Raw genomic sequence first — 104893 nt, forward strand, 5'->3', positions numbered from 1 at the left:
GTTAAATGCGACCGGTTGGCCTATTTTCTCAGCCGGTAGACACTGTTATTTCTTATGATGAAGCACCAAAATGGCCAGTGTCTATCGGTTCCAAAAAAATTACAACCACTTCATATGGTGGTCGACCGGTACACGAATATCCTTTAGATGTCATTTAGGTTTTTGCTCCGGTGATTTGTACACTCAAATGGTATTACCCAGTTATGACAACTCAACCAAACTAAGCAAAATAGTTGTGTTTCACGCAGTTGAGTGGAGGTTTTGATTCAATGATCTAGAATCCTTTTCTTAGCAATCAAATGGACAACTCTTAAAATTTTCCTTTCAGTCATCAAAGCTTTAGGTAAATATAAATATTAAAAAAAAAAAACAAAAACAAAAAGATACTAGACTTCATATGATCTTAGGACAGTGCATTTTGTAATCTCAAATCTTCTTCGATCACAGAATAGGAGGTGGTGGATGTTTTTTAGTTCGCCCATCCGACAATAAAATTGTTGGGTTGGGGGATGCAGTGACAGTAGTTTGGGATATCACACTGGGCTGAGGGATACTTAACTGCAGAAGGGGGATAGGGAACACTGTGGGAGAGACTTTGAGCCAGGGAAGTTATGTGGTGATTTTGGCTTGAACAGCTAAAGCTTGGCACAGACTTTGAGCCAGTGTAACTGTTTCTGGTATTTGATATGAAGGGAAAAAATGCAAGCCAATTTAACAGATAAGGATAGGATCAACAATATACAGATGGTCAAGAGCAATTAAGACTGTAGTTGCACACCGACCAATGATGGAACTTCTATTAACTAAGGACAAGGGTAGATGCTATCCAGTCCAAAATAAATTTATAGTTTTGCACCAATCAGTAACAAATCCAATGAACTTGAGCAAATTGATTCGTCATACCGAATAAGGCAAAGAGTTGGACTAGGCTACCCATTGTATGATGCTACACACTAGTGTTGATTGTGATGCAGCTACTTGTATTTGTGTTCTGCTCCTCCATGAGAAAAAACCACATATAAAACTGAAAAATATAGTTGGACTAAGGCTTTGCAGCAATGTGACTGGACTCGAAAGATTCTCCTGCTAGAATTTTCAGCTACTGTCATCTTCTTCATGCCTGAATTCCTTCTTACTGTCATTTTTTTCTTCCCTTGTTTAGCTGTCTCTCAAGCTCTGTCCCTGGCTTAATCATCTAGGAGTTTCAGGGTCTTTGACATGGGGGAAGCTGCAGAACTGCAAGTTCAAATCATGGGTAAGTGTCATTTTCCAAATGTTTACATGAATTGGCCCTCTGGTTGGTTGATGAGGAAACTGAATAAAAAAGACAAAAACTATTGAGTAGCATGGTTTGTGTCTTGGTTTTCAAATATGGAAAAAACTTTCCACTACTAAGTTAATTGGATTAGGTTTTGTTGAATGGAGGTTTTTGTTTATAGATTGGAGTTTTGCAGGAACCAAAAGGAGAACTCAGAAAATTCTTCTCCTTGTAGTCATTAAAACCATGTGACAATATCTAGATGAAGGATACAAACCTTCAAATGATTTTTGTACAAGGATGATTTCTATTTCTATTTTAAATTTACTTCTATCATCAGACAGTTGCAACAGGTGATGGATGTTTCCAGAACAGTCCAACAGTAGATCTACAACACTTCCTTACAGTATCCAATGGCTCCTCAGGCAATGGTTTCCCAATCTGCTGCATTTTGTTATTACAGTTCTAATGCAGTTCTGCGCTTTCAGGATCCATTTGCATCATAGGAAACAAGGGAAAGGAAACAAAATGCTGAAAATAGCTTTGAGACAAGAATCCATTTCTGTGCAATTTTCATCATTTCCCTTTCCTTCTCCATGTTCTCTCAAAGAACTCGCAAGTTCTATGATCTAAAAAAGAAATCCTTCAAAATTTCATTATGCAAAAATATGTTCCTTTTCTTTTTTACTTTCTTTTTCTCACATTTTTCTCAAATTTTTCAAAAACCAAACACAATCTTAAAGGCTATATTTGATTCTCAAAAAATACTAGGAAAAAAAATATTAAAAAAATAATTTCCTCATATTTGATTTCACTATAAAAAAATAAAAAAAATCAAATATAATTAAAATTAATTAGATTTTTATATATTTTTAAATTATTTAATCTTACTATAATAAAAAAAAAAGTACAATGAGCTTAAATGTATAAAAATAATTTATTAAATCTAAATTTATTTTTTATTTTCCTTTATTTTTTCTTTCCATTCTACTTTTCCTTTCTATTTTCTTTCATTCCCATTTTCCCTCGAATTTTCCGAAACCAAACATAACCAAAAGTTCAAATATATATATATATCATAAAAGCCTTTCTTATCATTTGGCATTCTACTCTGCTTCTACAAACCATACAATCAAAAACTGTTTTTTCTCATACCTTACTTCCACTTGGAAGATTATTGAAAGGCTGAAAATTTTTATCTTGAAAGATACTGTCAATTGATTGATCCTTGTGTCCAAAGTTTTCTAGTCATCCATTTTTCTTTCTTCCATCCAACATAATTTTCCATTTTTCCTATTCTTTGAGATTCTTCCCAGTAGTTATTACACTACTGATCCATATTTGCCACCAAGCTAGTAGCACAGATCTTAAGTTCCTAGAAGTCGACACATTTAATAGAATTGTTCCCTCAACTTTTGAGGATACAATAACAGACAGCTTAATGTTTACTGGCACCTTACAGATCATGAGATTCAACAAGCATTGAACCCAAGACGTCCACAGTTCCCAATCCAAACTCTTGCCACTTGAGCCAAGCCTCAAAGGTAGTAAACATCATTGATGTTAACTTCTTCATTCACAAAAATAAGTGGTTGAAATGGCTTCTAGCAAATGTTAAATTACTGAACATTGAGTTGTTGCTTGCTTGAAAATCATGAAGGAGTTGGATTTTAAGGCGCAATTAATCAACAAAGAGCCAACAAAAAATTTTCCAAATTTAAATCTTAGAAATTGACATAGAAGCACAACATCATATATTTCAAATTTAAGTAATCTAATGCAACTGATCCTTCTCAGGCACTAAACCATGACAAAGAAAGTTCATCTTCAGTAGATGCTGAGAAAAATGAAACAGAAAATATAATAAATTTTCTAACTTTCATGCTATTTTCAATTTCCTTGTATTACCAACAATGAAAATTCTGCAGCTCAAAAATTCAGATTTTATTTTATGTTTACGGCGGCCTAAGCATACCTAAAGATAAAATATTTCACTTTGTTTATCTCACTTTTTCTCATGAGCCAACATTAAGAAAAAAAAATTGAAAGCTAACACCCCTTTTTAACACTCTTTTAACACAATTCCAAGAACATTACAACGTAAGATGCACAATTCTCTTTGTTTCCCACATTTCCTCAGCAACCAAACAAACCACAAACACACCCTAAATGAGAAACTCACACAAATATTAACCGGTCGACCGGTTCTCTTCTACCGGTTGTCCACTTATCTCAACCGGTAGACACTGCCCTTTGACAATGGAGCAACCAAAAGGGGCAGTGGCTACCGGTTGAGATAAGTAGACAACCGGTAGAATATAACCGGTCGACCGGTTTATATAATTCATTTTGTTTTCATTATGGTATGTGATATGGCGATGAGATCAAGACAGATGACTTCTCTTTGTTACTATTCCCAACATAGATCAAGACATAGGCTTACCCACAGACAAGCTCACATGAAACACCAAGCAATAGTAATGTGATCCTTAAAAAACCCAACCTTATCATGTATAGATCTCAAAAGAGTTGCATAATCATATATAATAATATCATATCATATATAATAATATCGCATATATACAAAACAAGACTAATGATATGGAAATGTCATGCATGTGTGTGCCCCCAAGGCGGAGGTGGAGGAAACACTGAGCGAAGGTAGGCCATCATCTCCTCATGCTGCTGATCCATACGCTCCTCAAGACGCCTAAGTCTCTGATCGAGATGCTCAAACTGCGATGTGAAGCCGGTCTGATACTCCTCTATGCGATCCTCCATAGAGTGGAAACGACTATCATTGACGACTGCAAGCTCCTCCATACGAGTCCCGAGAGAACTGATCTGAGTGGATAAATCCATCCAAGGCGCATGATCAGGTGCGTGAGGTGCCTGAAATGGTATCTCTGCGTGAGACGGCTCAGTGAAGAATAACTCAGATGGTCCACCTGTGCATGTCGGCTCAGATATCATCGGCTTAGGAGGAGGAATGTCACACTCAGGAATGCTCTACTCAAAGTCCCTCTGAGGGTCTAGCCCACCCTCCATCTCTCGAATCTCGGCCTCCTCTTCATCTCTGGGATGCATCTGTCCCTGCCCCTGGTCCTGTGCCAGTGGTCGCTCAGCTCTCCTGATCCAAGAGCCATCAGGGGCCTTCTCAAACTTCATCCGCCCCAGAGACTGCTCGTCATATGTATCATACGTGGTTGGGGTCTCTAAATCTGTCTCGCGGCTCAAATCAACCCCAGCATCCTTGAATACTCTCGTGAGGAAGCGACCATAGGGGAGCACGCGGGTCTTGCTCTCATAGCAAGATATCATATGCATCATCATCAGTTACCCGACATGAATCCGTCTCCCTATCAAAATGGAATCCACTATGAAAGCCTCGAGGTAGGATACCTCGTCTCGATGTCTGCCGCGTGGCAACAGAATGGAGCAGACCATGTGATGCAGGATACGACTGATCACTGTCAGGCTATGTGTAGAGGGTTTGCCCATCACCTGGCCATCGGCAAGTCCACACAGCCTCTGAATAGCCTCTCTGGGCTCAAATCCCGGCACCGTTGGCCACACCTTGGACTCATACACCCTTAGTCCAACTGATGGTATATCGAAAATCTGGCAAATGCTCTCCGGACTCAAGGTGATCTCAACTCCTCTGACAGTGGAAGTGATCGGTCCTCCAACCCCGTAGGTCACCCGTGAGTAGAAAGCGCGAATCAAAGTCGGGAAGATAGGCTCCGAAATAGTCACCACTGGCAGCCATCTCATCTCTCCAAATAACTCCTCAAATCGAAAGTACTTAAGCTGGGAGAAATTGATGCTTCTCCCTGGAATAACTTTCCTCTTGGCGAATTTTTGTTTATATCTTTGGTAGTCTTCGATAGAGCCGAAAAGAGCGGTGTCGTACCTCGCCTTTCGGCGAGCCTCGGACTGATCTGGGTGAGATGGCTCAGCAGGGCGCTTGCCCTAAGCCCTGGAAGCGGCTGACTCTCTCTTAGGCGCCATCCGAAAGTCTGAGATGAAGGAGACGAGCCTGAACAGAGGGATGCACACACACCTGAAAGCCCTCAAGTGCGGGAAGACACTGACGCAGGTTCTGACGCGCGAACTGAGGAGGAAATCACCCAAATGAGAAGCCCTGGGTCCCAAAATCCAAAACCCTAGCCTCCAAAATCCAATCCGTACCTATCCGAAGGCTGTAATGGCGTCAAAAATCCCTTGAGGGCAGTTGGAACGGCACAACGATTGAAGAACCAGAAGAAATGGGTGAGAAACTGAGGCACGGGAGGCTCTTAAAATTCTCAGCCCGACAAACTGGTCGACCGGTTTATTAACCGGTCGACCGCATGTTCACAGTCAACGCGGTCAACGCTTCGATTTTTGTGCATTTCCTTGTCTAAAATACACAGAATACCCTCAAACCATGTTTAAACTTACAAAAAGAGGGGAAAAAAAAAGAAAAAGGAAAAGAAAAAATATATAAAATATAAAAGAATTCTCTTCCTAGTTGATATGGTATCTCATCAATCACTCTCTTTCTCATGCATATATGACTTTCTTGTTACGTTCCATGGTACAAAATTCATACATTAAGAAGTTGATCATTGTAGGTGGTATTGTGCAATGGCATGGGACATGATGAGGTCATCATTTAGGCTATAAGAACTCATTTAGATATGGGATGATTATGAGAACTTATTTAGGTTATAAGGAAAAGTTCTTGACAATTTATATACAATGTGTTCCTCTAAACTATATAAACATATTTTAAAATAACTAGGTTATTTAAGGTTTGAACTCGAAGAAGACGATATTTATACAAAAGAAAGAGTTACAAATTGAATACCTCATTAAATTTGGAAATTTGAAATCTATCTGTCCTTATTTTGTCCACGTAGGACAAGACAAGAACATTTTGTCCACATGTGTAAATGATTATGAGATCTAATGTCATGTGCAATACATGACCAGAAGTTTCTAATATTCCATATATAGTGAGATCTCTTTGTTTGTGTTGATGTGTTTTAAAACTTCGAGATCCATAGACATTACGTCCGAGACACAAATCAAAGCAAGCCTTCATCAAATGTGGGAGTGTATAAAAGCTAATCCTCCACATATGGAAGTTTGTCCAATCCTACAACTCCATAGGATATGAGAGTTTGTTTGGGAGGGTTAGAGGAAATAGTTGTGAGATCTTATATCAGTTATTTAGGGAGAATTTTTTTTAATATTTTATATATGGTAGACTTTCTTTTAGCCATATAGCCGTATTTTAAATTCACACAGACCTTAAGCTTAGAGCAGATGATATTTAAATATAAAGGATATATTCATTACAAATGGTAGTATAGTTAGATATAAAAGTCTTTTTTATTGGTCATGTGGGATCCCATATTAGTTAGGAAGAGAAGTTCTTGACACTTCATATGTAGAGATCTCCTTTTAATCATATATAGATGTGTTTTCAAGCCATGCAAGCCTTAAGTTGATAACGGTCAATATCTACCAAGACCATTTATTACAAATTGTTTTTTAGTGATTTTTTAGGCAAGTTGAATCTAACCTTAGAAAGAATTAGATCGGCAGAATTATTTGACATTTAAATTTGATTTAAGTTTATGGTAAATGGAGTTAATCAAGAGCAAGAATGAGCAAACTCCACTTGTTATTACATCATTGTTGGACAACCCTACCTCAAATGCCCATACACCCCCTATGCTCTGTTCCCATTGTTTGAGATCTGAGAGCAGGGAAGCTTGGCCATATTGCAAAGGGCCTGTACCATCGCCCAGTTGCATGCTACAGAAAACATGTGGCACCACCATGGAACACACACTGAATTTGTGCAGAGTTGTATAGTTTTTGCTACCTTGCTGCTAGAGAACGGTTCCTTGTATATCCAATTTCTCTATGAAATTATGGAATCCCAAGAAAAGAAAATGGAGAAATTCAGTTCAATTTGGAAAAGTCAGACTTCTACAAGAGTCGAACAACTTTTAGGGAATGAAAATCTTAAAATTCAATGCAGAAAGGTTTGGAAAAGTTATTAGCCATGTTTGAAGTATATTTTTGACATTGTCAATGCCCCTGAAGTATATTTTTAAAGTCTATGAACTATTTTGACCGGAAGCTACCTTAATAAACTCTACAAGACCAATTCATAAGGCATTTTGTTGAGGTTAGAAATTTCCTCAACAACGCATAGATTAATCTGTGTTGATGCTTGTTGTAACCATTCTGGATGACGGTCAAGGTTAAGGGATCAGCCAACAAGGCTTATATCATACTCTAATCAATCTCTAGTTGCGTAATTTTCAAATTCGGTTCATTTTTTTATCAGTTTTGTTGGGTGCAACAAAGTCACTTTTGAACTTGAGAATGGATCATTCAAATGACAACTCTTAGAACAATCTATAGGATATGATGTTAAATGTTAATAAAAAGTTAACTTCTGGATAGCAATTGACTTCCATGATCCTAGAATTCATATCAGAGTCAAGGATTATGATTCAAGTCATGAGAGCATCATGTTAAGAGGCAGCAACATCACTTTAGGGATAGATCACCCAAAACTCTTAAAACAAACTTATGTGGTATGATGTTGAGTGCTATAAAAAGTTTGGCCTATATTAACCGGATGCCTATAGGTTTTTCGAATGAGATGATCAAAACCCCTGATCCAACAATTGATATTAGAGCCGAGAGTCATGGTCAAGTTGGGACAAGAACAGGTGAGAATAGTGGAATAGTTAGGCTTGCCTCATGCAAAATTAGAAATATAAGATAAAACCGTGTTAATCTCAAAACAGTTCCAATTGCAACAAAAGGTAAGAAAGATATAAACCAAATAACTGTTATTAGCTTATGGCATACATTGCTTTCAAAAGGCAAACCGAAATGATGTCCCTTTAAAGAAAGAGCAATTACATGTAGCAAAATACCAAATGGCCCATCAATACACGAATCTATGGAGGAATCCAAACAAATTACAACTTACAAAATGATGTATGTAAACCGGTCGACCGGTTATATTCTACCGGTTGCCTACTTATCTCAACCGGTAGCCACTGCCCCTTTGACAATGCAGCAACTAAAAGAGGCAGTGGCTACCGGTTGAGATAAGTAGCCAACCGGTAGAAGATAACCGGTCGACCGGTTTACATACATCATTTTGTTATCATTTAGGTATGTGATATGGCTTCTGATTGCAAGGATTTTGAAGATTCAATTGTTCTTTGGGTTCAATTACCTCTTTTAGTTTACTTGTAAATATCTTTCATCTTAAGCCAACCTTAGTTTGGATAAGGTTCGACAATTATTTATAATCTTAGGGTACAAATTTTTTTTCCCAAACTTAATTAAGCTGAAATACAAATAAAAATTCGAACAACCCAAACCTAATCTAAATCCAATTTAATATTTTTCTAATATTTATAGTTTAAATTATTTAATTTAATAACTTTATTTTATTAAATTTTGTAGATGTTACAATAATAATATCAAATTATACTTTTTTTCCCCTTTTTTACAAAGATAATAGCGCTGACCAGACGGTCGATCGGTTGGGTAACCGGTCGACCGGTTAGTCGGGACACAAAATTTAAAACGGCCCCTGCGCGCTTCATTTCTCCCATTTTCGCATCCAGAGCTTCCCGCCCCTTCATATCCTTGCTTCCAGAATAGTTTTTGGCCAGATTTCGGACCGTTTGCATTCTGGGGACTTCATTTTGGGACGGATTTGGGCTAGGGTATTGGTTTGCAACCCAGGGTTTCACCTCTTCAAAGCGTCTCTTCTCTTCACCGCGCGTGTGAGGGCTATTCAGCTGCATCTCCAGGCGTCAAGGGTTTCGGGTTTGTGGTTGCATCTTCCTCTTTGCTTTCATTCCCTGTTTGGACTCCTTCTTCACCTCTTTCACTTCATTGATGGCACCACGGAGAGAGACGAGCACTTCCAGGGCTCAGAGCAAGCGTCCTGTTGAGCCATCTCAGCCCGAGCAGACGGAGGCTCACCGAAAGGCGAGGTTTGACACGGCACTCTTCAGTTCGAATGAGGACTATCAGCGCTATAAGCAAAAATTTGCTCAGAGGAAAGTCATCCCAGGGAGAAGTGTCAATTTCTCCCAACTTCAGCACTTTGGCTTTGAGGGGTTGTTCGGACGGATGGGATGGCTGCCCGTAGTGACGATCTCTGAGCCTGTCTTCCCGACTCTGGTACGGGCTTTCTATTCTCGGGCAACCTACGAGGTTGGAGGACCCGTATTATCCATTGTGAGAGGCGTTGAGATCCGTTTGAGTCCCGAGAGCATCTGCCACATTCTCGACAGCCCTTCGGTTGGACTCCGTGTTTATGAGGCCAAGACGTGGCCCACTGTGTCGGGATTTGAGCCTAGAGAGGCTGTTCAGAGGTTGTGCACACTTGCCGATCCTCAGGGGATGGGAAAACCATCGGCACACAGCTTGACAGTGACTAGCTGAGTCCTTCACCATATGATTTGTTCGATTCTCTTGCCACGTGGAGGACATCGAGACGAGGTCTCCTATCTCGAGGCTTTCATTGTTGACTCGATCCTCACCGGGAGACGGATTCATGTTGGCTACCTTATGATGATGCACATGATCTCTTGTGTCGAGAGCTCGACACGTGTACTCCCGTACGGCCGATTCCTTACCCGTGCTTTCAAGGATGCCGGGATCGACTTGAGTAGAGAGATAGATTTTGAGGCCCCCACCACTTATGACACGTATGATGCGCAGTCTCTAGGGCGCATGAAGTTCGAGAAGGCACCCGATGGCTCCTGGGTTAGGAAAGCCGAGCGATAGGCTCGGGGACATGATCAGATACACCCTAGAGTAGAGGAGGAGGCCGAGATCAGAGAGATGGAGGATGGGTTGGACCCTCAGAGGGACTTTGAGCAGAGAGGGCCCGATGTTGACATTCCGCCTCCATATCAGTCAGAGGGGATTCATTTTGAGGCTACCTTATCCGAGCCTATGATGACTGAGCCGTCCTTCACAGTAGGCCCTTCATCTCAGCCATCATTTACCGAGCTACCATCTCAGGCTCCTCATGCTCCTGATTATCCACCCTGGATGGACTTATCAGCACAGATCAGCTCTCTTGGGACCCGTATGGAGGACTTAGCCGTAGTGCATGATACCCATTTTTCTTCCATAGAGGATCACATCGATCAGTCTGAGGCCGCCTTCACCTCTCAGTTTGAGCATCTCGTAGAGAGGATTGAGCGGCTTGAGAGCCGCCAGGAGAGTCAGCACGAGGAGATGATGGCTTACCTACGTTCTGTGTTTCCACCACCACCTCCTCAGCCTTGAGTGTGTTTGGGATCCCCCTTCGTTTCTTTTTTATGTTGCTAAAGGGGGAGATATTTATAGGATCTAGGATCTAGGATCTATAGGATCTAGGAGTCTCTCATGCATGTCATTGTTATCAATGTCATATCTATCTTATTGTACATGTGAGATTTCCATATATATATGATATGATATTTTTATCAATTGATTCTTCGTGTTTTACATTGCTCTCTTTTCGCGCCTTTTTAATACAATTTCTTACGTATATAAAAAAATAATAATTAGTGGATGTGCTGATGTTTAGTCATCATGTTTCCTTGTTACGGTAGGGGATAATTTTGGTTTGTCTTGCACTACTTCATCCTATCAATGTGTTATATAGATTGATAATTCTGTTTTTCCGTCTCGGGGAACAGATTTCTTGGAGGATGAATTCAATACAGGGCTAAAAATTAAGAACGAACCTAGAAAAGCCCATAACCTTCCATTTTTCCCCAAAGAAGATGAGCTAAGTGAGGAAGAACTTGAAAAGATGCTAGAAGAACGTTACAAGGATGGTTCTAAATTTGTTACCTATGCTGAAGATGATTATGAGACGAAAAGATCAGCTCAAAGAGACTCCCTTATCCCTTGTATTAAGGATCCAATGATATGGAAAGTCAAGTGCATGGTACAATGTTTAATAATTTGAGATCTGAATTTCGAATGCCTTGAGCAATCCCTCATCTTTTGCGCTCCTTTCTTTTGTTTGAGTTGACCTGAAGAATATCTTGGTTGTAAGTTGGACGGGAGAGGCTTTCAGCTTTATGTCTTATGCATAAGTACGTTGACTTGCAGTCACTAGGAACTCAGCTGCAGATAACATCTGCTTTTTCTGTTGACCATGTAAAGGGTTTGATTTATATTGAAGCTGATAAGCAGTGTGACATGAATGAGGTGTCCTCTCTCTCTATCTCTCTCTCTCTCTCTCTCTCTCACACACACACACACACACACACACACACATTGCCATTCTCTGTTACTGGAGAAATTGATGATTTGATATTATTAGTACCCATGTTGCTGATAGTGTTGTAAGTGGACTAATATGAATCTATTCAATTTTAACTTCAGGCATGCAAAGGTCTTTGTAGTATATACACAAGCCGAGTGGCACCAGTTCCAATAAATGAAGTTACCCATTTTTTTTCCCTTTATGGAATCCAAATATCTAAAACAAAGACTAATACCCAACTATTCATGATATTTTTTGTTATTTGCATTTTACTGGAGCTACTGCCTTGAGAAAATGTATACAAGATGCTGATAAATTATAGAAACAGAAAGTTTATATGCTACCTTCTAGAGTTATTGCTAGTTAATCAATAATAAACTACGACAAGAAACTTTATACATCTCTTTCTATAAATATATTGATTAGTTGAAAACCATAACCAATGCTATGCTTGGATCCCTCTTTATACAATCATGGATCAAAATCGATTTCATGCATTTTACTGGAATAAAAGGCCAAAAGAATCTTCAACACCCCACATACCAAATTTCTACTACATAACCCAAGAACTCCACAAATTTGTCCACAGTTACACCAACGAGGCCCATGAGCCCAAGGGAGGCAGCACCAACGAGAGGAGGTCAATCTGAAGTCTCTTTTAAGGAACTTCCATTACCTAAATTCACAAGTTACACAAATTATTTTGAGATGATCTAATTGTGCCAAAAATCGATTTGAAATAGTAACTCAAGAATGGTTTTAATAAGGAAAATGAGGGCGAAAACTTAGTACGATAATTTATGCAAGCAGGCAACCATATAGCACCCTATTGTATTAATGAGTAACCGGTCGACCGGTTTTCTGCAACCGGTTGAGCTGTGCACTCGACCGGTAGACACTGGTCATTTCTTGATGCACCACCCAAAATGACCAGTGGCTACCGGTAGCAAGTTGTTTTGCTACCAGTTGATCCATTTTCTCGACCGATTGGTAACTATTAGAGAATAAAAAAATTGGGTAATTTATATTTATTGAATATACTAACACTATTTATCAATGATATTTAACTTAAAAGTGGTTTAGTTCTTAACTTAAAAGTAGTTTAATATAAATACTTTAGAGGTTTAATGTAGACTCCTTGACGTCTACAACCTTTACATGTAACATAGAAGAGCAAAGAAATACCAAGGCAACTAGTAAGGACTATTACAGGTTCATATTATGTTTAATATTACAAGCAATGTAGACTTCTTTGAATGTTAGGAGCCTCATATTTACAAGGAAACATCATCAGAAATAGGTTAATGTCGTACATTTTACATGCCTTTTCAATTAAAAGGAGGTGTCCCAATTTTATAAAGCAGGGTTCAATGGTTCAAAATGTTCACACATTGATTATTTTAGACAACAAATAGGCTTATAAGGACCTTCTCCATGCCAGCTTAACCTGTTATGTACACTACAATCAGTCTTGTATGCCATTTATGTGGTTAATTGGAAAATTAAAAACTAAAAAATTCCTTAGAAGGCCCCCCAGCCTACTCCATCGCCTTCTCTATTCTAATACCATATTGGCACATGTTAGCAGTTTAAAAAAGGTTATGATTAGGCTGGCCCAGTCCCCAAACCACCCTGACGTTATCCTTAAATGTAATGGAAAAACAGGATCATGGAGACAATCCCAAAGGGTTAGGACAGGGTTTGCTTGGTAGTAGTACTCCTGATATTCTCATGCACATGCATTATTAATGCATAATTGTTACCTTCACTAATAAAGAAGCAGTAAAAACAATCTGAGTGGAACTAAGCCATATGCATCAACAATTTCTGAAAAGCAGAAGTAAATTTGTTTGTGCGGAAATAAGTTGGTGGCGACTCTATCGTATGCAAAACCTGGAAAATGGCTCCAACTTGTGAGTTGGAGTCAAATGTTGCCCGCTGCAATGCATCCTGAATCTGCACAAATCAGGTCCAGAATATGTTCATGTTGGATCACAACCATCCCATCAAAACATCCATGCAATGAAGGCAAACTACCTGTTTTGTTGCAAAAGTGGGACTCCACCCCTCTGCTACAAGACATTTTTTCGTTACATCAATGCTAAGCATGTTTAGAGTATGGTAGATGGATTTTTCCTTCCTCACCTTAAGGTTAAAAAGAACCATATCAATGACTGAAAATAATTTCAATAAATCGCAATCCTGCATCTATGAATTTAAGATGAAGTATTTGACTTTTAGGTAAGCACAGAAATACATTTGTCCATGCTACATCAACTACAAAATTAAAATTCCATCAAGTAAAATAGACCAACCAAAAGGTTCCACTGCTCAAATTGATCGCCTATGGTCTGTAACAAATTGCCACGGTGCAACAGTCCAACATCTATTGTGGTGTTTAGCTCTGACAGTCTTCCTGAAACCTAAAATTTGAAGTGGATATAGATATCATTTCAAATCATAAAGGTCGAAATGTTACATAAGAAACACAGAAAGATACAAGGAATGTAATAAGGCAATCTCCAAAGAACTGCAATGTAATATGAAAAGAGACAAATATTGATGAATAATACAAGGAAAAAGGAGTTTGTAGTGTAGCATGAATGAAATTGATGTGGCATGTCTATTGACAAGAAAAGAGATGTCATTGCACATAATTCAACTATTTTGACTGAAGAAAAGAGATCTCAATGCACAGAATAGATACCTGAGAAAAGAAAATGAACTCATGATAGTAAGAATATCATGAGAATGCACAAAGAGAAAGCAACATATTCTTAATCATAGGCATGCTTGCCTATGCATGATACTTTTCAAGGGAATATGATGTGCATTTGAATTCCACTATTCCAGTAAAGACCATCCTTTCTTACTCATCCTTGAGTAAAAAAACCAGGAAAACCCATGAACCACAAATTAATTTATGTCCTTCTTGTGCCCATATCAATAAAATGTCATAATATGTACATGTGTGTTCAGTAGTACAGCTTCACCTTTCTAGGCTGATACTTGATAGTAGTAGACCAACTGCCATCAGATGATCATCCTGAATTTAAATGAGGTGAGGATCATGCGAAGACCATATCATGTGGTACATGCTATGATTTTTACCATAATACTGCTTCATTATTGTAGGTTTGAAAGTGTCAGAACCACCTGCTATGAAATGATTGTCCTGAATTTGCTGAGAATGATGCTATGGGAAGAGTACATCACTCCAAAAGTCAAATAGATAATTAAGTGGGTGCTTGGTAAAACTTAATAATTATTACTTAATGACTTAAGTTAACTTTAGATTAAATTGTTTTTAAGCTGTTAATTTAAAACTTATTACTTATTTGTTATTTTAAGTATTAAGTTGTTTGGTAAAATTAACTTAAAATTTATTTTAAGTTATTGAATTGACATATTTACCCCGTTAGTTGTAATTAATGTTTATAATTAAAAAATTTAACTAATATTTATTTTCATTAATTTTAAGCAATAAATTTGTTTATTAAACATCTATACTTAAAAGTATTATAGATTTGTAAGATAAGCTTAAAATATTTACTAGAAAAAGTGAATTATGAATTTAAAGTCATAGATGTGGGCAAATAAGACAAAAAAAAAAAAAAAAATTGGGATTAAGAATAAGTTAACTATTTTGAATTAATACTTAAAATCATTTTTAACTTTTAAGTTGTGATATTAAGTTATTTTAGCAAATGTGTTTAATCTACTTGATAACTTAAAATTAAGTTATTAAGTCACTTTAAGTCATTAAGTTGATCTACCAATCACCCTCTAATCCACAGTCAAACCAGCTCACTCGCTCCCTAATTTTAATCATCCCCCAGTTAGTTAGAACTTAGAAGTGTCTCTACAGCAATTTTTATTGACTAATGAGCAATATTAACTCCAACCAGCACTAACAGGCATGCATAAAAATGGTGGAAATTCGTTACAACTGGACCATCAAGTCATTTAATCTTCTAGCAAGACTAAGTTTTAATCCTAACTAGAAATAAAACCACTTTTAGTGTAAACTGGTCCTTTGTCAGTTGATTGACTATTCTTGTTGATCTGAAGTTAGAATATCAAATTAAAGGAATAATTCTCAATTCATACACAGATATGTAATCTACATAACCTCTCAGAGTTTATGCATACCTCAGTGATCATTTGAGCTTGTTTTCCAAGGTCTTCAGGAAAAGAGTAGCGATTTGCTCCAAAAGCATCACATATCTTAAGAATTTTGTTCTTCACTTTTTCTCCACAGTAGAAAACCACAAATACAGCAATGAGTAACCGGTCGACCGGTTACTTGCAACCGGTTGACATGTGCACTCGACCGGTAGACACTGGTCATTTCTTGATGCACCACCCAAAATGTCCAGTGGCTACCGGTAGCAAAACAACTTTCAACCGGTTGATGCATTATCTCGACCGGTTGAAACAAAATTTTTTTTTCCAAACGCAAAAATGGCAAGCTACCGATAGCAAACCAAACTGCTACCCTTCCATTGCATTGCCTCAACCGGTTGAAACGGCCCAAGTTTTAAGACAAAATAAATATAGTAGGCTGACCATATTCGTAGACATTATAGTAGCTTAGAGCAAGGGAGGAGAATACATGCGTTTTACGAGGAACCAATTCTCAATATAACCTTCCTAACGCATGATTCTTCTATGCTTTTGATGGTAATAGTCATAACCTTCCTTTTGGCATCCGAAACCATGGATTACAGAATCAATATTTAAAACACAAAAATATTCATGGCACCCAAATGGGAACCTAAATTAGGTGATGTCCACCAACATTTTTAAATCTACAGAAGAAGGTTTAAAGAGATGAAAATAACCTATATATCAAGAGCTATAAACAAAATAAGCTAGATATAATATATACATGTAGAAGAAAATACATCATCCATATACCATCATCAGAAGTGAACGAATACATTTACGCCATTTATGTGAATGGCCGATCACTACATCCATAAGTAATACGAGAAGTCATAATTACAAAAGGTCATTTATATTAGCCAAATGTCCAAAAACAGAATGAAAGTTTAATAACTATCAAAATAGTACAAATTGTAGAAGGGGTCATATATGGTCTGGTCCATGAAGCGGGAAGTGGGATCGCAAGAAGACCATCATCTCATCATGCTGGCCTCGTATAACTTGCATACCCTCCTTCACTTCCTCGTGTAAACCATCAATGCGATTCTCCAGAGATGTCAAACGTCGGTCATTGGTTAATACAATCTCCTCCAAGCGGGTACGAAGGGAGCTAATCTGGGCATTGAGGTTATCTGATGCCTCTGAGTCGTCCGGTCCAATTAGTGAACGATGATTTGCATCCGCCCTAGCTCTTACACCACCTTTTGACGGTATTCGTGTGACATTTGCTTTTTCAGAAGTTATTCCCTCTACATCTTGATCTTCGTATTCTTCACCCTCGGAGGACCCATTGTCTGAAGACACATCAACCTCTGAGGGGGGAACGGAAGACTTCCTTGCCCATGAACCATCTTTCTTCCAAACAAAATGCATGCGCCGAAGTGAAGCCCAATCATATGTATCAAATGATTTGAGTTTTTTCCCGTCTGTCTCATTGCGCAAATTGACATTGAAGTATTTGACAATCTTTGTGATAAACATGCCATAGGGGAGAACTGAATCTTCGCTGATTGAACATGCTTTCATATGTTGGAAAATTATGTAACCAATATTAACCTTTCTTTCTGTAAGAATGCTGTCAACCAAAAAAGCCTCCAAGAAAGATACATCATCTCGGTGCCCTCCTTTAGGGATGAAAATGTACGAGATCATGTGCTGTAGGATACGACTCAACACAGTCAACAAATGGGAAGTTGGTCTACTAGATCTCGAGTAACCACAAAGCCTCTGTATAGCTTCAGCAGGTTTGAAACCTTCCACCCTTGGCCACTTCTTAGCTTCATACAAACAAACCCCTTCATTTGGAATCTCTAAAATCTTACATAGTTCAGCAACATCAAAAACGATCCGTACACCGTTAATCGTGGTAGTAATGGGTCCTTCATCTTCGAATGTCATATTGGAGTAGAAACATTTGACAACCTTGGGATAAAGGAACTCTTTGACGGAGACAATAGGAAGCCAACCCATTCTCGCGAAAAGCACATCGAAATGGAAATAACTGAGCTTTGCAAAATCAATGTTCCTACTCGGGATTACGGTCGATTCGCAAAGTGAAGATGAAATCGTTGGGCTAGCTGTGGGGTTGTGAACGAAGATCGATCAAAGGTGGCCTTTTTTCGAATCTCAAAACTTTCTTCAACGACCGGTCGTTTCCCTTTGTTACTGAGGTGTAGTGGTTCGTCGGTTTGCTTCTGTTTACTGCCGATGCTCCGTTGTGGGTTGGATCTCTTGCCTTTGGTCCCAGCCATTTGTGCTTCCTCCCTTGTCTTTCCTTTGCTGCCGGTGGAGGTGGGTTCGGCCGGACCTCATTTTGGACCCATGGCCGCAGCTCGTTTTGGAGCCATGCCGGTTGGTTTGGGGTAGAGGGATTTGTGGAAATGGACGAGAATGAAGTAGACCACGGAGGGGTTCAGGGATGGAAGATCGGTTGCCACATGGGTATTTCGTGAAGATGAAGAAGAAGGAGGAGGAATGGGAATGGTTGAGGGACGGTCGACCTTCCTATTTAGTGTAATGAACTTGTAGTTTATTGTTTGATAGGAAATTAACCTGTAGCTTATCAATTCCTACATTTTAAATAAGTTCTCATTTTAGATATATTAAAAATTACTTTGCAACCATATTGATTTTAAAGTTTCCAAATCGAATTAATTTAATGTATAATTGATTGTATAGAAAAATGTTTGGATATACCTTAATAATAGTACAAGAGGTTTTTTTATAACAAATTTAAATTAAGGAGAATATAATATGAGAACTTACTTTGTAGTAATATAGAATAATTAACTAACATTTCTCATAACTAGGATGTAGTATGATAATTTTATTAAAATATAGTTAGGTTAATACATTAAAATGTATAATAACAACCATATACTACGATAGGAATTTTTCAATTATTTATGGTTCTAAGACAAACATTTTCAATAACTACGATATAGCATGATAAGTTAAATAAAGTAATGGATATGAATTTATTAAAAATTTGTCATAAGTATGATATTGTAACATAACTCATTTAAGTAACTAAGTGTAATTAAGTAACGTATCTCATAACTAGGATATAGTATGAGGATTTTATTCAAATATAGTCTAGGTAATATAGTGAAATTTAGCATAACAACCATATACTAAGATATGGGCATTTAAATTAATTTATCGTTGTATGACAAGCATTTCGAATAAGTACGATATAGCATGGTAATTAATTAAATTAATGTAACTGAATTTATTAAAATTTGTCATAAGTATGATATCCTAACATACCTCAATTAAGTAATTAAGTTTAATTAAGTAACCTTTCTCATATATAGGATATAGTATGATGCCTTAATTACATATACAGCACGTGAATTGATGAAACTCTATACTATGTATGAAATGGTACGAAAACATAAAGACAATAAATTTATGAAAGAACATTAAGATATGTAAATATTATCAATCAAAGCCAAATCTCCACTTTATATTTTGTTAAGTTAAACATATATCAATTGAAATGGGTGTAATAATCCACATTAGGCTGATTTCCCTCTTGCCTATAAATGTTGTATTTAATGTCACCTAACAAATTATGCAAAAAAGGCAACCTTCAACCACCAAATGTACCATCATGGTGGTTGTTTTGCTACATGTGGCAACATATTAAAATATGCAATAACTTCATGCAACAACCACATATAAAAGTTAGTATATATTTGGGAGGCAACATACTCTAAGGAGTCTAGAGAGTGAATGTGGTCTTCTATAAAGTAGAGCATAGCTTACAAAAAACACATCCGGAAGACAATTTTGGAGGTGAAGCTGGAGGTCACTTGCACTTTCCTTTTTGAAGGTATGATCATGAACTTCATAAAGATTTGATATACAAAAGCCATAAAATTTTGTATAAAACTGAATTGCCTATACTTTCGAAGTGATGGGGAAATTATTTCTAAACCCTAATAACAGGTAATGTAATAATATGTAATGATTTTAAAAAGTGTGGATTGTGATTGTCTAACTTACTTTGTTACTATTTTGCATGAAATGACTTTTAAAATGGTGAATTCATGGGGAAATACACACGTGTGCAGTGTATACCGGTGGAATAATTTCTCAACTGGTTGAATTATTTCTCAACCGGTTTGAATGTTTCCTCAGCAAGTAGACACTGGAAAGTGGGAAATTTTTTAAAATAAACACCAATAGGTCGACCCAATTGAAACCGGTCGAATTGCTTATGCGAACTTCCATTAACAAACTTGAGAATGGATGACGTATCTGATTTTGGTATATCTTCAATCTAATTTACTAGTTCATACTCATTTGACTTTTTTTAATGCATTTATATATAGATTAAATAATTTTAAAATACGTAAGTTTGTATTTAATTTTAAGCCATATATTGTTTGCTTTAATAATTTGTCATAAAACAACTAAATATTCCAAAATAATTTGTCTTTTCTTAGTACTTTTTAGGAACCATACATAACCTAAAATATTTAAAAACAACAATTTTTTTTTTTTCTAGATACTTGTTGGACAAGCCTACGTAAGTATTTTAAAAGTACGACAAAGAAGGAAAACATAACGACAAATCCATAGACCTCATTATTGATCATTTCAATTATGTTGAAGAATGTACTAAGCAAAACAAAAATTAAATGTACTACAAAAGAGAATTAAGGAAAGTGAAACGTCAAAACCGCGACCCTCAATCAACCGTCAGAAATTTCACAGTGGCTACGGTTGAGAATTTAACGTGAGAATCTCAAGTAGCCACTGGTTAAAAAATCCTCAACCGTTGAAAATTCCTCATGTTGAGGATTTTTCACCGTTAGAATTTCACATGTACGTTAGATTTTCTCACTTTCTTAGTACTTTTTAGGAACCATACATAACCTAAAATATTTAAAAACAACAATTTTTTTTTTTTTCTAGATACTTATTGGGACAAGCCTAGCGTAATGTATTTTAAAAGTACGACAAAGAAGGGAAAACATAACGACAAATCCCATAGACCTCATTATTTGATCATTTCAATTATGTTGAAGAATTGTACTTAAACAAAAAAAAAATTAAATGTACTACAAAAGAGAATTAAGGAAAAGTGAAACTTGTTTTTACAAATATAATATAACAGTTAGGAATATGAGATTTGTTGGTTTATGGAGCGTTAGGACCACTTGTTTGCTTTCTTGTATGTTCCAATGGTTGGACCACTTCCTCCTTGAATGTTCCAAATTGTTTGATCCCCACAATAATTAATATGTTTGTTTTTTATTTAGAGGATATATTTAAGAAAATAAAGTATTGTGAAAAATATTACAATATTTTGATACATTTTTAAAATATACTATATGACTTTATTATAGTAATTATGCTATGCATTGTACATATAGTTAATAATATCAACTTCATTTTATACATATAGAGAGAAATTGAATGTGTAACAAATAATCATATTTAACTAATAATGAATTTGAAGTAGTATATAAAAATAAAATATTTAGAATCCATTAAATTATAAATTTTCATTTGCATAACCTATTTATTATATTTACCCTATTTTCTTGGAAGCCTTAGTTTTTTTAAGAGAGTGGGTAAAACAAACACATAAGAAATATGCTTTCGTAACTAAATTTTCAGGTGAGATTAAATAATATAATGGATATGTTATAGTTTTTATTAATGTTGATTCTTGGGCCTGGGCTTATATGTGGCATATTGTCAAATGAAAACATTGAAAAGGTAAATGCGTAAGACCCATATTTTTAAATATCCTATGTGGACTTTATCGTAAATGATATATCAATCAATATGACAGTGATAGGATAATTTGTTAAGGTATTATGGAGACACTTTTTGACATAATTTATGAAATGTAGGTGATGCAATCGGTGATGGAGAAAACAATCAAGCAGGAGTTTGAAGTGAAAGCGGAGGACGTTGTCAATGACGATGCATATACAGGTGGAACTTACAAGCTGGGTGAAACGGTTGGGAAGAGAAAGTGTTGAAGGGTATTTCAGTGGAAAAAGTATGCAAAATGCAATTTGCTTGCATAGACGAGGCCGAAACATTTTACAACATGTTAGCAAAACTAACCGGATTTAGTATTCGAAAAGATGATTTGAAGCGAGACAAGAATGGAGATATAATAGTGTTCCAAAGAAGGACATCGAGCGACAAAGTTTATTGAGAATGACAACCGACAGCGTGAGCCACGATCGTTGACTAGAGTTGGATGTGAAGCTGCATTTCGTGTAGGCTTGAATAGGAAAGATGGAAAGTGGATTGTAAAGGAATTTATAGGAGATCATAATCATAATTTGGTCGATGCTATCAACAGACAATTCCTTCGGTCTCATCGAACAGTAAGTAATCCAGATAAGGCACAAGTTGATGTTTTGCGTAAAGTAGGTGTTAAAACCACACAAATTATGGACTATATGGTCAAACAATCAGGGGGACATGAGCACGTCGGTTTCACACAAAAAGATATATACAATCACGTTGATGCAATGCGTAGAAGTGAAATTAAAGACGGTGATGCAGAAGCGGCATTGGCTTATTTGTGTGGAAAGGCAGAAATGGATTCTTCATTTTTTTATAAATTCAACATTGATGAAGAAAGTCGACTAGCAAATTTGTTTTGGGCTGATTCAACTGCTCGAATGGATTATGCGTGTTTTGGAGATGTCCTAGCATTTGACACAACCTATAGGACAAATGCCTATAAAAAGCCTCTAGTAGTGTTGGTCGGTGTTAATCATCACCACCAAACTGTTGTATTTGGTTGTGCGTTATTGATAGATGAAAGTGTTGGGACATATGAATGGGTGTTGGAGACATTTCTTGAGGCAATGATGAATAAGAAACCCATATCTGTTGTAACCGATGGGGATAAAGCTATGCGTAAGGCAATTAAAAAGTATTACCCGATACGTGTCATCGATTGTGTTCATGGCATTTGCAACGAAATGCATTCACGAATGTGCATATTAAGGACTTCTCAAGCATATTTGCAAGGTGCATGTTCATGCGTGGGAATGAAGAAGAATTTGAAAAGGTTTGGCATGAAATGGTTGCAAATTTGGGACTTAATGAGAATCGTTGGGTGACCGAGATATATGGGAAACGTAAAAGATGGGCAGAGGCGTATTTACGTGGAAATTTCTTTGGAGGGATGAGAACCACACAAAGGTGTGAGAGTATGAATGCATATCTAAATAGATTCTTAAAAATTGCTTGCGACTGTATGAGTTTGTACAACAATTTGATAGAGCCATAATGAGAATACGGCAAAACGAGGCAAAGGCAGAGTTCGAGTCGAACAATTCTTCACCAGTGCTTTCAACCAAACTATCCATAATTGAAAATCATGCTGCGACGGTATACACGAAAGAATCTTTTATTAAATTTCGTGAGGAGATGAAAAATGCAGAGTTATTCTTTGTGGTAGGTCTTGTAAGTGATCATTCAATGCGGGCATACACATTATCCAAGTTTAGACACCCGAACTTAAATTGGGAAGTACAATTTTGCCCGGATATTGTAACATTAAAATGCTCATGCATGATGTTTGAGTCAATTGGCATCCCATGTTGCCACATGGTGGTGGTTATGAAGGTGGAGCATTTGGAAGAGATTCCTCAGTCATGTATTATGAAGAGGTGGACAAAGTTAGCAAAGGTGTATACAAGATCAGTACCAGTGAATGAGACGGATAACGACATGGATCGGTTTGTACGATATGGTTCATTGAGTTCGATGTGCAACAAGCTCTCCTACTTTGCGTCAGATACGTCATCTTCATTTATAGAGGCCAAAAATGAAATACAAAATTTGACGGCGAGAATGGAGGAACTCTATAACTATAATTTGAAAGGGAAGAAAATAGCAGCAGATGGAGCGACAGGCACTAACCAAGTTCGTGATCCAAATATTGTGAAGACTAAAGGGAATCCAGGCAAAGTGGCAATGAATGTTCAAAAGGGAAGACGATGCAGTCGTTGTAAAAGAGTGGGTCACACAATTCGAAAGTGTCCAGAAGCTACAATCCCTCAAAATGCTCAGCCGGGTTATATGGTATGTCATATTCAATAAAAAATTGCCCCTAAGATTAATTTTTGTAGTTGTACTTACATAAAGGACTAACATAATTGTTTTGATGGCATTATGAGTACGTAGGAGGAAACTAATTTGTCTTCCCAATGTGACATTCAAATGGAAATGATGCCTTCAACAAATTCATCAGTGGACATTTTTGCAACCATACATGTAAGTACAATAGGCTTGTTATATAATTTCCAAACATTGATAACATCTAATTCAATAATAATTGACAACACTTAATTATTGAAAAATGCAGGGAATGTTAGGGGAGCAGTTGTCGAATGACCGATCTGACATGTACATAGATTGTGGTGAACTTAATAATGTAAGATCGGGAATAAAGAAACACTTTTGACATGAATTTGAGCTATGCATTATTTAATGATTAGGTTTAATTAATTGGAATGGAATTGGACAGTTGAAAAAAACAATGGAATGTGCATGTGCAGATAGCAGGATTTCAGCAACATGAACAAAATATGACAACACCATGTCAAGGTGGGGATCCAAACAAATATCCAAATGAAAAGGATATGCAACCTTTTTTTTATTCCTTAACGGAGTAAGGGATGGTAGGTATTAAATCAGTATTTTTATTAGTTGACGTTATCACTTCCAGTAATGTGTACTTTTAACAGAACTATTTAATGAAAAGTTTGAATTTTAATTAAGAGTCAAGTTGATTGATAGAATGCAATATCCTCTACATTTATAATTTAATTGATAACAAGTGATAAAATGATTGGTAAATGGAGAAACCGATTCATTTATATTTGTTTTTAAAAAACGGTTAATTATGCGGATTTTATTAAATTCAATTGTGGTTAAAGTTTGACAATTAGGTGGTTATCAGTTAACTATAGGAAAGTAATCAATATGATGTAATTCATATGAAATAGGTAAATTAAGTGATTTTACTCAAAATGGGTAAATCGTGGTTAGGTAATTTGTAATGCCAGTGTCCATCAATTTCAACCCTTTTAATTGAACTTAATGGTAATTTGCCGAATGTTTACGTAGTGAAATATTATTGGTACAACTCATACCTTTTTTGTGGACGGTAGTCGTACTCCTAAATTGCACAATAGCATTGCAAGTGGAAACCGGTCGACGAAACCGGTCGACCGCCTCCATAAACCGATCGAGGCACTTTTCACTAGTGGCTACCGGTTGAGGAATTTTCTCAACCGGTTGGGAAAATTCCTCAACCGGTAGCCACTGGTGAAAAGTACCTCGACCGGTTGATGAAGGCGGTCGACCGGTTTCGTCGACCGGTTGCCATTAGTTAAAAATACCCTCAATCGGTTGAGCAAATTCCTCAACCGGTTGATACCCATCTTCACCCGGTTGCCACTGGTTAAAAAACCATCAACCGATTGAGAAAATTCCTCAACCAGTTTGCTATATTTGTGAACCGGTTCCCACTGGTCAAATCATTCGTCAACCGGTTGAGACAATTTCTTCATTGATCAATCGCTTTGCACAACTTTAAAAATTGCTCACTCCCTTTAGAAAAATCTTCAATCACTCAATTGAACGCCGACACCGGGTCATTCTGCATCCAAAATTGTTTGAGGTGGTTGGGACAAATCCTCAACGAGTTCACACTGCATCCATAGGGTCATTATCCATATGAGGAATGTTCTCAACCGGTAGGCATAATGCGTATGCCTATGAAAAGTGGACTTAGCTAAATCGTTGGACTGGTTCTTACGGGCTGAACGTCATTCGTCAACCGGTCTACTAATGTACTAACTATATATTGTTAGCATAGATAAATGAATATTTACAAATCTGATTAGGTTAAAGAGCGTACAAAAGCACACATGTCGAACATGAATGATACCAATATATTACAATTTCATTTTGCCTACCATATTGAAAGAAGAGTATTTGGATATTCAAATAAAATGGACTTAATCATTAATAATGTATGGTCATCGAATCTCACAACTTCCCAATAAACATGACGATATGTGGAGATGGAAATGATAAATATTAGAAAAATAACAAATATCATAATAATAATTTTTTCATTGCTCGTGTCGACGTCTTTGTACAAACAATAGCCACAATGGTTTGTTTTTCTCTATTTCCCTCGTGTAAAACTAAATCACATGCTATTTCTCGACGTATTTTAACAGAATTACAAAAGTCAGAGCTCGTCATCGAATCACCATTTTTGAATCTCTGCATATGTCTAATGACATGCACTCCACAGTCCCACCTAAGAAAAAGAAAAGAAAAGCAAAACAACTTATTGAATGGTTGTCTAATTATACCTCAGAAAAAGAATAGTAATGTGAGTTATGTATTCATACTAACCCATTCTCTTGGGTCGGAATCGAAGGAGCCCAATCAATGGAGAATTGGAAGACATCTTTCCCTATGTCATACAGTTTGAAGAACGTTTGACAAAATTCAACCTAATTTATTATGAAAGTGTTAATAAATATGGAAGAGAAAAAAATAGAATAGAAGAAAAATATAAACATGAAAGCATACCACTGTTTTGACACTCTGAAACCGGAACTTGTCTCGATTCTTCGATCATAATGAATCCAAAATTTGGATATGAGAGTTTTTGAAGTCAATGACGCACAGATACCAATGACCAGGGCATTCATCATGCATTGGAATAAATAGCTGTAAAGTTAGAAAAACAATATATATGAGTTGGGGCACAAAAAATCTACTATATTATAGGTGAAAACAATATCTATTCTAAATTTCATATATGCAATTAAACATTAGAAAGAATTACTAACCTTCTCGCAATCATCCAATTCGCTAATGTACTTACTCACGATGGATGTTTTTCTATCGAAAAAAGGATGAGGACTCCCGCACAAAATCATTTGCTAATAAGAAAACATAATACAAACATTAGTATATTGTACTTAATATGTAAGTAAACAACAAGAGAAATATGAGCTTACTGAAAATGTTGTGGGAAGATAGCATCTTATACTTCGTATGCCTATGAATTGTCTTTCAAAATAATTTAGCTTTGAGGCTTCTAGATTTATTACCTGTTGTTGAACAATAACTTCAATAAATTTATTTAACTAATATAGCATGCATTTGATATAAATGAAGTAGGTACTTACAACATCCATCAAATTTTGTCTAGGACGTAAGCACTCAAAATCTCCACGAACTCCATGTTCATGACCAAAGTCAACAAGAAGTTCACTAAAATAATAATATGTTCAAACAAACTTGAGTAAATTCGAAGCATATGAAGGCTAAAATTGTAACAACACATCTATGAATGTTCTAGACGCGACAAACCTTTTTGACAATGCTTTATTGAAAACATAATCAGCGACAAGAGATTGAAGTACATTGAATGATTGAGTATCCACCACGTCTTCACGAATGGACATGGGGATTGACTAATTCGAAAACAAGACATAATTATTAACTATATATGTTAAGTATCAAAAATAAGAACAATGATATTAAACTATTTGTATTATACCGCTGATGCTTCACGTTTTACCATCTTCCTTAATTTGTGTACAAACAGGGAGACCTTGAATTTACTTGGTTTCCTCTCCCTTGATGAACGTGTTTTCATGACATGATTAGGATAACCACATAGTGCTCGTAATGGTTCCTAAAATAGAAAATGCCATTAATATACATCTATTTACTATGTAATGGTTAAGTAGTTGTAAAGAAAATAATTTTTTCTTTTATATGATACATACCTTTCCATAATCTCTTCTACTCCTTTTGATTGGAAGTGGTAAAATATTTTGATTTTGTCTGGAATGATATGCACTTCAATTGATGTAGCACATGCATCTTCATTCTTTTCATTCAAGTCCTCGGTGCATAACTTCTCATTTGACAAAGTGTGAAGATAATGTTCATTCACATTCATATTGTTCGTATCTTCCAAACTTCTCTCGCATGGAGCATGTCATTCTTCGTTCCTTCCTCGTGCATTCTCAAAGGTTTTCCGCTTGACTAAGGAAGAGACCTTTCACTGTAGTATAATTCTCCTCAAATTTAGCCAAAATTTGATCACAACTACTACTACTTGCACCATAAGCCATATCAATTAGATGTGTCTTTAATTGTTGAAAGGTTTTATCCATCTCCATTAAGTTCCCACCATCAACCTAGTGATATATACGAACGTGATTAATAACATCATAATACAAAGGTTCAATGCTAATATAGATAGTCACGAAGAATATTGTAAAACACTTACTCGTTTAATAACATCTTTGTTTAGATTGATTACAAATTTCTCATCGTCCTCATTCTCACTCGCCATTGTCGTTGCATTTCCATCAACGCAATCCCTTATCTCATTTTCTATCACCCATATTTTGAGCTACAATATATTCATCAAATATAATACATATCAGATTTTAAATCACTAAAAACTTAAATAAATAGTAAACGACTTTCAAAACTATAACTTACATTCTCATTCGCATATCCACCAAGTTTTTTCAATCTTCGTTTCCTGTCCAATACTTCATCATCTCCCCAAGCAGTAATCCGAGGAGAAGGTCGAGTATATAGCGGTAGAAATTTCTCTTCAAACGATATATGCTCGTGGTAGAATAACTACGAGTATATTTGACATAGATATATAGTTAATTCATAAATTATATTAAAACAAAATCGTAATTCACTATGATGTAAATTAATTACAAGGACATTACCATTAAAAACAATAAGCAACCGCAAACCCCACTTTGTCGTTTCTTCTTAAACTCTTCAATCCCGTGCACAAGATAGGACAACACAAATTCTGCCTAATTCATCTTCTTTATTGAATCGATGTCTTCCACAAGATGTAAGAAAGAACGATTCACAAAAAGCTTCATTGTTGGGCACAATAATGCACCCAACACAAATAATACAAAACGAACTTTAAAATCGTTTCCACTCTCTTTATCCTCCCTAATTTGATTTTCTAACATCACTAATGGCAATCGCCCTTTTTTATCACAATATTTTTTACATAAATCATTCTTATGGCCAACATCTTTGTTCATGCCAATCTTGAACCCTCTTGCCCTCAATCCCATAATAAATTCAACGTCAATGGGGGATAATTTGATACAAGTATTATACAACTGTAACATATAAGCGTTCGGATTAAAACTATTTATCAACCAAAGACATAACTCATGATCAATTTTCCTACATCGAAGTTGCAAGAGGCTACCAAATCCTATTTCTTCTATGGCTGCCTTTTGCTTTGGTTCTAATTTTTCAATCACTCTAATCACTCGCTCGGGGGAGCATCGAGTCTGAAGATATAACTGAAAAGATACACAAACATCAAACATGTTTACATTAATATAATTTCCAACAAATACATAAGTAAAGAAATTAAATATTTATTACAAAAAAAAATTACCTTTGGAACAACACCCTTTTGAAGTGAATATTGTTTTGAACTTTCTTTGGACTTTGCTATGAAATTTTCTTTTTCTACTTTTGAAAGTGCATTCCACTTCTTGTCCAATTTTTTCCTCAACTACATTAATTGGTCACATAATTTAAATTCTAATTTTAAAATGTAATTATATTAGACATAGCAATATTATTCCTTACATCATCATTTATCTTCACTCCTTTATCCTTCTCTTTCATCATGGCTAATTGATCGTTACTACAAAACAATTTCAAACAAATTTAACAATAACAACCACAAAAAATACATTAAAAAACATATTATTTTACATATTTCTATTTTCCCTTACTAGTAATGTATCCAAGCGCCGATAGGCCTCTTTGGATTTCTAACAACTTCAAGACCATCGCGTTCGCTCCTAAAAATTAAATCAAATCATTTAAGTCAATTTTTATAATATGATTTCGGATATAATAAATCAAACATACTTTCACCACCACATTATCTCAACATAAGTTTTTTTTCACATTTCAATAAATTTTATTTTCATATCTTACTACAATCAATCAAATGCCAAATAAATACAAATACCATTACAACTACAACATCCTCCCTAAATATCTTTACATTTAAAATGATGACAAAATTAACATATAAATTTTTTTTAATGTTCAATAATCTAACCACCCTCTTTTTATATAATGTAATCAATCCATAAATCTAACAAAAAACATGAAATATAATGGACACAATATTGTAAAACACATAATTACTACTCACATTTTTTTCCCTTTATATAGAACTCGCCAAATAATTAGGATACAAGCGCCTTTTGAGTAACAAACAATTGTGTCCTTTTCAGCTTTCTTTTCCTTAGTACTACACGCCCTCTTCTTCTTCTTCCAGCTACGTCTTCAATTCGGGTTTTTAAACCATTAAATTTAGAACCTGAAAACAACCCCTTACACCTCTTAAACAAAATATAAAATGTGAAGAAAACACAACGGTTATGAAGATTCCACTAAAATTCTCCGTGTGAAAGAACCGAAATTATCCGTGAGACAAAATGCAGGAGTAGGGGAGAGAGAAAGCAAAAATTCAGAAAATTTACATAAAATCTTCGAGAAGAAGAATCTAGCAGAAAAAATAGCTGACCTGGGCATCGGGAGAAATGAAGTCTAAGACTCGGATCTTGGCACCGACCTCGCCCACAATCCTGAGCTCGCGATCCTTGAGGGAGACTTCTTTGATGAGGTCAAGACGTCGGCTTGGAGGAGGTTGGCCCGGTTCATGGCGATGGTGGTCTCCACCCACCTGTGAAGACGTCTTTGATCCCTGTTGACGGCGAAGGTGGTCTCCACCTAGCTGTAGAGATGTCTTTGATAAGGTCTGCGACGTCGCCCTCGAAGAGGTTGGCCCGGTTGAAGCCGACCGTGGTCTTCACCCAGCTGTGGAGAATCAGTGGAGAGAAAAACGGGAAAAGGGAGAGAAAACAAAGATGAGAGCGGGAAATGGGTGAGCTATGGAGGAAGTCGGCAAACAAAGATGAGGAAGTCGGCAAACAAAGATGAGAGCGGGAAATGGGTGAGACAGCTAGCTATGGAGGGGCGGGAAATGGGTGAGCCATGGAGGAAGTCGGCAAACAAAGATGAGAGCGGGAAATGGGTGAGCTGAGGAAGTCGGCTATGGAGGATGTGTGAGAGAGCCAGCTATGGAGGGGAAGAAAGATGAGAGCGGGAAATGGGTGAGCTGAGGAAGTCGGCTATGGAGGATGCGTGAGACAACCAGCTATGGAGGGGAAGAAAGATGAGAGCAGGAAATGGGTGAGCTGAGGAAGTCGGCTATGGAGGATGCGTGAGACAGCCAGCTACGGAGGGGAAGAGAGCAAATTTGGGGGGAAAAAGGGGAAAAGGAGGAGAGATGGGGGAGAGAACGGGAGGGGGAAGTACCCAGTTGACATTTTTTTTTTCTTTTTCATTTGGATGGCTGAGATTTAATCATTTTCATCCAATGGATGAAAAAAAAATGGAGGCATGGTACCGAAGGAGGCATTGTAGAATTTCCCTAATGTAATATTTAATTTATATAAAAAAATTATATATTTAATAGCATGATGTAATATTTTTGTATTTAAAATTTTAAATATTTTAATCATTATTAAAAAGAATAAAAATGTATCTATTAAATTATAAATTGTAGAATAGTTTTCAAATAAATCTTAAATGAAACAATGATATCTTAATAGTAAACATTATAATCCAATATATTTCTTATTTTTTTATTATTTCTGTAAATTAAATACAATGCAAGATATTTTATTAAAATTAAAAAGACATTAGGAGCTATTTTTCTTTTTCAAAAACTAATATTTTGTGGCAAACTCAATTATTAAAATTAAACCCCCTATTTATTTAGTTATTTGAAATGGGTTTGGACCGCCTAATTTAAATCTAGCAGTAAGTATTGTTAAATTTTCCATATTTTATTTGGAATGCATGAACGCTCCCCCTATAACAAATAGAGATGGAAACAGTGTTCTCTTGCATGCCACCTTTTTACTTCCATCAAAATTTAATAATGAGATAAAATAAATTAAAAATAGAGAGTTGTTTTACACCATTTAATTCTTATTAATTTGGGTTAATGGATAAATTTTGTAAAATTTCTTTTTTTTTTTGCTAATCGTAATTAATTTTAAAAACCATGGAAGTTTATTTGTGCATATATTGACTTATTTAAGTAGTCCGATAGTTTTTGTAATCGAGAATTCTCTTCAGAGTTTTCTCTTATGTATTTGTTTTTGTATATATTATTATTTTTTTAAGATAGTGTTTGATTTTTAGAAAGTTAGAAAAAATAAAAGTAAAGTAAAAAAGAATTAAAAAAAAGGAAAATTTATAAAGAAAAAAGAAAAAAAATATTTTGTTTAGATATCCATAAAAAATGAGAAAAAGGAAATTAAATCATACACTTTTTCTAAACATTTTTATGAAAAAAAAAAATATAAGAAAAGAAACTTTTTTAAAGAAATGTTGTGATTTGTGAAAAGGGCAGTTAAAAATAAAATAAAATAAATAAATAAAAAAGCTGTTGAGAGGTACTGAGGTCATGAGGTCACGTGGAAATGCAGAGTTTTCTCGGCAAGTGTGGATCCCATCACATGCAGGTATGATTTTTTAAGCTCATTTTTGGAGCATGTTCCAAAATCAATGCATTTGGTCAGGTGGAGTGGTGGGGTTTTTGAAGCTCATTTTTTTAATATCATAATAGTAATTAGCAATTGTATTTATTATTATTTTTTTTCATTCAACTTGACATAATCCGATGTTCAAATAGATTTAAGTAAACATTTTTAATACTTGAATTAAACCGTTAATCAAGGGACAAACCAAAATGATTTAATATTTTATAATATTTATAATTTATATTATTATATATAAAAACCCGTTTCATTTGCTTTTAAATAATTTTGAAGGGAAGAATCAAATTTAACTATATTATATATTATTTCATTTTTGGAGAAAGATGAATAGATTCATTTGTTTGTTTATTGTTGTTATCTCACAACGATGTCTTATTTTCCATTTAAATATCGGTATATATGAAAGATAATAAAGTTAAAAAAAATCATTATCGACAAATCTAATTCAATATGTACCTATACAACTTGAAAAATTGTCTAATCCGAATTTAACCCAAATCTAACTTTAAATTAACCCAATTAAGTTTTGAAAATATGAAATTAAATTAGATTCAAGTCAAGTACTTCAAGTCAGAATTCAAGTCTGGAATAAACTCAAATTGACTACAAAGTAGTGGATTTTATGTTTCATCATTTTTTGTTTGAGAAAATGTGAGTTCAATTATGAATTGTTGTGATAAGATCGTTCCATCTCAATGTTTGATATGATTAAATCATAAAATATATCAAATATTAAGTAAAAGAAATAAATATCTGACATGAAACAAAACATGATAAATAAAACAATTTTTATTATGTTTTAATTGATTGCCTCTTTTTCGTTATGATATTGAAAATTTACATTTTATTGTCACAAAAAGCCCTCTAGAGATATTATTATTGTTATTTGTTGTTGGCCTTTGATCAACAAAGTTTTCTTTTCAATAAATTATTTTTAATTTTGTTAAATATGCTAGGAAATGTCATCATTTGAAAAATGTAATAAAAGTTTGAGAAGTGGGATAAAATTTTAAAAATTACATTAAAGCATAATCCTCCCTTATATAAACTTTAGATACAACTTCTAAAATTTGTTAAAAATTTATATATATATATATATATATATATATATATATTATTTAAATTATTTAATTTTATATAAAAAATAAAAATAAGCATATAATAATAATTTATTAACTTTAAAGCATAATCCTCCCTTATATAAACTTTAGATACTTCTAAAATTTGTTAAAAAATTTATATATATTATTTAAATTATTTAATTTTATATATAAAAAAAGCATATAATAATAATTTATTAACTTTAAAGCATAATCCTCCCTTATATAAACTTTAGATACTCTAAAATTTGTTAAAAATTTATATATATATATATATATATATTATTTAAATTATTTAATTTTTATATAAAAGAAGAAAAATAAGTATATAATAATAATTTATTAACTTTAAAACTATTTTTTTTTAAAAAAAATTCTTCACTTTTTATCTTATTTTTTTTTCTTTCTATTTTCTCTTCCACCGATCTTCCTTTAAATTTTCTTGAATATACTATCACATAATCACCTCTGTCCTACATGTTGGAAAGCATGCTAAATAATGAATTTTTTTTCTTTATTTTTTATTTTTTGGGATTATCCAGAACTTAGAGGAAATAAAAAAAATAACATAAATTAAATATGGAAAACATCAAAATATAAACAAATCTTAATATAAAGTACAATTAGCAAATACTAGATTTTCATGTTTCACAACAATATTCGTTATGTCCATTGTGGAAAAAGAATAGAGAACTTGCACCTAATAATTGAAAAAAAATAATAATAAATTACAAGGGACTAGAAGAGTAGAGGTTTGATTCAAAATTACAATCTCAAAATAGAAGAGTGTTGACACCCAACAATATACCAATTAAAGTATTTGGTATTCCAAATCCCAATGGCCCAAACAAAACACACAACATAGGCCCACATGCAAATAAGTTTAATACAAGCCTTAGCCCTTTCTTGTTGATATGACTTATAAGAGATGTTTACAGTAGGAACTTTGGTTCTCGTGTTCTCGTTTATAGCAGTTGGATTAACACAAGCTGTAGCTGGTGACAAAGGAGTGGCACTGTTGTCGATTTCTCCAACCATGGCAGTGAACAAGCTTCTAATGCAACGATTGGTCAAGGTGGGTAGCAGCTTCTCTGGCAACGATGATTGGTGGGCATGGGTAGTGACAAGGATTGGCTGAGAGGGAGCGGCAGTAGCTCTGGCTATGACCAACTCCGAAGTCCTTCTGACAATGGGGAGGAATTAATAAGTGATAGAGAATTAGAAGTGGGATGATCAAAGGTTAGAAGTGGGACCAACTCCCAATGTTTTAGCACATGAATAATATCTTGACTATATGTTATAACAGACTTCCAAATAATATATATGTACTCAAATCATTTTTTTAAAATTCTGATATTAAAAGAACATTATAAGAAAAAACATCAATAGAAATTGTGTTTATGTATTAACAAACAGAATTGCAAATAGTGTCGCACTTCCAACTAATTGATTGCAAAATACATAAAGTTACAATCATCCAAAGGAGGAAAAAAATGTCGGTATCACAGACTTGAAATAAATTGTGGATATGTATTTTCATGGAAAATATGATAGAAAATCAAATATATTAAAATTAATAAAAAGATTTATGTATTTTTAAAATATTTAATTTTTATGCCAGACAATAAAAAATAAGTGAAATAAGATTTAAATAATATATAAAAATAATTTATTAAATTTAAATCTATTTTTTATTTTTTCTTCACATTTTCTTTTCTTCTATTTTTACTTTATATTTTTTTCCCTTACATTTTCCTTTAAATTTTTTAAGAACCAAACACGTTATAAATGAATATATTCCTATCAAAATAGCATATAAAGGAGCCAAATTAAATAACGACATTCAACATTCATGTTCATATTTTAGCCTTACACTACTATTCAAAATTAAATTAGTTTTTTCCCTTCAAAGTTTTTATAGACGATCATGTAAGAGAAAATTTTGACAAATTTGTCCTTCCTTTTAAGATATGAGAAACAATGTTTGCCATATATTTTTAACAATTCCATTATAGATAATAGAATCTTATAAAGTGAATTTATAAAAATTTGAAATGATTACATGTCAATATGACTTTTAATTCTCCAAAATTAATCTATTTAAATTTTGAAGAAATCTAACAAATTAAAAATATTATTAATTTTACAAAATATGATACACTATTAAAGAGAAAAAAAACTTATTTGTTATAACTGAAGTAATGAATGTCATCACATTAATGTTAATTAAATATTATTTATAACTTCCATTAATACTTATTAATGGAATCCATTAATGTTATTTATGAGTTTCATTAATATTCATTAATGAGGATATTAATGGAAGCCATTTGGAAAGCCTATAAAAGGGCTTCCCATCTCTTGTAATATACATCCCAAGAAAAAGAAAGAAATTCCCTTACTCTCATTCTCTCTGTTTTTCATTCTCTCAACTTTCTCAACTCTCTTCTCTGATTTCTTCTTCCCTATTATATATCAAAGTAAGATATATTTCATCTCTACTACTTTGATTTGCATTGTATTTGTCTTTGTTTTACAACAATTAACTTTTAAAATTTTTAATTAAAAAAAATGAACAAAACTGACTGTAGCGGTCAGATCCCCAGTGCCCAATCTATACCATCCATTTCAAATCCTAAGCAAATTTCAAATTCAAACTCCAAGCCCAAACGACCATTAACCTGTTCCATTCTCTCTACAAATCACAAACACTAGACACCATCACTATTTCTCTCCCCCACTCAATCTCTTTCATTTCCACACCATGGCTGTTGATAAGATTAGACACTTCCTTTAGAGTCAAGTAAATTTACCAGCAAGGGAACGTAAAGTGTTGAGAGATGGAGTCTCTTTTGGAAGTGATGTCAACAATATTTAGCACCCTCGAATGATAAGCTCTGTAAGTGATGAGAGGCTGCCACTATCCAACTTAGGAAAGTTGCCAAACTAGAACAATATGCAATCTTTACCAAACATTGTTTTCTATTGCTACACAAATTGTTCATACACTTTTGAAATAGACTAGTATTAGAAAGGAACCCATATGAAGAACAAACAAACAAGTCAACCTCATCATTGAAGAAGCATAAAAGAACTGGTATATTAAAAGGGTGGAAACTATAACCCACGATGATCAAGAGACCACAAAATGAGAAACAAACATCTGAATAACATTTTGTAGTAGATGAGATGCCTAAATAGGATATCAGTTGCTTCTGTTTCAAAGCCAAACCTACTTCTATGGCATGTGAGAAGATCCAACAGCTCTCCACGAAAAAAAATAAATAAATAATTACTTGAAAAAAGAAACAACATAAAACTTCAATGGGGAAAGTGGGAAGGAGAATGAAAACAAATAAGTCACTCTTCAATTATACAAATCTATGAGTTTATGGCAGGAGCAAAAAGAGAGAGAGAGAGATTGTGGCAGGAATGAGTCTTGTTGCTATAGCTCTACTGTGGCCCTCTGAGTTTCTTCAACTTTTGAGTTAGTGCACTTTCCAGAATAGGAAGAACTCATCTGAAAAATTCTCCTTATTTTCTCCCACTCCCAAACTAAATTGCCTTTCAATGAAAATGAAGAAGAAGCACCATCACTATTGGCCATTCACTCTAAGGCATTTAGATGCCCAAGATGGAGTAGAGAGCTAACCACAATATTAAAGCGATTCAATAATATGTACCTTTGTTCAAGTTGTTGCTACTCTCCTGACATGTAAGAATATAAGAAATTAGAAATCCTACTAAACAATTGCACAAGTAATGAACAATCAAAAGCAAAAAGAGGGGTATGAAGCATAAACGTGAATAATTAAGGTAGATTATAGACTACATGCTAAGCCTAAAGAGAGCATAACTTAGGAGTATGATGCAAGTGAACTACCATATGCACATGTCAACATTTGTTTATGAAATATCAAATAATATTATGCCAATCCTCAAGGTGGGAACATAAATAATATAAACAATTTGTCCAAAAATCGGAATGGAGAATTATAGACAAGGTTCTTACTCCTTGACAAAGAGAACTCCAAAGAAAACACTCTACAAAGATTGGATTCACCAGCATACGTATAGGAACATTATCAAGTAAGCTGTCCAGTCAAATACATATACTGCACTTTAGCAACTTGCTTATCCAACAGGAAATTATACAATCCTAAGTCATAGTACTATAAAAGGGCATAGGTCAAGCGCACCTGAAGATCTGCTGGCTTATTCACTTCAATATGTTGTTGTTCTATTACCTAGAAGAACCAAAGTACAAGAATTAAAATCTGGGCCTAATAGTTTTTACCAATTTGGTTGCCAAGTAATAAGCTATAAAGACATTTTGGAAAGTGGCAAAAGGTTAGAACAACAAACCTGAATATTAAATTAAGAAATAGAGCAGATTAATTATAAAAAAAGAAATTAAGCAAACATCAAAATCAGGAAAAGAAATTGGCATTGCAAACTTGAAATATGCCGTGGATAGTGCACTTGAATTAAAAGAGAGGTCTTTCACAAATTAGCCATCTGTGACTAGTAGATATGAGTCATTGGGACATTAGAAGTTATTAGGCCAGTCTAAGGTTGCGTCCTTTTGGTATCCCTTCAGGCAGAGATTTCAAACTTGGAAACGAACAACAAGAAGCCCTGTGATGTGAATTATCTACCCTGTATATACTGAAACACAATCCCAAAGTGTTAGATTTTCTAGTGTAACACCAGACTATAAGTCTTAGGGGGAGAAATCAACCTTGCATAAGAAGAATCCATATTTGGAACAACCTCTCAAGTCCTTGGAATTGCATGTGAACTGCATCCTCATAATCTAACAAAAGAATGCAAATGAAGAAAATATTGTTGTATCATACAGATCTAGATCCTCCATATACAGATGCAATGGCATGGATGTCAACTTAGGGAGAATGAATGTTGTTGTTGTTGCTCTGCTCTACTACACCCACTACCCCCTTCTATCCATCCTTTTTTATTTTGTGTACTTTTAAGAATGGGAAGGACTGTCTTTCTAGTTCTCATGGTCTTGACTTCTATCCAAAACCAAATTGCCTCATAATATATGTTCCTTGCTCAAGTGGTACATTGTCGTTCAGGTTCTACTCTACATGAGAATAAAACATGAGAGCTCAAATTAAAGTACAACAATTTTCTACTCAGCATTAATACTATACAAGAAATAAAGAAGAGTCCTCACACCAACACCAACGCAAATGAATGATGATGATGAAATTTTCCTTCAATATTTCAAAAGGGAATCTCAACACCATGAAGCGTGTGAGTTTTGCATATGATTTTCTTCAGATAATCTAGGGATTTCAGAATTCCTTTCTATCATCATATATATACATCATCAGATAATCAGAATATTGTATTTTGAGAAAATAAAATCCATGAAACATTTACGTTGATACTTCACCTACTATTTCAAATCTTCATCATTCACAATCAAACCATGGAGGTGTGGGCAGTGCTTCTGGTGTCAAGGATAGGAGGAGGAGGGTGGTGAACGAGTCAACTTGGTAAAATGAGTGAGCTTGACTCAGTCACTACATGGCAGAATTAGAATGAATACAAGGGTCAACTGTCTCCCATATCTGATTTCAAATGTATTCAAGAAAATCCTTTCCTAGAAATACAAGAACTGGCAGTAGGAGAAGCGTGAAAAAACCAACAAATAAGAGGGATGAAAGTATACCATCCAACATGAGGCGATATTCAAGTGGAACAAACTCTTCCAGAGGCATTGATCAAACTTGTGGACACCTATAATTCACCCTGAAATAAAAATATGGGTAATGTCAAAATTACAAAAGCAGTTCCTTCAAAAACATATAAAATGATAATATGAGATATTGGTGATATACTTTTCAAGCATCTTCAATCATATTAGACATACAACAACCTCTCGGATGAAGCATATTCTCTACCATTTTGAAAATCCTGATATTAAAACAAAAGAAACTAAAACAAATAAGAAATAATTATTAAAAAGCAGAAAATTATAATTTTATATATAGAAACACAATGACAAATAACACACTTAGGGACAGTTTTACACTCTGTATCTTGCAACTTGTTTCTCCTGTTAAATGAAGAAGAAAGGTAGGAAGAAAGAAATTATTATCCTCTCATATCATAGATGCAAATGAAGCAGCTGTCAAAAGTAGGAAAAGAGGTTAGATTTGTAGATCGGAAATATATTGTGACTAACATGCTTGAACTAAAGAGATGGAAGTCCTTCATGCATTAGTAATTTGTCCTTGGTAGATATGAATTTTTGGGACATGAGAAGCCGTTTGGCTAATCAGCAATGACCTCTTTTTAGGATCCCTTCTAGCAATGATTTCAAGCTTGACAATAAATGATAACAAGCTTAGTGATGTGAAGTATGACTCTAGTCTACTGTAGTCAACAACCAATCAGTAGCGTCCTAAGGTGTTAGATTCCCAGAGCATTGACATGCTCAAGCCCTTGAAAGAAGCATTAACTTTAGACAAGGTCAAGTGCTAAAAATTGCATGTTATCTTCATCCCTGTTCTCTAACAAAAGAATCTATCTGCAACAAAAACATTCTCGAAGTTTCCATGTATAAGATGGAGACAAATCTCTGACATTATTCAATATTGGATATCTAGACTCCATAAAAATAGACAATGACAAGTCATGCCTACCAAAACTAAGAATTGAAGTGTTATAAAGATCTAAATCCCGATCAAGACATGTAATGACTCGATCCTCTTAAAACTATGCACCCGTGTGAAGGAATATGCTTATGTTAAGCCTTGGATTGAGGCCATACATGTGGCATCATCTCAGGAGCTCACCTACATAGCTACTTGTGATCAAAGTAGCCTGAAATGAGGAAGTAAAGGGAAGGACACGTGGTGAAGATGGGTATGGTTGAGGAGCTTTTTGTGTGAAGGTGAAGTTGGGTATTTGCCTATAAAAGGAGACAAGAATAAACAGAGAAAGAACTTTTACTTTTTAAATGGAACTATGGAAGAGAGAGACCTTTGGAGCTCTAGAAACGACTTCTACTCTTCTGGGAACTTTATTTCTTGGGTTTTTTGTAGAGCTCCTGTGTAAAAAGGGGAAATATGAGTTTGAGAAGGTTCCATTCTGGGAAACAGAGAGTGAATTAAGGAGAGATCTCAATTTCAGTCTGGGTTCTACCTTTTTTAGTGAAATCTCAGGAGGGAGTTGTGAGAAGGTTGTAACTATTACAACTGGAGATTGCAATAGCTTCTTTGGTTATAATTCTTCTCCTTATGATAAACCTTAATCTGAGGCTTAACGTCTTTTCAGGAAGAGATGTTATACAGAACTACATCAGCTCAACACAAATCAAAAGACAAGGAAATCAGGGAGTACCGAATCTTGGTGTTGTTACATGCTCTACCAGTGATACTACCCTTCAGCCATGTCTTGAAGTTTCTCCATCATGACAGGAATGGTCCTACAAATTCTTCTTGTTTGCTGTTCTTCCTAAACCATATTGCCTCTTAATGAAAATGAAGAAAATACGATCCTGTTATCCATGTGCTCCAAAACATATAGATTCCCAAGATCCAAAGACTTGAGAGAGGAGAATTGACTGGCTATTAAATCGATTCAGTAAAATTTGCTCCTTGCTCAAGTGGTATGCTGTCGTTTTACTGAAAATGAGAATCAAAATATCAGAACTATAAGTATCGCATAACAACACTTTTAAACATGTTCAATAAAAGGGAAAAAATGATCAGAAGAAAAAAGAGAAAAATGAATGGAAACTTGAATAATAAAGACTTCCTATTGATGGCATGCAAAGTCTAAAGAAAGCATATGCTCGCATGATGCCAAATTTGAGGAGGATTTTTAAACTGTACTAATCTAAGTATGTTTAAAAGAAATATGAAACAATTACTCTGTCCAACAGCAACCCTTTTACATAATTACAAGCATGATCTCTAACCTATTCGACCAAATTACAATTCATAATATCGGATAGGACCAACATAATAAGAAGTATTTTGTCTATTTTGTGTTTTGGTTAATTAGAGTGATATCTTCAAAATTAACAAAAAGCATAGTTTCTTGTTAAACAGAAATATAAACATTAGTCTTAACAGATTAGTATTGTGAACCAGAAATACATTATGGATATCATTATAAATTGATATTTTGATAGACAACAAAAGCACCGCAGATTTATATTAATGGGTTGTATATGTGCACACACAACAGGGTATAATAACACTCCTAGTATAATAATGATTGTAAAATAACAAGAAATGAAGCAATCAAAAGCAGAAGAAGAAGTTGGATTGCAAACCTGAAATATATTGTGGATGACACCATTGAAGAGCAGGCATACCTTCTAATGGCTCCTCACTATCATCTTGTGATGGCTCCTTAACATCACATTTAAGAATATGAGAAATCTTAAGCCAGTCTTTACCTATTTACTTTGGCAACTAGACCAGAACAGTTACCAATTGTGAGAGTTTCTAGAGTGGTAACATGTTGTGGCCCCCTTGGGAGACAAATGAACTTTGGAATTGATACAACTTCTTGGAATTGCGCGTAAGCTTATAAGACCTTGAAATTGATGGACAGTGTCATCATCATCCTCCTTGTCTAAAAAACCAAGCTTCCTGAAGTTTGGAGTATTCAAGATCAAGTGCAGTGAGATATTGAATCCCATGACAGAAAAATGTTAGACCATGATAATCCATGATTGAAAAATGGTTTCGCTCGTCAAGCAGAGATATCTGATCACCTCTTCTACAAACATCCAACATCTTTAATGAAGAAGAGGCAAACATTATCTACCACAATAGCTCCTTATTGACATCACAAGGATGCCAATCTAAATGAGAAAGAGAATAAGATGATCAAGACATTGCGAAGGATGTCAAATTATGGCAATCATTGATCTTTGATTCTGAAAGACAAGGAAATGTAAAACCCTGTTCTATTGCTATGTCTCTCCTCCACCACCCTTCCAATTCAGGAACTAAAAGATTTGGAGTCCTTTAAAAGAAGAGAAGAATCGCATTGCTGATGAAGACCCTTTCATGTATTCTAGCACAATTAGATTCAATATCTCAGTTAGCAAATGAATACAAAGAGATAAATGATCAAGAATAATAATAAAAAAAAATGAACTTGTAAGCTTGAATCTAGTCTGCCAAAGTCAGAAAATGAGCACGATCCTGAAGTATTAGATTTTTTTTTTTTTTTTTGCAATAACATGTTGAAGTCCTTGGGATAGGTACCAACCTTGCATAAGGTGAATACATATTTAGCACAATCTCTCAAGTCCTACGAACTGGATGCTATCTTCATAAAAAAAAAAAAATTGAATTACAAAATTTTCCTAGGACAAGGACATAGAATTCACAATCACTAATATCTACACTTAGGATATCTAGACTTGGACAAATGGATAATGATATACCATACTTACCAAAAATCAAGAGAGAAGTGAGGTATTACTGCCTTTTTTCTAAAACAGATGTCAGATCCTTTTACACCTTCAATGTGCATAAACTTTAACAGCATGCAAGAAGGGAGTAAAGATACCGTTGATCCTCAAGACACTCATGCAATGACATGGATGTCAGCTCAGGCAGTATAGAAAGAAAATGAAATCATGGCAGGAATGAAGGTCATTGTTGTTGTTCTGGCAGTGCACTAGCCCCTCCACCATTTGTTCAAGTTTTTCAAACTTTTAAGATTTTCCATCAAGGTAGGAATAAGACGAATGATTCTCTAATAATTCTCCTTGTTTCAACCCCTCCTCTGAAACAAATTATAACAATTTTTAACAAATCAAAAAAGGGAAAATAATTTATCAAAAGCAAAAGAGAGGAATGATTGTAATTGATAGAATTGTAAGTAAAGTATAATATTCTTAGAAGATAGAATGTAAAATAATGAAAATTGTAACAAGCAAAACAGGAATAGAGGTAGAATTGCAAACCTGAGACCTATCATGTGGCATGCTAGAATAAAAGAGTTGTCCTTCATGAATACTGCATTTATTGGTATTCAATATCAATTTCAAGAACATGAGAGATATTGACCCAATCTTCACCTTTAACTTTAGACATACTTGGGAGAATTGTTCAACCCCACCATTATACCTTTTACTTTGACTTGATAGTAATTACATCTGTAATAAAATAGTTAATCTAAGAAAATTTCCAAACCTAAAGAATACAAACTCCAAGTAACTAGACATTTTGGAAAACAACTACCAACAATTGATATCTTTGAAGGAATGATGAATTTTAATATGTAATGATCTAAGCATTTTATAGGACAGATGGCGAGCAAGAAAAAATGAGATGAAAGTATTGCCAAGGGTGTCAAGTTAGTGCTACAGTTGACCTCTAATTTAAAAAGATGAGGAAACGAAAGCAAACTCAATGATGTCAAGTGATGGCATTCTATGATAGATATCTAATTGAAAAAGGCAAGGAGATGAAGGCAAATTCAATGTTGTCAACTGATGACATCTTCTGACATCTAATTGAGAAAGATAACGAAATGAGGATGTACTCCACTGCAGTAAGATTCTCAAGTTCCAAAACTTGTAAAGAAGGATGTTTGACCATATATATAGTGGTGGAACCATATCACTGCCATAGCCTCTTCATCCCCCTTATTGGCAAGTGATTTTGGGCACCCCAACTGCAGACACTAGTGATCTGTCCCCCACTAATAATTAGGCTTCCCTAATATAATCTCAAGCATTGAAGGTATTGCTTTCCGTTATATTTTCTTCCCAGATTTCAAAGTACTAGAGTTAATGTATTTGATAATTACAGAACATATTTGTAAACAGAGTCCAACCAACTGAAAGGTTTTATAGAAAAATCACAAAGATGGATCCATCAAAAGTGGGAAAAGATGTAGCATTGCAAACCTGAAAATTATGCATGGATGGCATGCTTGAACCAAACGGAGCAGAATTCCTTCATCCAGCAGTGCATGATAGAATGTCAATAAGAGTTGTTAGGACAGGAGCAATCTTAGGCCAATCTGCATGCATTTCTTTATGGCATCTTCCTCACAAGAGCGAACAATTGAAGATTACAACAATGACGAGGGGCTGAATGGATGAATCCCTTCTAGCATTTCAACACAAGACATTCACCAATTAAAACTTTAATCCTATGTTTGGTTTCATGAGGGTACTAATGAGAGGAAAATTAATGTTAAGAAAAATGATTTTATCATGTTTGGTTTATCATGAAAAATATAAAAGCAAATCAAATTTCATTAAAATTAGTTAGAAACTTATGTATTTTTAAATTATTTAATTTTTATATAAAAAATTTCAAAATTTGGGTTTTCATGGACCCTTTTAATCAAATAACTCCTTTCTTGACCTCATATTTTCCCTCAAAATTTTAAAGTACCAAACACAAAGGTTAGAGTAAATGTAAAATTTTCAAAGTAAAACATAATTAGTTAATAATTTATTTAAAAATACAAAATTTTGAAATTCCATAGATCAAAACATGTTATCAAACAAATAAAGTGTGAAAATGAATAAAATAATTATGGGAATTTACGAAAATATGATTGTAAATAGAGAAAACTGATTGTAAATTAATAAAAATGAAGCCATAAAAAATGAGAATAATGGTTGGCATTTCAGACCTGACATATATCTTAGAAGATGTCAATTGTTGGAATATGAGCAATCTTGGACCGATCTTCAAGCTTGAATCTAGGGCACCACAAAATCTTCAGCTTTGAAAGGGAAGTTAGGCTGCTTATCCAGTCTGGTAAAGTGGTGAAATCCTCACAATCAGCAATTGAGAGAGTTTCCAGTGTGGTAACATGTTGAAGCCCCTTTGGAAGAGACACCAGTTTTGGAATTCCTACAATAAATAGTTTACGCAAGCTTCTAAGGCCTTGAAATTGCAAGCCACCATCATCATCCTCTTCATCTGACAAGTTGAGCTGGATGCAGTGATAAATTTGTAACACCTCAAGGGCGCCGAGATGTTGAATCCCTTGAAACAGAGACATTAGTCCATCACAATACCTAATTTCCAAAAACTTGAGAGAAGTGAGGTGTTGTAGTCGATTATCTGGCAGAGATACCAGATCATTTATGCGTAAAATATGCAGAGACTTCAATGAAGCAGAAACTTTAATGAAGAAGAGACCAAAATTATTCGCCATAGTGTCTCCTCAAGAACTCCACCCAGAATTAGTTCCTCAAGACAAGGTAAAGAAGACTGTAGCAAGGATTCCAACCACCTGCAGAAAGGCTTCCTGTTGCTCGATTTTTTCAAGAAGAATGGACAACTTATCATAATTTCTAATAGGTTTGTGTCTGAGCTGAGACGTGCCTTTTAACATCAGAAAAAACAAATATTAACAAAACTCGAGTTCCATAATGTTAACTCACCTTAGTGTAAGTAGTCCATACTTCCGTGGTAGCTTCGATCATTTGAGTTGATTCATTGAAACCAAATCCACTACCATTTTGTAAAACTTCTTGAACAGCATAAAAGTCTTTTTTTAAAGTTTTCATTCTATTTTTTATGTGCTTAGAGTTACAACTCAATTCAAAATTTTCCCCAATTTCTCGCGCAACCATTGCATAAGCTGTCTTGGTGAAGACTCCTCTTATCTTTTGCCCTTTATGCATTTGCTCCATTAATCAATCAACCAAAAAGTTGTCCATTTCATCAATCCAAGTCAAGTTTCTTTTTTCACTTACACTTTGTGTACTTCAAAGCCTTCACTATGTTCCATCTGAAATAATAATACATATATGGGAAATTCTACAATGCCTCCTTCGGTACCGTGCCTCCATTTTTTTCTAGCCATTGGATGAAAATGACTAGATCTCAGCCATCCAAATGGAAATGAAAAAAAAAATTTTAAAAAACCGGGTACCTCCTCTCCCGTTCTCTCCCCCATCTCTCCTCCTTTTCCCCCCAAATTTGCTCTCTTCCCGTCCGTAGCTGGCTGTGTGGCTCTCATCTTTGTTTTCTCTCCCTTTTCCCATTTTGCTCTCCATTGATTCTCCACAGCTGGGTGAAGACCACGGTTGGGTGAAGACCACGGTCGGCTCTCATCTTTGTTTTCTCTCCCTTTTCCCGTTTTGCTCTCCATTGATTCTCCACAGCTGGGTGAAGACCACGGTCGGCTTCAACCGGGCCAACCTCTTCGAGGCCGAGGTCCCATACCTTATCAAAGACGTCTCCACAGCTAGGTGGAGACCACCTTCGCCGTCAACCGGGATCAAAGACGTCTTCACAGGTGGGTGGAGACCACCATCGCCGTGAACCGGGCCAACCTCCTCCAAGTCGACGTCTTTGAGCTCATCAAAGAAGTCTCCCTCAAGGACCGCGAGCTCAGGATTGTGGACGAGGTCGGTGCCAAGATCTGAGTCTTAGACTTCATTTCTCCCAATGTCCAGGTCAGCTATTTTTTCTGCTAGATTCTTCTTCTCGAAGATTTAGGGAGGATGTTGTAGTTGTAATGGTATTTGTATTTTAATTGGCATTTGATTGATTGTAGGAAGATATAAATATAAAATTTATTGAAATGTGAAAAAAACTTATGTTGAGATAATGTGGTGGTGAAAGTATGTTCGATTTATTATATCCGAAATCATATTATAAAAATTGACTTAAATGATTTGATTTAATTTTTAGGAGCGAACGCGATGGTCTTGAAGTTGTTAGAAATCCAAAGAGGCCTATCGGCGATTGGATACATTACTAGTAAGGGAAAATAGAAATATGTAAAATAATATGTTTTTTAATGTAATTTTTGTGGTTGTTATAGTTAAATTTGTTTGAAATTGTTTTGTAGTAACGATCAATTAGCCATGATGAAAGAGAAGGATAAAGGAGTGAAGATAAATGATGATGTAAGGAGTAATATTGCTATGTCTAATATAATTACATTTTACAATTAGAATTTAAATTATGTGACCAATTAATGTAGTTGAGGAAAAAATTGGGCAAGAAGTGGAATGCACTTTCTAAAGTAGAAAAAGAAAATTTCATGGCAAAGTCGAAAGAAAGTTCAAAACAATATTCACTTCAAAAGGGTGTGGTTCCAAAGGTAATTTTTTTTTGTAATGAATATTTAATTTCTTTACTTATGTATTTGTTGGAAATTATATTAATGTAAACATGTTTGATGTTTGTGTATCTTTTCAGTTATATCTTCAGACTCGATGCTCCCCCGAGCGAGTGATTAGAGTGATTGAAAAATTAGAACCAAAGCAAAAGGCAGCCATAGAAGAAATAGGATTTGGTAGCCTCTTGCAACTTCGATGTAGGAAAATTGATCATGGGTTATGTCTTTGGTTGATAAATAGTTTTAATCCGAACACTTATATCTTAAAGATGTATAATACTTGTATCAAATTATCCCCCATTGATGTTGAATTTATTATGGGATTGAGGGCAAGAGGGTTCAAGATTGGCATGAACAAAGATGTTAGCCATAAGAATGATTTATGTAAAAAATATTGTGATAAAAAAGGGCGATTGCCATTAGTGATGTTAGAAAATCAAATTAGGGAGGATAAAGAGGGTGGAAACGATTTTAAAGTTCGTTTTGTATTATTTGTGTTGGGTGCATTATTGTGCCCAACAATGAAGCTTTTTGTGAATCGTTCTTTCTTACATCTTGTGGAAGACATCGATTCAATAAAGAAGATGAATTGGGCAGAATTTGTGTTGTCCTATCTTGTGCACGGGATTGAAGAGTTTAAGAAGAAACAACAAAGTGGGGTTTCCGGTTGCTTATTGTTTTTAATGGTAATGTCCTTGTAATTAATTTACATCATAGTGAAATACGATTTTGTTTTAATATAATTTATGAACTAACTATATATCTATGTCAAATATACTCGTAGTTATTCTACCACGAGCATATATCGTTTGAAGAGAAATTTCTACCGCTTTATACTCGACCTTGTCCTCGGATTACTGCTTGGGGAGATGATGAAGTATTGGACAGGAAACGAAGATTGAAAAAACTTGGTGGATATGCAAATGAGAATGTAAGTTATAGTTTTGAAAGTCGTTTACTATTTATTTAAGTTTTTAGTGGTTTAAAATCTGATATGTAGTATATTTTGATGAATATATTGTAGCTCAAAATATGGGTGATAGAAAATGAGATAAGGGATTGCGTTGATGGAAATGCAACGACAATGGCGAGTGAGAATGAGGACGATGAGAAATTTGTAATCAATCAAAACAAAGATGTTATTAAACGAGTAAGTGTTTTACAATATTCTTCGTGACTATCTATATTAGCATTGAAGCTTTGTATTATGATGTTATTAATCACGTTCGTATATATCACTAGGTTGATGGTGGGAACTTAATGGAGATGGATAAAACCTTTCAACAATTAAAGACACATCTAATTGATATGGCTTATGGTGCAAGTAGTAGTAGTTGTGATCAAATTTTGGCTAAATTTGAGGAGAATTATACTACAGTGAAAGGTCTCTTCCTTAGGTCAAGCGGAAAACCTTTGAGAATTCACGAGGAAGGAACGAAGAATGACATGCTCCAATGCGAGAGAAGTTTGGAAGATACGAACAATATGAATGTGAATGAACATTATCTTCACACTTTGTCAAATGAGAAGTTATGCACCGAGGACTTGAATGAAAAGAATGAAGATGCATGTGCTACATCAATTGAAGTGCATATCATTCCAGACGAAAATGAAAATATTTTACCACTTCCAATCAAAAGGAGTACAAGAGATTATGGAAATGTATGTATCATATAAAAGAAAAAATTATTTTCTTTACAACTACTTAACCATTACATAGTAAATAGATGTATATTAATTGCATTTTCCATTTTAGGAACCATTACGAGCACTATGTGGTTATCCTAATCATGTCATGAAAACACGTTCATCAAGGGAGAGGAAACCAAGTAAATTCAAGGTCTCCCCGTTTGTACACAAATTAAGGAAGATGGTAAAACACGAAGCATCAGAGGTATAATACAAATAGTTTAATATCATTGTTCTTATTTTTGATACTTAACATATATAGTTAATAATTATGTCTTGTTTTCGATTTAGTCAATCCCCATGTCCATTCGTGAAGACGTGGTGGATACTCAATCATTCAATGTACTTCAATCTCTTGTCGCTGATTATGTTTTCAATAGAGCATTGTCAAAAAGGTTTGTCGTGTCTAGAACATTCATAGATGTGTTGTTACAATTTTAGCCTTCATATGCTTCCAATTTATTCAAGTTTGTTTGAACATATTATTATTTTAGTGAGGTTCTTGTTGACTTTGGTCATGAACATGGAGTTCGTGGAGATTTTCACTGCTTACGTCCTAGACAAAATTTGTTCGATGTTGTAAGTACCTACTTCATTTATATCAAATGCGTGCTATATTAGTTAAATAAATTTATTGAAGTTATTGTTCAACAACAGGTAATAAATCTAGAAGCCTCAAAGCTAAATTATTTTGAAAGACAATTCATAGGCATACGAAGTATAAGATGCTATCTTCCCACGACATTTTCAGTAAGCTCATATTTCTCTTGTTGTTTACTTACATATTAAGTACAATATACTAATGTTCGTATTATGTTTTCTTATTAGCAAATGATTTTGTGCGGGAGTCCTCATCCTTTTTTCGATAGAAAAACATCCATCGTGAGTAAGTACATTAGCGAATTGGATGATTGCGAGAAGGTTAGTAATTATTTGTAATGTTTTCACCTATAATATACTATATTTTTTGTGGCCCAAGTCATATATATTGTTTTCCTACCTTTACAGCTATTTATTCCAATGCATGACGATTGCCCTGGTCATTGGTATCTGTGCGTCATTGACTTCAAAGACTTTGATATCCAAATTTTGGATTCATTACGATCGAAGAGTCGGGACGAGTTCCGGTTTAAGAGTGTGAAAAAAGTGGTATGCTTTCTCCTTTTTGTTTTCCTTTTTATTTGGTTTTTTTTTTCTCTTCTATATTTATTAACCACTTTCAAAATAAATTAGGTTGAATTTTGTCAAACGTTCTTCAAACTGTATGACATAGGGAAAGATGTCTTCCAATTCTCCATTGATTGGGCTCCTTCGATTCCAACTCAAGATAATGGGTTAGTATGAATACATAACTCACATTAATATTCTTTTTTCTGATGTATAATTAGACAACCATTCAATAAGTTGTATTGCTTTTCTTTTCTCTTTCTTAGGTGGGACTGTGGAGTGCATGTCATTAGACATATGCAGAGATTCAAAAATGGTGATTCGATGACGAGATCCGACTTTTGTAATTCCATTAAAATACGTCGAGAAATAGCATGTGATTTAGTTTTACACGAGGGAAATAGAGAAAAACAAACCATTGTGGCTATTGTTTGTACAAAGACGTCGACACGAGCAATGAAAAAATTATTATTATGATATTTGTTATTTTTCTAATATTTATCATTTCCATCTCCACATATGGTCATGTTTATTGGGAAGTTGTGAGATTCGATGACCATACATTATTAATGATTAAGTCCATTTTATTTGACTATCCAAATACTCTTCTTTCAATATGGTAGGCAAAATGAAATTGTAATATATTGGTATCATTCATGATCGACATGTGTGATTTTGTACGATCTTTAACCTAATCAGATTTGTAAATATTCATTTATCTATGCTAAAAATATATAGTTAGTACATTAGTAGACCGGTTGATGAATGACGTTCAGCCGGTAAGAACCAGTCCAACGATTTAGCTAAGTCCACTTTTCATAGGCATACGCATTATGCCTACCGGTTGAGAACATTCCTCATATGGATAATGACCCTATGGATGCAGTGTGAACTCGTTGAGGATTTGTCCCAACCACCTCAAACAATTTTGGATGCAGAATCACGGGGTGTGGGCGTTCAATTGAGTGATTGAAGATTTTTCTAAAGGGAGTGAGCAATTTTTTAAGTTGTGCAAAGCGGTTGATCAATGAAGAAATTGTCTCAACCGGTTGACGAATGATTTGACCAGTGGGAACCGGTTCACAAATATAGCAAATTGGTTGATGAATTTTCTCAATCGGTTGATGGTTTTTTAACCAGTGGCAACCGGGTGAAGATGGGTATCAACCGGTTGAGGTATTTGCTCAACCGGTTGAGTGTATTTTGTAACTAATGACAACCGGTCGATGAAACCGGTCGACCGCCTCCATAACCCGGTCGAGGCACTTTTCACCAGTGGCTACCGGTTGAGGAATTTTCTCAACCGGTTGAGGAATTTTCTCAACCGGTAGCCACTGGTTAAAAAAATCCTCAACCGGTTGAGGAATTTTCTCAACCGGATGAGGAATTTTCTCAACCGGTTGAGGTTTTTTTTAACCAGTGGCTACCGGTTGAGAAAATTCCTCAACCGGTTGAGAAAATTCCTCAACCGGTAGCCACTGGTCAAAAGTGTCTCGACCGGTTTATGGATGCGGTCGACCGGTTTCATCGACCGGTTGTCACATGCAATGCTATTGTGCAATTTAGGAGTACGACTACCGTCCACAAAAAAGGTATGAGTTGTACCAATAATATTTCACTACGTAAACATTCGGAAAATTACCATTAAGTTCAATTAAAAGGGTTAAAATTGATGGAGACTGGCATTACAAATTACCTAACCACGATTTACCCATTTTGAGTAAAATCACTTAATTTACCTATTTCATATGAATTACATCATATTGATTACTTTCCTATAGTTAACTGATAACCACCTAATTGTCAAATTTTAGCCACAATTGAATTTAATAAAATCCGCATAATTAACCGTTTTTTAAAAACAAATATAAATGAATCGGTTTCTCCATTTACCAATCATTTTATCACTTGTTATCAATTAAATTATATTGCATTCTATCAATCAACTTGACTCTTAATTAAAATTCAAACTTTTCATTAAATAGTTCTGTTAAAAGTACACATTACTGGAAGTGATAACGTCAACTAATAAAAATACTGATTTAATACCTACCATCCCTTACTCCGTTAAGGAATAAAAAAAAGGTTGCATATCCTTTTCATTTGGATATTTGTTTGGATCCCCACCTTGACATGGTGTTGTCATATTTTGTTGATGTTGCTGAAATCCTGCTATCTGCACATGCACATTCCATTGTTTTTTCAGCTGTCCAATTCCATTCCAATTAATTAAACCTAATCATTAAATAATGCATAGGTCAAATTCATGTCAAAAGTGTTTCTTTATTCCCGATCTTACATTATTAAGTTCACCACAATCTATGTACATGTCAGATCGGTCATTCGACAAGTGCTCCCCTAACATTCCCTGCATTTTTCAATAATTAAGTGTTGTCAATTATTATTGAATTAGATGTTATCAATGTTTGGAAATTATATAACAAGCCTATTGTACTTACATGTATGGTTGCAAAAATGTCCACTGCTGAATTTGTTGAAGGCGTCATTTCCATTTGAATGTCACATTGGGAAGACAAATTATTTTCCTCCTACGTACTCATAATGCCATCAAAACAATTATGTTAGTCATTTATGTAAGTACAACTACAAAAATTAATCTTAGGGGCAATTTTTTATTGAATATGACATACCATATAACCCGGCTCAGCATTTTGAGGGATTGTAGCTTCTGGACACTTTCGAATTGTGTGACCCACTCTTTTACAACGACTGCATCGTCTTCCCTTTTGAACATTCATTGCCACTTTGCCTGGATTCCCTTTAGTCTTCACAATTTTTGGATCACGAACTTGGTTAGTGCCTGTCGCTCCATCTGCTGCTATTTTCTTCCCTTTCAAATTATAGTTATAGAGTTCCTCCATTCTCGCCGTCAAATTTTGTATTTCATTTTTGGCCTCTATAAATGAAGATGACGTGTCTGATGCAAAGTAGGAGAGCTTGTTGCACATCGAACTCAATGAACCATATCGTACAAACCGATCCATGTCGTTATCCGTCTCATTCACTGGTACTGATCTTGTATACACCTTTGCTAACTTTGTCCACCTCTTCATAATACATGACTGAGGAATCTCTTCCAAATGCTCCACCTTCATAACCACCACCATGTGGCAACATGGGATGCCAATTGACTCAAACATCATGCATGAGCATTTTAATGTTACAATATCCGGGCAAAATTGTACTTCCCAATTTAAGTTCGGGTGTCTAAACTTGGATAATGTGTATGCCCGCATTGAATGATCACTTACAAGACCTACCACAAAGAATAACTCTGCATTTTTCATCTCCTCGCGAAATTTAATAAAAGATTCTTTCGTGTATACCGTCGCAGCATGATTTTCAATTATGGATAGTTTGGTTGAAAGCACTGGTGAAGAATTGTTCGACTCGAACTCTGCCTTTGCCTCGTTTTGCCGTATTCTCATTATGGCTCTATCAAATTGTTGTACAAACTCATACAGTCGCAAGCGAATTTTTAAGAATCTATTTAGATATGCATTCATACTCTCACACCTTTGTGTGGTTCTCATCCCTCCAAAGAAATTTCCACGTAAATACGCCTCTGCCCATCTTTTACGTTTCCCATATATCTCGGTCACCCATCGATTCTCATTAAGTCCCAAATTTGCAACCATTTCATGCCAAACCTTTTCAAATTCTTCTTCATTCCCACGCATGAACATGCACCTTGCAAATATGCTTGAGAAGTCCTTAATATGCACATTCGTGAATGCATTTCGTTGCAAATGCCATGAACACAATCGATGACACGTTTCGGGTAATACTTTTTTAATTGCCTTACGCATAGCTTTATCCCCATCGGTTACAACAGATATGGGTTTCTTATTCATCATTGCCTCAAGAAATGTCTCCAACACCCATTCATATGTCCCAACACTTTCATCCATCAATAACGCACAACCAAATACAACAGTTTGGTGGTGATGATTAACACCGACCAACACTACTAGAGGCTTTTTATAGGCATTTGTCCTATAGGTTGTGTCAAATGCTAGGACATCTCCAAAACACGCATAATCCATTCGAGCAGTTGAATCAGCCCAAAACAAATTTGCTAGTCGACTTTCTTCATCAATGTTGAATTTATAAAAAAATGATGAATCCATTTCTGCCTTTCCACACAAATAAGCCAATGCCGCTTCTGCATCACCGTCTTTAATTTCACTTCTACGCATTGCATCAACGTGATTGTATATATCTTTTTGTGTAAAACCGACGTGCTCATGTCCCCCTGATTGTTTGACCATATAGTCCATAATTTGTGTGGTTTTAACACCTACTTTACGCAAAACATCAACTTGTGCCTTATCTGGATTACTTACTGTTCGATGAGACCGAAGGAATTGTCTGTTGATAGCATCGACCAAATTATGATTATGATCTCCTTTAAATTCCTTTACAATCCACTTTCCATCTTTCCTATTCAAGCCTACACGAAATGCAGCTTCACATCCAACTCTAGTCAACGATCGTGGCTCACGCTGTCGGTTGTCATTCTCAATAAACTTTGTCGCTCGATGTCCTTCTTTGGAACACACCCACTTTCGAGATATTATATCTCCATTCTTGTCTCGCTTCAAATCATCTTTTCGAATACTAAATCCGGTTAGTTTTGCTAACATGTTGTAAAATGTTTCGGCCTCGTCTATGCAAGCAAATTTCATTTTGCATACTTCTTCCACTGAAATACCCTTCAACACTTTCTCTTCCCAACCGTTTCCACCCAGCTTGTAAGTTCCACCTGTATATGCATCGTCATTGACAACGTCCTCCGCTTTCACTTCAAACTCCTGCTTGATTGTTTTCTCCATCACCGATTGCATCACCTACATTTCATAAATTATGTCAAAAAGTGTCTCCATAATACCTTAACAAATTATCCTATCACTGTCATATTGATTGATATATCATTTACGATAAAGTCCACATAGGATATTTAAAAATATCGGTCTTACGCATTTACCTTAAAGATAATTTCATTTGACAATATGCCACATATAAGCCCAGGCCCAATAATCAACATTAATCAAAAACTATAACATATCCATTATATTATTTAATCTCACCTGAAAATTTAGTTACGAAAGCACATTTCTTATGTGTTTGTTTTACCCACTCTCTTAAAAAAACTAAGGCTTCCAATAAAATAGGGTAAATATAATAAATAGGTTATGCAAATGAAAATTTATAATTTAATGGATTCTAAATATTTTATTTTTATTTACTACTTCAAATTCATTATTAGTTAAATATGATTATTTGTTACACATTCAATTTCTCTCTATATGTATAAAATGAAGTTGATATTATTAACTATATGTACAATGCATAGCATAATTACTATAATAAAGTCATATAGTATATTTTAAAAATGTATCAAAATATTGTAATATTTTTCACAAAACTTTATTTTCTTAAATATATCCTCTAAATAACAAACAAACATATTAATTATTGTGGGGATCAAACAATTTGGAACATTGAAGGAGGAAGTGGTCCGACCATTGGAACATACAAGAAAGCAATCAAGTGGTCCTAACGCTCCATAAACCAACAAATCTCATATTCCTAACTGTTATATTATATTTGTAAAAACAATTTTCACTTTTCCTTAATTCTCTTTTGTAGTACATTTAAATTTTTGTTTTGCTTAAGTACAATTCTTCAACATAATTGAAATGATCAAATAATGAGGTCTATGGGATTTGTCGTTATGTTTTCCCTTCTTTGTCGTACTTTTAAAATACATTACGATAGCCTTGTCCCAACAAGTATCTAGAAAATAAAAAAAAAAATTGTTGTTTTTAAATATTTTAGGTTATGTATGGTCCCTAAAAAGTACTAAGAAAGTTGAGAAAATTCGTCAACCGGTAGCCACTGGTGAAAATTTCCTCAACCGGTTGAGAAAATTCCTCAACCGGATGAGGAATTTTCTCAACCGGTTGAGGATTTTTTTAACCAGTGGGTACCGGTTGAGAAAAGTCCTCAACCGGATGAGGAATTTACTCAACCGGTTGAGGATTTTTTTAACCAGTGGCTACCGGTTGAGAAAATTCCTCAACCGGTTGGGAAAATTCCTCAACCGGTAGCCACTGGTAAAAAAAATGTCTCGACCGGTTGATGGGGGAGGTGGACCGGTTTAGTCGACCGGTTTCACTTTCCCTTAATTCTCTTTTGTCGTACATTTAAATTTTTGTTTTGCTTAAGTACAATTCTTCAACATAATTGAAATGATCAACTATTGAGGTCTATGGGATTTGTCGTTATGTTTTCCCTTCTTTGTCGTACTTTTAAAATACATTACGATAGCCTTGTCCCAACAAGTATCTAGAAAATAAAAAAAAATTGTTGTTTTTAAATATTTTAGGTTATGTATGGTCCCTAAAAAGTACTAAGAAAGTTGAGAAAATTCGTCAACCGGTAGCCACTGGTGAAAATTTCCTCAACCGGTTGAGAAAATTCCTCAACCGGATGAGGAATTTTCTCAACCGGTTGAGGATTTTTTTAACCAGTGGGTACCGGTTGAGAAAAGTCCTCAACCGGATGAGGAATTTACTCAACCGGTTGAGGATTTTTTTAACCAGTGGCTACCGGTTGAGAAAATTCCTCAACCGGTTGGGAAAATTCCTCAACCGGTAGCCACTGGTAAAAAAAATGTCTCGACCGGTTGATGGGGGAGGTGGACCGGTTTAGTCGACCGGTTTCACTTTCCCTTAATTCTCTTTTGTCGTACATTTAAATTTTTGTTTTGCTTAAGTACAATTCTTCAACATAATTGAAATGATCAACTATTGAGGTCTATGGGATTTGTCGTTATGTTTTCCCTTCTTTGTCGTACTTTTAAAATACATTACGATAGCCTTGTCCCAACAAGTATCTAGAAAAAAAAAAAAAATTGTTGTTTTTAAATATTTTAGGTTATGTATGGTCCCTAAAAAGTACTAAGAAAGTTGAGAAAATTCGTCAACCGGTAGCCACTGGTGAAAATTTCCTCAACCGGTTGAGAAAATTCCTCAACCGGATGAGGAATTTTCTCAACCGGTTGAGGATTTTTTTAACCAGTGGGTACCGGTTGAGAAAAGTCCTCAACCGGATGAGGAATTTACTCAACCGGTTGAGGATTTTTTTAACCAGTGGCTACCGGTTGAGAAAATTCCTCAACCGGTTGGGAAAATTCCTCAACCGGTAGCCACTGGTAAAAAAAATGTCTCGACCGGTTGATGGAGGAGGTCGACCGGTTTAGTCGACCGGTTTCACTTTCCCTTAATTCTCTTTTGTAGTACATTTAAATTTTTGTTTTGCTTAAGTACAATTCTTCAACATAATTGAAATGATCAACTATTGAGGTCTATGGGATTTGTCGTTATGTTTTCCCTTCTTTGTCGTACTTTTAAAATACATTACGCTAGGCTTGTCCCAACGAGTTTGTAGAAAATAAATAAAAAAATTGTTGTTTTTAAATATTTTTGGTTATGTATGGTTCCTAAAAAGTACTAAGAAAAGACAAATTATTTTGGAATATTTAGTTGTTTGATGACAAATTATTAAAGCAAACAATATATGGCTTAAAATTAAATACAAACTTACGTATTTTAAAATTATTTAATCTATATATAAATGCATTAAAAAAAATCAAATGAGTATGAACTAGTAAATTAGATTGAAGATATACCAAAATCAGATACGTCATCCATTTTCAAGTTTGTTAATGGAAGTTCGCATAAGCAATTCGACCGGTTTCAATTGGGTCGATCTATTGGTGTTTATTTTAAAAAAATATCCACTTTCCAATGTCTACCGGCTGAGGAAACATTCAAACCGGTTGAGAAATAATTCAACCGGTTAAGAAATTATTCCACCGGTATATACTGCACAAGTGTGTATTTCCCCATGAATTCACCATTTTAAATGTCATTTCATGCAAAATAGTAACAAAGCAAGTTAGACAATCACAATCCACACTTTTTAAAATCATTACATATTATTACATTACCTGTTATTAGGGTTTTGAAATAATTTCCCCATCACTTCGAAAGTAGAGGCAATTCAGTTTTATACAAAATTTTATGGCTTTTGTATATCAAATCTTTATGAAATTCATGATCATACCTTCAAAAAGGAAAGTGCAAGTGACCTCCAGCTTCACCTCCAAAATTGTCTTCCGGATGTGTTTTTTGTAAGATATGCTCTACTTTATAGAAGACCACATTCACTCTCTAGACTCCTTAGAGTATGTGGTTGTTGCATGAAGTTATTGCATATTTTAATATGTTGCCACATGTAGCAAAACAACCACCATAATGGTACATTTGGTGGTTGAAGGTTGCCTTTTTTGCATAATTTGTTAGGTGACATTAAATACAACATTTTATAGGCAAGAGGGAAAATCAGCCTAATGTGGATTATTACCCCCATTTCAATTGATATATGTTTAACTTAACAAAATATAAAGTGGAGATTTGGCTTTGATTGATAATATTTACATATCTTAATGTTCTTTCATAAAGTTATTGATAATATTTACATATCTTAATGTTCTTTCATAAATGTATTGTCTTTATGTTTTCATACCATTTCATACTTAGTATAGAGTTTCATCAATTCACGTGCTGTATATGTAATTAAGGCATCATACTATATCCTATATATGAGAAAGGTTAGTTAATTAAACTTAATTACTTAATTGAGGTATGTTACGATATCATACTTATGAGAAATTTTAATAAATTCAGTTACATTAATTTAATTAACTTACCATGCTATATCATACTTATTCGCAATGCTTGTCATACAACGATAAATTAATTTAAATGCCCATATCTTAGTATATGGTTGTTATGCTAAATTTCACTATATTACCTAGACTTTATTTGAATAAAATCCTCATACTATATCCTAGTTATGAGATACGTTACTTAATTACACTTAGTTACTTAAATGATTTATGTTACAATATCTTACTTATGACAAATTTTTAATAAATTCATATCCATTAATTTATTTAACTTATCATGCTATATCGTAGTTATTGAAAATGTTTGTCTTACAACCATAAATAATTGAAAATTTGCTATCGTAGTATATGGTTGTTATTATACATTTTAATGTATTAACCTAACTATATTTTAATAAAATTATCATACTACATCCTAGTTATGAGAAATGTTAGTTAATTATTCTATATTAATACAAGTAAGTTCTCATATTATATTCTCCTCTTGTACTATTATTAAGGTATATCCAAACATTTTTCTATACAATCAATTATATATTAAATTAATTCGATTTGGAAACTTTAAAATCAATATGGTTGCAAATTAATTTTTAATATATCTAAAATGAGAACTTATTTAAAATGTAGGAATTGATAAGCTACAGGTTAATTTCCTATCAAACAATTAACTACAAGTTCATTACACTAAATAGGAAGGTCGACCGTCCCTCAACCATTCCCATTCCTCTGCCTTCTTCTTCATCTTCACTATCATACCCATGTGGCAACCGATCTTCCATCCTTGAACCCCCCCTCCGTGTTCTACTTCCTCTACCCCAAACCAACCGGCCATGGCTCCAAAAAGAGCTGCGGCCATGGGTCCAAAACGAGGTCCGGCTGAACCCACCTCCACCGACAGCAAAGGAAAGACAAGGGAGGACGCACAAATGGCTGGGACCAAAGGCAAGAGATCCAACCCACAACGGAGCATCGGCAGCAAACAGAAGCAAACCGAGGAAGCACTACACCCCAATAACAAAGGGAAACGACCGGTCGTTGAAGAAAGTTTTGAGATTCGAAAAAAGGCCACCTTTGATCGATCTTCGTTCGCAACCCCACAGCTAGCCCAACGATTTCAACGATACTTTGCGAATCGGACCGTAATCCCGGGTAGGAACATTGATTTTGCAAAGCTCAGTTATTTCCATTTCGATGTGCTTTTCGCGAAAATGGGTTGGCTTCCTATTGTCTCCGTCAAAGAGTTCCTTTATCCCAAGGTTGTCAAATGTTTCTACTCCAATATGACATTCGAAGATGAAGGACCCATTACTACCACGATTAACGGTGTACGGCTCGTTTTTGATGTTGCTGAACTATGTAAGATTTTAGAGATTCCAAATGAAGGGGTTTGTTTGTATGAAGCTAAGAAGTGGCCAAGGGTGGAAGGTTTCAAACCTGCAGAAGCTATACAGAGGCTATGTGGTTACCCGAGATCTAGTAGACCAACTTCCCATTTGTTGACTGTGTTGAGTCGTATCCTACAGCACATGATCTCGTACATTTTCATCCCTAAAGGAGGGCACCGAGATGATGTATCTTTCTTGGAGGCTTTTTTGGTTGATAGCATTCTCACAGAAAGAAAGGTTAATATTGGTTACATAATTTTCCAACATATGAAAGCATGTTCAATAAGCGAAGATTCAGTTCTCCCCTATGGCATGTTTATCACAAAGATTGTCAAATACTTCAATGTCAATTTGCGCAATGAGACAGACGGGAAAAAACTCAAATCATTTGATACATATGATCGGGCTTCACTTCGGCGCATGCATTTTGTTCGGAAGAAAGATGGTTCATGGGCAAGGAAGTCTTCCGTTCCCCCTCAGAGGTTGATGTGTCTTCAGACAATGGGTCCTCCAAGGATGAAGAATATGAAGATCAGGATGTAGAGGGAATAACTTCTGAAAAAGCAAATGTCACACGAATACCGTCAACAGGTGGTGTAAGAGCTAGGGCGGATGCAAATCATCGTTCACAAATTGGACCGGACGACTCAGAGGCATCAGATAACCTCAATGCCCAGATTAGCTCCCTTGGTACCCGCTTGGACGAGATTGTATTAACCAATGACCGACGTTTGACATCTCTGGAGAATCGCATTGATGGTTTACACGAGGAAGTCAAGGAGGGTATGCAAGTTATACGAGGCCAGCATGATGAGATGATGGTCTTCTTGCGATCCCACTTCCCGCTTCGTGGACCAGACCATATATGACCCCTTCAACATTTTGTACTAGTTTTATAGTTATTAAAGTTTCATTATGTTTTTGGACATTTGGCTAATATAAATGACCTTTTGTAATTATGACTTCTCGTATTACTTATGGATGTAGTGATCGGCCATTCACATAAATGGCGTAAATGTATTCGCTCAATTCTGATGATGGTATATGGATGATGTATTTTCGTCTACATGTATATATTCTATCTAGCTTATTTTGTTTATAGCTCTTGATATATAGGTTCTTTTCATCTCTTTAAACCTTCTTCTGTAGATTTAAAATTCTTGGTGGACATCACATAATTTAGGTTCCCATTTGGGTGGCATGGATATTTTTGTGTTTTAAATATTGATTATGTAATCCCTGGTTTCGGATGGCAAAAGGAAGATTATGACTATTACCATCAAAAGCATAGAAGAATCATGCGTTAGGAAGGTTATATTGAGTATTGGTTACTCGTAAAACGTATGTATTCTCCTCCCTTGGTCTAATCTACTATAATGTCTAATCTACTATAATTTATTTTTAATAAAACTTGCGCACTTTCAACCGGTTGAGGCACTGCATCAATCGGTAGCAAGTGGCCATTTTGGTTTTGCAAAAAAAAAAAAAAATGCCAGTGTCAACCGGTCGAGAAACAGCATCAACCGGTCGACCTTTGGTTTGCAACCGGTAGCCACTGGCCAATTTGGGACGCGCATCAAGAAATGACCAGTGTCTACCGGTCGAGTGAACATGTCAACCGGTTGCATATAACCGGTCGACCGGTTCATCATTACTATAATCGGTTGCGATATGCTTGCCTGCTTGCATACATTATCGTACTAAGTTTTGGCCCTCTTTTGTCCTTATTAAAACCATTTTTGATTTACTATTTTAAATAGATTTTATTTAAGGTGCATTTGGATATCTTATGAAAACAAATATCTCCATTGTGTTTTGCATAGATTTGAAGTTCCAATCTCAATTCTACATTGGTCCTATCAATGAAAATGAGATTCCTGGTAACAGCCCGATGGTATGGGAGCAATTTTCACTTCCCCAAGAGGGCCACTGTTTTAACTTTTAATTTTTAATCCTCACTTGTGAGCCATTAATTTCTATTGTTGTGAGCCTTTAAATTTCCATTACACATCCAACTGCAGCTGTAGTGTTTACTTCTGACTAACAATTTTCATGCTCAACACATGTCAATGGTCAGATGGAATTTTACTAGCAATGGAAACTTATTGTTTGTCATGTGCATTATATACTACATACTTGCCTATTGTTATGTCCAACACTAGGTATAGTAGTTAAGCGTTTCCCATCACTTCCATTCCCACAAGTGTCATGTCTCGAACGTCAATTTTTTTAAAAGCTGATCTCAGCCTAGGAGAAATGAGGAGGGTCATATTGGGTTGACAATGAAAAATAAATCCTTAGTAGAAGTCTTAAATCCTCAAGAACATTTGTCTACAAAATTTCCTTATTAAAACCATTCTTATGTTATACTATTGGAGACACACTCTAAGCACTTCCTTTCCCCACATAGGTTTGGCCATTTGGCCATTGACATTATATTAATTATTAGTTGATCTTTTTGAAAAGTATATTCCTCAGGTCTTTGGTTTAATTGTTCATAGATTTTTTAGGGAGGTGTATTATGTTTCTTAAAATGTTTTGAATAGGCTGTTATTAGATTGACTTAGTGCTTCGGGATTTTTATTGCTCTTTGTCTTCTCCTTTGGTTCTCTTGTTCCTTTGTGCTTCCTACGATACCCACACCAATCCCCAACCCGTGTTTTATTGGGTTTGCCTCCTTTTGATGTTTTTAATATATATACTTGCTTAAATTTGTCAAGATGGAAGGCAATTGAGTAGAAAATTGTAATTTGGATTTGGGGGACTATGAACATTGAATTTATCAAAATCATTGAGTAGAAGCTGGATCCTTGAATTAAGGATTGAGGGAAGGATATAACTGGAACCGCTTTAGAGGTGTATAGTTCACTGTTAGAGTTTAATGGGAAGAAGGCTGTTGGAAGGGATGGTTTCTCTTTTAATTTTTGGCAATTGAGTTATGATTTGGTGCAGAATGAGTTATTGGTTTTGTGTTATGAATAGAATAAATAATTTACAAACTTTAGCTTTATACACCTAAAAAATATTTAATGAGTTGCATTGCCTTATATAAAGGAGTATGGATGACTTTGGTGACTTTAGCTTTGGTTACTTGGCTTTATAAGGATAATCTATCTTCCGGGAATCATATTGGTTTTGTTTGATTGGAAGTTAAGGGCTTTGTTGGTGATGATGCATAGTTAGTCTTGATTGGCACAGCATTTGTGTGCTGCATAATCACATTGGCAGTGTCTACCGGTAGAGATAATTGCTACACCGGTAGCACATTACCGGTCGACCGGTTTACCCTCAGTTTTGTAAGTTGCAATATGATGTAGTGAGAAGCAACATGTGTTTCTGGTGAAGGCTAAATAAGATTTATATACATATTTCCTCACTCCTATGAGCCATGGCTAATTAGGCATGAATGAAGCTCATGTTTTCATGCTCTATCTTTGTTTTCCTTCTTACATATTTGTCATGTCATGAGTTTTCTCTTCAAAACCTAGAATATATCTAGAAATCCTAAACTTAGTGTCTCATCCAATTAGAAATCCTATCAATATAAAGACTTATCTTCTTATAATAAAACCTTAAGACAATTTCATCTTCTATAAAATAACTCTAAAACTATACTACTTAACTAATAGAAACTGAAACAAAATATGAATGTGAGTAACAGTCTAATATCGATTTTTCCAATAGTTATGCAATATGTAATTTGTTTTACTTAGACTACTTGTATCATCAAATGATTTTCTCTTTATTCATAAAAACTTTTCTACGGACTATATGAAAGAAAAACCATAATCTTTAGAATTTTTTATGGCTAATGTGAACATTTTGAACCATTGAACCCTGCTTTATAAAATTGGGACACCTCCTTTTAATTGAAAAGCCATGTAAAATGTACGGCATTGAACATATTTCTGATGATGTTTCCTTGTAAATATGAGGCTCCTAACATTCAAAGAAGTCTACATTGCTTGTAATCTTAAAGATAATATGAACCTGTAATAGTCCTTACTAGTTGCCTTGGTATTTCTTTGCTCTTCCATGTTACATGTAAAGGAGGTTGTATACGTCAAGGAGTCTACATTAAACCTCTAAAGTATCTATATAAAACTACTTTTAAGGTAAGAACTAAACCACTTTTAAGTTAAATATCATTGATAAATAGTGTTAGTATATTCAATAAATATAAATTACCAAATTTTTTGATTCTCTAATATTTTTTGTTTCACTTTTAAGTTAAATATCGTTGATGCATGCATTGTATCTCGCGGACCTATCATGTTATTAATATGCCTCATGTGTCAAACTATTTGGTGCTAAGCCTAATCCAGAATGATGTCACTCTTTTAAATTTGATTGGCATAGTTAAGTTAGAAGAAAATGTCCGAAAGAGTTATTGTGACTGTTAGAATTATGTAATGAATGTAAGAAATATTTTCTATTAATTTTAAGAGTTCTTGTGACTGGTTTTCCCTACTTTCTTTACTAGCAACTCTTCTTAATATGGAAATTTATCTCATTATTTCTGTTATTAAAACCTTAAGGAAACAATTATTTTGATTGTTATGATGGATTTCATTCGACAGGCATGACTTCTTTTATTTATGAGATGGCAGATTATGAATTCTGAGAAATTCATTTGGTAAGAAGAAAGATATTTACAAGTAAACTAAACGAGGAAAGATGCTAAGAAGATTAAAATTCAATCCACATATATTCTTTAAAATAATGAACATGAAGAGTGCTGAGTTTGATGGCGTTATCAACAAAACCAATCAAGATATATTAGAAAAAAATGTTGTGTTTTGCATCATTAAAATGTGGTAATTGAACCCAAATAACAATTGAATCTTCAAAATCCTTGCAATCAGTAGCCATATGACATACCTAAATGAAAACAAAATGAAGTATGTCAACCGGTCGACCGTTTATCATCAACCGGTTGGCTAATTATCTCATCCGGTAGCCACTGACCCTTTTAGTTGCTGCATTGTCAAATGGCCAGTGGCTACCGGTTGAGATTAGTAGCCAACCGGTAGAGGATAACCGGTCGACCGGTTCAAGGCTACACATCCATCCTTTTCAGTTTTGAAAGCAATGTATGCCCTAAGCTAATAACAGTTATTTGGTTTATATCTTTCTTACCTTTTGTTCCAATTGGAAGTGTTTTGAGATTAACACGGTTTTATCTTATATTTCTAATTTTGCATGAGGCAAGCCTAGCTATTCCACAATTCTCACCTGTTCTTCTCCCAATGGCCCAAAGTATTGGACAACTTCTATCGCAAATTTTATTCCTTGTTAGAAACAAGGACTGCTAGCACTCTATATTTTAACTTTGTCCTTTTTCTTTCAGTTAATTGACTGAGTTGAGTTAGTATTGAGGTTGGTTTGCTCGTTCCCCCAATGGGATTCCGCCTCTTCTTATTTCTTTTTCTTGCTACCCTCCCTGCGTTCTTGGCTCAAGAATTTGAAGATGCAATAATTAAAGTTGATGGGGCTACAACAGTTGCTGAAACTGATGCTAACTTCATCTGTGCTACTCTGGATTGGTGGCCTCATGATAAGTGTAACTACAACCACTGTCCATGGGGATATTCATCTGTAATAAATATGGTACAGCTCTAAAAAGTTATTCTTCTTGCTAAGACTTGATCAGCTTTCCCAGATTTTAAATTAGCTTCTGCAAAAAAATAAAACCATGAAGTATATTGATTAGTGTGTTTTGGTATTCTCAGGACTTGTCTCATCCTCTTTTTGCCAAGGCAATTGAAGGTTTGTATAGGTTTGGATCATTAAGCTTGTGTCACCCTGAGAGTGGCCTTTTCTTGTGGGATTCAAGCATGACTAAAGCCTAAAGAATTACAATATGGTTTTTGTTGATTGGCATATTGCTGGACTTTTTATTTTTGTTTTCTTTATGAAATGTTATAATGCTCTGAGTTTTGGTGTATTGACAGCTTTTAAGCATTTGAGAATAAGAATTGGAGGTTCTTTGCAAGACCAAGTATTATATGATATTGGATCTTTGAGGTCCCCTTGCCATCCTTTTAGAAAGATGAATCTTTCAAGTTTCATGGATGATTTGACTAACCAGGAAAGATCAAATTAAGGGAACCAAATACACATGATGGTGACGTCACCTTGCCTTGTGGTATGCTGGTGGCTCAATTTATCTGATGCTCTGATTTAGTGGGGAAGCTAACTATGTTTATGTCGAATGTTCTAAGTTTGAGAGCTGCATTTACATTTTTCTATTGGTACAATATAGGGGAAAGAAGAGCAGCACACTCATCCTTTCTCTCCTCCTGCGGTTGGGCCCCACATGACAATGACAGCATCTGGATTACAGTCTTTGCCACAGGTGCTTCACATAATTTCTATTTCTCCATGTTTAGTGAAGGATTTGTTGTCAGTTTTTTTAGTATTGTTTGCTCATTAGTTCTTATCAGCTGTTAGAGTTGAGTGAAGGAAACCCATTAAACATTATACAAATCAACCTCACAATTTTCAATTACAGACTACGGTAGGTACTGCTTCTGGTGGCTGTAATGGAACTGGAAAGCCGCGTGTAAGGGCTCGTCGAGGCCAGGCCACTGATCCTCACTGTATTGCTGAAAGGGTTAGTTGTAAATTTTGACATTTCATCTGAAACAAGTTCTTCATGTTGTTTGTTATTCACTCTCATATCTAAGACACATCATTAGACTTTGAAGTTGACATGTCAAAAATGGCTTTGATAAAGACTTTCCTGGGTTATAATCTCTTTTGTTGTCCCTTTGAAAAATATCTATGATGCAGCTTCGGAGAGAGAAAATTGCTGAAAGGATGAAGAAACTGCAAGAACTTGTTCCCAATTCCAATAAGGTACCTACTTATTTTGTTTGTTTTATTCCTCATGGAGTGCTATATTCATGTATTGCTTTCTTTTCTTTTTTCTTTTTAGTTTACATTTAGTAATATCCAGGTGCTTCTGTAAAAGCTAATGTTTTTGTGCAATCCAGATGTGTATGGTGTATGGCATTTATTTCTAAGTGTGGTTAGATTAACCTTGGTGATGGAAACATGAGAGCTGTAGACAAAACTTCTTCAATTCCAGAAGAATTAAATGAGCTCTTTGATTTCAACAAATCAAACTACGAGTTCCCTATTATTTTTTGCAAATTGATTCAGCTGATAATGGTCCAAAAAATGAAAAATGACTAAACCCTTAGTTTTAAGCTTTGCTTGGGATAACCTTTTTACTTTTGGCTTTAACCAGGACCTGAAGCTCTAGAAATTGATTCAATCTCAGTATTCTAAAAATTTCATTAAATGAAATGATTTCCTGCATGAGCTGAAAAATAATTTTGGAGCTTCAGGAGAGCTATTGGCTTTTGAAAAGCCAATCCAAATCGGACCTTTCTCTGTTAAAATAGCTGTCTGAATTCTGTTAAGCATGATCCAATGATTTTATCAAATTACAAGCACTTGTCCAGTCATATCTTACTCTGTTCTCTACTAGATTCTTGGTAAGCACTACAGGAGAGTTGGGTTCAGCGTCTGTCATGCTATTTCATTCCCTTCATTGCATCTAAATATATGAATTTTGAATCTCTAGATACCTATAATTCAATAGAATATGTGAACGATCCATATACAGCGTCTTTTCTTTTATTAATGGTTCTTTCCTGATAAACCCTTGTAAAGAGAGAATGGCTTATTTTACAAGATCAGATAAGTATTTCTGAACTCTGCAATCTGTAGTTGGCAATGAAAAACTAATCTTCAGGCCATGACATAAGCTGTATTCATCAATCGCAAGTTAGGAACATGTGTTTGAGGAGGTTAATTGTATGGAAGACCCTTCACAGCCGGACTCTAAAAAGAGTACTGATTCCTTTTTGCTTTCTGCAGACGGACAAAGCAGCTATGCTCGACGAAATCATTGAGTACGTCAAATTTCTTCCGCTCCAGGTCAAGGTATAAAGTGGATAAAAACTTTCTCCAATCCATGTTCGAGATGTTGAACTTAGTCTTCAAATTTACATTTGTAGAGTTAAAAGCAGGGGCCAGAAAATATGGGTCCTTGTCTTGATCAAATTGTAATGATCTATAGCAATGAGATTTTGGGCATTGCTTTCTTACAGTTGGAAATTTTGCACTGCTTCTCAAATGATGAATTACAGGTACTAAGCATGAGTAGGCTGGGGGCAGCAGAGGCAGTTGTTCCTCTCATCACAGATGGCCAAGCTGAGGTGCTATACCCTTCTCTTTCTGTGAGCACATAAAAACTTTTTCCTTCGTTTAATGAACAGAAAAGTTCTCTTTCCAATTTAACAATAAATTCCCAATATTTAAGGAATACCAGTAGTGTGTTTGGAACGAAGGAGCTTTGGTGCAAAGAGTCTAAAGCCCTGTTTGTTAAAGCTTTTCAAACGCCAGAATCCTTTAAATGCAGCTTTTAAGATTTGTTTGGATAAAACTCTTAACCATGAGCCTAACATGATTTGTCCAGGTTTTGAAGAAGCGTGAACACGTGATGAAGAAAGAATATTTTTATTTAATTAAAGTTATTGAAAAAGGCGCGAAAATAGAGCAATGTAAAACACGAAGAATCAATTGATAAAAATATCATATCATATATATATGGAAATCTCACATGTACAATAAGATAGATATGACATTGATAACAATGACATGCATGATAGACTCCTAGATCCTATAGATCCTAAATCCAATAAATATCTCCCCCTTTGGCAACATCAAAAAGAAACGAAGGGGGATCCCAAACACACTCAAGACTGAGGAGGTGGAGGTGGTGGTGGAAACACAGAACGTAGGTAAGCCATCATCTCCTCGTGCTGACTCTCTTGGCGGCTCTCAAGGCGCTCAATCCTTTGTACGAGATGCTCAAACTGAGAGGTGAAGCCGGCCTCACACTGATCGATGTGATCCTCCATGGAAGAAAAACGAGTATCATGCACTACGGCTAACTCCTCCATACGTGTCCCGAGAGAGCTGATCTGTGCTGACAAATCCATCCAAGGTGGATAATCAGGAGTATGAGGAGCCTGAGATGGTAGCTCGGTAAATGATGGCTGAGATGAAGGGCCTGCTGTGAAGGACGGCTCAGTCATCATAGGCTCGGAGAAGGTAGCCTCAAAATGAATGCCCTCTGACTGATGTGGAGGTGGAATGTCAACCTCGGGCCCTCTCTGCTGAAAGTCCCTCTGAGGGTCCAACCCATCCTCCATCTCTCTAATCTCGGCCTCCTCCTCTACTGCAGGGTGTATCTGATCATGTCCATGACCCTGTCGCTCGGCTTTCCTAACCCAGGAGCCATCGGGTGCCTTCTCGAACTTCATGCGGGCCAGAGACTGCTCATCATACGTGTCATAACTGGTGGGGGCCTCAACATCTGTCTCTCTACTCAAGTCGATCCCGGCATCCTTGAAAGCACGGGTAAGGAAGCGGCCGTAGGGGAGTACACGCGTCGAGCTCTCAACACAGGAGATCATGTGCATCATCATAAGGTAGCCAACATGAATCCGTCTCCCGATGAGGATCGAGTCAACAATGAAAGCCTCGAGGTAGGAGACCTCGTCTCGATGTCCTCCACGTGGCAAGAGAATCGAAGAAATCATATGGTGAAGGACTCTGCTAGTCACTGTCAAGCTCTGAGCCGATGGTTTGCCCATCCCCTGAGGTTCGGCATGTCCACACAACCTCTGAACAGCCTCTATAGCATCAAATCCCGGCACAGTGGGCCACGCCTTGGCCTCATAAACACGGAGTCCACCTGAAGGGATGTCGAGAATGCGGCAGATGCTCTCGGGACTCAAACGGATCTCAACGCCTCTCACAGTGGACAATAGGGGTCCTCCAACCCTGTAGGTCGCCCGAGAATAGAAAGCCCGCACCAGAGTCGGGAAGACGGGCTCAGAGATCGTCACTACGGGGAGCCATCCCATCTGTCCGAACAACACCTCAAAGGCAAAGTGCCGAAGTTGGGAGAAATTGACATTTCTCCCTGGGATGACTTTCCTCTTAGCAAATTTTTGCTTGTAGCGCTGATGGTCCTCATTCGAACTGAAGAGTGACGTGTCAAACCTCGCCTTTCGGCGAGCCTCCGTCTGCTCGGGCTGAGATGCCTCAACAGGCCGCTTGCTCTGAGCCCTGGAAGTGCTCGTCTCTCTCCGTGGTGCCATCAATGAAGTGAAAGAGGTGAAGAAGGAGTCCAAACAGGGAATGAAAGCAAAGAGAAAGATGCAACCACAAACCCGAAACCCTATACGCCTGGAGATGAAGCTGAACAGCCCTCACACGCGTGGTGAAGAGAGGAGACGCCCTGAAGAGGTGAAACCCTGGGTTTAAAACCAAAACCCTTGCCCAAATCCGTCCCAAAATGAAGTCCTCAGGCTGCAAACGGTGCAAAATATGGCCAAAAACTCTTCGGGAAGCAAGGATATGAAGGGGCGAGAAGCTCTGGAGGCGACACTGGGATAAACGAAGCGCGCGGGGGACGTTTTAAAATATCAGTCCCGACGAACCGGTCGACCGGTTGTGTACCACCGGTCGACCGGGTACACAACCGGTTGACCTTGTACACAACCGGTCGACCGGATGGTCATCGATATTATTTTGTACAAAAGGGGGAAAAACAAATTATAAATTGATATTATTATTGAAACATCAAATACAAAATTAAATAAAATAAATTTAATAAATAAAATAATTTAAAGTATACATATTATAAAAATATTAAATTGGATTTAGATTAGGTCTGGGTTGTTCGAATTTTTATTTCTATTTCAGCTTAATTAAGTTTGGGAAAAAAAATTTGTACCCTAAGATTATAAATAATTGTCGAACCTTATCCAAATTAAGGTTGGGTTAAGTCATGACAACTTGCCTAAATTGCACCTCCTAATTCCGATTATCCAAAAAATGCTTGATCGCCTATTGAAGAAAAAGGATCAAATCTCAATAACCCCTTAAATGAGTATTGAACATAAGATCAACATTTTTTAAACAAGTCAATTTTGGAACGACTTTGTGGGATTGAAAGAAACTAACAAAAACCAACAAAGGTACAAAAACTGATGCATATGGTGGTAGCATAAGGTTATATAATTCATTAGTTACTTCCAATTCAATTATTATATTTGTGCGAACGGTCATTTATTCGTACCCTCCCAAATCTCCACTTGTTTGGAGTTTTTAAAATTTTTTGGGGCATCATATGGCTTGGAGGTTGTTTAAATAGGTTTGTTACACTTAGAAGGTGGTCAAATGATATCCGGAAAAATCGAAATCCAAAAATACTAAATAATTCAAAAGGGTACGAAGAATGTGAGGAATCCTCACATTTTTCGTACCCTTCCAATTCTACACTTGTTTGAAGTTTTTAAAATTTTTTGGGACATCATATGACTTGGATATTGTTTAAATAGGTTCCTTACACTTATAAGGTGGTCAAAGGATATCCGGAAAAATCGAAATCCAAAAATACTAAATAATTCAAAAGGGTACGAAGAATGTGAGGAATCCTCACATTGTTCGTACCCTCCAAAATCTCAACTTCTTTGGACTTTTGAAAATTTCGTGGGCATCCTATGGCTTGGAGGTTGTTTAAATAAGTTTGTTACACTTAGAAGGTGGTCAAATGATATCCGGAAAAATCGAAATCCAAAAATACTAAATAATTCAAAAGGGTACGAAGAATGTGAGGAATCCTCACATTTTTCGTACCCTTCCAATTCTACACTTGTTTGAAGTTTTTAAAATTTTTTGGGACATCATATGACTTGGATATTGTTTAAATAGGTTCCTTACACTTATAAGGTGGTCAAAGGATATCCGGAAAAATCGAAATCCAAAAATACTAAATAATTCAAAAGGGTACGAAGAATGTGAGGAATCCTCACATTTTCGTACCCTTCCAATTCTACACTTGTTTGAAGTTTTTAAAATTTTTTGGGACATCATATGACTTGGATATTGTTTAAATAGGTTCCTTAGACTTATAAGGTGGTCAAAGGATATCCGGAAAAATCGAAATCCAAAAATACTAAATAATTCAAAAGGGTACGAAGAATGTGAGGAATCCTCACATTGTTCGTACCCTCCAAAATCTCAACTTCTTTGGACTTTTGAAAATTTCGTGGGCATCCTATGGCTTGGAGGTTGTTTAAATAGGTTTGTTACACTTAGAAGGTGGTCAAATGGTATCCGGAAAAATCGAAATCCAAAAATACTAAATAATTCAAAAGGGTACGAAGAATGTGAGGAATCCTCACATTTTTCGTACCCTTCCAATTCTACACTTGTTTGAAGTTTTAAAATTTTTTGGGACATCATATGACTTGGATATTGTTTAAATAGGTTCCTTACACTTATAAGGTGGTCAAAGGATATCCGGAAAAATCGAAATCCAAAAATACTAAATAATTCAAAAGGGTACGAAGAATGTGAGGAATCCTCACATTGTTCGTACCCTCCAAAATCTCAACTTCTTTGGACTTTTGAAAATTTCGTGGGCATCCTATGGCTTGGAGGTTGTTTAAATAAGTTTGTTACACTTAGAAGGTGGTCAAATGATATCCGAAAAAATCGAAATCCAAAAATACTAAATAATTCAAAAGGGTACGAAGAATGTGAGGAATCCTCACATTTTTCGTACCCTTCCAATTCTACACTTGTTTGAAGTTTTTAAAATTTTTTGGGACATCATATGACTTGGATATTGTTTAAATAGGTTCCTTACACTTATAAGGTGGTCAAAGGATATCCGGAAAAATCGAAATCCAAAAATACTAAATAATTCAAAAGGGTACGAAGAATGTGAGGAATCCTCACATTTTCGTACCCTTCCAATTCTACACTTGTTTGAAGTTTTTAAAATTTTTTGGGACATCATATGACTTGGATATTGTTTAAATAGGTTCCTTACACTTATAAGGTGGTCAAAGGATATCCGGAAAAATCGAAATCCAAAAATACTAAATAATTCAAAAGGGTACGAAGAATGTGAGGAATCCTCACATTGTTCGTACCCTCCAAAATCTCAACTTCTTTGGACTTTTGAAAATTTTGTGGGCATCCTATGGCTTGGAGGTTGTTTAAATAGGTTTTTTACACTTAGAAGGTGGTCAAATGATATCCGGAAAAATCGAAATCCAAAAATACTAAATAATTCAAAAGGGTATGAAGAATGTGAGGAATCCTCACATTTTTCGTACCCTCCCAAATCTCCACTTGTTTGGAGTTTTTAAAATTTTTTGGGGCATCATATGGCTTGGAGGTTGTTTAAATAGGTTTGTTACAATTAGAAGGTGGTCAAATGATATCCGGAAAAATCGAAATCCAAAAATACTAAATAATTCAAAAGGGTACGAAGAATGTGAGGAATCCTCACATTTTTCGTACCCTTCCAATTATAGACTTGTTTGAAGTTTTTAAAATTTTTTGGGACATCATATGACATGGATATTGTTTAAATAGGTTCCTTACACTTATAAGGTGGTCAAAGGATATCCGGAAAAATCGAAATCCAAAAATACTAAATAATTCAAAAGGGTACGAAGAATGTGAGGAATCCTCACATTGTTCGTACCCTCCAAAATCTCAACTTCTTTGGACTTTTGAAAATTTTGTGGGCATCCTATGGCTTGGAGGTTGTTTAAATAGGTTTGTTACAATTAGAAGGTGGTCAAATGATATCCGGAAAAATCGAAATCCAAAAATACTAAATAATTCAAAAGGGTACGAAGAATGTGAGGAATCCTCACATTTTTCGTACCCTTCCAATTCTACACTTGTTTGAAGTTTTTAAAATTTTTTGGGACATCATATGACTTGGATATTGTTTAAATAGGTTCCTTACACTTATAAGGTGGTCAAAGGATATCCGGAAAAATCGAAATCCAAAAATACTAAATAATTCAAAAGGGTACGAAGAATGTGAGGAATCCTCACATTGTTCGTACCCTCCAAAATCTCAACTTCTTTGGACTTTTGAAAATTTTGTGGGCATCCTATGGCTTGGAGGTTGTTTAAATAGGTTTGTTACACTTAGAAGGTGGTCAAATGATATCCGGAAAAATCGAAATCCAAAAATACTAAATAATTCAAAAGGGTACGAAGAATGTGAGGAATCCTCACATTTTTCGTACCCTTCCAATTCTACACTTGTTTGAAGTTTTTAAAATTTTTTGGGACATCATATGACTTGGATATTGTTTAAATAGGTTCCTTACACTTATAAGGTGGTCAAAGGATATCCGGAAAAATCGAAATCCAAAAATACTAAATAATTCAAAAGGGTACGAAGAATGTGAGGAATCCTCACATTGTTCGTACCCTCCAAAATCTCAACTTCTTTGGACTTTTGAAAATTTTGTGGGCATCCTATGGCTTGGAGGTTGTTTAAATAGGTTTGTTACACTTAGAAGGTGGTCAAATGATATCCGGAAAAATCGAAATCCAAAAATACTAAATAATTCAAATGGGTACGAAGAATGTGAGGAATCCTCACATTTTTCGTACCCTTCCAATTCTACACTTGTTTGAAGTTTTTAAAATTTTTTGGGACATCATATGACTTGGATATTGTTTAAATAGGTTCCTTACACTTATAAGGTGGTCAAAGGATATCCGGAAAAATCGAAATCCAAAAATACTAAATAATTCAAAAGGGTACGAAGAATGTGAGGAATCCTCACATTGTTCGTACCCTCCAAAATCTCAACTTCTTTGGACTTTTGAAAATTTTGTGGGCATCCTATGGCTTGGAGGTTGTTTAAATAGGTTTGTTACACTTAGAAGGTGGTCAAATGATATCCGGAAAAATCGAAATCCAAAAATACTAAATAATTCAAAAGGGTACGAAGAATGTGAGGAATCCTCACATTTTCGTACCCTTCCAATTCTACACTTGTTTGAAGTTTTTAAAATTTTTGGGACATCATATGACTTGGATATTGTTTAAATAGGTTCCTTACACTTATAAGGTGGTCAAAGGATATCCGGAAAAATCGAAATCCAAAAATACTAAATAATTCAAAAGGGTACGAAGAATGTGAGGAATCCTCACATTGTTCGTACCCTCCAAAATCTCAACTTCTTTGGACTTTTGAAAATTTTGTGGGCATCCTATGGCTTGGAGGTTGTTTAAATAGGTTTGTTACACTTAGAAGGTGGTCAAATGATATCCGGAAAAATCGAAATCCAAAAATACTAAATAATTCAAATGGGTACGAAGAATGTGAGGAATCCTCACATTTTTCGTACCCTTCCAATTCTACACTTGTTTGAAGTTTTTAAAATTTTTTGGGACATCATATGACTTGGATATTGTTTAAATAGGTTCCTTACACTTATAAGGTGGTCAAAGGATATCCGGAAAAATCGAAATCCAAAAATACTAAATAATTCAAAGGGTACGAAGAATGTGAGGAATCCTCACATTGTTCGTACCCTCCAAAATCTCAACTTCTTTGGACTTTTGAAAATTTTGTGGGCATCCTATGGCTTGGAGGTTGTTTAAATAGGTTTGTTACACTTAGAAGGTGGTCAAATGATATCCGGAAAAATCGAAATCCAAAAATACTAAATAATTCAAAAGGGTACGAAGAATGTGAGGAATCCTCACATTTTTCGTACCCTTCCAATTCTACACTTGTTTGAAGTTTTTAAAATTTTTTGGGACATCATATGACTTGGATATTGTTTAAATAGGTTCCTTACACTTATAAGGTGGTCAAAGGATATCCGGAAAAATCGAAATCCAAAAATACTAAATAATTCAAAAGGGTACGAAGAATGTGAGGAATCCTCACATTGTTCGTACCCTCCAAAATCTCAACTTCTTTGGACTTTTGAAAATTTTGTCGGCATCCTATGGCTTGGAGGTTGTTTAAATAGGTTTGTTACACTTAGAAGGTGGTCAAATGTATCCGGAAAAATCGAAATCCAAAAATACTAAATAATTCAAAAGGGTACGAAGAATGTGAGGAATCCTCACATTTTTCGTACCCTTCCAATTCTACACTTGTTTGAAGTTTTTAAAATTTTTTGGGACATCATATGACTTGGATATTGTTTAAATAGGTTGCTTACACTTATAAGGTGGTCAAAGATATCCGGAAAAATCGAAATCCAAAAATACTAAATAATTCAAAAGGGTACGAAGAATGTGAGGAATCCTCACATTTTTCGTACCCTTCCAATTCTACACTTGTTTGAAGTTTTTAAAATTTTTTGGGACATCATATGACTTGGATATTGTTTAAATAGGTTCCTTACACTTATAAGGTGGTCAAAGGATATCCGGAAAAATCGAAATCCAAAAATACTAAATAATTCAAAAGGGTACGAAGAATGTGAGGAATCCTCACATTGTTCGTACCCTCCAAAATCTCAACTTCTTTGGACTTTTGAAAATTTTTTCGGCATCCTATGGCTTGGAGGTTGTTTAAATAGGTTTGTTACACTTAGAAGGTGGTCAAATGATATCCGGAAAAATCGAAATCCAAAAATACTAAAAATTTCAAAAGGGTACGAAGAATGTGAGGAATCCTCACATTTTTCGTACCCTTCCAATTCTACACTTGTTTGAAGTTTTTAAAATTTTTTGGGACATCATATGACTTGGATATTGTTTAAATAGGTTCCTTACACATAGGAGGTGGTCAAAGGATATCCGGAAAAATCGAAATCCAAAAATACTAAAAAATTCACAATGGTACGAAGAATGTGAGGAATCCTTACATTGTTCGTACCATCCCAAATCTCCACTTCTTTGAACTTTTAAAATTTTTTGGGACATCATATGGCTTGGATGTTGTTTAAATTAGTTTGTTACACTTGGTAGGTGATTAAATGATATCCGGAAAAATCCAAATCCAAAAATACTAAAAAATTCACAAGGGTACGAAGAATGTGAGGAATTCTCATATGCTTCGTACCCTCCAGATTCTCCACTTGTTTTAAGTTTTTAAACTTTTTTGCAACTTAATATGACTTGGATATTGTTTAAATAAGTTCATTATACTTAGAAGGTGGTCAAATGATTTCCGGAAAAATCCAAATCCAAAAAATACTCAAAATTTCAGTACATTTTGACGGTGTGAAATGGATCGAAAAATTCAAAATAGAAATTTACCGAAAAAATATGTGAGGGGTTTGGATTTCCATATTGTTAGTAATTATACCTTTTTCGTATTTTCAATATTTCAGCCAATTTTTTTGAAAAGCTAAGAAATAATTTAATCATATATTCTCAATTAATAATTACTACACAACTAAATTAATTTTCATTTAATATATATTTTATAAAATTTAGTTATAGTTTTCCTATTTTTTTAACTTCATAAACCAATTATATTGCTTTTCACACTTCAAATATTCGTCAAATTTTTGTCAACAAATTATTTGATGTTAAAATAAATTAAATTTACTTTTCCTTAATTTCTAAATTATATCACCAAATTCTTTATAATTTTATTTATTTATTTTAAATTTAATTTTTATGTGGGGTTTAATCACTTTATAGTACAAAAATAAAAAAACTGTAATTTATTTTTTCAAAAATTTCTTTATTTATTATTTGATGTTAAAATAAATTAAATTTAATTTTCCTTAATTTCTAAATTATATCACCAAATTCTTTATAATTTTTTTATTTATTTTAAATTTAATTTTTATGTGGGGTTTAATCACTTTATAGTACAAAAATAAAAAAACTGTAATTTATTTTTTCAAAAATTTCTTTATTTAATAAATTAAATTTACTTTTCCTTAATTTCTAAATTATATCACCAAATTCTTTATAATTTTATTTATTTATTTTAAATTTAATTTTTATGTGGGGTTTAATCACTTTATAGTACAAAATTGAATAAACTGTAATTTATTTTTTCAAATTTCTCTTTATTTTTCTGTTTCATAAAAAAAATTCACCAAACAAAATAATTACATTAAACAGAAATTTTTAATTGGTTATTGTAATGAATGTAAAAATGTGTGTTGCATGGGATTAATTCCCATGGCAACCGGTTGGGTGACCTGAAGAATTGGTTGTGTATATTTTTTATTATTTATTGAATGCCACGTGTCTTGATCTTATTAGCCCAAAAAAGTGGGTATGGTACCGAAAAGCAATTTTCGGTACCGTAGCAAGACCCTACATATATATATATATATATATGTTTAAAATGAAAAGTCAAGAGGAGGAGATATAATAATAACTTCATTGTAACTCATTCAAAGTGTGATTTTAACTAGAGGAGTTATAGTTCTAAATACAATCATCGTACTTAATATGAAACACAAAAAACTATACAAGAAAAGAACCATAAAATAAAAGGACTCATCGACGGTTTCTATTGTAATCTTTCCACATATCCATGGCTATTTTCTCCCTTAAGATTTCTCATTCCTTGCATTTTTCAGCTAAACTCAAGACCATTGATTCAAACTCCGCTTCTTCGCTAAAAAGCTCTCTATCAACCTCTGCTATTAATATTTCATTTGGATCAACACCCATAAGATAGTTATGAAGGATACAACATGCTAGTATAATATCAGATTGTGTGTCAACAGGGTAATGTGGCTCCGTCCCACTAGCTATTATTGGAAACCTTTTCTTCAAAACAGCAAATGCCCTTTCAATTGCATTTCTCAAGGACGAGTGTCGAAGGTTGAAAACCTCTCTAGCATTTTTTGGTTGATGAACACTATACTCTTTTAAATGGTAACAAGTGCTTTTATATGGGGTAAGAAATCCAGTTTTTAGCTGAAAACCCGCATCGACCAAATAATATTTACCTAAGAAGCATAGACAAAGGATATTTATTATTAGTAATAGTCACTTGAGCTAATAAATTATTATCTAATCACCAATAATCACCTTGTGGAACAATCAATTTATCAAAATCTCTCATTAATGCATTATCTAGGATTCTTGAGTTTGACGCAGATCTTTCCCAACCAGGTAAAACATATGTGAACTTCAAGTCAAAGGAACATGCTGCTAAAACATTTTGTGTTGGATAGTACTTTCGCCCTCGATACCTTTGTACAACATCATTTGACACTTTTACATGAAAATGTGACCCATCAATCGCCCCTATGCAATCCTATAAAGAAACAAAATTATTAGTTTATTTTAAAATATAAATAATATTCTAATGATGTTTATTAGATAAGTAAGTTTACCTTAAAGTAAGGCAAAAATTTGGTATTGTCCTTGATTTTTTTAGGGCACTTTAATCCATCAGGTTGCTTTAAGAAGACATCATCTAAAGATATTATAGCTCTAAGAACTTGATGAAAGTGACGACTAACAGTTTCACTAGAACGCTTGAAATAAAATTTCATAGTTCTATTCCTTAAATTATGACCAACAATGTGAAGGAATTTGGCAACTTGTTCTTCTACATTACTATGTGCACTATTTCTAAGACGACCTATTCCCCGAAGAATGTTTACTAGTCTTGCGAATGCATCCTTTCCCATATGTAGTTGATTATAACAATCTTCATTATCCATTAGTGTAAGTCTTTCCATCAAAGCATGCTGTTCATAATCTCCTTCATTAGAGATTGATATCTCCAAATAGTTTGAGCGATGATAAACCGAAACAAGAATTGCCACATATGCAGCATACATAGCTACACAAGTTGCAGCCCATCTTCTAAGTCTTTACCACTCTTTATTATAAGTCTACATGATAGCAAAGTAAGGGGAATGATTTAGTAAAGTCATTATTCAGTCTTGAAATGCGATAGTTAAATTAACTTAATCTAAGATTGATTATGACTATTTATGATAGTTAAATTAATGACAAGTTACCACTTATGGTAAAACAGACCTTACTAGAGTTGAAATGTCTAGTTTAAAGCATGATAACAAAATGAAACTCTTTCTAAGTTCATTATTCAATCTGAAATTTGCATGATTACTTAAGAATACTTGGTCCTCCACTTGGTTTTGGGATGAATGAAGGAGAGTAGAGTATTAAGAAGAAGATGATGAATGAATGACAAAGAAGTGAACTTACCTGAGATCGCTCAACTGCCAAAGGGTCACTTGGATTTTTATTAGGATGAACTTGCTTTGCCTGCACAAATAATAGAAAAGTAAATTAGGTAAAAAGAAATGGAAAACCCATACACTATTTTAGTTCAAATGAATCTCTATTTTAGTTCAAATGCAACAAAAAAAAACTATGTTGGGAAGCAATCCCAAACATGGCCTTGATTTTTGGTGTTTATTTTGTTTCTATCTCTTTTGTATTTCTGGTAGATAAACTGAATGAGCCTTAATTTTTATAGAACCAACCTTTGATTCTGCAAAAATAATTTCATTTACAACTGAGGAAGATGATTCCTATGATCAAATAAAAAAATTAATCATATTTTCACACTAAACTTTCAAAAAACAAAAGTGAACATAGAGCAACCCAATTCCAGTGTCCTTTCGAACAGAGGAAATGTGAAGAAATGGTAGGACCCAAGTGGGTGTATGATTGGAAAGTAAGGGAGACACCACATGGCTCAGCATTTAAAGCTAAGCTTGTACTGGTTAGGTTCAATATTGGCCCAATGTGGTTGTTCTTATGAAGCTGCTTTGTTGCATTTAAGCAAGCACATGTTAATTTTGCAAAGATAGCCCAAAAATAGAAAGGTCTAAAGCCCCATTTTCACTCATGATCTGTTTCATTGACAAGATGCAGTGCTGCGACAGTATCCTAAACCACCAAAAAGATGTAGAACTGAGACTAAGACTGGGATAGTATGTATACGTATGAGACATGAGGATTACTAGTAACTTAATCAACTAATAAGGTTGCCTTATGGTTTTGGTCACCTTATATATTATGTATCACACTGTGTCACCAGAAAAAAATCCTCATTACAAGTACAACTAAGAAAAATCATGGCAGACTCTTACAATGCATATCGCATCAATTCTTCAAGTGTAGAAACAGACAAAACAGATGAATAGGTACCCGATTAAAGATAATAAAAACCCAAAATTCTAATATCATGCTAGACTAGAAAGATAAAAAAACAACAGAAGACACTAAAAATCAGAGCTCTTATACTATGTTAAACCATGACAAATAATATTACTCATCCTAAATGCTTAACTTAGTATTGTAAAACATGTTAGTATTTTCAAACTTGAAGGGGGATGCTAAGATTGCTTTTTCACTTCTTTACCTAAAGTTAATATTTCGTTATCCCTATAAACTTGAAGCTGATCCTAAGCATGCTTTAAGAGATATCCTAAGCATGTTTGCAGAATCAACCATGTTGTGTCCAAAACCAAAAGGAATTCAGTTATTACTCAGATTTGAATTCTACCAATATTAAGGAAAACAGAAGCAATCAACTGTAATGGCAGTAGCCCAGACACGCCATTGTATCATCCACTGTTGCAAAGGCCATTATTATGACATCCTCTATCTCTATATCTGCTACTGAAACAGCACCAATTGTGTGGCCACAACCCCCATTTGTATGCCAACAACTATTATCATTTCCCCACAAGACCCCTTGTTTAAAGATAAGATAACTGTTGAGTGCTAACACCATCATGCACACATAGGAGTTCTTTACTACTATTTAAGAAGCAGTATGATAGGCCCACACTATGTGCTGCCTACATCAGTGCCATGTACCTCAGCTTTCGTCATTTATTTCAACACTAAGTTACAAAGCATTCATGTACCAGAGAATCCGTGGATTTAATGAATTTACTAGAAAGTTACCAATGCGGAAAACCAAAAGCATGCCTAACTGTTCAGTTTAGAAAGAATCTAACTAAAATAGGTGCCTCAAGGACCAATCATTTATACTTATCCAATCTACTGCTAACTAATATTAGGAATAAGCAAAGGCTAAGAACCCTTCAACAAACCCTTCTGGTGCTTCAGCACAAGCCTGCTCTAAGATTCATCTCTTGGTCATAGTGATTTGATGCAAGCCTATTAGGTTTTCTTAGAGCTCCAAAGAAAGACACAAACTGAGGTTTGGAGCCAAAAACAAATTGGGTTTTTGAAGAAATGTGTGTTGGGAAGCTTAAATTTCCCAAACTTCGAGAAGCCACTGCTGACACCAAAACTACCTCAAATAAGCTTATTTATTGAAAGACAGTAAGCTTATTTTAATTGTTTAATTGTTTCTAGATCCTGGTAATATCCCATCTCCTCAAGCTCCAATTAAATTGAGGAGTCCACTAGTCTCCAAAGTTTCAACCAAGCTCTAATTCGGCACACTAAGATTATTGATTCCAATAATTTCCTCAAGAGAATCCTTATTCTTGAACACACTCACGAGTTATTAATTGCACTAGAATATGTCAGCCATTTGAAACCTGAGTATTCCCATTCCTATTTGAAAACACAACCCCAATCACAATCCCCACTTCTCATTTGAAAACACAACCCCAATCACAACCTAGAGAGTCATAATGATCATAGCCTACCAGTTGATGCTTACTCTACAACTTAAGTTCTATAACTACACTCATAATGTAAGCAAATCAAGAAATACAGAGAGTCATTTGGGAATCCCCTGGAATGATATCAATTGAGGTGATTTAAGAAACGGTGTAACATTTAGCAGAACATCAAGGGTAAAAATCAGATCAAATCCAGAAAGCAACAAGCCAGAAAAGTTTAGAAAAATTCTGGCGAAATTTAAGAAACGGGAAAAGCGAAAGCAACCTAGAAACCCAAACAGAGAACCCAAGAGAGAACGATTACCTTGGGTTCCGGGTTTTCACAAGATGAGGTGGATTGGAGTTCAATTCATACCTGATCTGAAGACATGGATCTGAATACATTCACTGGATTTGAAGAATCCATTTCATCAATGGGAACTTGATTTGAAGAGTGCACTTCATCCATGGGAACTCGGGTGCCTAAAAATGGTAGGTTTTCGGCCCTGGAAGGTGGTCAGAGTGATTGTGGTGGCCGTTGAAAGGGTCGACGACGGTGAGAAGCCATAGCCACCGATGAAGAGGAAGTGAAAGGTGAAGCGGTGAACAGAGCCCGATAAAATTTTCCCCTCCTTTGCCCTTCTCTTTTTCTCTTATTTTCCTCATTATTTTTTAAGGAAAATAATAGGGAAAATATTACAATATTTTCTTTAATACTTTCCTTTATATTTTTTTTCATCTTATTTTCCATGTCATCCAAACTAAAGAAAACCATTTTCCTCTACATTTTTTTTTCCTTTCCTTAGCATTTTCCGAGAACCAAACAGAGTCTAAATATATCGTGGATAGTACATTAGAATTAAAAGTCTTTTGTGAATTAGTCGTCTGTGACTGGTAGATATGATTCCTGCGATATGGAGAAGTCATTAGGCCAATATGCACTTGCTTCGATTTGACATCCTTTGAGGTAGAGATTTCAAGCTCAAAAATGAACAATAACAAACTTTGTGGTATAAAGTACCTACCTAGCCTACCAAAACACAATCCCAAATTTGTTAGATTTTTTGGTGTATTAACACATTGAGCATCAACCTTGAATAAGATGAATGCATATTTGGCACAATCTCTTAAGTCCTTGGAAAAGTGTGTGATCTTCATCCTCATTGCCTAATGAAAAAATGCAAATGAAGAAGATACTGATTTATTATAGAGATCTAGATCTTCCAGATACAGATGCAATGGCATGGATGTCAGCGTAGGGAGAATAAATGTTGTTGTTGTTGCTCTCCTAATGCCACTACCCCATCCACCCATCGTTTTTGAGTTTGTGTACTTTCAAGAATGAGAAGGACTGATCTTCCTAATTCTCCTTGTTTTGCTTTCTCCCCAAAACCAAACTGCTACTTAATGAAGAATTTGATTATCCATGTGCTCTTTGCTCAAGTGATATACTGTTGTTCTATTGTACATGAGAATGAAAACATTAAAAATCAAAATACAACAATTTCTAACAAATTAAATAAACAAAAATACATTATTAAAAGCCAAAAGAGAAAAATGAATCATAAAACTAAATTATAAAGACATATTTTAGATCTCATGTAAAACCCAAAGAGAGCATAACTTTGGAGTATGATGCAAGTGAGCTCGCCCTTTCTATAACCTATCAACATTTATTTCTGGGATGTTGAACAGTATTCAACCAATCCTCAATGTTACCCTTTTGGCATTGACCTGATATAAAATAAATTGTTCAACTCAATCTAATCAAAAGAATTACAAGCATCGTTCTATTAAAAAATATTAAATAAAATCATCCCATAACCAAGAAGATGACTTGCATAATATCAAAATGTTTTAGACTTGATATGCAAAATACAGGTGAGATGTTGAGAAAAAAACAAGAGAAGCAACAATAACAACAACAAAAAACTATTTTTAGTCCAAATTGCATTCCTGGGTGGTTAAAGAAAACACACAAAAGTGTAGTTAAAGGAACCTATTGCTTTATATGCACTGATGGAACAAATAGGAACTAGAACAATTAAGAGAGCATAAAGATCATTGTGAAATAATGAGTGAACCATGGATTAGTTCCAAAACAAGAAGAGAGCTCAAGAGTGACATGCTTGAACTAAAGAGCTTAGACCTTTACGAATTGTTCATCTGTTGCTATGCAATATAAATTTTGGGAACAAAAGAAATCTTGAGCCAATCTTCACTTTTTTCTTTTGGCATCTTTCCAAAAGGTAAATTGTTCATCTCTACCGTCACTCCTTTAGCATTAACTTGATAGCAATCACATCTGCAACAAAATAATTAACCTAAGACATTTCAAACAAGTAAAATGGAAACACCCTGTGACAAGATCACTTTGGAGAACAATTGCAAGCATTTGACATCTACGAAGATGCAAATTTCACACTTCACAAATAGAAGCATTTACAAAATTGGTGTGGTGTGAACAACCATGACCCCATTATTGTGCCCAACTGCTACGTTTGACATGATTACAAAAATAATCTCTAACAAAAAAAAAATCATATTATAATTCACAATAGAGGACTGAACAAGGAAGTGTTTGTTGAACTTGTGTTTTGATTGGAATGATATATTAAAGAAAACCAAAAAAAACCATGGTAATCTTTGGTTAGAGTGAACTCCTAATTATATATTCTTTTAATACACAACATGTAAGTAATGCTCACTTGCTCAACATGGTCATTGTGCTAATGAATAATGACAGTTAAAAAACAGAATTGTAAACAAGGGTATAACACTTTTTTTACACTAAAGCACTATGAACATGATATCTCTTGTGCATAGCATACTTTAATAGACATTCCAAAAGACAACAAATAATGACATTGACAGTAAATCATCAAAACATTGATCCTCAAAATCCTCTAAATGCTAGTTCTCATTTGAAAGTTGAATGTAACCTTGAGCCATCCATAATTGTAGAACATTTGTTTCTCAATTTCATTCTTGACAAAACAATGCATAATGAACAACATATTGTTTCAAATGGATTGACAAATTGTCATAACTTAATCTTATCACCAACAATATATTGTTTCCATCTTGAACCAACATCAAATTTCTATTATTTTTAATGGACAACCAGTGACTCTTTAGTTTTATAATGCAAGATTCTACCAAAAGTCTTAGTGACTAGAGGAACTCCATCACACAATTTTACAATTTTTTTTCCTATTGTTGCAAAGTTTGGTTTCACTTTTTCTTCTCCTTCTTTTGATATGAGCCTTTCAAACATATCCTAAGACTCATCTCCTTTTATATTTCAAAGCATATAAGGAATTAACTCTCATAATTAATGCAACTCTAATTAATGTTTTAAGTGATTACCAAGATTTTACTCCCACTAGCACCAACAATCAACATAGGTCTCAATCCATCCCAATTCTCTGGATCTTTGTTCCTCACATCACCTAACACAAGCAAGTACCTTTTTCCATTTAAGCTTTTCTAAAGGATTTTTTTCAGTTGATCCAACTCTAAGTTCTCCACATCTTCATTAGTTGCAGATTTCATAATATTTCTTATAAGTATTTTCACATCAAACTCATTATAAACACATGCTTACATCCTAAGATAAAAGTAATTTACTACCTTATCATCATTGTATACCAATTGAATGAGGGTGGTCTTGCCTAAACGCCCCAATACCAACTATGGCAGTAATGGAAAGATTTTCTTCGTTGTTAGATTGAAATAACAATTTTATTATGTCCTCTTTGTCTTCATCTCTTCTCCTAATTTCTGATGTCAACACCATACAATGGGTCTCTCTCTCTCCCTATTTTTAACCCCTTGTTAGTTGTGCATGTTTGAATAAAATGTAACTTGTTTTGAAGATATTAAAAAACCACTAACCTGTCTTATTGTTCTTCCTTGCCACAAATGATAGGTCGCACCAAGTCATTTGCATCATGGATAACATGTTTCAAACTCTTGATCCAATTTTCTATTGCTTGGTTTTCCTCCTGCTGTTGCTTAACATTGAGAAGTACAACTCTGATGGTGGACAGTGTATTTGTAAACTTTGTAAGGTTTCTTCGAACTCCACAAGCCAATTTCTTGGACAGCTAAAGACCCCAACTTGGTCAAAATTTTCTCAACAATACTAAATGGGATTTGTTGAGCCATCTTTTTAGAGAAACTCAAATGGAGAAGGGCAACGAAATATTAAAAAATATGGGGGGTTGAGAGAATTGTTAGATATATCAGAATAAGATCTGATAGTCCTTTGAAGGGTAATGGAATTCTGATTGATCTAGTATATAAAGACTGCATAGTACATGGCTAAACTAAGAGGAGTAAGCAAAGAATATCTCGAGGAATAAGCAAGCAAGGCATATCAAAATCAAGAAAAGAAATCCAGGTGTGGGATGCCTTTCTACTCAACATCAATACTATACAAATAGTATGGAAGAGTCCTCACACCAACAATGCAAATGAATGATGATAATGAAATTTTCTTTCAGTTTTTCAAAATGCAATCTCAACCCCATGAAGTTTATGATTTTTGCATTTGATTTCCTTCTGATAATCTAGGGGTTTTAGGTTCATTTCCACCATCATCATCAATATACATTTTTGTTGGGGTGTTTTCAACAATAATTAGAATATTTTATTTTGGTAAAATAAAATCCATGAAACATTTACTTTGATACTTCACTTACTATTTCAAATCTTCATAATTCAAACCATCAAACCATTGAGGCATCAGTAGTGCTGATGGAGTTAGGAATGAGAGGAGCAGGGTAGTGAATGAGTCAACTTGGGAAAATGAGTGAGCTTGACTCAGAGAGATATGGCAAAATCAGAATGCATATGGGGCCAACTGTCTCCCATATTTGATTTCAAATGTCTTCTTGAAAAATCCTTTCCTGGAAATACAAGAAATAGCAGTAGAAGTGTAAAAAAACTGCTAATAGAAGGGACGAAAATATACCATCCAACATGAGGCGATATTCAAGCACAAACTCTTCCAAAGGCATTGATCAAACTTGTGGACACCTATAATTCACCTTGAAATAAAAATGTTTGATAATTTCCAAATTATAAAAGTAGTTCCTTCACAAATATATAAAATGATAATATGAGATATTAGTGATATACTTTTGAAGCATCTTCAATTGTATGAGACATAGAACAAGCTCTTGGATGAAGCATATCCTTTGTTATTTTGAAATTTCTGATATTAAGAACCGCATAAACTAAAACAACTAAGATATTATTATTAAAAAATAAATCAATCATAATTATACACATAGGAACACAATGACAAAGAACACTTATGGGGAAAATTTTACACTTTGCATCTACCAACTTGTTCCTCCTGTGAAATTAAGAAGAAAGGAAGGAACAAAGAAATTTATTATCCACCTATGTAATGGAAGCAAAAGAAACGACCATCAAAAGTAGGAAAAGAGGTTAACATTGTAGACTTGAAATATATGTGGAAAACATATTAGAACTGAAAGATGGAAGTTCTTCATGAATTAGCAATTTGTGAGTAGTAGAAATGAATTCCTAGGAAATGAGAAGCCATGAGGCCAATCAACAACTGCTTCTGATTTCAAGCTTGGTAATGAATGATAACAAACTTAGGTGGTGTTTGTTTTTTGTACTTAATTCTAAATAGAACTTTAATGTTTAATAGTGTGAAGTATTAGATTGTTTGTTTTTTTAATATTTTATTTCTATTAAATATTAAAAAGTAAAGAAAAACCAACACAATATTTTTTATATTTAAAAAAAGTCAAAAGTTCATAATAAGTCGTGAAAAAATAGAAAAACAAATAACTGAAAGTCTGAAAGCAAATTGCTTTAAGCAAAAAACTGAAAAAACAAACACCCTCTTAGTGATGTGAAGTACCATTCTAGTATGTCAAAGTCAGCAGCCAATCAAGTAGAGTCCTAAGGTGTTAGATTTCCAGAGCATTGACATGTTGAAGTCTTTGAGAGAAGCATCAACTTTGGACCAGGTCAAGTACTCAAAATTTCATGCTACCTTCATTCTTGTCTCTAACAAGGGAATCTCTCAGCAACAAAAAATTCTAGAAGTTTTCAAGTCGGACATGTGAGACAGATTTCTGCCATCATTAAAAACAGGATATCTAGACTCCATATAAATAAGCAATGACATGTCATGCTTACCACAATTAAGAAAGATTGAGGTGTTGGAAACCCTTTTCTGGAAGAGATGTTATACAAAATCAAAATCCTGATCAAGACGTGGATACTGAATGTTGGTGCTGTTACATGCTCTGCTAGTGATACTTCCCTTCAACCATTTCTTTTAAAGCTTCTCCAGCATGAATTTCTCCATCATGGCAGGAATAGGAAGAATGGTCCAACTAATTCTTCTTGTTTGGTGCTTTTCCTAAACCAAATTGTCTCTCAATGAAAATGAAGAAGACATGACCCTGTTATCCATGTGCTCCAGACGATTTAGATTCCCAAGGTCGAGAGACTTGAGAGAAGAGAATTGACCAACTGTTAGATGGATTCAGTAAAATTTGCTCCTTGCTCAAGTGGTATGTTGTGGTTCTACTGCAAATGAGAATCAAACATCAAAACTCCAAGTAAGGTATAACATCACTTTTAAACATGTTAAATAAGAGAGAATAAATGATCAAAAGAAAAAGGAGAGAAATGAAGGTAAACCTGAATAATAAACACTTGTTATTGATGGACTGCAAAGCCTAATTAAAGAAAGTGTATGCTGAAAGCATGATGCCATATTTGAGAAGACAATTTTCAAACTTTACTAATCAAAGTATGTTGTAGAACAAGTTAAGTGAAAAGAAAAATGAAACAGTTACTTTGTTCAACAGCTACCCTTTTAACATAATTACAAGCATGATCTGTAACCTATTCGCCAAATTATAATTCATAACACCAGAGAGGACTAACATAATAAGAAGTGTTTTTGTCTATTTTGTGTTTTGGTTAATTAGAGTGATATCTTCAAAATTAACAAAAAGCACAGTTTATTGTCAAACAGAAATATAAACTACTTTATAAGATTCTTAACAGTTTAGTATTGTGAAACCAGAAAGATATTATGGATATCAAAATAAATTGATATTTTGACAGACAGCAAGAGCACTGCAGATTTGTATTCATAGATTGTATATGTGCACATAGAATAGAGTATAACACTCTTAGCTTAATAATGATCGTAAAATAACAAGAAACGAAGCAATTAGAAGCTGGAGGAGAGATTGGATTGCAAACCTGAAATATATTGTGAATGAGACCATTGAAGAGCAGGCATCCTTCTGATGGCTCCTCACTATCATCCTACTATGGCTCCTCAATATCAATTTTAGGAACATGTAAAATCTTAGGCCAATTTTCACATGTTTCCTTTTAGCACATTTCCAGTAAGTGCCGACAACCATAGATTATCAGTTTCTATAAAGGGTTGATTGAACACATCCATTGGAACTGATTTCAATTTGAGGCATTGAAAATGATGTAGCGCTTCCTACCGTCTGGCAAAGCTACTAGACCAGAATAACTGAGAGAGTTTCCAGGGAGGTAACATGTTGAATCTCCCTTGGGAGACAGACAACTGTGGAATTGAAACAATTTCCACATATTGTGAAAAAGCTTCTAAGTCCTTGAAATTTCTTGACAGTGTCATCATCATCCTCATTATCTGAAAAACCAAGCTTCCTGCTTGACACAAATAGGCCATGACAATCCGTGATTGACAAATTGTTGAGACAAGTGATGGATCACAGTCCTTCCTCAGGCAGAGATATTAGATCAACTCTTCCACAAATATCCAGCATCTGCAATGAAGAAGAGGCAAACATTGTTGGCCACAATAGCTCCTTATGGACATCACAAAGGTATAACCCCTCAAGACAAGGAAATGAAGACAAACAATGGATGTCAATCTAAATGAGAAAGAGAAGAAGATGAAGACATTGTCAAGGAAGTCAAGTTATGGCAATCATTGATCTCTCATTCTGAAAGACAAGTTATGTGATATGTCTCTCCTCCACCATCCTTCCAATTCAGCAACTCAAAAATTTGAAGTCCTTTAAAAGAAGGGAAGAATGGCATTGCTGATGAAGACTCCTTCATATACTCCGGCTCAGTTAGATTGCCTAACTCAGTTAGAAAATGAATAAGAGATATACGATCAAGAACAGAAGGATGAATGAAATTGTAAAATGAATCTAGTATGCCCAAGTCAGAAAATGAGCATGGTCCTAAAGTGTTAGATTTTCAATGCAGTAATATGCTGAGGTCCTTGGGAGGGGTACTAACCTTGGATAAGGGGAATACATATTTGGCACAAACTCTCAAACCTAAAAATTGGATGCTATATTTATCCCAAAAAATCTCTGACTTGCAAAAGTTCCCCAAGACAAGGACATAGAATTCAAAATCACTAATATCTACACTTGGGATATCTAGACTCGGACAAATAGATAAAGATTTATTGTAATTACCAAAAATTGAGAGAGACGTTAGGTGTTGCTACCCTTTTTCTAGAAGAGATGTTAGGTCCATTGATGCCTTCAATACGCATTGACTTTAAAGGTGATGCAAGAAGGAAGTATAGATACTGTTGATCCTCAAGACACTCACGCAATAGCATGGATGTCAGCTCAGGAGTATAGAAAGAAAAGGAAATTGTGGTAGGAATGAAGGACGTCGTTGTTGTTCTAGCAGTGTAACTAGCCCCTCCACCATTTGTTTCGGTTTTTTCAACTTTTGAGTTTTTCCATCATGGCAGGAATGAGAAGAATGGTTCTACTAATTCTCCTTCTTTTGACCCCTCCTCTAAAACAAATTATAACAATTTTTAATAAATCAAACAAGAGAAAGTAAATGATCAAAAGCAAAGAGAGAAACGATTATAATTGATAGAACTATAAGTGGAGTATAATGTTCTTAGAAGATAGATTGTAAAATAATGAAAAGTGTGACTAGCAAAAAAGGAATATAGGTAGAATTGCAAACCTGAAACCTATCATGTGACATACTAGAATTAAAGAGCTCTCCTTTATGAATCGGTAATCCATTGCTAGTCAACATCAATTTCAAGAAACTAAGAAATATTGACTCAATCTTCAGTTTACCTTTTAGACATCTTTCAAATAAGTATGGAGAATTCTAGATTATGAAATTGCAAATTAGGCTATCAGCACCTTTGACCTTACGCATACTTGACAGAAGTGTTTAGTGCTACCATTATACCATTTTTCTTTGACTTGATCGTAATTACATCTGCAATAAAATAATTAATCTAAGAAATTTTCCAAACATGTAGAATACAGACACCAAGTACGTAGACATTTTGGCAAACAACTACCAACAATTGATCTCTTTGAAGAGATGATGAATTTCAAAATTTACTAATCTAAGCATTTTATATGGCAGGTGGAGCAAGCAAAATGATATGAAAGTAGTGCTAAGGATGTCAAGTTAGTGCTATAGTTGATGTCTAATTTACAAAGACGAGGAGATGAAGGCAAACTCAATGGTATCAAGTGATGGCATTCTGTGATACATATCTAATTTAGAAAGGCAGGGAGATGAAAGCAAATTCAAAGATGAAATTCAAGTGATGGCATTTTCTGATATATAAAATTTAGAAAATAAGGAATTGAGGATGTAGCCAACTGCAGTTGGATTCTCAAGTTTCAAAATTGTAAAGAAGAAAGTTGACCATACAGTGGTAGAACCTCATCATTGACTCAACCTCTTCATCCCCTTATTGGCAACTGGTTCTGGGCCATCCCAATAGTTTAGAGACCACCCATATTCTTGAAGCCACCAATGATCTGTCTCTCACCAATAATCGGGCTTCCCCAATATAGTCTTGAGCATTGAAGGTTTTGTTTCCCTCAGACTTCTTTCTTGGATTTCTAGCACTGAAAATAGAGTCCAACACACTTATAGGTTTTATAGAAAATCATGAAAGATGAATCCATCAAAAGTGCGAAATGATGTAGCATTGCAAACCTGAAAATTGTGGATGGCGTCTTGAATCGAATAGAGTGGGATTCCTTCATGCAGCAGCGCATGATAGAATGCCAATAAGAGTTGTTGGGACATGAGCAATCGTAGGTCAATCTGCACATGTTTCTTTTGGCAACTTCCTCACAATAGTGGACAATTGAAGATTACAACTCTGAGAAGGGACATGAAAATATTAATGAAAGTTAAAAGAATAACAAATTAAGGAAAATGATTTTGTCATATTTGGTTTAGCATGAAAATATAAATATAATTAAATTAGTTAGAAATATGTATAAATTATTTAATTATTGTACAAAATAGAAAAAAAAAAAAATCTTTTATTTTCTTTCTATCAAAATTTCCAAAAAACTAAAGATAGGATTAAAGTGAAAGGAAAATTTCGACGTGAAACATAATTAATTTGGTATTTCATTACAAAGTAATGACTACAAGTGTGATTTCTTATAGTGTTAATAATTGATTCAAAATACAAAATTTGGAATTCTACTATCAAAACATGTTATCAAAAGACAAAGTGTGAAAATGAAGAATTTACTAAAATAGAGAAAATTGATTGTAAAATAATAAAATGAAGCCATAAAAAAAATAAAAATGAGAAGAATGGTTGGCATTTCAACCTGAAATATATGTTAGCTGGATGTCAACTGTTGGAATATGAGCAATCTTGGACCGATCTCCAAGCTTGAATCTAGGGCACCCCCCAATTTCCAGCTTTGAAAGGGAAGTTAGGCTGCTATCCAGTCTGGTAAAGTAATGAAATCAGAACACTCTCTAATTGAGAGAGTTTCCAGTGTGGTAACATGTGAAGCCCCTTTGGAAGACACCAAATCTGGAATTCCTTGATAAATAGTTGACGCAAGCTTCTAAGGCCTTGAAATTGCAAGCCACCATCATCATCCTCTTTATCTGACAAGTTGAGCTGCCCGCAGTTAGCAATTTCTAACTTCTACTCAAATTATCTGTCACAGTATCTCCTCAAAGACTCTACCCAGGTTTAGTTCCTCAAGACAAGGTAAAGAAGGCAGTTGCAAGGATTCCAAGCAACTGCAACCCCCAATAATAATTCAGAAAGATGAGGGGATGAAATCAGTTTTAAGGTTGTTAACTGATCACACGTACCAATCCATAATTGAGAAAGAGAAGGACACGAAGGCAGTTGCAGGGATTCCAAGCTTCTGCAATTAAAAATAAGTAATTTAAAAAGACGGGGAGATGAAAGCAGTTGAGGGATGTCAATCCACCACAATATTCGACTTGCAATAGCGTAAGAAGAGGAGATGAAAGCAGTTGGAAGGTTGTTAATTGATCACACCAATAGATCTGTAATTCAGAAAGAGAAGGAAATGAAGGAGCTCGCTCTCCTGCTATCTCCCTCCTACACCATTCCTTCAAATTACGCAACCCACCCAGCTTGAGTGTTTTAAGAGATGGAAAGAATGGCTCAGCTGATGAAGAGTTTTCCAACACGTATTCCAACGCATTCAATGTGTAAGATACAGACGCTGAGAGAAGGCAGCACGGAACTCATCCAACTCGGAAACCTCACACCTGTGTAACCATCTATATAGAGCTCCTTTAGATTTGGGCATGGCTGCAGGCCTTCCATCACCAACTCCGCATCCTCTCCTTTCTGGTAATCTTCCCCCCACTCCACCACCTCCATTGTAATGCAAAGGACTGAAGGTAGTGTTTTTCCTTCAAGTTTGCTTCTTGGATTCTAATGCCCCACCCTTCACCCTTTGAAGATTTCTAATATGTAGCCCTCCTCTTAGATTGTTAAGGCATTGCAATTCATTCAGCCTACCTATTCCCTCACGGTCACCTTTCCCAATAACAAATAATGGTAGGTCTGAAGCATAGTCAATTCTCCCAATCTGCAAGGCATATAATCCAATCTCTGGCATCCATCTATCTCAAGGTACCTCAAGTTGATCATTTTCTTATATTTCTTGCAATTCTTTAAGATCATCACATTTCGAGAGTTCAATGTCTGCGGTTTTGTAAGCTTGTAATTCCACTAGGAAGTACCCTCATTCCACGGCAAGAAAGGTCGAGATATCTCAAATGAACCAATTTAACTAAAGACTTTGGCAGCTCTCCACGAATTAAACAAGATAAGTCCAACACCCGTAACACTTGCAATTTGGAATAAGTGTATCACTATAGAATCAACATTGTCACCACAATGAAAATAATCTTTAGAGAGCATAAATAATGTTCTTATGGGTTTGCCTTTAAAACCTTCATCTTCGGACTCCATTCGTCAAATGACACATGATGAACTCTTTCCGACATATTTGTACATCACCGTCAAAATAAAGATCTCAGACTTTACAGCAGTTGTGCTAGATTATGGATAAGGTCATGCATTTAAAACTAATATATTATTGTTATCATCTTTTTCAATATCTTGAAACAATGACCGTGATAATAACTCCTCAAAATATTGATCACCACATCCTCTAGATATTCATTTTCATCCGAAGGTTGAATGTAACCTTGAGCCATCCATAATTGTATCAACATTTTTTCAATTTATAGTCTTTTGGAAACAATGCACAATAAGTAAAACACGTTTCAAATGACTTGGTAAATTATCATAACTTAACTTTAGTACCAATAATATGTTTTCCCATCTCGAAAGCGACATTAGATTTTATTGTTTTTTTATGGACAACCATTGACTTTCTTCGGTTTTAGAATGCAATATCCTTCCTAAATTCTGATTACGAGAGGGACTCCATTGCACATTTTTGTAATTTCTTCTCCTATTTTAGGAGGTTTGGATGTGCTCTTTGTTGCTCTTCTCCAAATGCTAAACTTTTAAACAAACCCCAAGATTGATCATGGTTTAAACCATTCAAAACATATGGGGGATCAATTGTCATAATTGATGCAACTTTAGAGTTTCGAGTAGTCACTACAACTTTCCTCCCCCTAACACCAACTTTCAACAAAATCCTTAATTGATTCCATTTTTCAAAATCGTCATTCCAAACATCATCCATTACTAACAAGTATCTCTTGGAATTTAATTTTTCATGAAGTTTGTTTTTCAATTGTTCCAACACCAAATTATCTACATTTTCATTTGTTGCAGATTTTATGATGTTTCCAACTAGGATTTTCACATCAAAATCATCAGAAACACACACCCACAACCTAAGATCAAAATGCCTTACCACCTTCTCATCATTGTATACCAATTGGGCTAAGTGTCACAGGATGATTCAAATGAGCCTCCCCATGGGCTTATATAGAGCCAAGAAGCTTCTGGAGACACCTAGAGTGGGAAGAGTGTGGAAGGTTCTAGAGATGTCTGGAGAAATCCACACAACACTACACTATGGTGGAAGACATGAGAAGAGTCCACAACCTTCTAGAGAATTCCAAAGGTCTCTTGTATATTCTTGTACATAGGTTTGTACATATAATGATGTAGGACATTCTAGAATATACTTGAATTGTAAGGAACCCTCCAAGGTTCCAGAGAGTTCCATTGGTGCCTATAAATAGGTGAGGGCCTCATTTGGCCAAGGCACCAAGCAATTGAGTTCCTAAAGCACTTGTAAAGGCTTCCTTAAGTAATAAGAGCTTCCATTCTCTAAGTGTTACCTACTATGCCTTCTCAAGCTTCCGAGTTGTGAGCATCTTAGCCTAGCAAACTAAACGTTGGAGCACGGCTGACTTAGCAAGATCAAGCGTCTTGACTTGTCTAAGTGCCGCACGAGCTTAGGAAATGACTAAGTTCGTGACAAGTGGTATTAGAGCGCGGCTACGAAATGGGCATAGTGAAGGAAGCATGTCGGGCTCTAATGTGGAGGAGACTAGCGAGCAAACTCGTGGAAGGGAGATTGAGCCTACTAGACGGGTAGAGGCAGGAAGGATAAGTCTCGTGACGCCTTAGCCAACATGGAGGCAAGGCTAGCCAAGATGGAGTTAGCCATGGTAGACACCAATGAAGGAGTGGACTTGATCGAGCAAGGCATGGAGAAGGGCTTAGAGGATCTAAGAGAGCAGATCCAAGACCTTCGCGAGGGGTGCCAGGCTCGCAAGTTCAGCTGGTGTCACATGAGGAGTTCATGTCCTTCCAAGACAAGGTCATGAGCATGTTCGCTAGTGTGGAGTCAAGGATGGAGGCCTTGGCTGGGCGCAAGGAGGCCCGAGACCAAGAGATTCGTCAAGAGCTAGCCATCTATAAGACTGCGGTATCAGCACGAGTCATGGCCACTCATGAGGCACCAAGGGTGGAGGTGCCCAAGCCACACATGTTCAGTGGCAAGAGGATGCTAAGGAGTTGGATAACTTCTTGTGGCACATGGAGCGCTACTTTGAGCCATCACACTGACGGATGAAGCCACTAAGGTACGCACCGCGACCCTCTACCTCACTGATAATGTTACTCTATGGTGGCGTCAACGGTTTGCCGACATAGAGAAAGAGACGTGCACCATAGACACATGGGACGCCTTTAAGAGAGAAATCAAAAGGCAATTGTATCCCGAAGATGTGGCTTACCTAGCAAGGAAGAGTATGAAGCATCTTAAGCACACGGGCTCAATCCGTGAGTATGTCAAGGAGTTCTCTACGCTTATGCTTGAGAAACCCAACATGTCCGAGGAGGAGCTACTATTTAACTTCATGGACAACTTGCATAGCTGGGTCGAGCAAGAGTTGAGGAGACGTGGTGTCCAAGACCTAGCTACGACCATGGCGGTAGTAGAGTCCTTGGTAGATTATAAAAGGAGAGACTCCTTCAAACCCAAGCCACCATCCAAGGGTAACCAGACCAAAGGTGGGGGAGAGAAGGGATCACGAAGCTACACTTTTAAGGAAGGATCAAGCAAAGGCCCTAGTGGCAAGGATGGCAAAGACAAGGATAAACGGAAGGAGTTCACACCCAGGACCAACTGCTTCTTATGTGATGGTCCACACTGGGCGCGGGACTGTCCTAAGAGGAAAGCTCTAAATGCTATGATCGAGGAAAAGGAGAAAAAAGACGATGCTCAGGGGATCGTTGCAGCTCCTAAATGCCCTTAAGGTCAAGCCGATGCCTAATGTATGTAGAGGCCCTTGTGAATGGGAAGGCCACCAAGGCCTTGGTGGACACTGGTGCCACTCATAACTTTGTCTCGGAGGATGAGGCAAAAAGGCTAGAGCTCCAAGCATCTAAGGAAGGAGGATGGCTCAAGGCAGTTAATTCAACTGCCAAGCCATCACACGGAGTAGCTTGTGAGGTGACCATGCATATCGGCTCATGGGAAGGAAGGGTCGACTTCATAGTGGCACCCATGGATGACTTCAAGATGGCATTAGGAATGGACTTCCTATAGAAGGTCAAGGTTGTGCCATTACCTTTCCTACGCTCAATGGCTATCCTAGAGGAGGAGAAGCCATGCATGGTCCTTATGGTCACTGAAGGTACGCCCAAGACCCCTATGTTATCAACTATGCAAGTTAAGAAGGGGTTAAAGAGGAAAGAGGTGACCTACCTCTCAACCCTGAAGGAAGAAAGGGATAATGGGTCAGGAGAACCCATGCCTAAGGAAATCGAGGGGGTCCTTGATGAGTTCAAGGACATGATGCCGCCTGAGTTGCCTAAGAGACTTCCTCCTAGGAGAGAGGAAGATCACAAGATTGAGTTGGAGCGGGAGCCAAACCCCCTGCTATAGGGCCATATAAGATGGCACCACCTAAGCTGGAGGAGCTAAGGAGACAACTTAAGGAGTTGCTTGACGCAGGGTTCATCCAACCATCCAAAGCTCCCTATGGCGCGTCGATCTTATTTCAGAAGAAGCACGATGGGTCCTTATGGATGTGTATCGACTACCGAGCACTCAACAAGGTGACGGTAAAAAACAAGTATCCTATCCCACTCATCGCTAACTTGTTCGATCAACTTCGAAGGGCAAGATACTTCACAAAGCTAGAATTAAGGTCAGGCTACTACCAAGTCAGGATTGCGGAGGGGACGAGCCGAATACCACATGTGTGACCAGGTACGGCTCATACGAATTCTTAGTGATGCATTTCGAACTCACCAATGCCCCAACCACGTTCTGCACGCTCATGAATAAGATCTTCCACCCATATTTAGACAAATTCGTGGTGGTATACTTGGATGACATAGTCATCTACAATAGCACCCTAAAAGAGCATGTGGAACATTTGAGAAAGGTCTTAAGATCTTGAGGTAGAACAAGCTATATGTGAAGAAGGAGAAATTCTCATTTGCTAAGGAGAAAGTGAGCTTCCTAGGGCATCGCATCAAAGATGGCAAGTTGATGATGGATGATAGAAAGGTGAATGCCATCCAGGAATGGGATCCACCAACCAAGGTGCCTCAACTTAGATCTTTCCTTGGTTTAGTTAATTACTACTGACAATACATCAAAGGTTATTCAACAAGGGTCATTCCACTCACTAATCTTCTTAAGAAGAATAAGGCATGGGAATGGGACGAAAGGTGCCAACAAGCCTTTGAAGATTTTAAGAAGGCTGTGACTGAGGAGCCGGTGTTGGCACTACCCGACCACACCAAGGGTTTTGAGGTACATAAAGATACCTCAGACTTCGCTATTGGGGGATCCTTATGCAAGATAGGCATCTGATCGCCTTCGAGAGTCGTAAGCTAAATGACACAGAGAGGCGTTACACGCTGCAAGAGAAAGAAATGACCGCCATCATCCATTGCTTGCGCACCTGGAGGCACTATCTTCTGGGGTCTCACTTCATTGTGAAAACTGACAATGTTACCACTAGCTACTTCCAGACATAGAAGAAGCTAAGCCCTAAACAAGCTAGGTGGCAAGACTTCTTGGCCGAGTTCGACTACGCTGGAGTATAAGCCAGGAAGTGCTAATCATGTGGCCGACACCCTAAGCCACAAAGCGGAGCTAGTGTCCATGATGAGTCAGACCCAAGGAGACATAATGGATCTTCTAAGGGAGGGACATAACATGATCCAGTGGCAAAGAGCCTCATCGCTCTGGCTCGTGAAGAGAAGACTAAGCGGTTTTGGGTGGAAGACGACCTACTCTACACTAAGGAGAAACGACTCTATGTGCCTAAGTGGGGGAACATAAGGCGGAATCTGATAAAAGAGTGCCATGACACCAAGTGGGCAGGGCACCCTAGACAACGATGCACAAGGGCACTACTCGAGTCAGCTTATTACTGGCCTCAAATACGGGATGAGGTTGAGGCCTATGTGAGGACTTGTCTTATATGCCAACAAGACAAGGTGAAGCAACGACAATCTAGAGGCCTGTTAGAGCCACTACCTATAGCAGAGCGCCCAAGGGACAACATCACCATGGACTTCATCATAGGGCTACCCAAGTCGGAGGATAGCGACTCTATCATAGTAGTAGTGGACAGGTTCTTTAAGTACACGACCTTCATAGCAGCCCCGATTGACTGCACTGCGGAAGAGACGACGAGGCTATTCCTAAAACACGTAGTCAAGTATTGGGGGTTGCCTAAGTTCATCATCAGTGATCACGATCCATGTTTCACTAGGAAGTCTTGGACGGAGCTCTTCAAGCTTATGGGTTCGGAGCTTCACTTCTCCACAAGCTTTCACCCACAAACGGATGGGCAAACAGAGAGGGTGAATGCCTTACTAGAGCTCTACCTAAGGCACTTTGTGAGCGCCAACTAAAAAGATTGGGTTGCGTTGCTAGACATAGCCCAATTCTCATACAACCTGAAAAGGAGTGAGACAACCAATAAGAGTCCGTTCGAGCTAGCCACAGGGCAACAACCGTTAACTCCTCACACTCTAACGATAGGTTATACGGGGAGAAGTCCAATGACTTTCAAGTTCACAAAGGGGTGGCACGAGCAAGCTGACATAGCACGCTCATACTTGGACAAGGCCGCTAAGAAAATGAAGAAGTGGGCTGACAAGAAACGACGTCACACGGAGTACAAAGTCGAAGACATGGTGCTTGTCACACTCCTTCCTCAACAATTCAAATCCTTAAGGCCGGTACACAAGGGCCTTGTGAGGAGGTATGAAGGACCTTTCCCCATACTTGGGAAGGTCGGCAAGGTGTCCTATAGAGTTGAGCTACCACCAAGGTTGAAGATTCATCCCGTCTTCCATGTAAGTTACTTGAAACCTTATCACGAAAACAAGGATGATCTAAGCCGAGGGTTGTCTAAGAGGACACCTACAGAGGTCGTGACCTCCTATGACAAGGAGGTAGAACACGCCCTCACTGATCGGGTCATCAGGAGATGAGGTGTACCTCCTGCTACGGAGTACTTAGTGAAATGGAAGGGACTACCAGAGAGCGACGCTCGCTGGGAGCCAGTAGATGCACTATGGCAGTTCCAGGAGCAGATTGAGCGGTTCCGGGCAGAAGGTGCGACGAAGATGTCTGTGGCTTAGGTGGAGGAGAGTGTCATAGGATGATTTAAATGAGCCTCCCCATGGGCTTATATAAAGCCAGAAAGCTTCTAGAGACACCTAGAGTGGGAAGAGTGTGGAAGGTTCTAGAGATGTCTGGAGAAATCCACACAACACTACACTATGGTGGAAGACATGAGAAGAGTCTACAACCTTCTAGAGAATTCCAAAGGTCTCTTGTATATTCTTGTACATAGGTTTGTACATAGAATGATGTAGGACATTCTAGAATATACTTGAATTGTAAGGAACCCTCCAAGGTTCCAAAGAGTTCCATTGGTGCCTATAAATAGGCGAGGGCCTCATTTGGCCAAGGCACCAAGCAAGTGAGTTCCTAAAGTACTTGTAAAGGCTTCCTTAAGTAATAAGAGCTTCCATTCTCTAAGTGTTGCCTACTACGCCTTCTCAAGCTTTCGAGTCGTGAGCATCTTAGCCTAGCAAGCTAAGCGTTGGAGCAAGGCTGACTTAGCAAGATCAAGCTTCTTGACTTGTCTAAGTGCCACACGAGCTTAGGAAATGACTAAGTTCGTGACATAAAGCAGTCTTACCTAAACCACCAATACCAACAATGGCAACAACAGAAAGATTTTCTTCATTGTTCGATTGCAACAATAATTTTATAATCTTCTTTTTATCTTTATCTCTTCCTATAATTTCAGACATCAATACAAAAGAGTGGGTCTCTCTCCCCCTATTCGCTACTCGCATGCTAGTTGTCACCCTTGGAATAAAATTGAACTTAGAGATATCACTTGCAATGCCATCTAGTCCACCTCTAATAACTTTGATTCCATGACCCATTCTAAAATGAAATGCAACCTGATTTGAAGATGAGAAGAAGTGACTAACCTGTCTTGCCATTCCTCCTCGCCTCAAGTCATAGGTTGCAAAGTCATCCAACAAGTCGTCCGCATCATAGATGACATCTTTGAACCTCCTCACCCAATTCTCCACTGCATGCTCCCTGTCATGTCGCTCCTCAGCATCCAGAAGCACAACTTTGATGGTGGTCAATGTGTCCCCAAGTTTTTTTAGCTCCTCTCTAACACCACAAGCCAGTTCAATTTCCTGGACAGCCAAGGAGCCTAACTTAGTCAAGATTTTCTCAACAATGCTGAAAGGGATTTGGTCAGCCATCTTTCAAAGAAACTGAGATGGAGAAGGCCAATGAAAAATTATAAAATGACGGAAGTTGAGATAATTGTGGGAGAAATTAGAACAAGAACAAAAGTAGTGTGAGAGGTGTATGCTCTTAATATATATGGGCAATGAGAAAAGCATTAGTTCTATAGGGAAGGAAGCAAAGAAAAGGATCTCTTGTTGTAGAAGAAAGGAACAAGTTGGTAGCAAGTATCAAACAAAGAATATATGCATACTTTTGTGTCAACCAAGAATATATGTTTTGCTTGATATTTATATATCATGTCACTTAATCAAATAACCCTTTTTTCTATCTCTATCAACCAATCAATCCATAAATCGAAACTCATTTGTGCTATAGCTCAACCTAACCTAGCCTTTTGTCCAATCCAAGCCTCGAACCCCAAGTCCACCTTAATTTAATTCTAGTAATAATAAAATATTTTTTAACAATTAAATTTAATTTATAGTATTAAGAGACTCGTCGATGGACTCAGTGAAGGTGGTGATCGATGTGGAGAAGAACTGCATCAGTGTGTACAACAATGGGGATGGTGTGCCAGTGGAGATTCACCAGGAGGATGAGGTGTATGTGCTAGAGATGATTTTTAAGCACTTGTTGACTAGTAGTAATTATGATGATGCGGTGAAAAAGACGACCGGTGGATATATTTTCAATAGAGTTTGTGATCGAGACCGTAGATGGGAGGTGCCAGAAAAAGTATAAGCAAGTATAGCAGTTTGTGATTGAGACTGCAACTCTTCCTTGCTTTTAAAATACGAGAAACAATGTTTACTACATATGTATAATAATTCCATTTCAGATAAAAGTAATAAACTCTCAAAACTGAATTTATAAAAATTTGAAATTATTACATTTAATAAAATTTGATAATCAAGTATAAATCCTTTTTTAATTTTGAATTTTTTTTTTTTAAAATTAAACATGACATCATTCTTCTATTCTCTCCATGATCCAATGTTGAAATCGAAATTCCTCAAATATAATCTTATTTTAATTTACAAGTGTTTTTATGAATTTATTTTAATTTCTCCAAAAAATTTTATTAAGCAAATCAATTCTAAATGATTTGATTAGTTTCTTCTTTATATATATATATATTATATATATATATATATATATATATAATATATATATATATATATATATTATTTTTTACTAAATGAATAAATCAAACAAGACTTACAGTGTGTTTGACAATGATTTTAAGAAGTGTTTCTAACATCTATAATATTTTGAAAGATAAAAATTTTCAAGTATTAGAAAGATTAGAAACACTTTACAAAATCAGTGTCAAACACACTCTTAATGTATTCGATTCATTAACAATTCTAGTCATTTTAAAAAATAATGTAAGACTCAAATAGCTAGTGATTCATTAATATTAGAAATTTATAAATAAAAATTGGTTTAGGACTTTATTGTCTCTCTTCCATATAGAACCATATTTTCGGATATTTTTTTTACTAGGCTAATAAATTCTAAATTAAACAAGACTTAATGTATTAAATTCATTAACAAGTCTTGTAATTTTTTAAAATAATTTGAAGTTTAAATAGTGAACCCATTAAAAATTTCTTCACAATGACTATTATTATTATTTTTTCATATAATTATATTTTTGTAAATTTTCTCATTTATCAAATGAACTTTAAATCAAGCAACTCTTCATATTGAAAAATGGGTCTAACAATTTTTTTAAATAATTTTAAACTCAAAAAATATTAAAGCAAAACAGAATATTATGAGTCATAACTTTACTATTTTTCTTGTAGATACAACTATATTTTTTAATTTTTCTTATTAGATAAATAGATTCTAAGTTAAGTGAGACATATTTAAAAAATTAAATTCTTAAATGAACTTTTTTTTTTTTAAGAATAATTCGGAATTCAAAAAATTGATCAAATAATTTCATATTAAATCATAACATTTTAAAATATTATGTTCGTAATTGAATACATGACTCATTTACATCTTAAAAAATTAAAATTCATTAGTTATTTATTTTAAATAAATATTTCTAAAAATTATTTTTTAAAATTATTGTTATTATTATTAGTATTATTCATTTTAGTATTGATTTTGCTACCAATTTAGTTAAAATTAAGTAAGATGTTAACATTAGGTAGACTAATTAATAACATAAAATTTCTTTATAGCTGCTTGTTTTTGTTTTTGAAAGAAAAATT

The 104893-nt window shown here is 35.4% G+C and overlaps 7 protein-coding genes and 4 long non-coding RNA genes across 34 annotated transcripts; 3 read left to right on the plus strand and 8 right to left on the minus strand.

The window, feature by feature from the left end:
- Positions 1-13373: 13373 nt before the first annotated feature.
- On the minus strand, positions 13374-15822 carry LOC117910763 (V-type proton ATPase subunit a3-like). The gene is made up of 4 exons (XM_034824912.1): positions 15723-15822; positions 13886-13993; positions 13608-13715; positions 13374-13526 (listed from the first exon to the last, which is right to left on the minus strand). Exons 1-4 carry the CDS (start codon positions 15732-15734, stop codon positions 13374-13376), a joined length of 381 nt encoding a protein of 126 aa, XP_034680803.1. The 5' UTR covers positions 15735-15822.
- A 6424-nt stretch (positions 15823-22246) lies between these two features.
- Positions 22247-22846, plus strand: LOC117910764 (protein FAR1-RELATED SEQUENCE 3-like). The gene has a single exon (XM_034824913.1). It carries the CDS (start codon positions 22247-22249, stop codon positions 22844-22846), a length of 600 nt encoding a protein of 199 aa, XP_034680804.1.
- A 2990-nt stretch (positions 22847-25836) lies between these two features.
- LOC117910768 lies at positions 25837-26989 on the minus strand. Of its 2 annotated transcripts, XR_004650761.1 has the most exons (5): positions 26951-26989; positions 26609-26701; positions 26346-26486; positions 26166-26266; positions 25837-26067 (listed from the first exon to the last, which is right to left on the minus strand). It is a non-coding gene; the product is annotated as an uncharacterized LOC117910768 (long non-coding RNA). The 2 variants fall into 2 exon arrangements; XR_004650760.1 differs by lacking the exon at positions 26951-26989 and having other exon boundaries at positions 26609-26770.
- Positions 26990-27799: 810 nt separating this feature from the next.
- Positions 27800-28601, minus strand: LOC117910765. The gene is made up of 4 exons (XM_034824917.1): positions 28529-28601; positions 28284-28430; positions 28066-28191; positions 27800-27973 (listed from the first exon to the last, which is right to left on the minus strand). The coding sequence occupies exons 1-4, from the start codon at positions 28529-28531 to the stop codon at positions 27800-27802; spliced, it is 450 nt and encodes a 149-aa protein (XP_034680808.1). The 5' UTR covers positions 28532-28601.
- Positions 28602-29445: 844 nt separating this feature from the next.
- Positions 29446-30172, minus strand: LOC117910771. Its single transcript, XR_004650784.1, has 3 exons — positions 30010-30172; positions 29579-29647; positions 29446-29487 (listed from the first exon to the last, which is right to left on the minus strand). It is a non-coding gene; the product is annotated as an uncharacterized LOC117910771 (long non-coding RNA).
- A 6508-nt stretch (positions 30173-36680) lies between these two features.
- On the minus strand, positions 36681-45819 carry LOC117910769. 22 transcript variants are annotated; one of them, XR_004650768.1, is made up of 12 exons: positions 45190-45819; positions 44450-44651; positions 42986-43320; positions 42799-42858; positions 42485-42600; positions 41849-42170; positions 40909-41192; positions 39402-39477; positions 39233-39312; positions 37731-39083; positions 37544-37625; positions 36681-37239 (listed from the first exon to the last, which is right to left on the minus strand). It is a non-coding gene; the product is annotated as an uncharacterized LOC117910769 (long non-coding RNA). The 22 variants fall into 22 exon arrangements; XR_004650770.1 differs by having other exon boundaries at positions 41849-41927; positions 42009-42600; XR_004650783.1 differs by having other exon boundaries at positions 37731-38199; positions 38273-38347; positions 41849-42600.
- A 3273-nt stretch (positions 45820-49092) lies between these two features.
- LOC117910773 lies at positions 49093-50993 on the plus strand. The gene is made up of 6 exons (XM_034824923.1): positions 49093-49302; positions 49397-49534; positions 50158-50250; positions 50338-50478; positions 50603-50663; positions 50763-50993. The coding sequence occupies exons 1-6, from the start codon at positions 49126-49128 to the stop codon at positions 50822-50824; spliced, it is 672 nt and encodes a 223-aa protein (XP_034680814.1). The 5' UTR covers positions 49093-49125; the 3' UTR covers positions 50825-50993.
- A 1732-nt stretch (positions 50994-52725) lies between these two features.
- Positions 52726-55352, minus strand: LOC117910766 (protein FAR1-RELATED SEQUENCE 5-like). The gene is made up of 3 exons (XM_034824918.1): positions 53769-55352; positions 52796-52864; positions 52726-52731 (listed from the first exon to the last, which is right to left on the minus strand). The coding sequence occupies exons 1-3, from the start codon at positions 55350-55352 to the stop codon at positions 52726-52728; spliced, it is 1659 nt and encodes a 552-aa protein (XP_034680809.1).
- An 11385-nt stretch (positions 55353-66737) lies between these two features.
- LOC117910774 lies at positions 66738-67261 on the plus strand. The gene is made up of 3 exons (XR_004650785.1): positions 66738-66808; positions 66926-67018; positions 67175-67261. It is a non-coding gene; the product is annotated as an uncharacterized LOC117910774 (long non-coding RNA).
- An 11614-nt stretch (positions 67262-78875) lies between these two features.
- On the minus strand, positions 78876-83717 carry LOC117910772 (putative nuclease HARBI1). Its single transcript, XM_034824922.1, has 4 exons — positions 83462-83717; positions 80699-80758; positions 79547-79775; positions 78876-79464 (listed from the first exon to the last, which is right to left on the minus strand). Exons 1-4 carry the CDS (start codon positions 83552-83554, stop codon positions 79070-79072), a joined length of 777 nt encoding a protein of 258 aa, XP_034680813.1. The 5' UTR covers positions 83555-83717; the 3' UTR covers positions 78876-79069.
- A 10258-nt stretch (positions 83718-93975) lies between these two features.
- Positions 93976-102963, minus strand: LOC117910767 (disease resistance protein Pik-2-like). Of its 2 annotated transcripts, none has more exons than XM_034824920.1 (3): positions 102389-102963; positions 94243-94298; positions 93976-94029 (listed from the first exon to the last, which is right to left on the minus strand). In XM_034824920.1, coding segments are annotated over exons 1-3 (345 nt in total). In that variant the 5' UTR covers positions 102677-102963; the 3' UTR covers positions 93976-94028. The 2 variants fall into 2 exon arrangements, with proteins under 2 accessions (XP_034680811.1, XP_034680810.1); XM_034824919.1 differs by having other exon boundaries at positions 93978-94167.
- Positions 102964-104893: the final 1930 nt, after the last annotated feature.

The sequence above is a fragment of the Vitis riparia genome, unplaced genomic scaffold (genome assembly GCF_004353265.1).
Source record: "Vitis riparia cultivar Riparia Gloire de Montpellier isolate 1030 unplaced genomic scaffold, EGFV_Vit.rip_1.0 scaffold843_pilon_pilon, whole genome shotgun sequence".
In the NCBI taxonomy this organism is placed as follows: Eukaryota; Viridiplantae; Streptophyta; class Magnoliopsida; order Vitales; family Vitaceae; genus Vitis; species Vitis riparia.

Coding starts and splice junctions, on each gene's coding strand:
- LOC117910763 (XM_034824912.1), bottom strand. Junction 13,716..13,885: donor TTGAGCAGTGGAACCTTTTG/GTTGGTCTATTT, acceptor TTTAACCTTAAG/GTGAGGAAGGAAAAATCCAT. Junction 13,527..13,607: donor CCACTTTTGCAACAAAACAG/GTAGTTTGCCTT, acceptor TGATTTGTGCAG/ATTCAGGATGCATTGCAGCG.
- LOC117910764 (XM_034824913.1), top strand. CDS start 22,247: ATGCGTAGAAGTGAAATTAAAGACGGTGATGCAGAAGCGGCATTGGCT.
- LOC117910765 (XM_034824917.1), bottom strand. Junction 28,192..28,283: donor GTGGATATGCGAATGAGAAT/GTAAGTTATAGT, acceptor AATATATTGTAG/CTCAAAATATGGGTGATAGA. Junction 27,974..28,065: donor ACAAAGATGTTATTAAACGA/GTAAGTGTTTTA, acceptor ATATATCACTAG/GTTGATGGTGGGAACTTAAT.
- LOC117910773 (XM_034824923.1), top strand. CDS start 49,126: ATGAATGTGAATGAACATTATCTTCACACTTTGTCAAATGAGAAGTTA. Junction 50,479..50,602: donor TTAAGAGTGTGAAAAAAGTG/GTATGCTTTCTC, acceptor TGTATGACATAG/GGAAAGATGTCTTCCAATTC. Junction 50,664..50,762: donor ATTCCAACTCAAGATAATGG/GTTAGTATGAAT, acceptor TCTCTTTCTTAG/GTGGGACTGTGGAGTGCATG.
- LOC117910766 (XM_034824918.1), bottom strand. CDS start 55,352: ATGGAGAAAACAATCAAGCAGGAGTTTGAAGTGAAAGCGGAGGACGTT. Junction 52,865..53,768: donor TATTCTTTGTGGTAGGTCTT/GTAAGTGATCAT, acceptor TGAAAAATGCAG/GGAATGTTAGGGGAGCACTT.
- LOC117910772 (XM_034824922.1), bottom strand. CDS start 83,554: ATGGATGAAGTGCACTCTTCAAATCAAGTTCCCATTGATGAAATGGAT. Junction 80,759..83,461: donor GATCCATGTCTTCAGATCAG/GTATGAATTGAA, acceptor TTATTTGTGCAG/GCAAAGCAAGTTCATCCTAA. Junction 79,465..79,546: donor TAAATTGATTGTTCCACAAG/GTGATTATTGGT, acceptor TATGCTTCTTAG/GTAAATATTATTTGGTCGAT.
- LOC117910767 (XM_034824919.1), bottom strand. CDS start 102,676: ATGGCTGACCAAATCCCTTTCAGCATTGTTGAGAAAATCTTGACTAAG. Junction 94,299..102,388: donor GAGGAGGAATGGCAAGACAG/GTTAGTCACTTC, acceptor TTTTAATTGCAG/AAGCTTGGAATCCCTGCAAC. Junction 94,168..94,242: donor TCTTTCTCAATTATGGATTG/GTACGTGTGATC, acceptor TGGGGGTTGCAG/TTGCTTGGAATCCTTGCAAC.